Genomic DNA, 105543 nt, shown 5'->3' with positions numbered 1-105543 from the left:
AGGAGTTTCCAGCAAGGGATTTCCAGAAGGGAGTTTCCAGCAAGGGATTTCCAGCAAAAAGTTTCCAGCAAGGGATTTCTGTGTCTATTCCAGTTGCTTTATTCCACAGACAAATGCATCAGCTGAAAATAAAAAGACACACTATGCCAAGCAACAGCAGCACACAAAAAAAAATGTTCTAGATTTTTAATATCTAATAAATTTAATTTTAAAACTACTTGCCAAAATATCTTGCGGGCAATTTCTAGCAAGTGATTTCCAGCAAGGGGTTTCCAGCAAGGAGTTTCTAGCAAGGGTTTTCCAGCAAAAGGTTTCCAGGAAAAGGTTTCCAGCAAGGTATTTTTGTGTCTGTTTTAGTTGCTTTATTCCACAGACAAATACATCAGCTGAAAATAAAAAGACACACTATGCCAAGCAAGAGGTTTCCAGCAAGTGGTTTCCAGCAAGGGGTTTCCAGCAAGGGGTTTCCAGCAAGGGGTTTCCAACAAGGGGTTTCCAGCAATTGGTTTGTAGCAAAAGGTTTCCAGCACAGGGGTTTCCAGCAAGGGGTTTGGAGCAAAAGGTTTCCAGCAAGGAGTTTGGAGCAAAAGGTTTCCAGCAAGGAGTTTGGAGCAAAAGGTTTCCAGCAAAGGGTTTCTGTGTCTTTTTTAGTTTATTCCACAGACAAATGCATCAGCTGAAAATAAAAAGACACACTATGCCAAGCAACAACAGCACAAAACAATAAATGTTCCAGATTTTTAATATCTAATAAATTTAATTTAAAAACTACTTGTCAAAATATCTTGCGAGCAATTTCTAGCAAGTGATTTCCACAAAGGGGTTTCCAGCAAGAGGCTTCCAGCAAGGGGTTTGTAGCAAAAGGTTTCCAGCAATGGGTTTCTGTGTCTTTTTTACTTTATTCCACAGACAAATGCATCAGCTGAAAATAAAAAGACACACTATGCCAAGCAACAGCAGCACACAAAAAATGTTCCAGATTTTTAATATCTAATAAATTTAATTTAAAATTACTTGCCAAAATATCTTGCGAGCAATTTCTAGCAAGGGGTTTCTAGCAAAGGATTTCCAGCAAGAGGTTTCCAGCAAGGGGTTTCCAGCAAGAGGTTTCCAGCAAGAGGTTTCCAGCAAAAGGTTTCCAGCAAGGGGTTTGTAGCAAAAGGTTTCCAGCAATGGGTTTCTGTGTCTTTTTTAGTTTATTCCACAGACAAATGCATCAGCTGAAAATAAAAAGGCACACTATGCCAAGCAAAAGTAGCACAAAAATATGTTCCAGATTTTTAATATCTAATAAATTTAATTTAAAATTACTTGCCAAAATATCTTGCGAGCAATTTCTAGCAAGTGATTTCCAGCAAGGGGTTTGCAGCAAAAGGTTTCCAGCAAGGGGTTTCTGTGTCTTTTTTACTTTATTCCACAGGCAAATGCATCAGCTGAAAATAAAAAGGCACACTATGGCAAGCAACAGCAGCACACAAAAAAATGTTCCAGAATTTTAATATCTAATAATTTAATTTTAAAACTACTTGCCAAAATATCTTGCGAGCAATTTCTAGCAAGTGATTTCCAGCATGGGGTTTCCATCACGGGGTTTCCAGCAATGGATTTCAAGCACAGCGTTTGTAGCAAAACGTTTCCAGCAATGGGTTTCCAGCAAGGGGTTTCTGTGTCTTTTTTACTTTATGCCACAGGCAAATGCATCAGCTGAAAATAAAAAGGCACACTATGCCAAGCAACAGCAGCACACAAAAAAAAATGTTCTAGATTTTTAATATCTAATAAATTTAATTTTGAAACTACTTGCCAAAATATCTTGGGAACAATTTCTAGCAAGTGATTTCCAGCAAGTGGTTTCCAGCAAGGGGTTTCCAGCAAGTGGTTTCCAGCAAGGGGTTTCCAGCAAGGGGTTTCCAGCAAGGGGTTTCCAACAAAAGGTTTCCAGCAAGGGGTTTCCAGCAATTGGTTTGTAGCAAAAGGTTTCCAGCAAGGGGTTTCTGTGTCTTTTTTACTTTATTCCACAGACAAATGCATCAGCTGAAAATAAAAAGGCACACTATGGCAAGCAACAGCAGCACAAAACAAATGTTCCAGATTTTTAATATCTAATAAATTTAATTTAAAATTACTTGCCAAAATATCTTGCGAGCAATTTCTAGCAAGGGGTTTCTAGCAAGAGGTTTCCAGTAAGAGGTTTCCAGCAAAAGGTTTCCAGCAAGGGGTTTCCAGCAAGGGGTTTCCAGCAAGCAGTTTCCAGCAAGGAGTTTGGAGCAAAAGGTTTCCAGCAAAGGGTTTCTGTGTCTTTTTTAGTTTATTCCACAGACAAATGCATCAGCTGAAAATAAAAAGACACACTATGCCAAGCAACAGCAGCACACAAAAAAATGTTCCAGATTTTTAATATCTAATAAATTTAATTTAAAAACTACTTGCCAAAATATCTTGGGACCAATTTCTAGCAAGTGATTTCCAGCATGGGGTTTTCAGCAAGAGGTTTCCATCACGGGGTTTCCAGCAATGGATTTCCAGCACAGGGTTTGTAGCAAAAGGTTTCCAGCAATGGGTTTCCAGCAATAGGTTTCTGTGTCTTTTTTACTTTATTCCACAGACAAATACATCAGCTGAAAATAAAAAGACACACTATGCCAAGCAACAGCAGCACACAAAAAAAATGTTCTAGATTTTTAATATCTAATAAATTTAATTTAAAAACTACTTGCCAAAATATCTTGGGAACAATTTCTAGCAAGTGATTTCCAGCAAGAGGTTTCCAGCAAGTGGTTTCCAACAAGGGGTTTCCAGCAATTGGTTTGTAGCAAAAGGTTTCCAGCAATGGGTTTCTGTGTCTTTTTTAGTTTATTCCACAGACAAATGCATCAGCTGAAAATAAAAAGGCACACTATGCCAAGCAACAGCAGCACAAAAATATGTTCCAGATTTTTAATATCTAATAAATTTAATTTAAAATTACTTGCCAAAATATCTTGCGAGCAATTTCTAGCAATCGATTTCTAGCAATCGATTTCCAGCAAGGGGTTTCCAGCAAGAGGTTTCCAGCAAGGGGTTTCTGTGTCTTTTTTACTTTATTCCACAGGCAAATGCATCAGCTGAAAATAAAAAGACACACTATGGCAAGCAACAGCAGCACACAAAAAAATGTTCCAGATTTTTAATATCTAATAATTTAATTTTAAAACTACTTGCCAAAATATCTTGCGAGCAATTTCTAGCAAGTGATTTCCAGCATGGGGTTTTCAGCAAGAGGTTTCCATCACGGGGTTTCCAGCAATGGATTTCCAGCACAGGGTTTGTAGCAAAACGTTTCCAGCAATGGGTTTCTGTGTCTTTTTTACTTTATTCCACAGGCAAATACATCAGCTGAAAATAAAAAGACACACTATGGCAAGCAACAGCAGCACACAAAAAAAAATGTTCTAGATTTTTAATATCTAATAAATTTAATTTAAAAACTACTTGCCAAAATATCTTGCGAGCAATTTCTAGCAAGGGGTTTCTAGCAAGGGGTTTCCAGCAAGAGGTTTCCAGCAAAAGGTTTCCAGCAAGGTGTTTCCAGCAAGGGGTTTCCAGCAAGGAGTTTGGAGCAAAAGGTTTCCAGCAATGGGTTTCTGTGTCTTTTTTACTTTATTCCACAGACAAATGCATCAGCTGAAAATAAAAAGACACACTATGCCAAGCAACAGCAGCACAAAAAAAATGTTCCAGATTTTTAATATCTAATAAATTTAATTTAAAATTACTTGCCAAAATATCTTGCGAGCAATTTCCAGCAAGGGGTTTCCAGCAAGAGGTTTCAAGCAAAAGGTTTCCAGCAAGGGGTTTCCAACAAAAGGTTTCCAGCAAGGGGTTTGCAGCAAAAGGTTTCCAGCAAGGGGTTTCTGTGTCTTTTTTACTTTATTCCACAGGCAAATGCATCAGCTGAAAATAAAAAGGCACACTATGGCAAGCAACAGCAGCACACAAAAAATGTTCCAGATTTTTAATATCTAATAATTTAATTTTAAAACTACTTGCCAAAATATCTTGCGAGCAATTTCTAGCAAGTGATTTCCAGCATGGGGTTTTCAGCAAGAGGTTTCCATCACGGGGTTTCCAGCAATGGATTTCAAGCACAGCGTTTGTAGCAAAACGTTTCCAGCAATGGGTTTCCAGCAAGGGGTTTCTGTGTCTTTTTTACTTTATGCCACAGGCAAATACATCAGCTGAAAATAAAAAGGCACACTATGCCAAGCAACAGCAGCACAAAACAAATGTTCCAGATTTTTAATATCTAATAAATTTAATTTAAAATTACTTGCCAAAATATCTTGCGAGCAATTTCTAGCAAGGGGTTTCCAGCAAGAGGTTTCCAGCAAAAGGTTTCCAGCAAGGGGTTTGTAGCAAAAGGTTTCCAGCAAGGGGTTTGCAGCAAAAGGTTTCCAGCAAGGGGTTTCTGTGTCTTTTTTACTTTATTCCACAGGCAAATGCATCAGCTGAAAATAAAAAGGCACACTATGGCAAGCAACAGCAGCACACAAAAAATGTTCCAGATTTTTAATATCTAATAAATTTAATTTAAAAACTACTTGCCAAAATATCTTGGGACCAATTTCTAGCAAGTGATTTCCAGCATGGGGTTTTCAGCAAGAGGTTTCCATCACGGGGTTTCCAGCAATGGATTTCCAGCACAGGGTTTGTAGCAAAAGGTTTCCAGCAATGGGTTTCCAGCAATAGGTTTCTGTGTCTTTTTTACTTTATTCCACAGACAAATACATCAGCTGAAAATAAAAAGACACACTATGCCAAGCAACAGCAGCACACAAAAAAAATGTTCTAGATTTTTAATATCTAATAAATTTAATTTAAAAACTACTTGCCAAAATATCTTGGGAACAATTTCTAGCAAGTGATTTCCAGCAAGAGGTTTCCAGCAAGTGGTTTCCAGCAAGGGGTTTCCAACAAGGGGTTTCCAGCAATTGGTTTGTAGCAAAAGGTTTCCAGCAATGGGTTTCTGTGTCTTTTTTAGTTTATTCCACAGACAAATGCATCAGCTGAAAATAAAAAGGCACACTATGCCAAGCAACAGCAGCACAAAAATATGTTCCAGATTTTTAATATCTAATAAATTTAATTTAAAATTACTTGCCAAAATATCTTGCGAGCAATTTCTAGCAATCGATTTCTAGCAATCGATTTTCAGCAAGGGGTTTCCAGCAAGAGGTTTCCAGCAAGGGGTTTCTGTGTCTTTTTTACTTTATTCCACAGGCAAATGCATCAGCTGAAAATAAAAAGACACACTATGGCAAGCAACAGCAGCACACAAAAAAATGTTCCAGATTTTTAATATCTAATAATTTAATTTTAAAACTACTTGCCAAAATATCTTGCGAGCAATTTCTAGCAAGTGATTTCCAGCATGGGTTTTTCAGCAAGAGGTTTCCATCACGGGGTTTCCAGCAATGGATTTCAAGCACAGCGTTTGTAGCAAAACGTTTCCAGCAATGGGTTTCCAGCAAGGGGTTTCTGTGTCTTTTTTACTTTATGCCACAGGCAAATACATCAGCTGAAAATAAAAAGGCACACTATGCCAAGCAACAGCAGCACAAAACAAATGTTCCAGATTTTTAATATCTAATAAATTTAATTTAAAATTACTTGCCAAAATATCTTGCGAGCAATTTCTAGCAATCGATTTCTAGCAATCGATTTCCAGCAAGGGGTTTCCAGCAAGAGGTTTCCAGCAAGGGGTTTCTGTGTCTTTTTTACTTTATTCCACAGGCAAATGCATCAGCTGAAAATAAAAAGATACACTATGGCAAGCAACAGCAGCACACAAAAAAATGTTCCAGATTTTTAATATCTAATAAATTTAATTTTAAAACTACTTGCCAAAATATCTTGCGAGCAATTTCTAGCAAGTGATTTCCAGCATGGGGTTTTCAGCAAGAGGTTTCCATCACGGGGTTTCCAGCAATGGATTTCCAGCACAGGGTTTGTAGCAAAAGGTTTCCAGCAATGGGTTTCTGTGTCTTTTTTACTTTATTCCACAGGCAAATACATCAGCTGAAAATAAAAAGACACACTATGGCAAGCAACAGCAGCACACAAAAAAAAATGTTCTAGATTTTTAATATCTAATAAATTTAATTTAAAAACTACTTGCCAAAATATCTTGCGAGCAATTTCTAGCAAGGGGTTTCTAGCAAGGGGTTTCCAGCAAGAGGTTTCCAGCAAAAGGTTTCCAGCAAGGTGTTTCCAGCAAGGGGTTTCCAGCAAGGAGTTTGGAGCAAAAGGTTTCCAGCAATGGGTTTCTGTGTCTTTTTTACTTTATTCCACAGACAAATGCATCAGCTGAAAATAAAAAGACACACTATGCCAAGAAACAGCAGCACACAAAAAATGTTCTAGATTTTTAATATTTAATAAATTTATTTAAATACTACTTGCCAAAATATCTTGCGAGCAATTTCTAGCAAGTGATTTACAGCAAAAGGTTTTCAACCAGGGGTTTCTGTGTCTTTTTTACTTTATTCCAAAAGCAAATACATCAGCTGAAAATAAAAAGGCACACTATGCCAAGCAACAGCAGCACACAAAAAATTTTCCAGATTGTTTTTATATCTAATCAATTTAATTTAAAAACTACTTGCCAAAATATCTTGTGAGCAATTTCTAGCAAGTGATTTCCAGCAAGGGATTTCCAGCAAGGAGTTTTCAGCAAGGGATTTCCAGCAAAAGGTTTTCAGCAAGGGGTTTCTGTGTCTATTTTAGATTCTTTATTCCACAGACAAATGCATCAGCTGAAAATAAAAAGGCACACTACGCCAAGCAACAGCAGCACAAAAAAAAATGTATGTATAATTTCTTATTTGAAAAAAATCCTGTTTTCTGCACCTGTTGATCTGCTTAGGTGCTTGAATTTCAAGACATGGGTTTATTTATGCTGTTTCCACTAACATAAAATAAACAGCAACTGAAACAAGAAAACACGCTTGCAAAAAAAAATCTATCTTGAACATGATTCAGGCACTAGTCACTTGTAGTTTCTGCTCTTGATTCTAAAGAGTACAGGCACAAACACTAGCTTTTTGAACCATTGTTTCAAAATTTTAAAAAATTTAATCATACAATGTTTATGCAAGTTAAGTGAAAAAAAACTTTTCAAATACTTACTGTGTATACATTAGATGTCCTGCTGTATTTTTGCAAATAAATAGCACACATATGAGATGAAAATTTAGTGTAAGGGAATGTAACTACATGAGTAATAAAAAAACAGAATATATCTCCACAATATTAATGTCTTTGTCAGCAAAAAACATACAACATGCATCCAGAAAAACTTTGTAGATATAGAAGCAAAACATTTTTTTAAAATATGTTGTTTTTTTTAACAAAGGGAAAAAACTCTGCTCTTAAAACTATATCAATAATGTTCAAGTTATTTCTCTTATATTATATCAAATAAAATAATTACCAATAACTAAATTAACTAATTGGTACAATAAATAATTTTTTAAAGTAACTTGACTGGAGAATGTGTGAGGGAGAAATAATTAAGGGGACTAAACCCAACAAATTTAACCATATTTGTAATTACTGAAGTAATAGTTTTCCATGTTGTTGCTAACTGGAATAATGAAATACCAGTAATTAATAGCCAGATTTGTTAATTTCTTGATTGATTCATGACTGGTCTATGTCAATGAATAAGTGTTTCAATAGGTGTGGGAACAAAGTGTGCACATTTTACCAGACAGAGTGTGTTGATATAAGCTTAAAAACAGCAATACGATTCAATTGTTTCTAGTGGGTGAACTGTCAAGAGCACAACCTGTATCTAATATAAAACCAGACAAGACTGAACCGAAAGTAGCCAGGCTGAAATAAAGGTAAAGATATAAAAAATTTAAAATACATAAAACCAAAAAAAAAAAAAAATTTAAGTTCAGAGAATATTTAAACAGTACAACAAAAAGTCTACACTTAAAGCAAAAGATTTGTATTTCTAATAAGATAACTTACACAAGTTTTAACCCTTTAGATGCGTGTGATAGTCTAGCATCTAAACACTAGAATTGTAATTCAATTTTATATGCACTTTAAGGGTTAAAGGAAAAATGTTTAATGCTGTAAAGAAATGAAAAAGGGAAAGTAAATTAAGACGCAATGCAAGAAGTAACTTCTAAAATGAACGAATTTCATTATAAATATAATCACAATAGTAATATGAATAGGAGCTAGCGAAGAAGATTGCAAAAGTTAAGGGCTTGTTAAAATCACAAATTAAGTTGATGCATAAAATAAGATTACTGAAAAGTTTATGCATATAGAAGAAAACCAATATTTGTGTGAATTGATTAAAAATAATTTCAATAGCAGGAAGAAAAAAATGCAGTTTATAAACGGTGTTCAGAACTAAAACCAAGATTTACCATTATGAAGCTTAAATGTCATGACAATGGAGATATAATAAACAAAATAGTGAAGTTTACATAGTGCAAGTTAAGCATCTAATGTTTGGTATAAATAAAGGATTAAACATAACTAAAGGTACCAGTATTTTGTAACAAAGCAAACAACACAATAAATAGGAGATAGAAGAACCAAGTACAAGTTAATTAATTTGATATTTGATATGCGTTTCAAGTTTCAACCATCTAAAATTTCATATGTGTTCCAATTTTCAAAAATCTAATATTTGATATGTGTTTCAAGTTTCAACCATCTAATATTTGATATGCCTTCCAAGTTTCAACCATCTAATATTTGATATGATTGATTGATTGATTTTGATTTTAGGCACATCGGCACAATTTAGGCCATGTCGTGCCTGCAGTCCCTTGAGGACTACTGTCTCACTAAACAACAAGGGCCAGATTCTATACAGTCATATCATCCAAGTTTCAACCATCTAATATTTGATATGTGTTTCAAGTTTCAACCATCTAATATTTGATATGTGTTTCAAGTTTCAACCATCTAATATTTGATATGTGTTTCAAGTTTCAACCATCTAATATTTGATATGTGTTTCAAGTTTCAACCATCTAATATTTGATATGTGTTCCAAGTTTCAACCATCTAATATTTGATGTGTGTTTCAAGTTTCAACCATCTAATATTTGATATGTGTTTCAAGTGTCAACCATCTAATATTTGATATGTGTTCCAAGTTTCAACCATCTAATATTTGATATGTGTTTCAAGTTTCAACCATCTAATATTTGATATGTGTTTCAAGTTTCAACCATCTAATATTTGATATGCGTTCCAAGTTTCAACCATCTAATATTTGATATGTGTTTCAAGTTTCAACCATGTAATATTTGATATGTGTTTCAAGTTTCAACCATGTAATATTTGATATGTGTTTCAAGTTTCAACCATCTAATATTTGATATGCGTTCCAAGTTTCAACCATCTAATATTTGATATGATTGATTGATTGATTTTGATTTTAGGCACATCGGCACAATTTAGGCCATGTCATGCCTGCAGTCCCTTAAGGACTACTCTCTCTCTAAACAACAAGGGCCAGATTCTATACAGTCATATCATTCAAGTTTCAACCATCTCATATTTGATATGTGTTTCAAGTTTCAACCATCTAATATTTGGTATGTGTTTCAAGTTTCAACCATCTAATATTTGATATGTGTTTCAAGTTTCAACCATCTATTATTTGATATGTGTTCCAAGTTTCAACCATCTAATATTTGATACGATTGATTGATTGATTTTGATTTTAGGCACATCGGCACAATTTAGGCCATGTCGTGCCTGCAGTCCCTTAAGGACTACTCTCTCTCTAAACAACAAGGGCCAGATTCTATACAGTCATATCATTCAAGTTTCAACCATCTAATATTTGATATGTGTTTCATGTTTCAACCATCTAATATTTGATATGTGTTTCAAGTTTCAACCATCTAATATTTGATATGTGTTCCAAGTTTCAACCATCTAATATTTGATATGATTGATTGATTGATTTTGATTTTAGGCACATCGGCACAATTTAGGCCATGTCGTGCCTGCAGTCCCTTAAGGACTACTCTCTCTCTAAACAACAAGGGCCAGATTCTATACAGTCATATCATTCAAGTTTCAACCATCTAATATTTGATATGTGTTTCAAGTTTCAACCATCTAATATTTGGTATGTGTTTCAAGTTTCAACCATCTAATATTTGATATGTGTTTCAAGTTTCAACCATCTATTATTTGATATGTGTTCCAAGTTTCAACCATCTAATATTTGATATGATTGATTGATTGATTTTGATTTTAGGCACATCGGCACAATTTAGGCCATGTCGTGCCTGCAGTCCCTTAAGGACTACTCTCTCTCTAAACAACAAGGGCCAGATTCTATACAGTCATATCATTCAAGTTTCAACCATCTAATATTTGATATGTGTTTCATGTTTCAACCATCTAATATTTGATATGTGTTTCAAGTTTCAACCATCTAATATTTGATATGTGTTCCAAGTTTCAACCATCTAATATTTGATATGATTGATTGATTGATTGATTTTGATTTTAGGCACATCGGCACAATTTAGGCCATGTCGTGCCTGCAGTCCCTTAAGGACTACTCTCTCTCTAAACAACAAGGGCCAGATTCTATACAGTCATATCATCCAAGTTTCAACCATCTAATATTTGATATGTGTTTCAAGTTTCAACCATCTAATATTTGATATGCGTTCCAAGTTTCAACCATCTAATATTTGATATACATACTTAGAGGCATATATATATAGCATTCATTTAGAAAAGAGACAACGCAATAAAAAGGAGACAAGATCAAAGTAAAAGTTGAAAGTTATTAATTGTAAGAATATTTCTAATTAACATTAAGTATATAATAAAAAGTATTAAGATAACATTTGATAAGATGAATGCTATTTATAAATAGAAAAAGTTAACTAAGTTGATAAAGGCTTTGCAAACAAGTGTAATACATATAATAAATATAAAGTATCCATCAAGTGTTTCAAGCATCTAATTTTTGGCATAAATAAAGGAATAAATATAAATAAAGGTACCAGTATTTTGTAACAAGGAAAAGAAATAGGAAATAGAAGAACAAAGTACAAGTTAATATTTGAGATGTGTTTCAAGATTCAACCATCTAATATTTGATATTCATGCTAGTGGTATATACATAGCATTCCATTACAAAATAAACAATGTAATAAAGAGGAGATAAGATCAAAGTAGAAGTTGACAGTGATATTCCTATTAATTGTAATAACATTTTTAATTAACATTAAGTTTTTATTACAAAGTAAAAAGATAAAATCTGATAACTAAGAAGATAAATGCTATTTGTAATTAGAAAATAAATTAAGTGAACTAGAAAGTTGATAAAGGCTTTGCAAACAAGTGTAAAAAATATCAAGTATCCATCAATTGTTTTAAGCATGTAATGTCTGGTATAAATAAAGGATTAAATATAAAGGTACCTAACCCTAACCCAAGTTTCAACCATCTATAAAGCATAATAAAGAAATATAAATAAAGGTATTTTGTAACAAAGCAAATAATGTAATAAACAGAGATAGGAGAACCAATTTAAGTATGAGTTAATATTTGATATATTTGAAGTTTCAACCATCTATAAAGCATAATAGAACATTAACTATAAATAACGGTATTTTGTAACAAAGCAAATAACGCAATAAACAGAGATAGGCGAACCAATTTAAGTATGAGTTAATATTTGATATGTTTTAAGTTTCAAACATCTATAAAGCATAATAAAGCATTAAATATAAATGAAGGTATTTTGTAACAAAGCAAATAACACAATAAACTGAGATAGGAGAACCAATTGAAGTATGAGTTAATATTTGATATGCGTTTCAAGTTTCAACCATCTATAAAGCATAATAAAGAAATATAAATAAAGGTATTTTGTAACAAAGCAAATAATGTAATAAACAGAGATAGAAGAACCAATTTAAGTATGAGTTAATATTTGATATGCGTTTCAAGTTTCAACCATCTATAAAGCATAATATAGAATTAAATATAAATAAAGGTATTTTGTAACAAACAAATAATGCAATAAACAGAGATAGGAGAACCAATTTAAGTATGAGTTAATATTTGATATGCATTTCAAGTTTCAACCATCTATAAAGCATAATAAAGAATTAAATATAAATAAAGGTATTTGTTAACAAAGCAAATAATGCAATAAACAGCATCCAATATAAAACTGTTTGGTATAAATGTTTTAAGGCATTGATAAAAGGCAATAAAAAGGGAAAAAATGCAATAAATAAATAAATAGGAGCTTAATTTAAGTGAATATCAAAGTAAGACCAGTAAGAGTTTAGTGAAGCTTTGTGTAAGTAAAAAATGTTTATATTTCATGTGTATGCAAAAGTTGAAAACATCTATAAGTGATAATTGAATTGTTTGAAATCAAGTTTTGAAGAAAATAAAAGCATTTCATTCCAATGAATGAGTTCATGTAATAAATAGATATAGCAACAAATAATTCTTTTAAAGGTGAACTCATTTAATACACATAAGGGCTTCAAGAAATCTAATTTTAAAAGTTTGGTGTTAGTAAGTATAACACTAATAACAAATAGATATTTATTAACAATCCAACAACACAGGCAAAAGGTGGTTTGATAAGACACTACGAAACAAATAAAGGTAAACTAAAAAAATGTGTTGCAATAGAGAGCAATAAAAATGATAACCTCAGCCTAAGAGGTCAAATGTAATGTGAGTCTGTGTTCATCTAAGATTGTTGTTACACACAGATATATAAGATAAGATACGATTATTGTTAAACACCCGATACATAGATCTAGATCTAAGTCTTGATAAGATAAAGATAAGATTGCTGTTGAACACATATGCATAAAATGATGATACACGTAACACATGCCTAAGTTATAAGTATGCATCTAAAGTTTACACAAGCAGTAAATAGCATTCTTAGATTCTAAGTTTAAAAAAACTAATAAACTTAACATTTACGCTAATTTACACTTGTATACTTACAAAAAACAACAACAGCATAGTCCCCTACTCTGCTCTGACGGTGTGGCGACTTAGCCAATAGATTGTCTAAGCGGCACTTTCAATAAAGGGGCCACGGAGGTCACGGTCTCAGTTCCAGTAACACGACAACATTGAGTTCACGAGACCTGGTGTGAGATGGCTCAGGTTGGCTATTTATATTGACACATTGATGTTCCGTTGGTCACTATCAGTGTATCCGTGCATATCAACCAACGAAACTAGGAAATTTAGGAACTAGATATTTAGGCATCTGAAATTTAGGCACGGGGTAATTAGTCACTTTATGACAAGGCGGAACATTAGGCACAGCACACGTACACACATTGGCCTTAAAAAAAAAAAAAAGCTAAAAATACTTCATTTAAATGACGAAATGAAGAATGAACATCAGTGTGTCAAGCACATCAGTGTGTCAAGCACATCAGACTGTCAAGCACATCAGTCTGTCAGTCTGTCAAGCACATCAGTGTGTCAAGCACATCAGTGTGTCAGTGTGTCAAGCACATCAGTCTGTCAAGCACATCAGACTATCAAGCAGATCAGTCTGTCAGTCTGTCAAGCACATCAGTCTGTCAAGCACATCAGTCTGTCAAGCACATCAGTCTGTCAAGCACATCAGACTGTCAAACACATCAGTCTGTCAAGCACTTCAGACAACACAGGCCCGCAGGGGCAGACTGGATTTCAAAATCGACCCGGGTATTACTATACGATTCGGCCCATAACTTGATAGCATATGATATTGTAAGTTATTGTAACGATTCTCTATAAACCCTTGACAGAACAATATGGCTAAGTCAAGAACCTGATAACTTGGGCTCCGATATAACGAGAGACTTTAATGAGTGTAATAAATAATGAAAAAGTAAACAATTAAATGCTTTACTCTGAATATAACAGCTATACACAACTTGTACTTGAATCTCGTGTCAGGCTGCCTTGACCCATGGGCATCACAGTTCAGTTCAACAGCATGCATAAAACTGAACGCATGTATTGTAATTCTACATTTAAATAAAGTCTCGCTATTCTATAGCGCTACTTTCATAATTATAGCATGCTCGGAGCTCATTCCAATCTCATTTGTGGACAGTGGGGGGAGGGGGTATATGGGAGAAGGGTTTCCGTACTGCCTTTAGGCGCACAAATAGGCCTACTCTGCCTCGAGCCCCCTTCATAGGTAGCCCAAGTTCAAGCGTACTAAGCCTCTCGACCACGCTTCCCACTTATAAATAGACTAAAAGAAATCTCAATTTGTAAAAAAAAATAATGTTTAATTAGTCTATTACATTATTTAGATATATCTAAAAGAGTCAAACAAAACACTTGATGGCTGCGTGTGTCATGCGTTCTGGACTCGATGATCCCAGGTTCGAATTCTGCCCGCAGCCCTTTCTTGCCAGAGCACTACGGGAGGACTAGTCCTTCTTGCTCTGATTTTTCAATAGGAGTTCATCTCAGGCAATTATTTTCAGATCCATGAGATTTAAGATTTCTTTTTTTTTTTTTACACACACACACATAAGTACCTTGCTGCTCGCGAATCTTTCCCATGATTCCAATAGCGCTGTCCCTGATGTGACTTAGTCTCAAGGTCTTAGAGCAATCGCCCCCCTTCCCTCACCCTTTTATTAATCCCGCTTGATTTTTTTCTTGGACATTTCCAAGGGACATAATGCATGTCTGTACTTTCATTCAAGTACAAGTATTATTATAGTTGTTTCCCTTTGAAAAAAATTATAATCGTTTATCAAAGAAATCTGATCAGGGGATTGTATGGAAAATATGTGTTTTGGAGAAAGGGTAATCTTTCTGGGTAAACGCTAGTTCATTTTACCCCAGACTTGACCCATAAACAAAGAAGAATTGGGATATCTTGTTTGTCAGCGTTAATGACTTTTCTAAGCATGCATAATATTACAAAATCTATCGCGTGTCCATACTCACTTTTTATCAGTTGACCATCTCCTCCCCTCGGGAAACAAAAAAAAAAAAGGAAGCTAAGATAACTCAGTTTCCCCTTTGATTGAGATGTCATCCATTTGATGTCCCCCCCCCCCCAAACAACGGCGGAAGTATTAGAGGCGGGGGTGAAGCGGGCGAGTCGCTGCTAGATATCTCATCATCATCCTTCAACCCGTGACTTGCATCGTAGGTGAGTGATGTGACAGCAACCAAAGTTGTCCACTACACTTGGTCACAAGCCATCCATATTAGGTGTAGTGTTGATAATCGCACGCCGTTAGGCTACGCGCCTTCGTGTTGTCCAAACCCCGTTTTTTTTTCCCTTAAGACTATATCCCAGCGGTTCTCAACCTTTTATTCTCGGCGACCCCTTTTTACAACCCCCCCCCCCAATCTGCCGCGACCCCCTCCCCCCGACACTCACATACAGCAATAGAAGAGTAAACAAATACAATCCATATTTTCGATGGTCCTGACAAATCGTCAATCGAGCCCCAAGGGGGTCGTGACCCACGGGTTGAGAACCCCTGCTATAAATCCCATCTAATCACGTGATATTTAAAGAGCTATTCGTGTTGATTTGTCCGAGTAAGGATTAGTAGCTAGATTTTGTCTCGCTTTTCCTAGCAACTTATAGGCCTATCCAGCAATGGAAGGCTGCCTCATTATGTTGTATGCGCTTAGGGTTGTCGTATCGTCACGATGGCCTAGTCTAGAGTTCAAAAAACCTGCCTTCCTCTACCATCTCGAAGGAGGTTTGGGCTAGGATCTAGAGGCTAATAATTTATTTATTTTTAATTAATTTTTTTTCTACATTTCTGACACCCCACATAAATTACATGGGGAGGGCGCGGGGCTTGGTTTGCGAGTGGTATAGCGCTTGACATCCGAGCCGAGAGATCTCGCGTTCGACCCCCGGTGAAGATCGGGATTTGGCTATAGATCCAAGGGACATCTTTAGCTGTGTCCCCCCCCCCCCAACTGGTGTATCGTTGTGTTGGCTACATGCTACCCTTCATTGTTAACCATAGAAACTATTAGCTACGTCCTTTGCCCCCAAGGAATGCAAGGTCTGAAGGGGACACCTTTAAAGGCTTTAGCTCTATCTACGCAAATCAAAGCCATTCTGGGTTGTATTTAATAATTTAGATGGAAACTTTATCTATAATGTACTCCGTGTAGAATTGTCTCCCTTGTCTGAACAAATTCCTTTATCTCATAGTCTTGGTATTGGTCTGAATTATTTGAATTCAGTTCGGTATCAATATGAATGATATGATACATAACACTTTAAAACGTGTTAAAAATGTAGTGTATAATTTGGAAATAAAAATAATAAAAGACATGGCGACATTTCTGCAATGCTTGTGAATTTAGGACGCAAACTGCAGAATTGATTGGGGGGGGGGGGGAATACTGGCCAAGCAATCGAGATGCTACATAAGGATTCTCAGCATCACCTTCAAAGACCGCACCACTTACCAGGAAATACGAAACAGTGTCACAATGGCAAACGGGCTCCATGATGATCGGCTGACCACTGCCAACGCAAACTAAAACTGTATGGCCACATCTCGAGGTCCTCAAGGGCTCGTAAAGACTTTCCTGCAGGGGACAATACCAGGGAAAAGAAGAAGAGGCAGACAAAACGATAGGAAGACCGAAGACAAGGTCTAAGAATGGATAGGTATGGTAAGATTATAGCCTACCAGGACGAAACCTTAAATTCATAATGTAGACAAATATATAGTTATGTTTAGGCCTAAATATACATAATTTCCTAATAACTCATTGTGTGTCTGTTAGCCACTATATTTTCAATACAATATATTATTTCTAGAGATACTGTACGATATATGCCTACATTGCATCTATATTCTATAGATCTATCTATTTGCAATAGAATTATACAAATAAAATATAACCGAATAATGAATAGCGATCTAGATACAACTCAAGTTACTGAAATTTTACATAAAAGAATTAGAAGAATTATAAAAATGGGAATCAAAATGGAGCAGTTCTTTCCACCACAAAAAAAAAAGCCTGCAGTTATTAAGAGTAACAAAAAAAAAAACAACTCCTTTTTATTATTCATGTTAAACGAGTCACATAGATTCTAAACTCAAAATATCTATATAGGTATCATGGTATCCCAATATTAGCAGAGTTTAAGACATTGATCAACATGCATGACTAGATTGACACATGAAATGCGTAGGACGTCATTATCTTCTTTTTCGTAGTAACGTCTGTAATCTATAAGCTCTTATAAAGAGGCAACGAGATGGGCAGAAAATTTAAGACGCACTAATTTGTATATTAACTTTGTTTTTCCTAGTCGACAAACGAAAGGAAAAGGGAAATTCGACCGCTGGTTCGCCTACTGGTGTGTGACTCATGTGAATGAGCGATAAGAATATATAAACTACCGGCACCCCACTGTGCTAGCAGAGCTCTCGCGGTTAGATTTTTCACTTTTATCAGTCACGCTTCAAGGAGTTAAACATTCTTTGGGGGGAACCGAGTGAGGCCGGCGCATTCATTGTTTGTCGGCTGAATATCATTGTATTGAACCAGATTTGCGTTGCAACCAGAAGTGTAAACGCTTAAAAACTTCTGGAATTTACTTAGTAAACAGTTTTATTAATTAGTATCCGCCTGGACTTAGTATTTGTAACGTATTGTTATGAATCAGACTGCGTTGTACATAAGCCTTTTATGGAATAGATGACACCGGTGTCAACCAATCAAAACGAGACGTCGACCGGTCTTAGGGCAATACAAATATAAAACAAGTCACGTGACCAAATAACACTCCCTTCACTGTGACAAAATGGCGAACCGCAACACAGTACATTTGACTCAGGAACAAATTAATGATTTACGGGAAACGTTTAATTCGGTAAGTTTATTTATTTTTTTTTACAGAAAGTCTAATTTCAAGATTTAAACAAATGACCACTCTGAAAATGCCAACACTTGTATACTTTCTGGCATAGCCATACGTTTAAATGTTGAAATTTTTTTACGAGCTCCAATCATAAAAAAAATATCAAATTACTGTGTTGACAATTTCCTTGTTCCTTGTTATAGAGTCTAGATCTACATTTATTATCCAGTTAAACGTGAACAAAGTGCATAGCAACATTTCTAGACTAGACATCTAGATCTAGACTTGAAATACTTCTCTAGACCTAGATTAGTCATGACCATGATTAGACAATTATAATTAGATCTAGATAGAGAATTAGAATCTTAAGTCTTAATCTAGATGTAGATCTAATAATTGACTCAATTAATCTAGAATATAATATTCTTGAATAAATAATCTAATCTCACTAGATCTAGATCTATATTATATTAAATATTAGCCTAGATATATCATTAATTAATGTCATTATCTTCTAGATTCTGTCACATCAGTAATCATGAGTAATCAGACAATAGTCAATAGACTTTTATAAAGTTTTATAGAGTCTAGATTCTAGATATAGATAATAATTAATATAGATATCCCTACTCTAATCTCTAACTTTAGACAGTATATAGAATCTAGATCTATAATGATAGATCATTAGATCTAGAACTAAAATAAGTATTCTAAGTATAGATTCTAGTCTGTTTAAGACTAGTCTAGTTAAGTCTGTCTAGATCTATATCTATAGAATATACTAGATCTATATATAGTATAGAGACTAGAGTCTAGTACTCTACTGTCTCTACTAGAAGTATTAGATTTATTATAAATCTATATCTAGATCTAGTAGAGTACTATATAGATCTAAACAGACTCAACTAGACAACTTTAAACAGACTATACTTCTAGTAGAGACAGTAGAGAAGACTAAAGATCTATACTAGGTAAAACTCCCTATACTATACTCTACTATCTCTAGATATCATATAGTTCTTGAATCTAGTATGTAGATCAAATAGATCTAGATGATATTGATAGAATATTATCAATATACAATCTAGATCTCTCTATTGAATCTATCTAGATGTTAGACTAATCTACAAACTACCTATTTTCTCTTTTGAAATAATGTCTGCAATGTATAAGAAAAGATCTAGATCTATAAATATATAAATCTAAACTAGATCTAATCTAGACTCTTAAATCAAATTTTATCTGGATACTCAATGTATTAATATATATTCTAGGTCTTGGTTAAATTAAACTAGGTAGTTGATACAAAGAATCTAGATCTATCTACTAATACTAGACTCATCCTAAGTTTGTTTTGAACAGTAATTATTCTATCTCTGAATATCTTACTTAAGAACCATTACTTACTTACTAGTTGCTTAGCAAAATGTTCTTTAAATAATAGGATTTACATTCTAAGATCTAAATTTAGTAAGTTACAACTGATTGCCCTATACTTGTACAAGCCTATAAATCATCCTTAGTAAAATTGATGTAACTCAAGAATTTTAGAAACTTTTTTTTGTCCCAGTAACCTATTTACTGTGTGTGTGTTTTTTTTTTTGGGGGGGGGGTGTATTTTAGATGATAGTAACTTTTTGAACAATGAACAAAAAAATTGTTTTATAGGAATTTTGTCATACAGTTCCCAATTGTATATATCTAACTGGACCTAGAATCTACTTTGAGATGTAGTGTATATAGTGTAGTTCAGAATTTTACTATAAAGTTGTTGATAAGATTAACATGTAATACACAGACTGTATGAAATCATGGCCTCCTAGTCTGATATTTAGTTAGCAGAGATTGCCTTATCTGTATCATTGTTTTGTTTACTAATATCTAGTTTCTAAATATAGAACAATGACACACTTTATGTTTTCGTTCATTTGAAGTTCAACTGTCTACCTTTGAAAGTTGTGGTAGTCTCTCATTTGCATTGGTGCGTGTCCTCCACATCTCCCATCATCATTTTTCTTGGAATACACAAGTCTCTGTTTAGCCTTCATTTGTACATTTAGCCAAGCTCTTTTCCATAACTGCATTTGCTGGTCATATTGATCTCTTGTGCTGTGTTTTGTCTTGGGGGAAGGGTGCAAGGAGGAAACCAATACAAGACTTGTTGTAAATAAGAAAATAATAACTTTTTTTTTTTAAAATACAATGTCTTAATGTAGTACTATAAAAGTTAAGCCCTATGGCTTTGATGGTTCATCAATAAATGTGCTTGCTTGAAAGTTTAGTATTTTGTGGTAACAGTGTATTGTGGCACCTCTTTCCTCCCCCCCCCCCCCCCCCCCCCCCAGGATGAATTTGATTCTTGTTTATAAGATGGTTACCTGTTCATAAATTAACATTGTTTGCTCTAGGATGGTGAAATATTGAGGGGGTTCTTTGGGGGAATTCTAAATTTTAAGGACTTTTGGTTGATGAGATGGCAATCTGCAACATATTGTCATAGCATACAGTTTCACTTGGCTACATTTTCTCACTTATTTAACATTGTGTTGTCAAAAATTTACGCCAAAACAGAATACAAAAGGACAGGTTGCCTGTCAGAAAATAGGTATTTAAACTAATGGTATTCATGTATATGACCAAGTCAAATGTTTCTGACTAAAAATGAACATTTACCTACAAATCTTGATGGCTTATACAAGTGTCTCTCTTTGGCTATATGTAGTAATCAGATACATTAGTAGAGACCATAATGCTTGTAAAACTATAATTAGAAGTGAATTGTCATCAAGAACTTCTTTCACTTCCGACTCTTTTTTTTTTTTTGTCTTTTATTGATTAATTAAAATCTACTGTTTTTTTTTGTTTTGTTGCTTAGTTTGTAGCCTTTCTTGAAATGTTTGATCAAGGCGTTGCACTGACAAATTATTTTATTGGAAAATACAGAAAGAATATTGGAAGAATTCACTTTTCTTCCCATTTTTTCTATCTTTGCTCAAGAATGGTTTCAAATGTACTATAGTAATACTTTGTCCGTAGGTATTTTTTTTTTTACCTTTAGCTTTTGAAGCGAAGACTTTGCAGGGCTGTCTTTAGTTGAGTACTGTTAGTATAAGGCTGTATCTGCCTTTAGTTGAGTAATGTAAGGGTAAGGTTGTATTAATTACTTTGGTGATTACTACCTAGTGCCATTTATCAGCCACTTGATTCCCAGTTAATCTGTTGATTGGAGTCGGGTCGATAACTCGGACTGGGCTGGCTACACACTTTGAGCTGTAGTATCAATCAATGGGGCAACCAAACGGAGTCCAAGCGTGTTTCATTCGCCACACAGACTGCTCTCTTCTTTCTAAGTCGGATCATTTTTCAACAGCGTGTAACAAAGATATTTCCCATTTTATTAAGGAAAGAGAAGAGAATCAGATGTAGACCTAGATTAGTTTGTGTTGACTTAATAAGAATTTGCTCATTTGATTTCCTCATCGTTACTCAGCTCATGGTTTAACCCCCCCCCCTTTCCCCCATTTTCGTAAAAAAGAAATTAAAAAAAAAAACTTTTATTTTTTGATTGCCCCATTTTCCCACCTTTTTTCCCTTCGGCTTGTGACCGTCGCTTGACCTTTTCCAAATTTACTCTATATCTCTCCCACCCTTTCCATCGTAATCATGTATTGTTATGTTTCTTTTTTGTGTGTTGTTTAGTTCAGTTCTAGAGTGTGTTGTATCAAACTGCAGTTCGTCTGCATGTCTCAGTTCCCGAAGCACCTCACTGCGTTATTCATTTCCGCTTCCCTACTTTCCATTTCGTGACCTGTTCAGGTGCTGACATTAGTAGACGACACCGTCCTTCAAACGTAGGGGGGTGTGAAACTTCGTGGCGGGGTCAGAGGTCACCCTAGTTTGCGTATTATTTAAATATGAATTGTCTTTATTTATAGGTTAGGGACGAATAAGCCTGTTTAAAGACAGTGTCATAAGGGCAGTAGGACACTTGTGTAGATACACAGTTGCGAAATTTTTCAATCGTCAAAAAAAAATAAAAAAATAATACATTGTCTTAAGAATGTGCAAAATCCATTTAATGATTTTTTTTTTGATTCGTTTATTCTGCGATTTTCAAAAATGGTGAATTCATATGGCCTAGAGCAGCGGTTCTCAACCTTTTTAGCACGGCGACCCCTTTTTACAATATACCACTCTGCCGCGACCCCCCCCCCCCCCAACAACAATAGAAAGAATAGACAATAACCATCCCTATTTTTGATGGTCTTAGGCGACCCCTGGCAAATCGTCACCCCCCCCCCCCCCCCAACAGCAATAGAAAGAATAGACAATAACCATCCCTATTTTTGATGGTCTTAGGCGACCCCTGGCAAATCGCCAATCGACCCCCAAGGGGATCGCGACCCACAGGTTGAGAACCCCTGGCCTAGAGGCTAAACGTTTGTGATTATTTTAGTAGAGTAGGTCGAACAAGGAACTAATATCAAATCTAGCTCCATTACAGTTCTCTTTCCTGTTTCATTTTCAAGTTCCTAAAAAAAAAAGGGGGTCGCTAATCAAACTTTAAAACTATTTCAAACGACAAAACGAAATCAGTGGAGCTCTTTTTTTAGAAGTCGTTATACTCGATTTATACCCTGTTCTGTTGGAGCCTCTGGACGAGATATACAACTCCCCCCCCCCTCACCCAATACATTTTAAGTAACTCCTAAATATCGATCATTCCACTAGCAGCTGATCAACTAGAGTCGCACTTCAGCGCAGATAGATCTAATGGACCTTATAGATCTTTATAAAATATGGCTAAAGGGACAGTATGGAGATAGAGTGCAAGGGAGATAATGCCTGGAAAGATGGCGTGCTGACATGGCATTGCGGCAGGAGTTATACGCTCTTGTAAGACCGTAGACAGAACTAGATCAGTTGCTTTGTTTGCTGTAGGTCTGCTAGAACTTAACAGGGACCTATACCCCCGTGTTTGACTTTGAAGGGGAGACCACTAGATAACAATAATATGATCACATTTGAAATTTTGTTTCTCTCTGACCTCCCTGTTGTGTGTACCCGACAACACTTGGGTGGCCTGTGTAATTAGTAGAGATGGCACTGAACGCATTGATTGCAATATCAGGCAAAGTTTCAAGCTGTGCCGTGTCGTTACTTTTGTTGAGCTCTAGCTTTCAAAGTGGTCGTGCGTACATCCAACTACATCAGCGGTTCTCAACCTTTTATGCTCGGCGACCCCCTTTTCACAATCCGCCTCTCTGCCGTGACCCCCCTCCCCGCACACACATACATCAACAGAACTATAGACAATAACAATCCATATTTTGGATCGTCTTAGGCGACCCCTGGAAAATCGTCAATCGACCCCCAAGGGAGTCGCGACCCACAGGTTGAGAACCCCTGAACTACGTGGAGGATGAACACCCTGAGTGTTAACTTCTTGATAGGTCAATTTCTCATTGAAACTTTTAATGGACCGGAAGTCTCTTCTAGTTCTAGCAATATTTAAATAAAAAGTTCCTTGTTCCCACTCTCAGAGTCGGACTTACTCCCCTTTTTTTGTTCCTCTTGGAACTGGGGTCTGTTAGGAAGTATTAAGAGGCAGTGTCAGTGAAGTCGGCGCATATGGCCTCCCCCCCAACAACTATTTTGTATATTAAGCACAGGTTATATCGTTATTTATAGTCTTTATTTTCAGCCTTAATAAAGCTGCATTGGGCTAGTGACCCGGACTTAGTGAGTCTGCATTGTGACCTTTTTTGGAGATTTTGTGTTAAATATAAAGACTGTTTTTTTTTTTAAAGTTAGTCCCAGTACTTATCATTGACACCTTCACACACACACAGAGGGAGAGAGAGAGAGAGTTTTACACGACGGATTTTATTTTGTGATCTTTTATCTACACAGTGAAGCGGTTTATAAGTGTTGACATTTCGTATGGCACCTTGCAACATGTCACCCCCTCCCCTTTCCATCTCTCTTACTCTCAGGGCGTCCACTCAAGTTGTTTAGCACCCATTATCTACCCCACAGCGTGATGCAAAGGGATGGTTTGCTTTCTGTCATAAAGGATCTGACATTAAGTACCCCTTTCAGACCTTGCGATCTATAAGGCATATAATGTCGTGTTACTTGGCAGACGGTTAACGAGGGTGTCATGTGGCCATCACAACGACCAGCTTCATTTATTCCCCATGTAATCATTAAAGCTGGATAGACTCTGATGTCTCCCCCAAATACCCGTATTTGAATTCCCAGTCTTCACCGGGAATCGAATCCGATATACTCCTGTTCGGAAACCAAGCGCTTAACCACTCAGCCATCAGGTTCGCTGTGTAAATCATTACCCCAAGTGAAATAAAAAAATGGCGATTTAGAAATGTACAAATATGGTTCTCGTCTAGAGCCAGCGCTCAGGGTTGAGCATGAATGTGACTGTCATCGCCATTCCCGTGCCACACTTTGTGGTTTGACTTCACAACTCGAATTGATGTGGTGACTGTAAACAACACGTGACCGAGACTAAGTAAACAACTGTCTTAATTAGCACTTGGCTGTCATCACTCGGTGTCTGTCAAGTGTTGAAACAATAACAATTCATGTTTCAGTTTCAATTGAGGGGGGTACCACAACGGTTCTAATGTTTTGCTTGGTAGGATGAGAGTTGGGAACACCATCCAGTGATTCCTGTTTTGTATAGAACCCATAGTCAAAATATTTATCATAACGCGCACTCTTTCTTGGTCGCAGATGAGCACTTTATTATTTGAAGCTTAGCTTATTATTTTTAGGTTAGCTCAATCTTATTTTTGGCCCAAGAGAAACAGTCTTGTCTGCCATGAAGAATTGCACAATGTTTAACGTAGATGGACGCAATCTTGCGTTCTCTGCAACCAAGGTGACTGGAATGTAAGGCTCTCATTTAAAAGCAAATTACCTTACAATCGGTGTGTATCTCTTTGCATAATAGCCAGAAACTCCAAAAGTCTTAGTTCCATGTCAATAGACTTCCGAACCAGAGGGTCCTGGTATTGGTATTTTGGTGAATACTGGAACTTTAAATTTCTCGATATTTAGGGCGCCTTTGAGTCCATCCAGCTCTAATGGCTACCTGACCTTAGTTGGGGAAAAGTTAAGGCGATTGGTCTTTGTGCTGGCCACTTGACACCCTCGTTAAACGTGGGCCACAGAAACACGTGACCTTTACATCATCTGCCCTATAGATCGCAAGGTCTGAAAGGGGAATCTGTTTCAGAAAGGCAAAATCTCACCTCTGCTCTGATTTCATTCTCTTTAGCACTTTTCATTACAACTAGTTTAAAAAATTAATAAAGACTTGCACGGTACGTACTAGACATTTTAGTATAGGTAGTAGATAAGCGCAATAATTCAGTGATGACTAGTAGTCTTATAAATTCAGTACTCTGTTTCTACTGCATACCTAATGGGTTGCCATTTGAGGACCCTCGTTGCTTGATGTTATAAAGTATCTACTTGACTCTTACAAGAGCTTAGTTTTTAATTAAAATGCACTACCACTGCTATTGTCACGTGATTGCACCTCACATCCCCTTTTCTAGTAAACGATTACATTTTTTATTTTCTACTATTTTTAATATCGTACCCTCCACGATCTTCCAATGTTAACTCCTTGTCCAACAATAAGAAAAGGTGACGTATTGGTATAAGAAAAAAAGTCTAAACATTTCTTAAAAAAATTATATTTTTGGTTTATCATCCTGTTTTACACGCTAGTGTTTAGATCTATATTTAGAAATGGGGTAGAGACCATGAGAGAAAACCCTGGTTGTCCTATAGAAGAGAAAGGACGAAGATGTGCTCATCTGCAACAAATCAAGTCACGAGTTGTCTCTATATTTTGTTCCTGTTGCCCTGATCGTTGTAATCTGGTTTTCCAAAAAAAAAATGTTTCTGGTCTTGTCATTTTGCCACAAAAAGCTGTCTCTCTAATTGTATCATGCTGTCCTTAAAAGTCCAAACTGATGCTATCGTGTTGTCCTTAAAAGTCCTAACTGATGCTATCGTGTTGTCCTTAAAAGTCCTAACTATCATGTTGTCCTTAAAAGTCCAAACTGATGCTATCATGTTGTCCCAAACGTTGTTTCTTTTCTTATCATTGCCCTGAAACTTGGTTCTTCCTTTATGTTGCCCAAAAAGTTGTTTCTGTTGGTGTCTTTTGTCCCTAACGTTGTTACCATGTTTCCCCCAAATCTCTATTATAAACTTGTTGCTAATTAAGTCTACTGTTGTTAATTAAGTCTACTGTTGTTAATTAAGTCTACTTGTGTTAACTAAGTCTAGGATGTTGCCACTTTCACTGTAGGTTTGTAGATGTTATTCTTTCGCACTGGAAGCTGTCAGATGTTTTCTTAATGTTTTAGACTTTTGTTGCCCAGTTGTTGTTTTTTTTATGTTTTAGACATATGCTGTCCAGTGTACATTGTGTTTTAGGCATTTGCTGCCCAGTTTTCTTGATGTTTTTAGACATTTGTTGCCCAGTTGTTTTTTTTGATGTCCTAGACATTTGCTGCCCAGTTTTCTTGGTGTCTTAGACATTTGTTGCCCAGTTTTCTTGGTGTCTTAGACATTTGTTGCCCAGTTGTTGTTTTTTTTTTGATGTCCTAGACATTTGCTGCCCAGTTTTCTTGGTGTCTTAGACATTTGTTGCCCAGTTTTCTTGATGTCTTAGACATTTGTTGCCCAGTTTTCTTGATGTCTTAGACATTTGTTGCCCAGTTTTCTTGATGTCTTAGACATTTGTTGCCCAGTTTTCTTGATGTCTTAGACATTTGTTGCCCAGTTTTCTTGATGTCTTAGACATTTGTTGCCCAGTTTTCTTGATGTCTTAGACATTTGTTGCCCAGTTTTCTTGATGTCTTAGACATTTGTTGCCCAGTTTTCTTGATGTCTTAGACATTTGTTGCCCAGTTTTCTTGATGTCTTAGACATTTGTTGCCCAGTTTTCTTGATGTCTTAGACATTTGTTGCCCAGTTTTCTTGATGTCTTAGACATTTGTTGCCCAGTTTTCTTGATGTCTTAGACATTTGTTGCCCAGTTTTCTTGATGTCTTAGACATTTGCTGCCCAGAATGTAAGTGTATACTGCTAAATGTATGCGTCTTAAAGTCCAGACGTTCTGATCCTGCAGAGACTTGTCACCCCAACGTGTAAGGACATAATTGATCTCGTCTTCTTCGATGACATTGATTGAATCAATGAACTAGTGATGAACTTGTTTGATGTTAATCTTAGCTCTCAAGTCGGAGATGATCAGATAAGTTTCAGCTATTTTGTTTTTTCTTGGAAAAAAATGGACTCTATCTTCAATGAAATCTGGTCGGTATAGATATCAGTTTCTTAATTCTGTGTATGATAGTGTTTTGTTATTTCTGTATCGGTGGTAAACTGTTCGTGTTATCGCCCCTTCTTTTTTTGTTTTTGTTCACAAATCTGGTTCACGTGTTTATGCATTCTTTATTTTTTATTTACTTTGATGGTAAAAAGAAAAATAACTACGGCTTGTATAATTTTCTAATGTGACTGGGGAATGATATGTGTGTACATTTTATATCAAGCATTCTTTTAACTGTTGACTGAACTCACTGATGATTTAATACTTATTAGGCATTGAACCCATACTTTTCTGTTTATCTTTATGTGTACTGCTACAACGCACCCAAGCGTCCTTCACTTTTATCACTGAATCGATTGAACTCAATGGTCAGAGTATGGGATCTAAAATGCTGAGGTGCACATTTTTTTTATTTTTTTTTGATGTCGCGATTTCGACTTAATGCTAGATCTACTTACGCACGTTATTAACTTTTTTTTTCTGGTGTCTCTGAGAGACTTACTTCTAGATCTACTCAGGTTATTGGCTTTGTGTTCTGGTGTCTCTGAGATACTTACTTCTAGATCTACCCACTCAGGTTATTGGCTTTGTGTTCTGGTGTCTCCGAGAGACTTCCATAACGTTGGATGTTTACTTGAGTGTCATACGTTTTGAGTTCGCTGTGTAGTTTTGTGTGTATTTCAGTGTAGATCTATGTCACCGCACAAGTTTCACTCTCTGTTGTGTTAGCTGGATGTGAAAGGCTCAGACCACTGAATGTGTGTTCGGGTTTGCTTCTCGAGCTGCTGCCGTACTTGAAACATATTAAATGTGATCTGAGTCGATTGTCTGGAGATGTAATGACAGTCCAGGTTCTCTGGTTGAAGTTTTTTTTTAAATTAGAGCGAGGTGCTACAGCTGCCCAGTGAGAACCACTGGCGAGGAACAGATGCGTTTGTTATCAGTTGGGACTACTCATAGTTTAGCTATGTCGACTATCGCGCGCGTGTGTGGCGGAAAGGTGGTGGTGGTTGGGGGGGGGAATGTAGGTTACCCGCTGCCCTTCCAATCTCTCTAGAGTCTTTGCTTGTTCAATAGAAGAGACACTGTAAACAAGTGGTGCATGACAGTATAGAAAGCTGTGGTTTTGTGTGTGTCTTTTTGTCGTGGGATGACCAGAAAGTCTCCACTTTTAATTGATTGCCCAGCTAGTGGTCAGTCTGTAACAGTAGGAGTGTAGCCCGGGTCATAAGCTGTACAAGTCAGAGCTCGTTTATTCTAGCCGTCTCCTTGTGATGGACAGGCCGCTGGGCAAATCTGACCACACACTGGGGGGGGGGGGGCTCTCCGTACCGCGCCCTTCTCTTCTCCCAGACAACTTCCGCAGCAGGCTCACTGTGTCCACGTGTGGATCCTTTGGTCCACTTGTGGATCAACTTTTGATAGCCGAAGTAACTGATCTGGCTTCTCGAAGAGTAATGGCACCTAGACAGCTTCATTTAAATACACACTGATACAAGCATAGACTATGATTTAGTGTGCCTTGTATATATATATATATTACGGGCGACACTATTTCATTATGAAACAGCAAGAATGGAAATGTGCCAAATCATGAGCAGATTTTAGAGGTATTATCCAAAATAATATATATTTGATCTTTAGTTAAAATGCATATTTTCTTAACCAATCGTTTTACACCAAATTGTCACTTAAGAATGCAATTGAGTAGCTTCTGTAGTTCACTCCCACAATTCAATAGACGGGGTGATGATATCCATGTATAGCACTGGATTCATCTTTGTAAAGTATTTTCATTTACTAAAGTATATCATTCTATTTCATTTTCATATGTATTTGTGTCGGTCATGTATTGTGGATGAGGTAGCCTACATGGCTCTTAAAAAATTTCACAGAAACTTAATTATGGTTAACAATACTGTAAATATACTAGCGTGAGAAAAAAACCACCACTACAGTCAGATTAATTAGATGTCGTAGTCGATACCGGGCCTTAACTTCATTGCCGGGGCAGCATTTGTGTAAAGTGTTGCCCAGAAATTATGTGCCTACTGCCAAATATTAAAAGTGTTCGAACTGTTAGGAAATGAACGAAGGTAACTGTATTTAGGATACGTTCTCTGGCTCTTACTTCCCCTTTGTAAAGTCGATAAACGAGAGTTGTTTGCCCCCCTTTGGCGAAATATTGCCGTGTATGCAAACATTATGAGGTATGATTTAGGGGGGAGCTGACAGATGGGTGGAGCTGCTTTGTGATGGGGGGGGGGGGGCGGCGGCAAGGGGGGGCCAATACTGAGTTATGGAAATCAGGACCCGTTCGACTTGTTTCTGTTTTTATCAATCCACTGGCCCATCGACTCGACCTGTGTGCACGCCGTGCTGTGGCAGTACACAACTCTTCTAGGGGCTCGTCCTTGTCGGTCGGAGCCATTGTTGTGTGCTCTATCTGGCACATATAGTTTAGGTCCACATTGTGTTGATCTCTCGGATTATGAACTATTTACAGAACAAAGTCATTTACCTGAAAAAAAAAATAATAAGGAAGTAACACACCCACTACAAGGCGGCGTGAACTTATCACCCACTCGTTCTTGGCGTTGACATACTTCAAGGGAGAGAAAACATGTAGCTTGTCGACTTGTTTGTTGTAATTACTAAATAGTTTCCTTAAAATTGTGGCCGAGGGTACGAGCTGAAAACCCGGGCTGGGTTTTGCTTGCGTTGAGCTTAAAAGGCAGCACTGAAACCTTCTCCCAGTTACTCTGCTCTTTCTCTCCTAATCCATCGTTGATTTGACCACTTCGAATTCAATTATATTTTTGGTTTTATAAATTTAAATTTTTGTTATATAAAAAGAGCATGCACGCTCCTATACGTCTACACCGAATGTATCGTTTTCTGATTGCGTACATAAAATGTTATCGAAGTTTAGTCACAAGAGCGTAGAATGTACAAATGTGAAAAAAAAATGAACAATTCTCCCAGGATGTGGACAAATAATTACGGGAGATAAAGACAAGAGGCTGAACTAAGTGCACTGAGCAATGCCGAGAGGACAATAGAGAAGCAATACAGAATATTTTATTCTCAGCTAAACAACATGGATTCGCGTGTCTACATAGGCGGATCAATTGAAAATTCCTCGATTGTTTCCGTTGGGTTCTTATACGCATGTTTACTAATTAAACGCCGGAAGTAGACTAGATCTAGCTGCTGCACTTCGAGTATGTTGAAGACAATGGGGAAATCGCATTTAAAGTAGCGTTTGTTTTGTTTTTTTCATTGTAGAGATTTGGTGAACTTGATATGGTGACTTTCATACGTGGCGGGAAAAAACAGGCTATAAATAGAAAGCGCTTTGGTTCATCCGGTGTGCAGTATATAGGCAGTGTTGATAAGCTGTGTTTTAAGAAACCATATAAAATTGGGTTTTTTTTTTTTGTTTTTTTTTTTTTTATCAGCATTTCTGAATCGAAAATGTACTCTTCCGTTAGTGGCTTGTATTTAGCAGGCGACTCTTTAAGCGTCCTTGACATTTAGCTCATGGTGGAGACGCTCCAATACAATTTAAAAACAGTGAGTGAGTTCACTTTCGCAGCCTGTTCTGTGGTGCGGATGCAAACTGTGCGGTCTCTAGAGGACACAAGAGGTCTGTGATAGTGTCTTCGTATTGTGGCCCGAGTAATCACTTTGCCTGTAATGCATACGCTATTAGCGGTAGAAAAAAAGGGGGGGCATCAACTCTTTTTGTGTTCGAAAAAAATAAAAGGGCATAAACTCTTTTTGTGTTCGAAAAAAATAAAAGGGCATAAACTCTTGGTGTGTTCAGATTCAACTTCCCCTTCAGTGTTTATGGCGTGGTGTGTACGCCAAATGTTTTAATCACCGGGGCGTCTTGGCGTTGTAAACGCTAGCGATCTTAAAGCCATTTAGCCTTGACCTTAATCAGGGAAAAGAAATAACACTTCCTGGCTTTTATGTTGTTGTTTTTTTTAAAGATACGCTACCACAGTGGTTCTCTATCAGGTTCTGGCCATGGGGCCATTTTGTTTTTGGAAACTAATTCGTTGATAGTCTTTGTATAAGACATTGTTGAATATAAGGCACTTAGAATATAACTTAAGATGGCTATCTGTTCGTACGGTTTGCGCGCTGGACTGTCGTTTCGATTTATCGATGGTCCCGGGTTCAAACCCTGCTCGCTCCCATCCCCCGTCGTCTTGCGGGAGGTTTGGACAAGGAAGAAAACTTCAACTCTGAAGGAACATCCGAAAACATAAAAACAAACAATAAACAAAAGTTTGAATAAAATGATGATTTTCTTCTTCTTCGTTCTCATTTGACATGTCGGAGGGTTCAGATCAGTAATCCTATTTCTGAGATGATCCGCGAATTGGTTTCAAGATCAGGCAGTACTCCGTATAGTTGTTCTCCTATAGAAGGGTTTTGGGACCAGAGTCTTGTTCTGGCCTCTTGATATAGTACAAATGGTGGTAATATAAGAGAATCTCATAGCTGCATTATCAAGCCCTTCTTATGACGCATTCTACGCGCTTCGAATTGGATTTGCCGTTTCTAGCCAAGTGTGGGAACCTCTGCTCCCACCCTACGCCCCTCTCCCCTCCTGTTGCGCTCCCATAATTGACTCAGCGCCACATGAAATCATCTCCGAACTTTTGTTCTGCGGCATGGAATTAGACTCATCCCCGTCTTGTGCACCTGCTCCAGCGGTGCACCAACTCAGCGGTGCACCAACTCGAACGTATCAGTCTAGACGTAACTTTGTTTCAATGTCGTGGTGCCCGGTTACAAATGTCGCTTTTAATTTCGTTTTTTAGGGTGGTACAGAAAAACACTAAGCGAGAGGGGTGCTACATAAAAGGGGAAAATCCTTTGTATGAATCTGAAATGTAGCCCATGGAAAAAAAAAAGGTTTTGGTCAGTGTTGTGTTTAGATAGACTATTTAGTTGCAGATATTTTCTAATAAGTTTAAAAAAAAACGCAAGGGCGTTCAGTTCTACTCGTTATAACCAAGGACTAGGCTGGAATATATTGATCCATGAAGTTACTATCGTTTCTAGCAGACTAGACAGTTGAGAACATGTTATTTTTAGGTGGGATTGGGTGCTTAATTGTGCAGTCTCGGAGCGTGGGGCTAAACACGAATCTTGGGGGGAAACGAATTGGAATAGAAAGAAGAGAAAGTGTGTTAAGTATTTAGATGCTTATCATTTTAGAAGAAAAAGAGGGGGGGGGGGAGCAAATGTCGAAAAAGTGTGTGTGTGTTTTTTTTTTTTTTTCGAAAGTGGTATCAGAGTAACCTTCTGTGACACGTCAGCAGTGAGTTGTCTTTCCTGTATCTACTTTTGCTGTCATGTGTTTGAGAAGACAGGAGCACGACTAGCCCTAAACCCTTTGACAATAATGTTATTAAGTGTTTACTTCGTAGATGAGGTCATATTGTCACACATGGATGGCAGGAGTTTCTTTTTTTTTTCTTCTTGACACGAAGTTTCTAGTTGCTTCTCCCTGGTCTGCCTCCCCCCCCCCCCCCCAAGTCATTGAGTGGTACTTATAGGTCATGCCAGCTGTATCTTGTCCGCAGTGACTCACGCCCTCCCGCTACACCGAGGTGTACTTGATGGACGTACTAGACTTGGCATACCTGAGCGCACCTGGCCTTGGAGCTTGCCCAAGAGGGAGAAACCCAACTTCCGGGGCGGCTAATCATTGAAAAAAACTAGGAATATAATATTTGGGTGGAAAGTGGGCCGATCCCCCCAAGACCTTGGAATTGCTCACGCCAAATTATTTTTTTTAACATTTTTTTTAATTAGACATGGATATTTTTTAAAGTTGAAGATAATGTTTGTTCTTTTGAAGCTGAGTTTGATGATGAAGACGCTAATAATATAGGCCATTTGAAAAGAGAGGTTCTAGGTTTATTACAGAGAAAGGTCAATTGCAGTGTTTTAAAAATTATTGCTGCTACATCTTTCTTTCTCTCCCATTCTGTTCCTCCCCCTTTCTCTCTCTCTCTCTCTTTTTCTCTTGTTCTCATTCTCTCTCTCTCTCTCTTTCTCTTGTTCTCATTCTCTCTCTCTCTCTCTTGTTCTCATTCTCTCTCTCTCTCTCTCTCTTGTTCTCATTCTCTCTCTCTCTCTCTTGTTCTCATTCTCTCTCTCTCTCTCTCTCTTGTTCTCATTCTCTCTCTCTCTCTCTTTCTCTTGTTCTCATTCTCTCTCTCTCTCTCTCTTGTTCTCATTCTCTCTCTCTTTCTCTTGTTCTCTATCTCTCTCTCTCTCTCTCTCTTTCTCTTGTTCTCATTCTCTCTCTCTCTCTCTCTCTCTCTCTTGTTCTCTCATTCTGTCAAATGAAAACGTGTGTTTTCATATTGATGGAAAGAAAGCCTTTCCTTACATTTTTTGTGTGCTCTAAACCCACACACGTTGTATGTTTCTAAACCCACACTAGTTGTATGTTTCAAAACCCACACTAATTGTATGTTTCTAAACCCACACTAGTTGTATGTTTCTAAACCCACACTAGTTGTATGTTTCTAAACCCACACTATTTGTATGTTTCTAAACCCACACTAGTTGTATGTTTCAAAACCCACACTATTTGTATGTTTCTAAACCCACACTATTTGTATGTTTCTAAACCCACACTAGTTGTATGTTTCAAAACCCACACTAGTTGTATGTTTCAAAACCCACACTAGTTTGTATGTTTCTAAACCCACACTAGTTTGTATGTTTCTAAACCCACACTATTTGCATGTTTCTAAACCCACACTATAGTTTGTATGTTTCTAAACCCACACTATTTGTATGTTTCTAAACCCACACTAGTTTGTATGTTTCTAAACCCACACTATTTGTATGTTTCTAAACCCACACTAGTTGTATGTTTCTAAACCCACACTATTTGTATGTTTCTAAACCCACACTAGTTTGTATGTTTCTAAACCCACACTATTTGTATGTTTCTAAACCCACACTATTTGTATGTTTCTAAACCCACACTAGTTGTATGAAGCGGCCCTTTTTTTTCCTTGTGTAGTTAATGTCGCCACTGTAACTCGTGTACACTGACCCAGTAGTAGCAGTCATTACAACTGGTTCATAACAGAAGAATCAACTTTAATATTAAACAAATCTTGACGCTCTAAACGAAAGCCGCGTTCATAATCAAAAGAAATTGTTCCAGCACATTTTGAATGTCTAGGCTCCAGATGTCTTCGAGGATTTGCTCCTTGATAGAAAGGGCTTAACTCTTTGCCGTCTGAATGTTTGGGGTGAGTTTCGGGTCGAAGTACGTGTAATTTGTGTGGGCTACGGATTTGACTTAACAATACATGTAATATTTGATTATTTTTTTGTAAGCATGCATGCTGGGTAAGCGAAATTTTTAATGTCGCAAATTGTTTTCTGTTTACCAAGAAAAAAAAACAACGCGTTAGGTCTTTGATTGGGAATATAAATAGCGAAGTGCGTCACACTGTTTGGTTGTCTACCTAGAAAAAGTTTGAGACACACCCTTTACAAACCAGCGACACAAAGTTTTGGTTGTGTGTGTCTGTGTGTTGCAGGAAGTTGTAGCGGAAGTAGTTCGTTTCTTGTCGCCGTGTGCACACCATTCAGGCCAGGGGTTTGACTTGAGCGCCACAGTGCAACTTTGAAAGTGCATTGAAATAACTAAATGCACCTCGCCACTTATAATCACTGTCATACAATGGCGTCGCCTCTCTCAGACACTAGTAATACATAAGTCCTGTTTAATAAGTTTTGTATCAGAATTTGCTCCAGATTGTTTCCTAATTTATAAAGAAATAAAGTCTTCTTATTAGACGCTTGGGGGCTCGCTGGCTGAGTGGTAAAGCAGTTGGCTTCCGAACCAACGGGTTTGAGGCTCGAATCCTGGTGAAGACTATGATTTTTTTCTCTAGGGCTACTCATCTGTGCTGTGCTTTGATGTAGAGACGTTGTCTCACTGCAAGACACATCGCTTTAAGACTAGACTCGATACTGAAACTTAAGGACATGACTTATCTAGCGGTATGTCTCACTGGAATCGATACTGAATTTGTTAAGGTTAGTTTCTCTCAAAAACTTTGGCTTACAGTAGGCTCCTGAGGGTTAATCTGCAGATTTATCGCCTGTGTTTTTTGGCTAACGGACATAACTGCACGCGCCCGGTGTGTATGTTAAACTGTGTGCCAATGTGTGTTTGTCTCTGTTGACTGTGGGACGTGTCACGAAGAGTGTGTCCCGGCAAATCTAGAGATGGTCAAGATACATCTTGTTGTTTTTTTGTTTGTTTGTTTTTTAATTCAAAATATGAAGTACTCGCTATAATATTTTTTTTTCGAGATTTGGAGGGTAGTGTTTTGTTTCCTTTTACAGAATTGTTTTGTCAATGTTTTGATTTGACTTAAGAAAAAAAATCTGCCTCAGAAAGATCTAAACTTGATTTCAGAAAGTTTCGCGGTAAGATGTTTGTAGACGAAAGGGGAGATCTAGCAGACGTAATGATATCTAGCCGAAGTATGGAGATGTAGCAGACGGTATTTTGTGAGACACTACAAAAGGGCGACATTGTGCATTACACCACGGGAAAACATTCATGATAAGATAGATTCGCATTTTTAATTATTTAATTATTTATTTTAAGTTTGCTTTCGTACATGCTGAAAGGTCTGAGAATTATGGAGGCTGATAAAAAAAAAAAGATCTGACCGTTAAAAAGCACGGTGGCAATCAAATCGTGATTTACCGGCCTTACTAGCCCAGTTCAGAATCGGTCATTGCCAGATAGGTGATTCAGGGAGCACTGTAGCACACGACGCACTATTGCAGTGAGGACGAAGGAACAGTAGACCACAATTTGTCAGAGTGTTGGGTCTTGCACGAAGCAGGACATAGAGCCGAGAGAGGAAGGACTGGTCCATGTTCAGCTATAGGTTAGAGCTGAGAGAGGAAGAACTGGGCCATGTTCAGCTATAGGTTAGAGCTGAGAGAGGAAGAACTGGGCCATGTTCAGCTATAGGTTAGAGCTGAGAGAAGAAGAACTGGTCCATGTTCAGCTATAGGTTAGAGATGAGAGAGGAAGAACTGGGCCATGTTCAGCTATAGGTTAGAGCTGAGAGAGGAAGAACTGGTCCATGTTCAGCTATAGGTTAGAGCTGCGAGAGGAAGAACTGGTCCATGTTCAGCTATAGGTTAGAGCTGAGAGAGGAAGAACTGGTCCATGTTCAGCTATAGGTTAGAGCTGAGAGAGGAAGAACTGGTCCATGTTCAGCTATAGGTTAGAGCTGAGAGAGGAAGAACTGGTCCATGTTCAGCTATAGGTTAGAGCCTAGAGAGGAAGAACTGGTCCATGTTCAGCTATAGGCTAGAGCCGAGAGAGGAAGAACTGGTCCATGTTCAGCTATAGGTTAGAGCCGAGAGAGGAAGAACTGGTCCATGTTCAGCTATAGGTTAGAGCCTAGAGAGGAAGAACTGGTCCATGTTCAGCTATAGGTTAGAGCCGAGAGAGGAAGAACTGGTTCATGTTCAGCTATAGGTTAGAGCCGAGAGAGGAAGAACTGGTCCATGTTCAGCTATAGGTTAGAGCCGAGAGAGGAAGAACTGGTCCATGTTCAGCTATAGGTTAGAGCCTAGAGAGGAAGAACTGGTCCATGTTCAGCTATAGGCTAGAGCCGAGAGAGGAAGAACTGGTCCATGTTCAGCTATAGGTTAGAGCTGAGAGAGGGAGAACTGGTCCATGTTCAGCTATAGGTTATTCCTTGTTCGGGGACAGGGCGACTGGAGACCTTAAACCACAATTTCCTTCACGTGCTTTAAGGGAACATGTCTCAGCACGATACTCGTCACAAAATGGATTTCAGATACAGTGGTTTGGCCAGAGCACTTGATTTTGCTGAATGTCGTAAGTTCAAATGCTGATGGAGAGAGAAAGTCGCATGTCACGGTTGATAGTTGTATTGAAAGTCTTGAAAACTGTGTTGAATGAAGTACCACCCACAGCATCAGGGATCGTTTCCTTACAGTATCCCATGAGTATCCCAACTCTTTGCATCTTCTGAGTTCACGAGAACACGAACACACACACACACTTACTTCCGCGGGTTAAAGGTTATCTCACCAGGAAGTGAAACGAAATACCACCGCCAAACCTGACTCCGGGGTCTCGCATAGTCTCACTTCCGAGACTACCGTTAGGAGAAAGTGGAGAAGTGGGCGGAGCTATCTATCTGGTGACACGTCAGAGAATGCATCTCTATCCCGATCTCTCTTGTAAGTTTTCAAAGTTGACACGTAAACAGTGATATGTTTTCGATGTATCTCCTGTAAATAGACTTTGTGACTCAGCCCACACAAACAATTAAATCGTATTTGAAAACGTTATGCCAGTGATGTCACACCTACGGCCCGCGGACCATATCCAGTCCTTGGCGCTATCTGGAAACTTCTGACCGCAATGCTGGAAATCTAAAAAAAAAAAAAAAAAAAAAAAAAAAAAAAAAAAAAAAGGTTGCCCTATGACCCCCATGGACTAAAATAAAGTGTGTTATCACTGACGAGTCTTTCTTATGTGATACAAATAATATATATATTTATATAATCACCAATGAGGAAGTCTTGCAAGGGGCAGAGTATTCACGCTGTTATCAGCGGTTGTGATTTGAGCGGCTTAGATTTGTGCATCGAATGCCACAGGACTTCTACAGGACATGGTGTAGGGTGGGTAAAACCTCCAGGACTCCAGAAGTTTGAAAAAAAAAAAAAGAAAATTCTGGTGGTTTTTTTTTTCATCAAAGCTTGTATCAACTCACTCCGTCTGTCTGTCTAGTACAACATTCTGAGCTCGTTATTTCTCCCACACCCATCTTCAGATCAAGTTGAAATTTTACACAGCCATTTATTGTACCTAACAAAACATGAATCCATAATAACAAGGTTACAGAGACAGTTTGTGTGGAAACACAGACTCAAAATCGGCCCCCGAAGTGGTCCACCTAGAGTCTTCACCAGGATTCGAAGACTTCCGGTTCCAAGTGCTTTACCCCTCAGCCACAGCATCTCCATATGTTTATTTAGCGTACACTTATACTTTTTTTAAAAATAATAATTATTAACCTTATTCAAAATTAATAACATGTTACATGTAATAAAACGAAACTAAAAAGATTTATTCTTCTAACAAAATTAGATAAATTGGCAACACGAAAAAAATAATTCTTGACCTACTTTAAACTACAATTGTGTACAACAAGACTTTCTATTTAGTTTTAAAACGACAGTTGACAAGTAGTTTTTCATATTATCGCGTGAACTGCAGCCCTATAAAGAGGCGATATAACACTGAACTAAAGGTTGTTGTTTTTTTAAGGAAATGTTTTTTCTTGAGGAATAAGAGATTGTCCCTTTACATAACAATAAAAGCAATTATATATTCATTTTAAGACATTAGTTAGGCTAGGTTCACATCTAACTTCACATTCACTTTCACTTATCCTTTGGTCTGTGGACCACTGGGGCACCATACAAGATCCGTCATCCTTCTTTCTCCATTCTTCTCTGTCATTTGCCCTTTGAAAGAATTTCATTCTGATATTCTTTCTGAAAATATTGAAACCTGTCTTTTTACCAGCCTGTGTGGACCACTTCAAGGGCCGATTTTGAGTTTATGTCTCCACACAAACTGTCTTTGTAACCTTGTTATATAGTCCTTTTTTTTTTTAACGCATAGCTTGTGACCGTGCATGTGTATCGAGGACTGGTCCCTTTAGCCTCATGAGAAATCGCTAAAGTAATGTTTCCCAAACTGTGTTCCACGGAACCCTAGTGTTCCGCGAGGCCTGAATATGTGTTCCAGGAACTATTACTGGACTAATTAGCCATTAAGTCCCCACGTAAATAAACCTCTCTGAAAAAATAAAGTATTCAGCTAAAGTATAGTGCTCCGTTATGGAAAAAGTTTGGAAAACACTGCGCCAAAGGAAAAGATTATCCCGTGAGACCTAAATATAGATCTATAATTTATCCACGCATTATTTTTTACAATTGTTATTATATTTAGCTATCGATCTAGTTTGGAGCTGATTTCATGTTAAAGTTAGTAAATGGTTGAGGTTCTCCTTATTATGAAGAGTTCTACGTAAGTCCGCATGTTGTCCGCGGGTCGTGGGGCACGCCAACTGCAGACGTTTGTCTGGAGTTATTTCCCCTTACAGCGGAGGGATTAGGGCACGCCAATTTAAAAATAATGGGCTTGTGGGTGCAATCAATTACCTTGTGAGCGTCAAAGGGGGGGGGGGGGAGGGAATAGACTGCTCTTTTATTTTTTTCTACGTGACATTTTCTGTACACGCACTGTGACGTCCCTTTGACGTTTGACGATTGAAAACGTGCGATCGTTGTGAGAAACTATGTAGATCTAGGTCTATCTTAGTAGCAGCTCTCTATATGTTAATGTATGTACACCCCCTCACCCCCAGCCCCTTACGTTATCAGAGAACGAATTGATGAAATGGGGAAAGAAGAACTTGCATTTATAGCTAAAGGTCAAGGTTTTCTCGTATGAAATTTCTGTTGTCTATAGTATGTGTGAAATTGAGTCAGGCGTAGATATAGGCCTACTTTGTTGGTTGATTGCCGCTTGAAACCTTGGATTTAGGACACCCATGATTGCTCATAGATACACAGTATGTCCTTTTCGCTGGCTTCTTCATTCTACTACAGACGACAAAAAAATTGGGGACACACTTTTCTAAATATGACGGGAGTTGATGAGCGACAGTCCCGCCTTGACTGTGCCTCGCTGGTTGTCTGCCCCTGTTGAGTAGGTCATCCGTGACTTGTGCTCCTAGAGATAACAGTTTGTTGTGTGTTGGTGATCTGGCTAGCAGACGACAGATGGTGGTACATCTGACACGCGTGTAGTACATGTCTGCATGTTGTGTGTTGTCATCTGATATTGAATGCTGATAAAGCGGTCTTGTTTCCTCTTTTGGCATTTTTGAAAGATATTGTTGCATTCAAGTGTCAACTTGTGGAGGTGACTTTTCTTGACCTAGAGATAAGTCTTTGACAAGTGCAGAGAGAAATGCATATGAAATGAAATTACAAACAGTACCAATTCTGTTCTACAAGTCCAAAGTCTGGTGGCATTTGTCTCAAATACCCTACCACCTCTCTCTCTCTCTCTCTCTCTCTCTCTCTCTCTCTCTCTCTTCTCCCATCCTTCTCTCTTTACATTTCTGTATAAATGCTGTTCTGGAGGCGCGGTGGCTGAGCGGTAAAGCGCTTGGCTTCCGAACCGGGGTCTCGGGTTCGGATCCTGGTGAAGACTGGGATTCTTTAATTCGTGATCTTCGGGCGCCTCTGAGTCCACCCAGCTCTAATGGGTACCTGGCATTAGTTGGGGGGGGGGGAGTTAAGGCTGTTGGTCGTTGTGCTGGCCACGTGACACTCTCGTTAACAATAGGCCACATAAACAGATGACCTTGACCTTTACCTTTACATCGTCTGCCCTATGACCACAAGGTCTGAAAGGGTGGACTTTACCTTACTTTACGCAGTTCCGCCGGTGCTGTCTCCTAGAGATCTTTTAGAGAAGAATGTACAATTGCAAGTCGCTCAGCAGAACTGACCTTTTTTAAAAAAACAAACCGTTTCAAAGCGTGCTAGTGCTCGGAGATGATAGCATTCGCTAGAAAATGCATTTGTTGTTCCATTAGCCAGTTAGCATCCATTCAACGCTACCGACTAGTCAATAGAACTTCTTAAGGCGCACCTGTTTCCTATTTAGACGCGTTCCGCTGTACTTACTCCCCACTCGCTTTATTTTTCTGATCAAAGCTTTTTTTTTTTTGCATGCGTTTTAAGATTTGCCTTTATATTGCAAAAGGGGGGGGGTCTTCGCTCTTCTTTCCGCCAGCTATCGCCCCTCCCCCCCCCCAACAAACTTTCCCACACTCTTGTGTGCACTAACATCAAGATGTAGTCTGGCATGTACTGTTGACATTAGCCTGACATCGTCGACTGACTTACAATGTGCTTTTCACGACATGGGGCTAAATACAACTGTTTTGTTTTGTTTTTTGTGTGTTCGGCGACATACAAAGTGGGGTGTGGGGTGGAAAGAGGGAGGTTGAACTTTCGCTGGAGCCCTAGATGTTAGATGCAGGATGATCAGAAAACTCTTGAGAAAGATTTATGATTTTTATTTCCATATGTCCTCGTCCTCTAGGGTGGGACAGTTTTATGATAGCATTGAAATGTCCCAAACCCCCAACCAAGGCTTTAGTGAACCTGCAGCTTTATTCTTGTTTGGTTACAGCGATAGTCATATGAAAGACTGTGGACAGCGGCTCCCAGCTTGTGGTGTCTGGTCTACGTTGGTTAGTCACTAGTGAAGTTTATTTAACTCTTTCTCTCCGTAATTATTTACCACATTCTGGTCAGTTAGGAGAGAAAGAGTTAATATCTTATAAAATACAGACGTTACTTCAAAAAAAGGATGACTACGTCCTACGCGTCATGCATCTAGTCACGCATGTTAACCAATGACTTAAATTCTGCCAAGTCACTGGTTTTCCTGGCTGGCTCAGGCAACACATTCCGTGCTCTAATAGCACTAGGGGCATTTGTACAAATTTGTCTTAGCATATGGAGCGAGGAATGTGCCTTTAGTCGATATAATACACTCTCAAGGTGCTGGGACCTAGTCATTTTATTTTTTTTTTTAATCCCGAATCGAGATGAGTTTTGTTTGCTGAGCGCCTATACGCAGCACGGAAACCTTCTCCCACAGGTCAATAAAAGGGATTGCACCAAAGCGTACAAAGTAACTAACAGAGTGAAAGGCGAGGCGAGGTATACAAAAGTAACCGGAACACCAAAAAAAAATGGAGGCCTGAAATATTTTCAATCAATAAACTAAAAATGATACCTCTGTAGTTCAACATGTCACCCTCCCCCGCCCCACTATTTGCTGTTCTCTCCATTCTTAAGTGTTGTAGAAATCTCTGGGGGGTGTAGGACACTATTAAGTTGGTGCCTGTTCCTTGGTCTACTTTTGTCTTCACTTCTGACACAGACTTTGATGTTATCGCCGTGTTTTTGTCTAGAAGTGACCAGAATCGTAAATTCTGTTTAGGAAACATGTAGAATCTATGATGCTGTGGGCGGAGCACAGCGATCACGCGTGACGCCCCATTTTCTGTGTCAGCGCTGCCGCCCTTTCGCCGTGTATGTGACGCTGCAATCTCTGTACAAGCAGTAGCCTCATGGCAGCCGCTTACTCAAGCGTAACCTTTCCCAACACGTTTCAATGAAAGGTCGCGATGAAACAATTCAAAACGAAACCTTCCCGTCGTGCCCTCTGCGCTCGTTGCCGCTAGAAGCATCCGGAAAGAAATGTCCAGTTGCTGCTTCTTCCGCAAATCTCGAATAATGAATTTTACAAATCTGTGGACGTTGTCTTGCGGCGTCATTTCCTTGACAGCAATACAAGGGAGATAACTTTTAAAAAGTTGGCGAAACTCAAAGGTGGCCCCTGTGGGCCAGTCGTTCTCACACATTACCTCATATGAGCGTGACTTTCTTTCGACATGTAAATCCGTGCCATCTATAAATGCTGTATTATTTATCCATGAGCCGGCAATACAAAATATGCATGAAAGAAATGAAAAAAAAATAGACCAGAAGCAACTCTAATAAAAAATGTTCCAGAAAATTCCAGACATTAATTGAATAACTTTTAACGTTCTCTTTTATCTTTTTTTTTATTTCTTTTTCGTACAAAATGTATTTTTATGTTCAAAATCATGTATACTTAAATGAAATCTAGAGGGTACAATTTTGCAGGACCATCAATATCTATATAAGATCACATTTGAAGCACGAAGAAGGCGATCGTAAAATAGAACATTTGATAAAACGCTTGGAAGTTTTCGACATTAAGTGTAGCAGACGGACAAATGACTGGTTAAAACACAGGGAGTCGTAATTTTCCCTTTATATTTATCATAATACTTTGTCATAGAGTGAATGCCCCTTGTATCTTACTATTTTATCATAGAGTGAATGCCCCTTGTAACCTATTAATTTCTCATAGAGTGAATGCCCCTTGCGACCTATTAATTTCTCATAGAGTGAATGCCCCTTGTGACCTATTAATTTCTCATAGAGTGAATGCCCCTTGTAACCTATTAATTTCTCATAGAGTGAATGCCCCTAGTAGATCATTATTATTTATTATTGCGAATGCCATAAGTAGATCATTATTTATCATAGGACTTGCTCCCAATGTGGCAAAATATAAAGATCACAGCTGGGTCTGCGCAGCCACGGGAAATACTGCATTCCTCACTAATCTTCGGAGTTGAAGACAAGCCTTATTATTATTATTATTTATCATAGAGTTTATTCCCCCTTTTAGCTCATTATTTTATCATAGAGTTGATGCCCCTTGTAGCTTATCACTTTATCATAGAGTGAATGCCCCTAGTTATTTATCACAGAGTAAATGCCCCTTATCGCTCATTATTTTATCTTAAAATGTATGCCCCTTCTAGCTTATTAATTTTTCAGAGTGAATGCCCCTAGTAGATCATTATTCATCATAAAGTGAATGCCACTCGTAGCTTATACTTTATGCCCCTTTTAGATCTTTATTTCCATCGTTGAGTGAATGCCCTCGAAGGGCAATGTCTTGCATTCCTTTACTTCATCCCATCTCTACTTTGTGTTTAAATGTGGACTCGGGTCGAAGTGTATTCAGACTGTAAAAAAAAAGGGGGGAGGGGAGGGATCATGCTGCTTTCTTGACAAACGCGTGTAGGCTGTAGATTGAAGAGATTAGCAGCAAGGCCGTGGTCGTAGGTAGCTTGTAAGTAAACTTCACAGTCACGTGTCTGCCTGTACCTACTTCTTGCATTGGGAGGAGGGGGGAAGTCAACAAACATTGGTCAGTCGTGTGGACAGCGAGGCGTTGTCTCACTCTCAAATCTTCGTACACACACGCACAACAGTTGTATTTAGTTTTGAGCAGGTGTAGTTTCACTTAGGTGTTGAAAATATCATCTTGGGCTTTCGGTGGTTGCCTTAGTGTGAAGACTCGGGCCAAAATACCTTATTTCTACAGAGGCATGCTCTACCCATTGTCTATCACAAGTAGCAGCTGTAGTTGTTTGTTTATCTCCCGCCTCTTGTCCGCTCTTGGCAATGGGAAACCTCTTCACTGCTCTATCTACATCTTGTAGTGGCACTTCTTGGTTTTTCTTGGTTTTTCACATTTCTCCTTTTCCTAGTATTTTGTGATTTATCTGCCCATTTCTTTCTAATATCTTGCTATTGTAGATTTTACCACTGTGAGTAAAGCTATTACGTTTTTTCTGACATCACAAATAAAACGGGCCAAACATTGATTTGATTTGAACCAACTTTAGTGAAAAGTCTAATTGAGCTGTTATTGAGACATACACTTTGAGTGAGCTGCTTATAATCATGTCCAGATTGGGTAGTCACTAAGGTTATTATATTTTTCTATACGGTATCAAGACTTATGGATAGTGAAACACTTGTAGTATAAAGTCAATACAAATTGGCTTGGAGACACGGTGGCTGAGTGGTTATAAGTGCTTGGCTTCTGAACCGGAGTGTCCCAGGTTCGAATCCTGGTGAAGACTGGGATATTTAATTTCAGGAGCTTTGGATACATTTGAGTCCACTCAGCTCTAATTGGTGTTCGACATTAGCTGGGGAAAGTAAAGGCGGTTGGTCCTTGTGCTGGCCACATGACACCATTGTTAACCATGGCCCATGGGCTACAGAAACAGATGACCTTAACATCATCTGCCCTGTAGAGCCAATGGTATGTAAGGGGAACTTTTAACTATTTACAAATGGACTCCAAGATCTGTAGTGTATTACAAATAATCAGTGAAGACCTTGCACGCTGGGTTTATGTTTCTGTTTTATTAAAATAGATTACATTCTGTAGGCTTTACTATCTTTTCAATGGCTGTGATTAGTTCTGGGATTAGTTCTGGGATTAGTTCTCTGCTTACATCATTTACCTTTCACAGCAGGACATTGTCTTGGTCTGCATTGAAAAGTGGCAAAATAAGTAGGTTACAAATGTGCCGTAGCCATGGGAAATACTTCACTCCTCTAACACCTTATTAACACACCTTGTTGTTTTGTACCTTTAGCCTCCATCTTTTACAAACTCATTTGCCCTCATTGAGACTAAGTCAGTTACTAGTGTTTGAATTTATTTCCTGTTGTTGTATCTCACTATGAAATGAAACCTTTGCTCTACTTTGAAGTGTTATCTAATGTTTGTTTTCTCTGTCTCTGACTGTATTTTGTATTTTTAACTTTATTTTTTTCATTTTTTCAACAGTTAGATGACGATGGCAATGGTAAAATCTCCCTCACTGAGCTGGGCAATGCCCTGGAAACTGTGGGCATTAAGTTGGCTGGATACGAGCTTCGCCAGGTCATGGCCAAGTTCGACACCAGCGGAGACGGCTGCATTGATATGAATGAATTTAAACAGGTAAGTTTGCAGGACCTGGTTGCTGCTAACAGGACTGTATCTCTTCATCATTTAATCTTTAGTAGTATGTTAAAATCCATGAAACTTTTGTCTGGTTCATGATAGATCATACTTATTATTATCCTCTAGTCCACGATATTTGCTTGGTACTCTCGGGAGTTGACATTATAAAATTTAATGATTTGTGCTGAGACTTTATTAAGTGAAGACTATTCACGTAAGTTGTTTGACCTCATTCTCTCACCCTTCTTTTGATAGCAAGCTTGTGTCAAGGCATACTTGCTGGTAATTGCCTTCCTGTCTGCATAGTTTGACATATCCCACAGTTTGACATATCCCACAGTTTGACATATCCCAAGTTCACTTGCTAGGTTCAACAATTACAAGTAAAGTTCCCTTTCGGTCCTTGCAATCTATAGGGAAGATGCTGTAAAGGTCATCTGTTTCTGTGGCCCACTGTTAACAAGGGTGTCATGTGGCCAGCACAATGACCAACATCCTTTACTTTTCCCCAATTAATGTCAGGTACCCATTAAGGCTGGGTAGATTCAGAGGCACCCAGTGATCTTGAAATTAAATATCCCATTCTTCACCAGGATTCGAACCCAGAACCTTGGTTTGGAAGCCAAGCGCTTTATTGCTTTACTGTGCCTCCAACAGTTACTTAGCAGTTTGCTTTATGTTTGACATTAACCAGCTCTACTGATCTTGACCTCTAGGCATAAAACAACATTGTGATTACTTCACTAGATTAAAATTTAAAAAAAATGATAGTTGAAAGTTCTATCATGTTTTTCATTTCTACATTGTCCAGCTGTACACATCAGAGAAGTCCAAGCGAGATATAGGTGTGACCTTCAGTAAGGCAGTCAAGGCCAGGGAAGGTGTCAACACACTCGGAGGCACCAGCCAGGCCTCAGTTGAGGGCACAACACACACAGTCCGTGAGGCAGAGACAGTTGCCTTCTCCCAGTGGATCAACAGGTCAGATCCAAATGAACAGCTTCTACCTTTTGGTTTTTAGTTTGGTCCCTTACTCTTTCCATTTGAAACCCAGAACTTAACAAAAAAAATATCAAGATATACAAATAATGACTCATAAGGTTTTGTTTTAAAACCTAAATTGTCATTTTGACTTATAGTCTCAATTGTAAAAAGAAGAGTTAAAGTTAAGAAATGAATTCTCTCACTCTGTTGTGACATGTTAGGAACTCCTGTGTGCCTTTCTCTGACTTGAAATATTTAGACTTTGAACAGGAACATTTCTTTTAAGAAGATAGAACTTATATTGATGATATACTTCTACAGTAACCTGAAAGACGACCCAGATTGTCAGCCCCTGCTTCCAGTCAACAGTGAAAACAATGAATTGTTTGAGAAAACTAAGAATGGTATTATTTTATGGTAAGTTTAAAATAATTCATCCTTGCAGCTGTCCGAATCTGGAGTTTCTCAAGTTTTATTCTGTTCCTTAATAACAAGTTATAAAAAAAAAAGTTCAATAGATGCTTTTTGTTTTGACTTTTTACAATAATTCAAGTCAGAGCTTCATGGAGGGTGGGTGGGCAGAACCTGAATGCTGGTCTCAAAAACCGCTCTTATGATTTTTCTAGAAGTTAAACAGACTAGCTCATTGATCACACAGGGAAAACTCTAATTTGACCATTTTCATTTTTCAAGTAAAAAAAAAAAATTAAAATTTGGCTAGAAAACAAGACCTAGGTCTAGATACATCATCAGTTTTGAAAGGACTATCATGTTCTTATAAGGACTATTGTATTCAGAAAATTTCCTAATGTAAGGCATTATTAATTCAAGAGTTTAATAAATTAATTTTGCGCATCGTCTTCTAAGTCTAGATCTAAAACCCTATCATTGGAATATTATAAAGTGTAGTAGATGTATACATTTGCTTAACCAGGATTCTTTCTCGGGTGAGGAGTTGTATAAAGGAGCTATTGTCTTTTTAAAAAAGTATTTTTAATGTTTTTCTTGTTAAAAGTAAATTTTAGCCTAATGTTCATTATTAAGTTTTATTCAATGAAAACAAATGTAAATCTCATTGACTTTTTCTCATGCTAGGAGTATTATTAAAAAAAAAGTAAAAGTTTTCCTTTCAGACCTTGAGATCTATAGCTCAGATAATTTGAAAATTATCTTCAGCACAATGACCAACCGTCTGTACTTTTTCCCAACTATTGACAGGTGCCCGTTAGATTTGGGTGGACTCGGGGGTGTCATGACCCGGAATATCCGAAGAATGAAAAAGAAAAAAAAAACAATTTCATGTTAAGGATACAAATTGCCTTAGTTGTTAAGCTTTCGTCTTCTTCTACTAGCCAGCTTTATTGCTGCTGAGCTGTGAGCTCTTTCACAACCTAGTTGTTAAGCTCAAAGTTGACATCTGCCTTTATTTCTACAGTAAGTTGATCAACAAATCAGCGCCAGCCACCATCGATGAGAGGACCATCAACAAAACTAACCTGTCAGTCTACAGGCGTCATGAGAACCTGACACTGGCCATCAACTCTGCACAGTCCATCGGCTGCTCGACAGTCAACATAGGCCCGGATGACCTTGATTTGGGCAAACCACATCTGGTGCTTGGTCTGCTGTGGCAGATCATTAGGGTAAGTTAGGCTGAATATGGTACTACTTAAATAGAAACTGATATTGTCACTTTTCTGGTATAGGTCTTAATGTTTTCTTTTCTAATCTTACAAATAAAAAAAAAACTATTATATTTCATTAGATTAACAAATTGCCATTGAACTAAGCAAGGTTTTAGAAAACAAAAGTAGGCAAATAATATGCATAGTGCTTCTGTCAGGGCTACTTTTAATCTGGTGACTTATTTATTTAGCAATAAATATTTTTAATTTCATTGATTCTTCACTCAAGCATTTAGGGAACATGAATAAAAGTGCTGCAATATTTGACAAAAGATTAACTAATCATGTGCTTTTTGTTTTAATCATTTTTAGTATATAATGAAATGGCACTTTCCAAAAGTATGTTTTATATGTATGCTATATTGTGTTCCTAGGGCTAGTGATTGATATAAAGAAGAAAATCTATACATGCTTAATCTAATTTTGGCTTTGACCTAATTAGCTTTTTGATTATTTACAAACTTCAGCTCAATTAAATTTACTTCTGTAGTAATTTGTGAAACTCATTTGTAAAAGCCAGTTTCATTTCATGATTTTAAATTTGGCTACATTCAAATCAAATATAGTTATTCAATCTTATACGTTCTCTTTGTCCTAAAGCACACAACAGTTGACCATTCTAAAATTGTTATATGCTTACTCTATAGACATAAACAAGTTTTTATTAAGCTCCCATTTACAAGATCTTCACTTGTATGTGTTATTTTTAGTGCCTAAAACCCATAACACTAATAGCTTGTATCAATATGTATTGTACGTGTCAAATGTACTTAGTTCATAAACTCGTGCCTAAAACTGGGTTTGTAAAGTCAGACTCTCATCATGTTGTTTGGTCCACAGATTGGTCTCTTGAGTGACATCAACTTGGCCCACCATCCTGGTTTAATACATCTCCTGGAGGAGGGTGAGACTTTGGAAGACTTGCAGAAACTTACTCCAGAACAAATTCTTCTCCGGTGGGTCAACTATCACTTGAAGAGAGCCGGCACCAACACAAGAATCAAGAACTTCTCTGAAGATATTAAGGTAAGTCTACAGTAGTTGTGTAAAGTGTTTAGGAAATTTTAAAAAAAAATCTCTTCAACTTGACAAAAACCTAAGAAAAAACAACTTTCCACTACACAAAATTAGAATTTTTGTTTTCTATATAATGATAAGCAATACGAAATAAATACATACGCTGGTAGTCTTAAAATTTTCTGACCTCAACATAAAGATATGGGCAGCACATTTCAATAAAAAATGCATATGTGCATGAATTGAGAAATACTAACAAAAAATCTTGGCCAATTTGGATGCAGGTATAGTTTGATAATTTGAGTAAGTGTATTCGTAAAAATGGAGGAAATATAAAAAAAACAAGTTCCATGCGTTATATATATTTTTTTTTGCAGTCAGTCTGCTTGCTGATAAATGAAAGAGATTATTTAGAGAAATAAAAAAATGAAGAAAATGAAACTTCACAATTTCTTGTTAGGGGGCACGACATGGCCTAAATTGTGCCGATGTGCCAAAAACTCAGAACTCAAACTTCTTGTTAGGTCAGAAACTTGGTCAGACCAAACACAGTTGATATGGTGAAGCATCACAATTCATGTACACTTTCCATGTACAATAGGTGTGCCATGCCTCTATTAGGTTAAACTTTATACACATGTACATTTTGTTTAGTTTACCCTAAGTCTATACTTTCTTGTTGCATATAAATAAATGTGATGCTAAAGGCTACCACAAACATTTATATAAATAAACTCCAATAACTGCAGTGTTAAGCATTTCATTTATTTTTTCCCGCAGGACTCCGAAGCCTACACGTATTTATTACACCAGATTGCACCAAGAGAAAATGGAGTTGACTTGTCTCCCCTAGGGGTAAGAATTTTAAAAAAATAAAGAAATTTTGTTTTAAAAAGAGTTTCCCTTTCAGACCTGTGAATATGTCAAAGCTGCGTCATAGTAAGCCCCAAAGAGGTAAAAGGAACCAGTGTACGAAATTTCATATGAATCCGTGTGACAGTTGGTGAGATCTCTTGATACATAAATCTGTCCTTGCAGTCCGTAGGACAGATAATGTACAGCTCGTCCATGTACAACCAAGCGCCATTACTTTCTCCATTTAGCCTTTAACAGTACTTTCATTATTCTCTCATCTCAGGTTGGCAGTCTTGACATGATAAGCTATTGAAGAACATGATAGACTTGGCATGATAAACTGTTGAAGTTGAACATGATAGAGTTGGCATAAGCTTTAGAAAATCATGATAGACTTGACATGATAAACTGTTGAAGTTGAACATGATAGACTTGACATGATAAACTGTTGAAGTTGAACATGATAGAGTTGACATGATAAACTGTTGAAGTTGAACATAATAGACTTGGCATGATAAACTGTTGAAGTTGAACACTATTGTATTGTTAGTATTCCTACATACCTTTGCTCCTTAGTATTAGTTAAATTAATGCTGCTGTAAAGCTAATGCCAAATTAATTAGGACTTAATTAACTTAGCAAAGCATATCGTCACAAGTTCTATTAAATTAAATTCATTCTCCCAATTATTTTTTTTTCAATTATAAGAAAGATTTAATCTTTGAAAAGCTGTCGAAAATGTTCATTCTCTTGTTTAAAAAAATGTTTCCCGCAGATAAGTGACAGGCACCAGAGGGCAGAGGCCATGCTCAGGGAGGCCAACAAGATTGGCTGCCGCTCCTTTGTGGGCCCCAGCGATGTGGTGGAGGGAAATGCCAAACTGAACTTGGCCTTTGTGGCCAACTTGTTCAACAACTACCCCGCCCTGGAAGGCGTGGACGAGAATGTCGAGCTCAATATTCACGAGGAAACAAGAGAAGAAAAAAGTAAGAGGCTTTGAGGTTTCACATGCCATTAAGGTCAACTTCACTCGCCACTGTGATCTTTAATCTCTCCACTAGAGCCGGGGTGATCTAAATTTTTCCTGAAATCCAAAATTTAAAAGTAACTTTCACTGTATTTAAACTGTAAACAAATGTTTTCAAATTATAATGAAATGTCCAATGGCTAAATTTGATATACATTCTGTCATATTCATGAGTAAGCTCTGCACAGTAAACTTACCTTAAATCTTGTTTACTACCAAAAAAATGGCACTTAGCATAACTAGTACATTTTCCTAGCAGTAGAAAAGGAAAAAAAAAACAGCTTTTTACGTCACATCCTATCTTGAAATCTCTAGACTAGACAAGTATCGGAGTAAAGGATTGTAAGCTGGCCTATTGCCAATGTTCATTTCTATATAGATTCATTTGGTTCATCTAACTTGTATAACTAGTTTGGTTTAACAAATCTGTTTCCATACCAATTGAAATTGTGATTCAGACTGGTGTGATTCTTCTTATTCATTTTATTAAAGTAAGTAATCAAAGCTTTAATTTTCACATTTGTTTTGTTTTGTAATTTGAGGTAAAGAAATAGCTTGGATTGTCATTCAGTCTTCTCAATGGTCCCGGGTTTATACCATTCTCGCTGCTATCCCCGTCATCTTACGGGAGGTTTAGGCTAGGATGTAGATTAACTTCAGACTCTGAAGGAACATCCAAAACATGTAAAACAAACAATGTACTAAATCAAAATATCACAAATGAGGATGCAAAAATAAAACAATTCGACACATTCACTTGAATTAAAATTTTCATGGACAGAAATTACAATTACTTTTTTAATGAGAATTTGGGTACCGAAACATTTTTTTGTGTAGCTTAACAAAATAGTTTATCCTTATTAGAAATTCCCTTGACTGACTTGTCACTATGTCCACAGCATACAGGAACTGGATGAACAGCATGGGTGTGTCCCCCTATGTCCACTACATCTACAACGACCTGATTGATGGTCTCATCATCTTCCAGTTGTATGACATCTGCAAACCTGGAGTCGTGGACTGGAACAAGGTTCACAAGAAGTTCAACAAGCTGAAAGCAAACTTTGAAAAAATAGGTCAGCGCAACATTTCATCCCCCTTTTATTTTTCATAAGTGCTTTTATGTAACCCATCTTTCATGCTAATGACATTCTCAGTGTGCTAAGGTCCATTCTCTTTTGTTGACTTGTATGGTGGAACGGGGTATCTAAGAGGTTTCTATGTTGCATTTAGGCTCTCAGCAAACTCAGCTCAAGTCAGGATTTGATCATTAGCCCCCTTGTTAGGTGGCCAAATGTTAATTCTACTCAGCCACACAGCTCTATTTCATTCAGTTTGCTGAGAATTTTAAAAAATTATTTTTGATATCGAGTAAAAAAATTTGTCAAACTCTGATGGACTTAAGGCCTTGTAAAGTAAGGTCATTGAGAGCCCTCTATTATTATATTGTGGGAAGCGTGGTCAAGAGGCCAAGTGCGCTTGAACTTGGTTGGCTTGGCTACCTAGAAGGGGGCTCGAGGTTCGACACCCGACTCGGGCAGAGTTGTGTTTACTGAGCGCCTAAAGGCAGCACGGAAAACCAACTCCTAGATACCCCCTCCCCCACACTGGTCCACAAATGAGATTGGACCAAATGCGCTCTGAGCATGCAATAAGCATGAAAGTAGCGCTATATAAAAGCTATAATAATTATGATCCCAGGCTGAAGAAGAATGTAATTCAGAAAATAAATAACAATTATCAAGGACATTGTGTCATATATTATTGGGGGACTGCAGGCACGACATGGCCTAAATTGTGCCGATGTGCCTCAAATCAAAAATCAAATCATATATTATTGTATTAATAGTATACATAATGTAACATTACAAGTAGGTCCCAGCTAGGACTGGGTAGCCACATGAAATACTGTACTCTTCTTTCAACTCTTGAGTTGAAAAAAAAGCCTTGTTATATTGGATTATTATTAAGCATATTGTAACATTACATAATACTGTTTAGAAATCTAAAAAGAGAGGAAGTTAAAGAATTCTGTGATTGTGATTCTAACCAAAAGGTTCTCAAGTTATTTCTACATCTCTTTTAGTACTGCACACTTTTTACTAGGAGCAACTGTTTAGTATTTGGATCTCAAGTTTATAGACATGGTTCATAACATTGTTATACTATTGAGGTATAACCATATAGTGGTCTGCTTGGTTCATAACATTGTTATACTATTGGGGTATAACCATATAGTGGTCTGTTTAGTTCATAACATTGTTATACTATTGGGGTATAACCATATAGTGGTCTGTTTAGTTCATAACATTGTTATAATATTGAGGTATAACCATATAGTGGTCTGTTTAGTTCATAACATTGTTATACTATTGAGGTATAACCATATAGTGGTCTGTTTAGTTCATAACATTGTTATACTATTGGGGTATAACCATATAGTGGTCTGTTTAGTTCATAACATTGTTATACTATTGGGGTATAACCATATAGTGGTCTGTTTAGTTCATAACATTGTTATACTATTGGGGTATAACCATATAGTGGTCTGCTTGGTTCATAACATTGTTATACTATTGGGGTATAACCATATAGTGGTTTGCTTGGTTCATAACATTGTTATACTATTGGAGTATAACCATATAGTGGTCTGTTTAGTTCATAACATTGTTATAATAATAATAATAATAATAATCTTTATTATCCATAAGGAAATTTGTCTTACAATTTGTGCATTACACCAAACAAAAAACATTATAACTATAAGAAACCAAAGTGTACATTCACACCAGACTCACTCATAATTTACATGTGACAAAGTTTAGTTCATAACATTGTTGTACTATTGAGGTATAACCATATAGTCGTCTGCTTGGTTCATAACATTGTTATACTATTGAGGTATAACCATATAGTGGTCTGCTTGGTTCATAACATTGTTATACTATTGAGGTATAACCATATAGTGGTCTGTTTAGTTCATAACATTGTTGTACTATTGAGGTATAACCATATAGTGGTCTGCTTGGTTCATAACATTGTTATACTATTGGGGTATAACCATATAGTGGTCTGTTTAGTTCATAACATTGTTATACTATTGGGGTATAACCATATAGTGGTCTGCTTGGTTCATAACATTGTTATACTATTGGGGTATAACCATATAGTGGTCTGTTTAGTTCATAACATTATTATACTATTGGGGTATAACCATATAGTGGTCTGCTTGGTTCATAACATTGTTATACTATTGGGGTATAACCATATAGTGGTCTGTTTAGTTCATAACATTGTTATACTATTGGAGTATAACCATATAGTGGTCTGTTTAGTTCATAACATTGTTATAATAATAATAATAATAATAATCTTTATTATCCGTAAGGAAATTTGTCTTACAATTTGTGCATTACACCAAACAAAAAACATTATAACTATAAGAAACCAAAATGTACATTCACACCAGACTCACTCATAATTTACATGTGACAAAGTTTAGTTCATAACATTGTTGTACTATTGAGGTATAACCATATAGTGGTCTGCTTGGTTCATAACATTGTTATACTATTGAGGTATAACCATATAGTGGTCTGTTTAGTTCATAACATTGTTGTACTATTGAGGTATAACCATATAGTGGTCTGTTTGTTTATGTAAATGTTCATTCACGATTTCTTCGTGTCGTTTGGTTGTGATAGTTGCTTTTGATTCTTATGAACACTATTTTATAACTTTCAAACTAATTTTGGATTTTATTAATTGTTATCCAAAAAATAAATTGGATACTACCTTTCAAAATAAACTTTGGGTCGGGCAGCTATTGGTATGCTGGTAAGCCAATGACAACCACTTTCTCTGCTTTTGAGTGGGCCACGTTAAAATATTACCAGCCAAAATATATAAGCTTATGAATAGAATGATTAATATAATTCCATTCAATATTTCTCTAGTCTTGAAATGTTATAGTACAAGACTTTGAGGAAAATAAAACAACTTGACCTATAACACCTTACAAAAGTTAAAAATTTAAAAAAATACTTACAGCTGTTGAGTAACTATGAATGAATCATCTCATAGAAATGATCAGATGGGCATGTTTAGAAGTCATTAAAGAGAAGTAGCATAGCTTCATAGCATCTGTGTTGAAACAGTTCTAATCTAAGAGCATGGGTCAAGAAAAGTGTAAACCTAGGAACACAAAACAATAAGACAATACAGAATAGATCTCCATAAATAATCGTTTGGTAACTTAAAGGACTATATTGTTAGTTGTTTAAATTTATTTCACCAGAAAACTGTAATTATGCCTGTGAACTTGGTCACAAGCTGGACTTCTCATTGGTCGGCGTTGGGGGCAAGGACATTCATGACGGCAACCAGACTTTAACATTAGGTAAGTACTCTGTATAATATCCTAGTTCTGCACTGTAGAGAAATGTTTTAACATTGGTGTCAGAAGTTGGTCCATTTAGCTGGCATTCATGTCGACATTGTATTCCAGCTCTTGTGTGGCAGTTAATGAGAGCCTACACTATCTCTGTACTGAGTGGACTGTCTGCAGGCACTAACAACAAGAATGCTGAGAAACTCATTTTGGAATGGGCAAACAATAGAGTGAGTTACATTTCACATCTGTAAAACCTTACTTTCTAGTCTGCCAGATTTTTAAAAAAAATATAGTTCACCCGCATTTTTAATCAAAGTGTTTATGGAATTGAAACTTTTTTAACATTGAGTGAAATTAGCTTTTTTTTTTTTATCTTTTATAAATTGTTACACTGTTAATACAACTATTGTATAATTAGTGAAAGATGGATGATCATTCTGTGAAATAGAAAATAAAGCAAACAAAAAATAACCAGTAATTTGACAAGTGGATTTACTAAAATTAAGTTGTTTTTTTTTGTTGTTGTTTTGTACTATTTTTTCTATAGCACAACTTTCATGCTTATAGCAAGTTCAGAACACTATGGTCCTATCTCGTTTGTGGGACAGGGGGTACCTGGGAGAAGGTCTTCATTGTTGCTTTAGGCGCTCAGTAAACATAACTCTGCTTGCGTCGGGTGTGGAACTTCAAATCCATTTGATAGGTAGCCAGGCCAAGCATATCTAGCCTCTCGGCCATATATCCCAAGTTTATCACAAATGAATCAGCTTTCTCAGAGAATCATCAATATGTTTCTATGGTGTTATTAAAAGTGGCATTCATCTCTCGGCCATGTATCCCAAGTTTATCACCAATGTATCAGCTTTCTCAGAGAATCATCAATATGTTTTTATGGTGTTATTGAAAGTGGCATTCATGAGATGTTCTTTTAAAGTAATCAATCATTCCTTTTTTTTTTTAAATAAATCTTTTTAAATGAGCCAGTGAGAGACACCCACATCATTAGGTCAGAGCCAGCTTAATGTTCCTTTGAACATCCAAATTTCTGCCCCCATTTTCTTACACAAAATATTATAATATTTATCTCTGATTTACCTATCCACTTTCCCTAATTATGATCTATTCTCATTATGCAAATAAATAGGTCATGTTAGTACACTAATTGCTATAATTGGTGTCTTACTTCTTTGATGATTATCTTTTTTTTTTTTTTGATCAGCCTTTCTACCCAACCTTATATTCAACCTTAACTCTTTCACTCCTAACTGACGATACCAACGTTGATTTGACCCTATTAAATTAAATTAATCTTTGGTTTTATAAACTGTAAAATGTGGGCTCTATAAAAGAGGGTATTGCATGCTTCTATAATTTATATATCTAACGTGGCACCTCCTGATTACATATACAAAAGTTATTGAAGTTTAATTACTGAAACACAAATGAGCAAAATGAATGATTCCATCGGAACGAGGAAAATAATTATGGATAGAAAGAGTTTAGCACATTAAGATTTAGGAGGCGCGGTGGCTGAGCGGTAAAGCTCTTGGCTTCTGAACCGGGGGTCCCGGGTTCAAATCCTGGTGAAGACTGGGATTTTTATTTCGGGATCCTTGGGTGCCTCTGAGTCCGCCCAGCTCTAATGGGTACCTGACATTAGTTGGGGGAAAAGTAAAGGCGGTTGGTCGTTGTGCTGGCCACATGACACCCTCGTTAACCGTAGGCCACAGAGTCAGATTACCTTTACATCATCTGCCCTATTGACCACAAGGTCTGAAAGGGGAACTTTACTTTTTTTTTTTTTTTACATTAAGATTTACATGTTGAACCTAGTTTGTTCTTATTAGCAACATTTTGTCACTAGTCGAGTACATAATGAGCCTAATCCATGTTTTATATTCTTCTCAGTTGGACAAGACAGCCAAGTTCACTAGCTTTGGTGATCCAAATTTAGCTGACAGTATCATTCTGATTAAACTGATCGAAAAAATCAAGCCATCTGTTGTCGACTGGAAAGTTGTTTTACAAGATGCACCCACCTATGAGGTCTGTCTAACAGTTGTCTTTTGTTTTTATGCCCAAAGTTGTTTTTTTTTATAAACTAAAATTTGCGTTTTTTATTCATGCAAAATTAGTGAAATAAAAATTTTTTTTTTAAAGCTCCCCCATATGGAAAAGCTGCGATTGGTTTATTCGAATTTGTCTGTCCATCCATTTGGTTAGATGTCAAAAACTTGAAACGATATTAAAATCTTATTTCACCATCACTTGTAGCTTGCCTGGTTAATATGCATGACTAAATGCATGACACGTAGGATGTAATCATCTTCTTCTTTGAAGTAAAGAAAACAAGAAAAAGGTGCAATAACTAGTTTTGGCCTTTTCAAAATATACCTCTTCTCTTTTTTTTTTTTTTTTTATTTTTTTTTTAAACTAAATATGAAATTTTTTTTTTTTTCTTACATACAAAAACACCGTTTGTAAAACAAGATTAAAAGTTGATCTTAATGACAATGATAAGTAATAATAAGAATACTCACAATGATTTGGTGCATGTGAAATGAATGTAATAAAAAAAAATTATTTACAAAGTTCAACATGTATTTTGTAAGCATAAAATATATTCTTAAACAGTGCATTTCTTTATAAAAAAAAAACACAGTTTACACATTTTATGCTCATCCCTCTCAACCTCTTTCAAAATGTTCAAAAGTTAATCTGCAACTTTTGATGTAATCTAGTAATCCACATTTGCAGCATGTAACATGTACATACAACTTCACATACACAAATATAAGCCAATAAACTACCCAGGAAGATCAGAATAAAAATATTTCATATTCCATGTAGCTAGTACCTAGTCCTATTTCTTTGGACTACTTTAAAAAAAAACAATAGTTTGCTTAAATCAGCCAAAATTAAATTAGAACAATTATACATTCAGTTAATCTGGTTAATTGGACCAAATCCAAAAACTACATGCAGTCAAAGTTGTTAAAGGACTAAAATGATAGCTTCTCGATTTGGTCTTATTAGCTGGATTTGACTGTATCATTAAGAGGAATAACTAGATGAACAGATGGATAAACATGATTTTAAGTGGAAAGCGTGGTCGAGAGGCTAAGTGCGCTTGAACTTGGATTGGCTTGGCTACCTATGAAGGGGGGCTCGAGGTTCAACACCCGACTCGAGCAGAGTTGTGTTTACTGTGCCTAAAGGCAGCACGGAAAACCTTCTCCTAGATACCCCTTCCCCCACTGGTCCACACAAGAGATTGGACCTAGTGACCTGAGCATGCTATAATCAATTTTAAGGATCTTTGTTGAAGGGGTATTTCTAATTTCAAAGATTAAATAAGCCTTCGTCTATCCCTTAGTCTGTTGGACCATTGGGGCACTACACAAGATTTGTCGGCTGTCATTCTCCATTCTTTGCTGTCTTTCGCCTAGGATAGAATCACTTTCAATGGCAGGCTCGTCCATTCTTGTCTTTCTCTTCTTCTTTTCCCTGGTACTGTTCCCCGAAAGGAAGGTCTTTGTGAGTCCTGAAGACCTTGTAATATGGCCATAGTGTTTTCTAGAGTAGTTAGCAGGTTATCGTCATGTCCAATTGCTGTAGCAACCCTGTCTCAAATCTTGGATTGTGATCTAATACCTTGGATCCTTCTGTAGCATCCCAATTCCATTGCTAGAGTCCTTCTCTCTAGCTCTGCAGTCAGCGTCCAGGACTCGCAAGCATATTAGAATGTGGCCATGACCAGGGAGCTCGTCAGTCTGACTTAGGTGTCGAGGGCTAAAAGAATTATATCATGTAAAAGCACAGATATTTAGCTTGCGCTTAAATTCATTGCCCTACTTCCATGTTTTTTGGGGGTGTTAATGATATTTGCTTAAAGAAGACCACACAAATATAACCTTTTTCTTTTTTTGCAGGATAAACTGGCTAATGCCAGGTATGCCATCGGCATTGCCAGAAAGGCTGGAGCCAAAGTGTACGCCCTCCCCGAGGATATTGTCGAAGTCAAGCAGAAGATGGTGATGACAATCTTTGCCTGCCTCATGGCCCGGGATCTCAGTCAGAACGGCCAGGCTGTGACAGACTCCATGCAGGCCAAGTAGAACGCTGTAGTCAATAGAGTTGAGTGTAGCTATGGAAGTGGATGGTAGAAACACAAGTACAAAGAGTGGCTCGATGTGAATCTTGCAAATGACATTTAGTCTGAGTACTAACTATTTATACATACATTTATACATATATAAATATAAGCCAATCCTCGGAGTGAACAAAGTTCGAATGGTCCTCACAACTATTTTTAGGTTTTTGAAATTATTTGTAGAACGTTTACAGTTGATGTTCATCTGGGGTGTAAGTCTGCTGGGTTTTTATTGGGTTTTTTTTTTTTTGCCAAATGCTGTTGTTGTTTTTTTTTATCTTATATACACATAGCCCAATTTCCTTAGCATGTATATTTTTTAGTGACCAAAACTTGGAGCAAACATATTTTACATAAAGGGAACAAATTTGTAAAATAAACAATTTTTTATGTGTATTTTGTTTCAAATTTTGATGTAAGCACACCTAAGCCTGTTTTTTGTTTTTTTATGGCATTTTATTCCAGAAAATGTTTTTGTAGGAATCTTTGTACACTCTGACACCAATTTATGAAGTCACTTTCAAACATTCCTGTCAATTTGTTTTGTTTCCTTGAGGTACATGATCCATGTTTTAAGGTTTGCTGATACAGACTTCCCATTAGACACCATACATTTTATTTTTAAATTGTAGGAATTTCATTTTTTTTTTTTTGGACTGGTTTCATTCAAGTAGACAACAATTGTTTTGTCGATATCTTAACTAGACAATTTTATTGGCGTATGACATTGGTTGAATGTAATGTGCACAATTTTTGTGACAACAGCTTTATCTGTTACAATTCTGTTATTTTTTTTTTTTCCCTTATGTAAACTGTGGTATCATCAAGGCCATAATAAAAAAAAAGGTCGAAAGGTTATGCCATATATTTTTGTTACAAAACTTTTTAAAAAATTTGGTCGTGGTTCTGAGTCACGAGTGTCGCTTGCTGCTTTACAACTGAATAAGGGACCAGACTGTACAAACAATTATTATATATAATTACTTTTTTTAAAAATAAAAGTACATATCCTAAATAAAAATACTGGACTGTTAAATACATCTAATTAAGCTTATGTTTTCTCTTTGACAATATTTTTTTATTTGAAATGTAAAATGTTGATATCTTACACACACACAAAGCCCCCCAACCCCCACCCTTCACGGGGGGCCACAAGTCCCTCCCTGTTCTTGCATCCTCCGCCAAACAAACAGCCCCGCTGGTTCAGATTAATGATTAGCATATTCTATGAGCCTTTAATTTTTTTTATATTTTAAAAAATCAACAGCACGCCTTACTTATAGTCTTGCGTACGTTAGCAATTATTTTGTACCGTTTCCCATCATTGTTGGCAAATCTAAATGTTTTATCGGTGGCCTTCAGTTCACGCTGCACTGACATATATACATGTTAGACTGTTCCATCTTCCAGTCGCAGCTTATCATCCTCATCATTTTATTTATTCTCATGTCAGAAAAACGTAGTTTCCGTTGTAGATGGCCGAGGCTATGTAGAGTGTAACTAATACAAGAGCTTTAAAACTGAAAAAAAAAAATCATATTTGCCTAATAATAAAGCTCAGTTCATGCAACTTATTGTTTTATTGATTTAGTCTTTTTTTTTTTTTTTAGGAGAGGATAGATTAATATCCACTGTTTGGAACTTTAAAAGATTTAGTATTTTTTTTTCCAAAAAGGATGAACTACAATTTGATAGTGGCAGAAGTTGGTGTTAGGGAGAGGGCTCAACATGTTGTTGAGTTAAAAGGCTTGTGTTTTTAATGTTTTTTTTTAATGCTATGACTTTGTTGTGTAGGCTCTATGTTATTGTATTTTGGAATAAACTTAATAAAACTACTCTTTATATAAAGACTGAAGAGTTACTGTAGTGTATCATTAGTAGGTTTACGTAGAAACCAGTAGTGTTACTAAGATTTGTGTTCCTTGGGTAGGCTCGATAGGTTGTGTACAAGGCTTGGACAGGTTGTGTACAAGGTAATGGTTAGTTGCTCTTAGAGCTTTGATCACATTAATTAATGACCTGATAATAAGTGTGTCATATTTAACACTTGACCAATAGCCATAACAGGTATCAAAATACTTATCAGAGCTTGATGTTGGAAACATATCTTTTATCAAGCTGGATAGTATATGTGCTTATCAAAACTTGATAGAGTTTGAGCTACCATTCTCAACTTTTGGTCTACAGTTGATTTCCAAGCTGTCTTTACAGAATAGCCAAGGCACATTCCTCATCCCATATGCTAGGACAAATTTGTACAAATACTCCTTCTTCCCTAGTGCTATTAGAGCATGGAATGGGTTGCCTGAGCTAGCCAGGAAAACAAGTGACTTGGCAGAATTTAAGTCATTGGTTAATATGCATGACTAAATGCATGACACGTAGGACGTAATCATCTTCTTTTTTGAAGTAACGTCTGTATTATATAAGAAGATAACGTGTCTAGTCCCAGGTTCCCATCACATAACACTCCTAGCACTGCATGAAGCTGGAGGCTTTCCAAGGGAAGTAACTTAGGAAGAGTGTACATTTCATGCATTTATTTTAAATATACACTGCACCTCAAGTAAGCATTAATGGCCAATCACTAGAAATTGTTGATCACTTTTGTTACCTTGGCTCCATAATATCCAACATCACTTTACTGGATAAAGACATAAACAACAGGATAGCCAAGGCAATGGCCACCATGTCACGGTTGCAGAAAAGAGTCTGGGACAACATATTGCTGACTAGCAGTACTAAAGTCCTAGTCTACCGGACCTGTGTGTTGAGCACCTTGCTGTACGGAAGTGAAACATGGTCAACCTAATCAGGGCAGGAAAAAAAGCTGAATGTCTTCCACATCCGATGCCTAAGGTGGATCTTTAATATAAGGTGGCAAGATAAGATAATTAATGTGGAAGTGCTACAAAGAGCAGGGTGCCAGGACATCCGCTCTGTTATCAGCAGCAGACGCCTTGGCTGGCTTGGCCACGTTCGTAGAATGCCAGTAGGTCGACTTCCACAGGACATCCTGTATGGCGATCTAATAGAAGGCAGGAGAGCCGCTGGTCGTCCACTTTTACGTTATACGGATGTAAGCAAACGCGACTTGAAGCTCTTCAAAATCGACACTGGCAACTGGGAAGAGGTGGCACTGGACAGATCCACATGGAGAGAGAGCATAAAGGAAGGGTCACAGATTGCAGATGTCATACACAACAGAAGCAGAAAGAAGGGTGAAAATGCAACGGCGCCTGGTGATTACATATGCCCAACCTTTGAACGCAGCTGTGTATCAAGGATTGGCCTCTTTAGTCACACAAGAAGTTGCAAAGGGAAAAGATCGTCTCTCGAGACGTAAAATGCCAGACAGATTTTAAATAATAATTTTCTCTCGTATAGAGGTACTTCCTAATCCCCTAGCCAGCAGCAGGAACGTTTCTGTAAATGTAAAACTGATTTTGTTGAAAGCATCTATTGCAAATCAAAAGAATAGCATCGCCAATTCACAACATCGTTGATTTTTACCCCCAAAAATATGATAGATAGAAATATGGATAGTTAAATGAAATATAGATAAATGAGATCTGTAATTTTTTTTCGGGGGGATGGGGGGGGGGGGATGAGATAATTTAGTTACCAGAAGAAGAACTTTGTCCTGTATTGGAGATTTACTCGATAGACTCAACACTGTTGGGGGGGGGGGGGCGGGGCGCTAAATTGAACTTGAATAGTGCCAACTAAATAACAGGCTAAGTCCATAGGGCTACATTAAGATAGGGTTTTATTGGTTCACACAAATGGAAATTCAATTGGACTACAAGTGTCCATCTCAGTGTTACTACCTCTACTAGCAGACCGGGAATGTTAGTCGGCCATGAAGTCGGTCCTGGTGGAGTCTTCAAGTGAATGTACGAGTCCAGGAAGAGATAGAGACAGTAGAGTTTAGTACGGTGATGTACAGTGTAACATTTTTAGTTGTTGATGTGTTACCAATGGTCTAGTATTGGCTGTTATCTATTCATTAAAGTACCAGATTATTTGGAACTCTTTGTTATCAAGTTCTTGATTTGCTGTGTGTTGAGCAGTTGTTTACAGAACGCCTGATTAGGAGAGAGAAGATCGTAACGACACAGTGCTATTGTTCCTTTTTACCACCCAGAGTGTTGACTTGTAAATGTACCGATTCGTCTTCTTTTCTTGGTATCTAACACCCTGCATTTTTCTGTAGCATTTACTCTTAAAAGCTTGGCATTCTTCTTTCAGCGTTCAGTGTCCAACTTTCACAACCATACAGGAGTAGAGAGATCGCCTAAAACGCTTTACCAGTAACTAAAAGTATTCAAATTCAATAACGAAAAAAAAGAATCACAATAAATGCAAATATGTGAAGTTTATTAAAAAAAACAGACACAACAATGAAGAACGTAATAATATTAACCCTTGCGTTCACTGCACTCCAAAGAGCCACGATCTTCACAAACAAAAACAAGTATAATACATATTCATGACCTGGGAGGTCAAGGTTAGTTAGGTAAACACACGCATATCAATTATTGCATACGAACAAATACAACATAGAATTACTTTTAGTACGTCACTACAGATTGGGCCAATCCAAACGCAGTTTAAAATAATATCAGTCAATCAAATATCATTTGGTTTTGAGCTTTCTGCATATTGTGTTTGTAGTGACATCAAAGATGCTTAGAAGGTTCCAGAGGAAGTAGCAGTATCTGAGAATGAAAGTTCATTGCTTTCTTTATGCAGTTCAGTGTTATTGCCAACTTGCACAGTGCCCCGACATTATAAAGTCCACGTCTGCTAGCAACAATTTATTTACATAAGTTTGATTAAAACGTGACTCAATTAGAGATTTCCATACATTAAGGCCAATTCATACATAGAACGGGTGATGTGCCTGTTGTACAAATAACTGAACAAATCTTTACAAATAATACAAATGAATATAGCTGGTTGCTTCGATGTATTTTGTTGAGCTGGGCGCTATACACACTGTCTTAGTTTAGGCTGCAGTATTTTGGTAGCAGTATTTAGGCTGCAGTATTAAGCAGCACTATTTTGGCTGTAGAATTTAGGCTGCAGTATTTATGCAGCAGTATTTAGGATACAGTAAAGGCGGCAGTATTAAAGCTGCAGTATTTAGGCTACTTACAAGCTCTTGATACGGCGTCTCAATTGGATGTATTCAGAATTGTTGTTATTTTCCATTTCTGAACACCACATATTTGAATAATGTATTATATCAAGATGCATCACAATCACGTTCTATTAAGTATGTTAGGTTCATGCGTTGCAAATGTTAGTAGTATTTCATTCTAGCCCTCAGAAATTAAAGAAAATAATATTCATAAATATCTTTCATTAGAAGTTATGAATTCATATTATCAGAAACTCATATAAGAAATTTGAAGAGTCTATGTAGTATGTTATGTAAACAAATCATATCAAACAAGACTATAATGAACGTCCGCTGACACCATCAATTATTTCACATGTACACTATGAGTTAATCATCCAGTGCCGGATTTACGTAAGTGGAGGCCGGAGCATGATTTTTAAGGTAATCAAATGTTGAAGACGCCACGTCTGAAAACATTTATAGCAGCTTAAAACTGAGACATTTATAAAGCCCTTTTCCCTTAAGGTTGAGGCCTTGGACAGCAGTCTACACTGCCTCAAATCCAGTTACGAAACAATGTATCAACATTTTGAAGTTGGAGCTTGCCCAAAAGGCCGAGTGGTCAATAGGTCGAAGACGTCACGCCTGAAAACTTTTAGACCAGTTTAAAAATGAGACATTTGTTAGCCCCTTCTCCAAGGTCGACTACTTTCTTTCATCAATCTCTTCATCTGCTTCAGAGCCTCCCAGACCCCAGCACCCGTGAAGGCAGACGTTCCCTGGATCAACCAGCGCCTGTCCTTGATGCTGGCCAGCTCCAGTCGGTCCACCAGCACACTGATGTCCAGGGCATCGGCAAAGTCCTGCTTGTTCGCCAGAATCACAACAGGCACATCCTTAAGATACGGGCTGCGGAGAATATTCTCGAGCGTATTTTTCACTTCCAGTAACCTAGCCTCGTTTGTGCTGTCAAGGACGAATAGAATTCCCTAGCAGATAAAAAAAAATATGCATATTGAGATTAACCAAAAAATGACAGTGAAAAAAAAATAATTATAGCACAGAAAATGACGAAATGGAATTATGACAAATAACATATTATACATGGAGGAAAATCCACAACTAAAAAGCTTTTTGGCGTATCCGGTGTAACATATTTTACGTGTTTCGAATATTCCCTCAGAGTTGTATATAATTTACTTCCTAGTCCAAACCTCCAGCAGGACGATGGGGGATGGGAGCGGGCGGGCTTGAATCCGTGACCATTGATAAGTCAGAACAACAGTCCAGAGGGCAAACCGCACGACCAGGAAGCCATTCAGTGTACAGAATACAGAATTATTGATAAGTAACTTATTTTGGAACCTTATTACAATATTTGTTGGTGCACTTTCCAGTACAGAAGGATCAAATATAAGAGATTTTTCACTTTGTATCACAAAGTAATTTTTTACTGTTTCCTTGGCAACCATGATCTTTCAATATGGTGTCGGATTAGTTTAAAATTTTGCCCCTTTTTTTCTCGTACTGAATTGTATTACTTAAACGGGATCTCTACAAATAAATTATCACTAACTTTAGAAGCCTTCAGCATAGAAGACTTGAACGTAAAGTAGCAATCATACATAAATCACTGAGCCATAATCTTCAAATACACAAACAAAAGCCAATGAAGTACTCAGAAAGACACAAAGATAAAGGCAAATTCTTTATTCCATTTGCTAGAACAAATTTGTACAAATGCTACATCTTCCATTTAGAGCATGAAATGGGTTGCCTGAGCCAGCCAGGAAAAAACAGTGACTTTGCAGAATTTAAATAATTGATTAACATGCATGACTAGATTGACAGAGGAACACGCGTAGAACTTAATCATCTTCTTTTTTTCAAGTAACGTCTGTATTTTATAAGATAAGATTACATTTTTGTGTAAAAATCACAAATGCCTATTATAAGCTATCCCGACAAGATCAACGTCTAATCTTTCGACTCAGGACCGGACACAACAGAATGAGACAACATATGTACCGGAAGCTCAAAATTGGAACCAGTGAAATCAGCCCATGTGGAGTGTCACCAGAGAATGTTGACCTTGTCCTTAAAAACTGCCCTCTTTACCAAAAGGTCCGTACAATACAATGCTCCCAAAATAACCCGATAGAAAAAAAAACTATATGGAGAGCTCCCTGATTTGGAAACCACTGGACAGTTTATCTCACATATTGGTCTAGTCATCTGAATGCTCCAACATAACAATGACAACAAAGAAGAAAGAAGAAGGCGAGTAGTCTTGCTCAAGGGTTCTACAAAACTCTTAGACGGAGAAAGATTTATCAAGTAGAAAATTCCATTCTGATTCTACTTTGTCAACTTTTTATAGGACGCATTTTCAAAATGGCGCCATTTCATGTGTTAACTCTTTCTCTCCGTAATTATTTTTCCACGTTTTGAAGGAATTCTTCATTTTGCTCATTACTATTTCACTACCCCTGTTATGATTGGGCTTCAATAGCTTTGTTGTTTGTTATCAGAAAATGTTGTATTTGGTATAGAATTAAAGGGAAATGCATGCTCTTTTTATTTAATTCAAAGTCAAGTTTAAAAAATTAATCATTAATTTAATTTAATGAGGTCAAAATCAACGATGGTATCGTCGATTAGAAGACAAAGAGTTAAGCAGTCTGGGATGTGTGGTTGAGAAGTCAAAAACCACTTAGCTACGACTTGGCTAACAAGGGGGCTTGAGTTCGAATCCTGACTCCAGCAGAGTTGTTTTTTGCTAAGCGCCTAAAGGCAGCACGAAAACCCCCTCCCAGATACCCCCTCCCCTCCCCCCCATCCACTGGACCACAAAAGAGATTGGACCATAGCGCGCTGAGTATGCTATAAGCATGAAAGTAGCGCTATATAAAAACAATTAAAAAACAACAACCTAACTCTATGTCAATTAAATTCCTCGGTCGCCGTCAATGACAATGACGTATAATGTCTTTCACAGACAACAGTGTCTGTAGTCAATTCTTCTTGCTACTTGTTCATCTTTAAAAATCCTGAAAGTGACGTCGAAAAAACACGTCTTTTTTTAATTATATTGAAACGTCTTCGATCGTTATCTAACTATAAAATTACTCGAGATTTTCCCCAAAAACCATAATATTGCTAAAAATAAACGCATTGAACTAAGTCATTGTGACATTGTTTTGAGTTGAAGGTCGCAGCACTGTACTCACATCCGTGTTTTCGAAGTAGTTCTTCCAAAACGGGCGAAGTTTCTCCTGGCCTCCTACGTCCCACAGGGTGAAGCGGACGTTTCGGGTCACCTTGACTTTCTCCACGTTGAAGCCCAGTGTGGATATGGCCGAGCCGACCACATAGTCTGGCACGGACATCTGAAAGTCAACCAAGCGTGGGCATTTATTACAACAGTAGGCCTATCTAAGTCATATTTTAGTCAAACGTACACACACAAGTAAAACAAAAAAACAGAAGCTTGCAGACCTGGACAGTAAATTCAAGACCAGAAAAGAGTAGGCTCTAATGAAAAAAACCGGTGGGAATCCCTAGCATGCTGCTCACCCTTTTTTTTGTTAAGATATTGAGACCCTGTGGAAATCGGCAGTTAGGAACCCATGAATACAAACTAAGAGGCCCCCCCCCCTTATTGGGATACCCACCTTACAGCAAGATGACTTGGACGGAACGCTTAATTAACTTTTTACAAAGCTTGTATCAACTCACTCTGTCTGTCTGTTTGTGACGCTATTTCTCCCACTTCCCATTCTCGAATCGAAATGAAACTTAACACAAATATTCAATGTAGATAACAAAACATCAATCAATAACAAAAATTAATCAGTTAATTAATTAGTGGTAATAAATTACTTTGTTTGATTTCGAAACAAAAAGAAATAAATTTTACAGCATTGATATATATATATATATATATATATATATATATATATATATATATATATATATATATATATATATATATATATATATATATATATATATATATATATATCAGTAAATGTGGAGTTCTTCCATTTTTAAAAAAGGAATTTAAAAAAATACTTTGCTTGTTCTAGATGCAGCCTAATATTTCCTGCATTCAAGCTGAAGAAAAGGGATGACCATTGGTGTACGGAGTTGTTTTTTGTTTTTTTTATTGAAAAATTTTGATCTGTAAGAGCTAAGACTTGAAGCTTAAGTGAAATCAAACACATAAAAATAACGGCACGAGATTCCTGCAATGTTCCGCTTAGCATTCGTGTAGTGTGAGCCGACTGTGAGCCGACTGTGAGGACTGTGAGCCGACCGCAGCCAGATGGTTTGACCACCTCTGTTCGTTCGTTCCTTCAGAGTTGAAGATAATTTACTTCCTAGTCCAAACCTCCCACAGGACGACGGGGGATGGAAGCGGGCAGAATTTGAACCTGGGACCATCGATAAATCTGAACAACAGTCCCATGTTTTTTTTCGCTGTCCATAGCTTTCTTGGTCACCATCTCTCTCCACGTAGTGCGGTCTAGGGCTATGTCTTCCCAATGGTCAGTATCAATGTTCACCGCTTTGAGGTCCCGCTTTATTAAATCCACGTACGACCAGCCATCCTTGGTCCTGTGGCGCGAGCTGAGCAAAGTCATTCAGTGACTCAGCCTCTTTTTTGGCTTTACCGTTTACTCAAAGTTCTCTCCATCCCCCCCCCCCCCCAACTTCGCTTTAAGCCCTCCTCACATCTTATCTTTTTTAGATTTCTTAGGATTAGTTTGTCATTTTAGCTCTTGTGTCTAAGTTTGTAATGTTATCACAGCGCCTTGAGCGGTTGAGCCTACATTTTGTTTGTTAACAGAATTTTATAAAATAAAATTATTATTATTATTATTATCTTCCATTGGCGCAAGTCTGTATCTTTTGATTTAAAAAAATAAATCGCTAGCCTCCTTAAGCTAGCTCCTGTGAGATCCAACACGTTAACACACTCGTCAAGTCCGGGCCTATGGCTAGTACATAAAGAGTGTTAACCCCTTAAGTGCCAAACAAGGACAAGCATTGTATAGATCAGTGATTCCCAAAGTGGTCTGTATAGACCCCCAGGCGTCTACGAAGACTTCCAAGGGGTCTACGAAAGTGAAAAAGTAAATTGGGGGTCTGTGAGATGGGCACGGGGGGTCTATGATAATGAATATCATTTCTGCAGGTCATGATTTGAACTTTGTTATCCCGTTAATGGAATTATTTTATACACACACTTATGATTTGTACCTTACTAAATGGCTCGAATGAAAAAAATTGTTGTATGTAATTTAATAACTCTATTTGAATAGCTTAATTTTGTCATGTTGTAACTTGAACTAGAAGAAATGTAGACTGTACAGCGTTGAGTATTGGAAATTGGAGTTCATTCCTTCCTAGTCAAACAAACAATTGTTAATGTGCCTTTTTTTATGACGCTATAAAGCCAGTTAAGCTGGAGGATCATTTGAGACGATGCCACCCTGATAATAAAGATAAAGGTTTGAAAAACTTTCGAACACTCAAAGATAAAGTTTAGAATAGTCCCACAAAATCTCGATCGACGTACTATAGTAGGATGACTTATGCTGCTTCTTTTACTTATTATTATTTTGGAGGATACAGTTGACTAGACCATATAACTAGACCAGTCTCTGTGATGAACTGCACAGTGGTTTCCAGATTAGGCAGCTCTCCATAGAGTTTCTCGTCTACGATGGTGTTTTGGGGCCAGTGTCTTATTCGAGCCTTTTGATGAAGAATACTGGGCATAGACAGTATTTTTCGGTGAGACTCCACAATGGCTAGTTCAAATTTTCAGCTTCAGAAACATGTGTTGTCTCATTCTGTTGTGTCTGGTTCTTATGTGAAAAATTAATCGTTGATCGTAGGGGGATAGTTTATAAAAGGCGTCATCCTTCTTGTAATTCGGATGAGAGCTTGTCCATTTCTCGTTTTTGTCTATTCACTATTAGTTTCTTCATTTGTATTTGTTCCTTTACACTTGGCAAGTGTGTCAACCTTCTCATTTTCTTCTATTTCAATAAGTGCTGGTACCCATTGGAGAAGTTTTTTTGCTGTTGTTATTGAGCTGTACTGAGTAGTTTCACACAGAAGAAATCAGAGTTTTCCAAGCTTTGGGGTACTCCTTTTGCATCGGTCAGAAAAACAATCTGACTGTTTGGCAAACTAGGGTAATTTGCTAGCATGGTAGATGCTAGTTCCAGTGCTCCCATTTCTGCTCTGTGGCTATAAGAGACCTCACCAGTTGCAATGGACATGATTTCTTAATTTTTCTCCATTGATACCTTTGTTGAGTATTCCAGCTCCTTCGTTTGTGGTGGCTTTTTGAGATCAACTCTGATCCAATGGTTGTTAGGGCAATACATTTATAGAAGAGAATTCACTAATTTCTTGACCTCTGTAAGATTGCAGTGAAGATTTTCTTCCTTCTTGTGTAATTTTTTGCAAACAACATATTTCTCCAAAATGACATATTTCTCTATACAGCTGAGCGTGAGCTGGCTGAGTCAACTTTATATAGTACTGGAATATTTCTATTGGCATATGTTCGATTTATTATAGATAAAAGAAAATCTACAAAAAAACAAAAACAAAAAAAAACTTTGTTTCTTGTGAAAACATATACAATGATACTTAGGGCAAATTAATATTTAATATTGGGAAGGACAACTTCATAGAATAACAAATCCTTAAATGAAACCTCCTCTCCGAAGCGAGGAAGCTTGCAAACCCCTTATAACAAAACGTTTCCAGTCTGCTTGTTCATTCTATGTAATACGTAGGAACTATTAGTTTGGTTTAAATCTGAATTTTATCAATATAAACAACTGGAAATGTAGCTTTAAATTACTTTTTACTATTCGACTTACTGGTTAGAAATTAGTTATAAAAACGTAAAATTTGAAGCTAATGAATTCTCAATAATAAAACACCGTATAACTAAAGCAGGGGGCCTTCCGAAAACTGGAAAGCATGGCAAGAGGTCTAGGATACAAAAAAAGTCTGGGAACCACTGGTATAGATCTATAACTAGGTCACGTCTGCAAAGCGGCTTATTGTTGTCAAAGTCTTAAAAGTGCGTTATGACAACGACTTACATGGTATTGAATAGAAAACAACAAAAGGGGGCAGATGATGTAAAGGTCATCTGTTTCTATGACTCCTGTTAACGAAGGTGTCACGTGGGCATCACTGCTCAATTTGATAAGATACAATAAAACGACTATTCTCAGCAGGAAAGTTTAAGAATGCAAAAAGATCTATTCAAAATAAAACTGTTGTAGTGATGCACTTTTACAAACAGGGGCATGTAATTTCCTGTAGTTTTAAAAAATCGAAATTAGATTTAAACAATATTTTTTTTAAAAGTGTTTTTATCGAAGTCGCGCATAAAATCTCAAATTGTGGGCTGCCTGGTCATGTGGCTTGCGCTTTGGACTGATGTTTCGGGGTTCCAACCCTGCCCGCTTCCTGCCTCTGCAGTCCTGCTTGGGGTCTGGGCAAGGGAGGTGATACTCTTCATTTGTGGAGGAACGTCTTTTCATTGGAACTAATCTGGACTTATAAACTCAGCTCACAAGTCAGCTCAGAGAACAAGCAAGATGTAAAAAAAAAATCCTTTAAAAAAAAAAAACGTATCTAAAGGGGAAGAACTATATCTATCAATAATGTACACGTTTTTTCCCTTATTCGATCTCAAACAAAATAATTAATTATCAATCTATAATTGACTAATTGGGTATTTTAAAAAATTGATTCGTGTTTTGTTAGATACAATAAGGAATTGTTTCAAGTATCAACTTGATCGGAGAATGCGTGAGGGAGAAATAGCGTTAAAAATCGTTTTTAGGGGAATAAACCCAACACATTTAGCCATATATGTGAATACTGAAGGATTAGTTTCCTTTGTCGGTATCAAACAAAATAATTAATTACCAGTAATTAATAGACTAATTGGTTGCTTTTTTAAAATTGATTAATGTCTTGTCTGTGCCAATGAATAATTGTGCGAAGTTTCAACTTGATCCGAGAATGGGTGTGGAAGAAATAACGTGTACACACTTTTTACCAGACAGAGTTGATATAAGCTTTGTAAAAATGTTTTATTATCTATGTCAATGGCCTCCTTCAGTCGTAAAGCTCACGTATCAGTTCCCCATCTCCACAAAGCTGGTGTATCCAAAAGAAAGGCAAGTGCCGATACAGTTTTGAGTCAGCGGCGTCGCAGGCTCTACCTTGGTGTAGCGCTGGGTGCTGCAAACTGCCTTAGGATCGCCGGCTCCTGATTTTTCCTCAGGGTTGACTCCCGAAGTCTTTCCCAAGTTTGTGTATAGCTTTAAGGCAAAAGAGGTTTAAATTCAGAGTTTCCTTCTCCTAGGTATATAGCCAGCCAAGGGAAACTATCCTCTCCTGCCCAAAACTTACTGGTTTAGGAGCCAGTTACTCGCATTCCCCCCCCCCCCCCCCCCATCTGTCAGTGATAATACAGGTAATTGCAAAACAGTTGACTATAATAATTTGAAACCTAAGCTTTGAGTTACATGTCCCGAACTAAACCCAGATCAACCGAGTTTTTAATGTCACTTACTATCCAAAGAAATGGACGAACATGTACCAGAAACAAAAAAAAATATATTCATGAAACCCTCGTCAACAAACAGTCAAACTTTAACACACAAACATGTCAATGCTTTTATTTACATGCAGACAGACACCTGTCTAGTTTAAAACAAAAACAACTTTCTTTTTGTTTGTTTTGTCAAAGAAATAAAAAGTTCATATTAAGAAAAACTCTACACGGATCTAGATAGATCACAACAGGGCCAGACTAACCTATTATGCAATCGAGAATTTCAGAGTTAAAATTAGATCACACTTGTTATCACTAGAAAGATCCTGTTTGGAGAAATGTAGATCTGATTGTTATTGGCAGGGCCAGTCGGATCAGGAAGCAATATGTCGAGTATCACTTGTAAAAGTATCTTTAAGTCACCATGTAATATTAGATCTACATATAAAGTTTTTAGATTTTATAGTCTTAAGTTGTTGTCGTCCTTGTTATTGTTATTGTTAGGGTAGCAGGTAACTAAGTACAGTAGAATGTTGTTTGAATAGCAGGTACTAAGTACAGTAGAACTTTGTTTGAATAGCAAGTACTAAGTACAGTAGAATGTTGTTTGAATAGCAGGTACTAAGTACAGTAGAATTTTGTTTAGATAGCAGGTACTAAGTACAGTAGAATGTTGTTTGAATAGCAGGTAACTAAGTACAGTAGAATGTTGTTTGAATAGCAGGTAACTAAGTACAGTAGAATGTTGTTTGAATAGCAGGTAACTAAGTACAGTAGAATGTTGTTTGAATAGCAGGTACTAAGTACAGTAGAATGTTGTTTAGATAGCAGGTAACTAAGTACAGTAGAATGTTGTTTGAATAGCAGGTACTAAGTACAGTAGAATGTTGTTTGAATAGCAGGTACTAAGTACAGTAGAATTTTGTTTGAATAGCAGGTACTAAGTACAGTAGAATTTTGTTTAGATAGCAGGTAACTAAGTACAGTAGAATGTTGTTTGAATAGCAGGTAACTAAGTACAGTAGAATGTTGTTTGAATAGCAGGTAACTAAGTACAGAAGAATGTTGTTTGAATAGCAGGTAACTAAGTACAGTAGAATGTTGTTTGAATAGCAGGTACTAAGTACAGTAGAATGTTGTTTGAATAGCAGGTACTAAGTACAGTAGAATGTTGTTTGATTAGCAGGTACTAAGTACAGTAGAATGTTGTTTAGATAGCAGGTAACTAAGTACAGTAGAATGTTGTTTGAATAGCAGGTACTAAGTACAGTAGAATGTTGTTTGAATAGCAGGTACTAAGTACAGTAGAATGTTGTTTAGATAGCAGGTAACTAAGTCGGCCTACAGTAATACTCAGAAAGAAACAAAGATAAAGGCACATTCCTTGTTTCATATGCAAGGACAAATTTGTACAAATGCTCCTTCTTCCCTAGCGCTATTTGAGCATGGACCAAGCCAGGAAAACCCCTGCCTTGCAGAATTTAAGTCATTGGTTAACATGCGCGTACGTAATCATCTTTTTGTTTTTTTGAATTAACGTCTGTATTTATAAGATAAGATAGGAGTGGTTATTATTAACTATACCGAGTTTTAAAGTAAATGTCACTACTCACTATTGTCTTCAATTTTGAGCTTAACCTTTATTCTTGAATGTAAAAAAAAAATGTTTCTTTAACTCTTTCTCTCCGTAATTATTTATCACATTCTGGTGGAATCAACGCTGGTATCGTCAGTTAGGAGAGAAAGAGTTAATTTCATATAAACGGAAAGTGTTAATTATCATCTGATGATTCTGAGTTACACATCTACCTTGCTCCTATAGCATGCTTAGTACGATATGGGCCAATCTCTGCTGTGGACATGTGGGATATGAAGGTATTTGGGAGAAGGTGCCTGCCAGGTCGTGTGGTGAGCGCTTCGGACTGTCGTCTCGAAAGTCCCGAGTTTGAACTTTGCCCACCGCCATCTTCTACCGTCCTGCAGGAGTTTTGGACTATGACGTAATAATCTTTATTTCTGAAAGGTTGCTCGAAAGTCTCAAACCAAATAAAGTTTTTTTCACGCTACAAGTTTGAAACTCTCAAACCAAATTAAGTTTTTACCGCTACAAGTTTTCCCGATACATGTTTGAATACGCATACACCTACGCATAATAAGTGAAAATTGAGAGTTTGTATTAGAAAATAAATTCGTATTTACATTTTATTCATTCTTTACTTCGCACAGAATTACTACACGAGTCTTGTCAATAGCAGGAATTAACAAATGTTTCAATCTATCTACGAGAATTGTTGATCTCAAGTAATTCTTCATTAGTTTGAGGCGCGAGAAGCTTCTTTCACCAGATTCCACCATTACGGGTATTGCATAATGCCGTTTTTTTTTTATCGAGCCTTGGATTTGCGTTTTCCATATTGAATGACAATTTTGGTCTATATATTTCATGAAATTTGTATGAGTTTTCAAGAGATTTTAATAATGTCCGGTAATTGGAGGGACTTTTTCGTATATTTTGCAATTTCAGGAGCTCCTGGTAAATCAGGAGGACGCGGGAAATCTGTTATAGGTTATAAAATGGTTTAATTTAATCATTTACACCTCGCATTAGCTCGGGTCCTAAGAAAGTGCGGGGCTTATGCTACACTATGGGTCTACTAGTTTGTTTAAATCCATTAAGAATCTTTATAAAAAAAAAGATTACAAAAACACATACATTACATTTGCACTACAAATATAATTTTAAAATGTAGCGATTAGTTACTGACCTTAAAAAGTAGCGATGTTTTTCCAGCACCATCTATCCCCAACATGAGAATCCTTGCTTTTTTTCCTCGCCTGAGTATATTACTGGCCACGACTTTATTTAGTGTGTACTGGACATTGCCCATTGTGACGACCAACCAATCACCAAACTATTTATTTCTCTCTCTCCTCGCCGCTTACCTTGAATAAAATTGAAAACGAGGCTGCTCTAAGCAGACGATATCCTTCGTAGAGAATACAAAACCAGTAAGATGTCTAGCTTATACTTAAAAGACACTACAAAAGTATCGCTGACTCTCATCTGTCAGTTTTAAAAAATGAACACAAGATTGATAAATAGTTGATGACATTTCCCCCAGAATTGTACAATCACTCTTCTGTTCTTCCCATCCGGTAAATACGCAGCGATTTAGATTCGAGATTACAATTCGAAACAGCAAACTGATAAACCAGCGTGCAAGACAGATCGGGCAAATGGAAGAACTAACTAGAGCAGACAAGCGAGTCACAGGACTGCTCACACACAGTATGACACGCACTACTCAGCCGGCTCACTTATATAGACACTGTCACTTTGGCTACTCATTAGCAGTACTTAAGAATGGTGAGCGTAAGGTCAAGGCCGTGAGTACGGTTTTCAAAAAGTAAGATGATTATCGAACCGTTTTCCCTGTTCTAAGTTTAGTAACAAAGAGCAGAGGATACGAGAAGTTTTTAAAAGTGATCTTCAGAATTCCCCCTCGAAATCTTCTCAATAACATTATGACATTTACATGACATATGACTTGAAGAAACAGAGGTTACATCTTTACTTCCTGCTTACTTTTCTTCCAATCTAGAAAGTTATTTTTGACTGTTTGTATTTAATGGCTAAAAAAAAAATAATTTTCCGATCTTCGAAGCTCAAGTGGTTTTTACAGACAAAAAAGAATATTTTCCGAATATTTTCTTTTCCGAAAAATCGAACTTTGAACTGAAGATAATTGTTCTTGTCACGTGATTGAATCTATGGAGCAGGAACCAGTCAAATTGAAAGGCCTGTTTATGGTGTAAGCTTAGTGAGAAATGTAATGTTCATGTAATCACAGTGATGCAGTGAGATTATAGGTTTACAATTTGTTGTGCTGCCTTTCAGATGACACAAACTCCAGATATTACTGGAGATAATTACTTAATTGATGAAACAGAACAGAAATCCTCTTTACGAAATAAAACACTTTTATTTCTGAACTTGGAGGCAGGAAAATATTTAACACACTCTACAATTACACAATATAAATTCATTTAACTAATAGATTCACAAAAAGACACAATAAACTTATTTGAACATCTCATAAGGCCTCCTTCAGTCGCGAAGCGACTATGGATCATCTCATGGAAATGAGATGAATGCCTGGGCATAAGTTGTGGTCGGAACGATGTCGCCCACACATCACTCCACCCCTCCCCCCACTCCACGCAGCTGATGTATCCAAAGGAACGGCAGTGCCGATACAGTTTGGGGTCAGCGGCGTCGCAGGTTCTGCCCGAGTGTAGCACCGGGTGCTGCATACTGACTTAAGGTCGCCAGATCCTGATTTTTCCTCAGGGTTGACTCCCGAAGCCTTTCCCATGATTGGGTATAGCTGCAAGTCAACAGAGGTTTGAATTCAGAGTTTTCCTTCTCCTAGGAGGGTAGCCAGCCATGGCTAACGAGCCCCTCCTGCCCGAAGCTTACTGGTTAAGGCGCCAGTTACTCGCCTTTGCCCCTTCTCCTGTTAGTGAGCACAGTTCCACCACGTGAAGGCCAGGAGTTGGACTGGTTGTCAGAGGCTATTTGAGACGCATGCCATTTGGAAGCATTTTATAGGTAGTGGAGTGCTTACATCCATTACCACTTCCGGCAATGACAACCTTGTAGAAGCAGTTGAACATCTCAACGATCCAGCATATTGTCTCCCGCTAGTTAAATACACTTTTCTAATCTTCATTTCAAACTAGCTGGAAATGTGTATTTACTACTCTGGAATTTCCAATGTATACTATTGGCAGTATTAGCGAATGCTTCAAAGTTAAATAATTTATTGTAAACATGTTTATCAAAACAACGAGACCTTGACGCGTAGATTACAGTAGTGTGAGTACCTATCCATCCATCCATCCATCCCAGTGGCGCTACAGCCCACGGAGGGCTCTGGCCTCACATCCCTCCGTTCAGATCTCTCCTAGGCCTTTCGTCTCCATGTGTAGCTGTTCCAACTTATTTATTCAAACCATGTGACCTTGACTCGTACATTAACTCTTTCTCTCCGTAATTATTTACCACATTCTGGTGGAATCAACGCGCGTATCGTCAGTTAGGAGAGAAAGAGTTAATGCGACACTTAAGAAAACTTCTTGCTTCCTATTGCTCTACTTGTCCATTGTATTGGGGAACATTTCGTACCCAATCCAGGACAGCAGGGAATGAAGCGGGAAGCGTACGGACATGGTACCATCGAGATCCCATACCACACGACCAGCAGCCATTGCTGATTGCTGAAAGTTTGTCGTTAGTTGTTTTTTTCGGGAATGAGAGTCAGTGATTCCAGAAATTGGAATAAAAAAAAAATATTATTTGATCTATTATATTCATACAATTTAATTACTTTGCTATCGTTGTTTGTGCATATTTGGCCAGGCTATGCCGAATCGTGAATACCAATTCTAAAACTGACTCTTATCCTATCTTATAGAATACAGATGTGACTCCGAAATGTGGTACATTATTGGCAATGCACATCAATGACTTAAATTCTGCCAAGTCACTGGTTTTCCTGGCTGCCTCAGGCAACCCATTACATGCTCTAATAGCACTAAGGAAGAAGGAGCACTTGTACAAATTTGTCCTAGCATATGGGACGAGGAATGTGCCTTACGGACTTTTACGCATGGTTGCTACGCCACTGACAAGTGTTATTACCTAAGTTTGTTTGTTCTCGACGCCTCGCCGTTAGGGATTTTGATTGCCCATCATTAATGAACTTAACACGTGACGATGACTTAAACTGTAGGTGGGCGGAGCCAGCATCAGGTTGTCCCCACCAAAACAAAGATATCTAGATCTCAGAGCTCAATACGATGTTGTTGCTATCTCACGAGATCTGAGCGATGTTCCGAGCGTCACAGAGTTTCAAGTGTCAGGAGATGAAGACCGCACAGGCTCTTCCCGCCTTCAATTTATACCACGTGCTAATTGTCAAAAATTAGCGTGAGTCCCCCCCTTCCCCCCCCCCACCGCCCCAAAATGGATTCATTAGCTGGATAGGTGGGCAGACGTGACGTCACTGGCTTGACGGAGGAGGGAGATAACTTGTGTACGTGAATAAAAGTTGGAAAAGGGAAGGGGAAAAAAAGGAGGGGGTAGGGGCGGAAAGGGAAGAGTATCTCTGTATATGACGTCACTCTGACCACAGGTCAGTCCTGAGAGAGCGAATCTTCTACTTGACTGGAGTGGAGCAACAAGAGGACGTCATTCATTATCACAATCCTATGAGATGGTCAGCGCAACTTACTGGTCAAGGCGTTAAAGATAGGTGACCACGCCCAAAGTAGACACAGTTTGGGCATTAGGTATTATTGTACTGTTTTGTTGTTGTTGTTGTTGTTGTTGTTTTTTAAAGCAGTGTATTTTAATTTAAAAAAAAAAAAAAAACTGAATGCAGATTTAATTGTAAAAAATTAAACGGTTCGCTTTCAGAAAAGAAAAAGTAGCTGATGCATCAGAACTTTGCAAGATCTAAAATATGAGACTAGCCGACCAGTGGCGTAGCATACGCCGCTATTTAGTGACGGGTGAGCACTTTCTGAAAGACACAGTTGTCCTAATGGGGTGGGTGTGGGCAAACCACTGAGAGTGAATGAAAAGAAAGCACTCTGGGGAGACCAACATACAATGGTCCATGACTGAAAATGTTTTTGGAAGATACAGGCATATCTGTTTGAACGTTTGGCCTTGAGCTTTATTAATTGTCATGGCAAAGGCTTAAATATGGTTGGGCGACGTAGAGAATTATATATACAGATTAGATTACTTGTTCTCTCCCCCTCCCCCTATTTCTTTTTCTAAGCCGCGCTTTCTGTCGCCGCAAAAGCTACGTGGGGTAACTCTAGTCAGACTCGCAGAAATAAAAAGAATTATTCTTTCCATGACTTTTTTTTTATCTAGCGTTAGTGAGTCGGCGTGCGCGCGTGGTGTCCCGCATGGTTGGGCGACGAAGAGAATTATATATAGAGATTGGATTTTCAATATCAGGTTTTTGCAATCTAGACTGAACTGATGGACAGGCCAACCAAAACTAATGGCGGCTTTTTCAAAATAAAGAAAATCTGTCTGTCTGTCTGTCTGTCTATCTATTTATCTATCTATCTATTTATCTTTATATCTACCTACGTAGTCACTTATGAAAGGTATTGAGTTATTTTAAAGTAGTTATTTGTACCAGTCAATAAGTTAGTATCATTGTCATGTATTTCTATAAAGGATTATTACTGAATATTTTTGGATTGTATCATTTCCTATGTGGTGTTATTATATATATATATATGTATTAAACATATTATTAGTGTCTGCTACATCTCGAGAGTTATTTCCTTTTTATGAAAGAGATATGAAAGCAGATGAATGCATCCTGACAACGCCTACAGCATATAAAGTTATAATATGAACCCGATGTCACCCAAGACATCTCTGGCGACAGTCTACAATTATATTTCTAATGTTTTTGAGCTATTATTTAGACTTAAGAAAATAATATGAGCAAACAAGGGAAGACATGTGAAACATGTTTACGGATACATAGTCGTACTTCAACAATAACAAAACCATGTTACATTCAAAGCTTTATTACACTGAATGACAAACAACTACACATATAGTAGAGATCACAACACAAAATATGATCAGTACACAGTCTAACAAATTTAAACAAACGCTAGGGGCGACAATCAAATAAAAAAATTCACGACATTCCCCCCCACGTTTAAATTTTATAACACAATCACAGGTAGTCTAAACAAAATACAAAGATGAATAAAACATAAACATCTAAACACATCCGCAATACCGGTTAATAGCAAACTGTTTATCCAACACAGTAGTCTATTATACAGCAACTGTTTATCCAACATAGTAGTCTGTTAAACCCTGTAGATGGGTTTTGATTTTCTTTCTCTTAGGTTGTATCGGCAGGTTGGATCGTACTATCTTTACTATTAGTATCAGTACCAACAACGTTACTTGGTGACTCGATGGTCGGGGCTTCAACCGAGTCCACTTCCCCAAATAAGAATGACTTGGTTGTTTGGTTAGCAGGAGGGTTCAGAGTAGAGTCCCCTGCGTTGTTTTCTGTTTCGCTTTGAAGTGATGGTGTGGCATTCCAGAAAGAATGGGGGTCTGTAAAATGTTTTACATATTTCGGATGTTCCTTCAGAGTTGAAGATGGTTTACTTCCTAGTCCAAACCTCCCGCAGGACGACGGGGGATGGGAGCGGGCAGGGTTTGAACCCTCTACCGTCGATAAATCCGAACGACAGTCCAGCGCGCAAACCGCTCGACCAGGCAGCCATCTCACATTTTCTGTGAAATAAAGGAATCCTTAAAAAAAAAAACAATAAAAAAAACATGTCCATACAATGGATCAATATAAAATTATATTTGGGGTCAGCCTTTATAGTGTTCAATTTTCAATTTTAAAATCAAATATATTTTTATATATTCATAGAAAACTGTAAGACAATAACGACGACAGAAGAATTAATTACTGACACCCCTTTTACCTTAGAGGAATTGAGGGCTGCCCTAGACACTACACAAAACGACAGACACCCCTTTTACCTTAGAGGAATTGAGGGCTGCCCTAGACACTACACAAAACGACAGACACCCCTTTTACCTTAGAGGAATTAAGGGCTGCCCTAGACACTACACAAAACTACAGACACCCCTTTTACCTTAGAGGAATTGAGGGCTGCCCTAGACACTACACAAAACGACAGACACCCCTTTTACCTTAGAGGAATTGAGGGCTGCCCTTGGCACTACACAAAATGACAGACACTCCTTTTACCTTAGAGGAATTGAGGGCTGCCCTAGACACTACACAAAACGACAGACACTCCTTTTACCTTAGAGGAATTGAGGGCTGCCCTAGACACTACACAAAACGACAGACACTCCTTTTACCTTAGAGGAATTGAGGGCTGCCCTTGACACTACACAAAACGACAGACACCCCTTTTACCTTAGAGGAATTGAGGGCTGCCCTTGACACTACACAAAACGATAAAGCCCCAGGTCCGGACGGTTTGGCTTACGAATTCTTTTTCCAGACATATAGGGCCCCTACTGCTAACACTTTATAAAGAAATGCTAGAAACAGGACAGACGCCCACAGATAGGGCCCCTACTGCTAACACTTTATAAAGCAATGCTTGAAACAGGACAGACGCCCACAGATAGGGCCCCTACTGCTAACACTTTATAAAGCAATGCTTGAAACAGGACAGACGCCCACAGATAGGGCCCCTACTGCTAACACTTTATAAAGCAATGCTTGAAACAGGACAGACGCCCACAGATTTTAATCTCGCATACATTATTTTACTACCAAAAAAAAAAGACGAAGACAACACCACACCCAGTGACTTCAGACCGATCTCCCTGTTAAACACAGACTACAAGCTGCTGACCAGTTGAATTAGTCCCCTTGAGGAGGCTTCAGGAGGCTTGAGGAGGCTTCAGGAGGCTTCAGGAGGCTTCAGCCTTGAGTTCGAATTCAAGTCGTGCAACTTTTTTTTTTATGCTTATAAAAAGCGATCCCGAGCCACTAACAAAGATACCTACTCCTCTCCCCCCCGCCTCCTTAGACAACAACGACAGACCAACGATAGGATATAGCATATATCATAGCATATTGATAAGGCTAAAAGCATGCAATCGCGTTTAAACAAAAGAAACAATTGGTAAAAAAAAAAAATTCAAATCGCAGACATTTATTATTGTTAGTCTGGATCTATTACAAATTTAATTACATGACTGATCCAAACTAATTGAGACAACTACACCCAATGTAAGCTTTTTGTTTGTTCCTTTTTTTTTAAGTACTCTTTTTATGTTTTTTATAAGTACTTTTTCAATGTTTTAAGTACTTTTTTATGTTTTTTTATAAGTACTTTTTCAATGTTTTAAGTACTTTTTTATGTTTTTTTTTTCAGGGGTGATAAATTCACAATCATAATAAGTCAGAACGCTAATGTTGAATTGACAATGTCCTGAGGTTATTTGGGGGAAAATATAATAAAATACTCTGAGAGACACAAAGATAAAGGCACATTCCTCGTCCCATATGCTAGGACAAATTTGTACAAATGCTCCTTCTTCCCGAGTGCTATTAGAGCATGGGATGGGTTGCATGAGCTAGTCAGGAAAACCAGTGACTTGGCAGAATTTAAGTCATTGGTTAATATGCATGACTGAATGCATGACGCATAGGACGTAATCATCTTCTTTTTTGAAGTAACGTCTGTATTATATAAGATAAGAGAAAGTGGTCCAATCGTCAACATTTTCCTGCTTAGAACTACTGTACTCTCATCATAATCTGACCCTTGAGTTTGGTCTCAGGGGTGTTAAGTCAGTTCCTTGATCAAATCCTTCCACTTTTGTTTTCAGGTCATCAGCTGTTCTTAGCAGGATATCAAGAGAGAGGCCGGTCCACTCTTTTACGTTGTCCAGCTTTTCTTTGGCCGATCATTTCTTTGTGTTCCCTCCACTGGACCCTGAAGGATGACTTCCCAAAGTAATTCACCTCTAGTAGTCCTTTCATTAAAATATATTTTCTGTAATGTTCGAAAAAAAAATCCAACTAAATATTCAAATTATTTTTCTGTGTTCTATCGAGTTCCACCCGGGAGGAGTAGGTGGCTTGGTTCTGGTTAATCAATTTAACCTTTTCTTTTGAATACTAGCAACCTTTTCGCCTAGGTGGGATTCATGCTGAGGTGAATTTGTTATATTCATATGAGCGATAACTCGTAAACAAAGACGCTGGGAAACTCCCCCAAATTCCTATTCTGTATCACAGCAGCTGCCTTAACTCCTTCTCTCCTGACAATATCCACGTTGATTTAATCCCGTTAAATTAAATTAATTTTTGGTTTTATAAACTTTAATTTGTGTTATATAACGTGGAAAAAAATTATGGAGAATGAGTTAAAACCTTAAAACTGTCCCTCGAGGTGCCTAAAAAAAAGTGGGCATTTCACCAAAGTAAGATATATATATTTTTAGAACTTATAATGGTTTCGTGGTTTTATTAGCGGCCCCCGAAAGGGGAAAAGACGTTATTAGTTATGTGTGAAATGTCTGTCCGTCCGTCTCGTTTAGATCTTGTAAACTTGAAAAGATAGTGAAAATCCGACATCACAATATTTTAGACCATTCAAAGTTCTGATGCAACGGCTACTTTTTTCTTTTCTAAAAAGCGAAAAATCTAATTTTTTAAATCACTTATGCAAGCAGTTTTGTTTTCATAATAAATACACCACGTTTACAACTATTCACTATTAATATATTATCTTATCTTATATTATACAGACGTTACTTCAAAAAAGAAGATGATTACGTCCTACGTAATAGTAATACGTAATAGTAACAAACACTGGAGGCTCTTTAATATGGGAGCGAATCATGTGACATACTTATAACACATTTATGCAAATGGTTTTAGATTTTTTGTCAAAAATTATTTTTTTTACAATTTGTATTGCTACGTTATGTAAGTTCTGTCCTACCAACTACATTTACACAAAACTTTTTTTACTTTTTTTTTTAAAGAGAAAAAATCTATTTAGTATGCATATAAGTTGGACATAATTTAAAACAACAATTAATAAGTAGGTTTTCATATTATCACATGAACAGCACAACCGCACTATATACAGAGAAAACTAAAGTAAAGGATTTTTTTTTCTTAAGGAAATGTTTTTTGAGGATTTGAATAAGAGATTGACCCTTTACAAAACAATTACATGAATTAGATATTCATTATAAGACATCAGTTAGGCAAGGTTCACATTTAACTTCACATTCACTTTCCCCTATCCTTTGCTTTGTTGGACCGCTGGGGCACCACATAAGATCTGTCAAACTTCTTTCTCCCTTCTTCTCTGTCATTTGTCTTTGATCGAATTTATTTCCGATGTTCTTTCTGAAAATATTGAAACCTGCCTTTTTACCTGCCTTGGTGGACCACTTCGGAAGCCGATTTTGAGTTTGTGTTTCCACACAAACTGTCTTTGTAACCTTGTTTTTATTTTTTATTGAATATTTTATTTTTTAAAGGATGATACACTTACATTTATCTATATTCGTAGCCATGTAAACTATTTCGAAAACTTCGCATTGTAAGTCCCTAAATAAACTCATAAAACTTAAAAATGAAACCAAAAAACAAAATATGTTTGTAATACATCATAATTTCTTATTCACATGTGATTTAAATTTGTTGCAAATACAATGATTAAAAAGCAAAAAAAAAAAAATCTTTAATAAAAGATCACGCTTTGTCCACAAATATCTTCCAATACACACAAGGCAATAACAACACCGGCTCAGGAGCTATCGGCAAAACAGATGAACAGAAATCTAAATTGCATTAGTTAATTAAAATGTGATTAAAGTTATTGATATAATTCCTTTGACCTTTATATTGTTTATGCTAGACGTATAGACACAAAAAAAAAACACGCACTAAAATAACATTGAGTGACTATTGGAGCTGGTAGACTTCTTAGTGAGACTACTACCACAGCACACGTTTTAAATGAAAAATTCAAAATTCGAAGTGGAAATATCAAAACGACTATAACATAGGCCTATATTAGTTTAAACAATGTAGAGCGTAGTCCTTTCGGACACCATAGAGAAGACCGTATTTCTGTTTAACAACTTGGAGAGATTCCTCCAACGGTATACCTTTTCTTCTTGCAAATAAGATAAGCAAATCTTTTTGTATTTATTTGATTGTTCATTCTACCATGTATATACAGAGAGAGAGAAAGAGAGACAGAAAGAAAGAGATCATACTTCTGTGAAACATTATATTTTAAAAGCATACACAACTATTTATTTTCTAACCTTCCTCATTATTTCTCTTTCGAAAAACATAAAATCTTATAAGGACTGTCTCTTGAGGCATTTGTAGTACAGAATAAATTTTAAAATTTGAGTTATATTGTATTAACAACATTTTTTCAGATACCAATAAGATCTCTGCAATTTTGTTTCAAGATTGGTCAATAGCTTCGAAACTGTAAATAAAAAAAAAAATTGTACACAAATTCTGATGACATCATAACGTTGACAACTCTAGCAAGAGGATTAAGTTTCAGAACACGGCGTGCAAACAGTGTTATAAATAAATGTACTAGACGGCAAGAAGAATTGTGTCACAGAGATTTAGGCCAGGAAAAGTGGATGTTGATTGACGGATTCATGTTCATCGATGCTTACTGTAAACATCCTAGTGAGACGGGTCACTTTGTTCAGAAATCGTCTAATTAGAGCCACATACGAACGAACAGCCAGATATAGGAGACAACGATGGAATCGATTCTTTTAAGGGGGTTGTATCAGACTTAGCCATACACGGGGATATTTTTATAGCCTGGGAAGAAGGCTTCATGCAGCAAGGTTGTCTCATGCAGCTGGGAGGTGCCTTGCATGCTGCATGTTTCGGCGCTGCCGCAGATTTCGAGCAGGCTGCTGGGCTGGCGGGAGGCGGGCAGCTTGACGTGCGACACTTCGAGCACGAAGAAAAGCATGGGCCAGCTTTAGTTCGAGGACAAGCGCGCTCTATGTAGCACGTGACCACCGGCTCGTGGCATTTGTCGTCATTTGGCTTTTCCATCTTCCGGCAGAATGAGCCCCTTCTGTGACGAGTTGTAGAAGACCAACACTGGAAAGGCTTTGGGCAATCATCGCACTTCTTGGGGCAACCAGCTTGTGGAGCGTCTGCCAGGCGGATTCGCGTGATCTTTCCGTTCTTGCGCTGAAACAGGGGTCGGATGGCGTTAACGTCCTTGTAGACCCACTCTCCTCCGTCGGAGTTTGAAATTTTGATTCCCCATTTCCTCACGTAGTCTTTGCGGAACTGTTTGTACTTCTTGACAACACCTGGATCACTGACACGGGTTTCCGTGAAAGACCGACATGCGGACAGGCCGACGCTTGTTTTTGAGGACGAAAAGCTGCAAGGGTCACAACTGGGCAGCTTGCAGGAGGAGCTACAAGCGGGTCTGTAGCAACAGTCATCAAGCTTGGATCTGAGGCTCGGGCTGGGAGGTGTGCTACTTTTGCGATAAGCTGGGCAGCAGGAGGATTTGGGCGGCGTAAAGCACATGGGGTCGCAGCAGGGAGGAGACGTCTCGAGATAGCCACACTTCGCGCTTGGCTTACAGCAAGAGTCTGACGCGCATCCCACAACACAGGGCTCACATGTTTTGCAGCACTTTCTAGCCCCGAAAAGTTTTTCGGTGGGGTCCTTTAGCCTTCTACGCTCTTTGCAACGCAGCCAATCGTTGACCGAGTCCTCAAGCGAAGACTTGGAGCAGGTACAAACCGGGGGCGCCTGACATTGACTAGGTCTCTCTGGAGAAAAAGGGCAAGGCTCTGGGCTGCATCGGCTGGCACAACAGCTGCTTCGGGATCTGGGCAGCCTGCTCCTACGAGGACAATCGTCAGGCTCGAAGACGCAATGAAGTTCGTTGGAGCCTGCTAGGAAAGTGATGAAGTGAAGTCTTTTGTTCCAACGCGAGCTCGAGCTGCAGCAATGCTGAACGTCACAGTCCGATTCATCGCGGATGTTGTTGTTGAAGTTTGATAGCGTTGCTCTTCTGCTGACTCTTTTGGGCGGCGCTTTGCTCTGGTAAAAAACATCTTTGCGGTGTTTGTTCTGAAATGAATGGGCGTCGTTGTCGGATGTGGGCGAGCTTTTGTCACGGCCGCCCCCACCCCCTTTCCCTAGACGAATCGCATCATTTTGAGACTTGGTGTATGAACGTGCCTTATTTTGATTGGTCAGTTCTGCTGCCTTCCCTAACATAATAGGATTAGCTTCAAAAGAAAACAAACAGCTTCACAAGTTCCTAGAGCATCGTTCCTGTATTTCCCCTTGGCGTTTGTCTCTGATGCAGAAAGGGTCTCTGTTCACATTCTAGCTGTCCTGAAACAAGAATTACATTAAATGTAACTTTCTTAGTACTTTTTAAAGTAAATAATTCGTTTTTTAAACAAGTCTGGGGAGGGGGTAAGGTAAAAGGAAGAGCACAATCTGAGAAAATCTAGGAAGAAAACAGCTACCCGCTACATCATAACTACGTCAAGTCGTGGCAAAGTGGGGGACTTCTGTCAATCAAGACTAGAACCGAGCGGTATAAAAACTCGTTCGTTCCTTACTCGGTCAGACTATATCACTCGTTGATCAGGAAACATGAAAAGGATCAAGATGTCTGTGTGTAGAGACCCAATGAGTTCTTTATGTTGTGTCTGTTCTATTAATGTGAATGTTTATGTTGTGTTGTTTCTATATGAGAAAAGAGTCCTTGTAATCACAACCAATTTCAGTAAGGATAAATAAAGCAAGTCTTAATCTTAGTCTTAATCTCAGTGATGTTTAAAAATATCTTCAATGAAGGCCAGTATTTCATTTACCAAATGCAGTGGCGTAGTTAGCAATGTGCGGGTGGTGCGGGCGGCACGGGGCATCAAGTGGTGGAGGGGCATCAAAATGAGGACTAACTTTGTCAGTAAAACTACACATTGTGATTACATCAATAAAAACAAACACATTTTTTTTTTATTTGTTGTAATTTGTATGTCCTATATTTTTAATTAAGTTAAATTAAATGTAAGCTGACTAACTTGAATCAAATTTTACCAGATTTGTATAAATCTCTGAAGGCAAAGCTCTTTTACACCTTTTTGTGAAGCCTTACATGATGTTACATCATTGTTCAATGTACTAGTTATGCACAAGTTTATAATAGTGTTGTCTATTTTATAATTACTAATTAGTTATGGTCAAATCTCTTTTGTGGACCAGTGTGGGAGGGGCTATCTGGGTTTGAGTTTTTCCAATTGCTCATCAAACAGGATTTGAACTCAAGCCCCCTTGTCCAGGTGGCCAAGCCGCAACCAAGCAGTTTTAGCCTCTCAGCCACACATCACTTGCTTGGAGGGAACTTGAAGTTTGACTAGACAACAGTATTGATAGCGAGTCTCAAGATTTAAATAAGTAATAGGGGAAAATGTGGAGAGATTATCTGTAGAGAACCTTGGACATCATGCGTTTTCTCTTCAAGCAGAATCTGTCACTCCGTGGGCATCGCGAACGCGTTGAAGAAATGGCAGTACAAAATCAAAGAAATATCCTGGAGTGAAATTACTAACCAAGTACGATCCATTCCCGAGAGACCGAATACATACATGTCACAACCAAAATAAAAACACATTTCTTGTAATATAAGTGCTTAGGTAAAAAAAAAGTATAAGTAACCAACCCATATAGACCATTTCCCACAGTTCAACTAACATCTAAAATCTAAAGTAGGCTATTTCCCACAGTTCAACTAACATCTAAAATCTAGATCAAAATTGTATGCTACATTGTCATGCCGAGCCTCAAAGACGTACTGGCCACAAAAAAAAAAAAGGCCAGGCGAAAAAAAAGACGAGGATAGTTTTTCTATCAACACACAAGAAAGAGCTTCTGATGGAAATAAATTCCTTGGACCGTAGTGGTCATGAAATAATAATCCCATAAGAACAACGACGTGATAAATATGAATTTTAGTCGCCTTTATATCCTCAGAGGTAAATCAATCTCGATGGTTCTTCCACTGACACAGACAAAAACGAATTTTGTCGGGGGGCTTCAGGTTAATTATCGCAGTTTCACCAGAAGTCTCCAAACTTCCAAAACAAGAATCTATTGAGCTTTAGAGTTTTATATAAAAAAAAAGTCATTTCCTGAATATTGCCACCTTGATTCGCATATTTTTTTTACTATTTTGGTAAGTGTGGCTACATGCAAGCGAAGTTTTTCCAAAATTACTTTGATGCTGAAATACTTACAATCAACGATGACAAATTTACGACTCACTAATTTGACAATATCGTCGATTGAACAAGACCTACTTATCAATAGTTTGCAGGCGAGAAAGCACGTGAGATTCACTTGTATTACTATTATTATTATTATTATTATTTGTAAAATCGATTCTTTGCGAAATAGCAATGCTTAAATAGTGAATACACTTTGTATCGAAATTATAAACTTTTCGATGTTTTAAAACTTATTTTGGAGGGCATAATGAGGAACTGCCGCACAGGGCATCAAATTCCCTAGTTACGCCTCTGGCCCTCTGAACTTTAGAAAGGCTTTATTTAAAGGCCCTTCACGGACTTTGATTTCGTCACCCCTACCCCTGTCTGAAGGTTACACAATCTCGGCTTCGGCCTCTAATAGCGAGCAGACAGGACCCGGAGGCTGTGCGTGACGTACATGGCACGAATCAACCAAAGTAGACTTACTAGACACATATCTATATCTAGAACTAGAACTGGTATTCTAAAGCAATTATGCATATTATCTATAGATCAACTCATAGTAAAGCAAAAATAAGTCTGCCCCTGTGGCCCAAAGTTAACAAGGGCGTCGTGTAGCCAGAAGAACGACCAACTACCTTTACTTTTCAACAACTAATGTCAGGTAGCCATATTAGTGTGGACTTAGATCCCAAAATTAAAAAAAAATCCTAGAATTCACCAGGATTCGAACCCTGGACCTCCGGTTCAGAAGCAAAGTGCGTTACCACTCAACCACCGTGTTATCAATCATCTCAGAGAATTGAAACAAATGCCTGGGCTTGGGTTTGGTCGGAACCATGTCCCACACACAGTAGTCCCCCCTCCCCCTCGCCACACAGCTACTGTTTCCAAACAAACGGCAAACGCCAATACAGCGGCGTCACTGCCGCGTCTCAGGTTCTGCCAGAGTGTAGCACTGTGAGATGCCAAAGCCTCGCCGACTCTTTTTTTTTCCTCTCGTTTGACTCCCGATGCCTCTCCCATGTTTGGGAATTTGAACGTAAGTGTAACCGGACATCTTTCTGCTACAGTTAGCAGACTTTCTAGATATAGGCTATAGGTATACATCTAGCACTTTCATTCTAGAGCTTTCGACTTTGAGATTTTATGACCACTACTAATGCCATAAGATCTAGATATAATATAGGCCTTAAACTAGCAATGGGCATCTCTTGGAGGGACCATGTCTCCAATCAGGAAGTTTTGAGATTGGCCAATATGAACAGCATGTATGCTCTCCTGACACAAAGAAGATTACGCTGGCTCGGACATGTCACCCGCATGCCAGATGGTAGAATCCCGAAAGATATCTTATATGCTGAGCTTGTGGAAGGAGTCAGACCCAAGGGCCGCCCAAGACTAACATATAGAGATGTCTGCAAGCGAGACATGAGAGCCTCAGGCATCAGTGAAAGTATGTGGGAAAACATAGCCAAAGACCGGAGTGCATGGAGACAGACTGTGCGTGCTGGGACAACCCTTGCTGAAAACAAAAGAATTGAAGCGGCTTTAATCAAGAGGGAAAAAAAGAAAGCTGCCCTGTCTGCTAGCCCTAAATCAGAGGCATACACATGTACGAATTGTGGCAAAGTCTGCCGTTCTAGAATTGGCTTGATTAGCCACACCAGATTCTGCCCCGTCTCAAGATTAAGCCAAAACCAGTGACTCACTTGGGCGCATCCATTGCCTTTCGAGACAAAAGGAGCCATATATAAAATAGCAATAGGTATCTTATCTTCTTATCTTATAGATTGCAGGCGTTACTTCAAAAAGGAATGTAATATATCTTATGCGTGTTCCTAGGTTTATCTAGTCATGTTAATCTAAGACTTAATCTCTGCTAATTCGTTGGTTTTCCTGGCTGATTCAGGCAACCCATTTCATTCTCTAATATCACTAAGGAAGAAGGACTACTTGTACTAATTTGTTCTAGCGTATGGAATAAGAAATGTGCCTCTATCTTTGTGTCTTTCTGAATATTTCATTAAGTTTTGTTTTTCTATTTGTTAAATGATGGTTTAGTGTTTTATGTATTATAGCTACTTTACTTTATATTCTTCTGAAGTGTGTCTAAGTTTAGTGATTTTACAATTTACTATCTATAAAGCTTGTCTTCGAGTCTAATGATTACACTAAAAAATAATGGTGTTACTGTAATCGAATGTGAATATTCGTTTGTTATAGATCTAGTTCTGTTCTCACAACTTTAGTTATTGGCGTATCGAAAAGTTATGATTAAAGAAGGCCAAGTAGAAATCAACTTACTCGAAGGGGGTGGGACTGACTGGATGTCACATGTAAAAAAAAATCACATCTCCCTGTCGGCCATATTGCAGCGATGGAGGAAGAACACGCCCACATATTGACTTCCGGTTTCATTTCGTCAATCCAGCACCGATTCAAGAGTACTCGCAGTTTATAAGAAAATCTGGAAAAAAAATATTTGTGATATTTTTGGAAAGAAAAGCAGACAGTGGTGGAGACGAAGAAGTGTAGTACCACGACCAGAGGGCCAGGTTCATTTCGTCTAGTTTAATTGTCCGACAGTCGTTCCTTTAGGGGAAAAGCTAGGCCAGGTTATGACCTGCATATTTTACCACATTTCATGCGGACAAGACTGTTGTCCGCCAAGGGTCCATGTTTCTTTTTGTCGTTTTCGCTTTTTTTTTTTTTTGGGGGGGGGGGGAGGGGGGATCACAGATGTGTGACCCGAGGCCTTCGTGAGTTCTAGAGATGTACTGAAAATATACCATTATTATAGCTTTTTATATAGCGCTACTTTCATGCTTATAGCATGCTCAGAGCGCTTTGGTCATTTGTGGGAGGGGGGGGGGGAGGGGGTATCTAAGAGTTGGTTTTCCGTGCTGCCTTTAGGCGCTCAGTAAACACAACTCTGCCCGAGTGGGGTGTCGAACCTCGAGACCCCTTCTAGGTAGCCAAGACAAGCCAAGTTCAAGTGCACTTAACCTCTCGACCACGCTTCCCACCATTTAGACAATGTCTTTGAATCAGAATAATAAGAAATGTGTTGCGTCCAGACCACGTATATATATAATTCAAGTTCCCCTTTCGGATCTTGTGATCTATACGGCGGTGGATGTAAAGTTTATCTGTTTGTACACATATAAATCTAGAAGGAAATGAGAAGGCTATCCCGACAAGATCAACGTCTAATCTTTCGACTCAGGACCGGACATAACAGAATGAGACAACATATGAACCGGAAGCACAAAATTGGAACCAGTGAAATCTGCCCATGTGGAGTGTCACCAGAGAATGCTGACAATATCCTTCGAAACTGCATTCTTTACCAAGAGGCCCGAACAAGACACTGGCCCCAAAACACCCCAATAGAAAGAAAACTATATGGAGAGCTCCCTGATTTGGAAACCACTGCGCAGTTCATCTCATGTATTGGTTTAGTCATCTGAACACTCCAACATAAAAATGAGAACGAGGAAGAAGAAGAAGATCTGTTTTTAATTAAGTGGTCTTCAACGGGGGCGCTTGAAACCAAAAGGCGGTAGGGGGCGCTGGACATAATATGGGAATGTAGAAATAAAAGAAGAAACTAGAAGTGCTCTGAAACAAAGCAAATAAAACATTTCTTCTAAATAACGCTGGCAAACTAAATATAGACAAATTAGAGTTAGCCTGTGCAGTATAACTGAGTTGATTTTCTGCGTGCGTCCAGTGTGTCAGAAGGTCATGTCCAGTGTGTGTGTGTGCGTATAGTACTTCATCAGTGTTATGCGAGACCTGCTGGTTTCATTCACTGTTTACTGTAGTCTAATTTTGTCGAATAAAGCCATGGTATTGGTATACTAGTATTTGTTGTTTCACTACAGCCTGCTTCTAATTTAAGAACAGAAACAACATTAGAAATTGAGTTCGGGAATTCCCCTTTTTCTATGTTTAACTTCTTAATCAGTTGCTGTAATCGGAGGGTATCTATTGTCTTTAGTTCTTGCACGCGTTAAAGTTTATTATTTAATAAACAAACTAGGCAACACCCTTTATAGATCTAGATTATATTATATTTTATCTACATAAATAAATATATTAATATGTAAGCCACGATCTATAAATAAACGCTAAAGCTAACATTCAACTAGAATAGTTTACCCCTTTTTTTTTTAAAACAATAAAAACATTTCTGGTACGAACTCCGCCGACTGCAAAAGAAACGAAGCTGCGTCAGCCAAGAGAAAGAAAAAGAAAGCTGCCCTGTCAGCCCTAGGACAGATGCATAAACATGCACGAACTGTGGCAAACTCTGGCGCTCCAGGATCGTCTTGATCAGTCACACCAGATTCTGCCCCGTCTCAAGACGAATCCAAAGCCATTCAATCACCTGGGCGCATCCATTGTCTTCCTTGACAGAAGGAGCCATATAGATAGAAAAACATTGACAAGTCGATCATGGGAGAAATCATTAGTAAATCTTACTGATGTCTCCCGCAAAGTTTTATGGAATTGAATTCTGATTTTCTACTTTGAATGATAACAATGTCCAATGAGGTTATGAAACTAAGACCACTTGTCGAACACATAGCAATGTCCAAAAAGTAATTTAAGAATATTCACGAACAATTAAAAGCTTTCTACTATTCTAAAAATATTTTAAAAGAAAACAACAACGCCGATGCAGAGTATCTTATCTTATCTTATATAATACAGACGTTACTTCAAAAAGGAAGATGATTACGTCCTAAGCGTCATGCATTCAGTCATGCATATTAACCAATGAATTAATTCTGCCAAATCACTGGTTTTCCTGGCTAGCTCAGGCAACTCATTCCATGCTCTAATAGTCTAATAGCACTAGGGAAGAAGGAGTATTTGTACAAATCTGTCCTAGCATATGGGACGAGGAATGTGTCTTTATCTTTGTGTCTTTCTGAGTATTATATTAATTTATGTTTTAGTGACCTCTTAGAAAATTGCATAGGTTTTTGTTTTGTTTTGTTTTTGCCAAAAACAAACAAACAAACAAACAGTAACTTAAGTGTTATGGTGCTGTATGTAAGTTTATGGGAACTAAAATAAAAATTATTAGAAACTTATCTATGACACAAAAAGATTTTTTTTTTCTGATTAGTGATGAAATATTATTTTTATTATATTATTATTATTAAATATTATTATTAAATTAATGAAAAAAAAACTTTTAAGGAAATAAATTGGCTTTCCTTGATTAAATCTTTTTTATTGAGATGTTAAAGGATTTTATAATCTCACATAACTTGTTTGTTTACAAATGAATTGCTGCCTAAGGATGCTAATGTTTTACATTATTTACCTAACAATGCTCTAAGAAGAAATGGCGATTCGCTTCTAAATTAGTTAAATTTTTAGTTTTGAGTGTTTGAATAAAATCATGCTTTGAGTTTAATTTGAAAATATTTGTTTTTTAAAAATTGCCCGGGCAATGCTTCTCAGCTCAATTAGGCGAACGGGTGGAAACGGTTTCTAAGGGATACGACGTCCGATTGTTTTCACTATGATCTAACGTTTTTATTGTTTCGTAGTAATGGTTAACTTTTCAGGAGGAAAACAACTGTTTAGGAACTTGCATATTTATATGTTTTACTTACATCCAAGCCAACCCCTGTATATTGCCATATTTTCTTTTTATATCTAGGAGTACTGTCCAGGGGTTCCTAACTTTTTCGGCAAGGGGCTCAAATCCATTTCTTACACACGTATGTCGAGCCGCTTGAAAACTTGTTCAATACTCTTTTTTTTTAAACATATCGACATTCTGCGCTGTGGATAGAAGATAAGCGGGGCCAGACATCACCACGTATTAAACCGAATATGGGCTGCGGGCATTAGTTTGGGCATCACTGATCTAAACTAACACTCGAAGGACACTCAAAAATATTGACACAACACCTGTAAACGTCGACTGTTACGCTCTAATTGCCAGGGCTGCCCCGGAGGTAGATCAGAATTTGATCCTCCCTTCAGTCAGCGCTTAAGCCGAAACTTTTTCACTGAAGAGAGGAATCTCAGGTGACAGTTTTGTTTAAATAAAAACATTGTTGTCCTATTCTTATATCTACTCTTGCTGTCAGCGTCGGAGTCAAGAGAAGGAACACGTGTTCTAAAATAAGTTGTATTCGCCGTGGAACGGGGAAGACATATCTTGTAAAAGACAACTATCTTTGCCAATAAATAACTTCTTGTAAGCAGTGCCGAAACCTCGGAGGGGTGCAAACTCTTCATTTTGTGTTCTCCCTTACAACTTCGTATTAGTCACATCACTGATATAAATTATGTGCATTCTTATAGCACTTGCTCTGGCATTATTATAGGCGAAGCAAATCTTGTTTAAGAAAATAGGTGTACGACTTTATGCATAAAAAATGACATTTTGCAGTCAAGCAACACAACTCCTGAAAAAAAAAAAATTCAAGTTATGGGTTACTTTCAAATGTGTTTTTGTCATTTTTTAGTTAATCTTTAATGATAGCCAGGAGGTTTTGTGGCTGAGTAGTAGAGCTTTTGGCTTCCGAAGCGTAGGGGTCTCGGGTTCAAACATCGGTGAAGACTGGGATTTTGAATTTCAGGATTTCTAAGACGCCCCTAGGTCCACCCAATTTTAAAGGCATTAGTTGGAGAAAGTTAAGGCGTCTGGTTGTTGTGCTGGAAACATGACACCCTCGTTAACAGTCCATAGTAACAGATGGCCTTTACATGAGTAACCCTATAGCTCGCAAGGTCTGAAAAGGGTACTTTACTTTAGTGGCGTCACTAGAGTGGGTGTCATTGCGGTTAGTTTTTGGTGTCACCCCCGCCCTCCCCCCCCCCCTTTTTATTTAATAAATCCTTGTTATATATATATATATATATATATAGTTTATAATTACCTACGTTATTTGAGTGACTTATGAACTATGCAATGTCAACTTTTATTTTCTTCAAGAATAACTTTTGTTGCCTTTAGATCCGTTTTCAGTTATAGCAATCCTGTTTGAATTTTGCCTTTTGAAAAATTTTGAAACTGACATCTGCAATACTTCGTTGGCTGTTGAACTAAAGAACTTTTCAGTTGGCTAGCTCCAAATTTATCTACCACAACAATAATTGCTTCCAGTAGGAGCTGAAGCTCAGAGTTAAAAAAACGATCAATGCGGATAAGAATGAACCTCTTTTTCCCTTCTTAAATAGTGAGTCCGGCGTCTTGTGATCGCTTGCCTGACATTTTCTTCTTGTTTTTCTTTCTTTTTTTTTTTTTCTTCTGAATCACAGCGCCTTTTTATAACACTTTGTTTAAAGATAGGCCTACTCTTGTGTATCTTTGTTGACCTACTTGTACACCCCCCCCCCCCCCCCAAAAAAAAAAATAAATAAATAAAGTAAAGAACGGTAAAATAAAAGATCTGAAGCTGCGCCTCTAGCGGCAATAATATCAGAACGAAAAATGTATTTCAACTTTCAATCGTATCAACAATGCAAAAAGCTCATTTCTGAATACGAATGTTGACCACATAGATTGAGTGAATGTTATGCACATCTATTAAATATCTATCCTGTTAATTCTCAATAAATTTCCAGTACTCCTCCATGGTTCCAGACATTGAAGCTGCATTTTCATATCTTTGAGCTCCACAAATAAATTCAAGCTCAACCTTTTGTAGACATTTTAAGATATTAAGTTGATCTCATCAGCTTTTTTTTTCTCTCCCTTAAAATCCCATAAATTCTGAATCTGATCAGTGTGTGCTATGCCAGGTGTGCTATGCCAGGTGTGCTATCTCAGGTGTGTTGTCAAGCAATTTACAAAGGTGCTTCCATTCATTCTGACTTAAATATCTTTTATGTCGTTTGTTAAAACATTTATAGACTTTTTAACATGACAGATGTACTTTCAGCTACGGGTTTTGCCTACATAACATTTCCATCATCTCATGAAAATTCTTTATTCAATAAAAACTCGTTGTTAATATGCAGCTGGTAAACATTTGAAAATAAGGTTTCACGTTTTCCTGATATATAAGACTAAGACTAAGACTAAGACTAAGACTAAGACTGCTTTATTGATCCTTACGGAAATTTGTTGTGATTACAAGGACTCTTTTCTCATATAAAGACAACACAACAGAAAAATACACATAAATACAACAGACAACATAAAGAGTTCATTCAGCGACTACACACAGGTATCTTGGTGCATTTCATGTTCCCTGATCAATGAGTGGCGGTGATAGAGTCTGACCGAGTGAGGTACGAACGAGTTTTTGTACCGCTCCGTTCTTGTTTTGATTGACAGCAGTCGCCCACTTCGCGACGACCTGGCGTAGTTCTGATGGAGCGGGTGGCCGTTGTCTTCCAAGATTTTTTCGATGTTTCTTAGGCACGTCTGTTCAAAAAGTTCCTTTAAATGTGGTAATGTTGTGAGTGTAATTTTTGATGCTTTTTTAATGATATTTTCTAGACGTTGCAACAGTTTAGATGAGGCGTTGCCTTGCCAACAACTTATTCCGTATGTTAGCAGATTTTGTACAGTCGCGCCGTAAAATGTCTCAAGGATCTTCTTATTTAATTTAAAACTGTTGAGTTTGTATAGAAAAAAGAGTCGCTGGGCTGTTTTCTTTGTCAGAGTTCCAAGGTGGTCTTCCCATGAAAGCTTGTTGTTGATGATAATGCCTAGATATTTATTTATTTATATTTATATTTATATTACGTATGATATAGCATTTTAAACCTTTTGATAGAATTTCATTAAACAATTAAAACATGTTTAGTTGAAATGAAAAAAAAAGTTGGTAAATCTATTTATTAATTGTGAATAGCATGTTCTAATTTTTGGCCACTGTCGTTTTTTGTTTTTTTTTTAATTGCCAGATATTCACAAAGTGCATTTTTTACTTGGGTGTCACCCCCTAGCGGGTTAGTGCGGACCGCGCCCCCTACTGACACCACTGCTTTGCTTTAAATGACATAAGGCGCACAGTCTTTCATTGGATACGACACCGATCTGGTCATGTCCCTGAAAACATTTGTATGTGTTTACCTCCCCCACAAGTATCAGGATGTACATCCTATATTTGCACCATGTCCCGCACTGATAGACGTTCATCTTATAGTGTCAATTCATGAACTAGAATCGGTCATCGCCTCATCAAAATATGGTGTTTTCAATCTAGGTATTTGCATTTTGCATTCCTTCAATTTGCGTTACTTTACACTTGTGTCGATTGCGGTGGCCCAGTGGTAAAGAGCTTGGCTGCCGAACCGGAGGGTCGAAGGTTCGGATCCTGGTGAAGACTGCGATTATTAATTTTCAGGCGCCCCTGAGTCCAGTCAGCTCTAATGGGTACCTGACATAAGTTGAGTAAAAGTAAAGGAGGTTGGTTGTTGTGCTGGCTGCGTGGCACTTCTGTTAACCGTGGGCCACAGAAACAGATGACCTTCAAATCATCTGCCCTATAGACCACAAGGTCTGAAAGGGGAACTTAACTTTTTTACTTCTACACCTCTGTCGGCTGAGTTTTAAACTAGATTTTGTCGTTTAATGCAGTCCTTTGATAGGTCCGTGTTGTTCTGGAGGTCAGCGTTTCTCGTGTCAAGTTATCAGCCAGGGGGCCAGGTGCAAGACTGAACGCACTGTAACTTGTTTCTTTTCAAGGTCATGTACATCCACGTTTGAACGTAATGTTTAATTAGTCTGTGGTGTTGTTACTTGATGTGTCGCAACCTGATAGAAAGTGGGAGGTGAATGAGAGAGAGAGAGGGAGAGAGAGGGAGAGAGGAAGAGAGAGAGAGAGAGAGGGAGAGAGAGAGGGAGAGAGAGAGAAAGAGAGAGAGAGAGAGGGAGAGAGAGAGGAAGAGAGAGAGGGAGAGAGACAGAGAGAGAGAGAGGGAGAGAGAGAGGAAGAGAGACAGAGAGGGAGAGAGACAGAGAGAGAGGGAGAGAGAGGAAGAGAGAGAGGGAGAGAGAGAAAGAGGGAAAGAGAGAGGAAGAGAGAGAGAGAGGGAGAGGGAGAGAGAGAGAGGGAGAGAGAGAGGGGGAGAGAGAGAGGGAGAGAGATAGAAAGAGGGGGAGAGAGAGAGAGAGGGAGACAGAGAGAGAGAGGGAGAGAGAGAGGGAGAGAGAGAGGGAATGGGAGAGAAATTAAAAACAAAAAAAGAGTAAGGTAGAGAGATAAAAAAAAGATTTAAAGAGATAACGAAAGAGAGAGAGAAAAGAGATATAAGAAGCTGATGTAGAGTTACTGTAACACAGTATACTCGCAGTGTCTGTATACCTCAGATATAATGTCATTACTTTTTCATTATCATTAATTCTACCTAATTTTTTTTTAACAGCGTTAAAATATCTTTTCTTATCTTATATAATACAGACGCTACTTCAAAAAAGAATATGATTACGTCCTACGCGTCATGCATTTAGTCATGCATGTTAACCAATGACCTAAATTCTGCCAAGTCACTGGTTTTCCTGGCTAGCTCAGGCAACCCATTCCATGCTCTAATAGCACTAGGGAAGAAGGAGTATTTGTACAAATTTGTCCTAGCATATGGGACGAGGAATGTGCCTTTATCTTTGTGTCTTTCAGAGTATTTTATTAAATTTTGTATTTGTATTTGAAGATTATGTTTCAGTGTTTTATGTATAATTGCTACTTTACTTTTAAGTCTTCTATCCTGAAGGCTTTCTAAATTTAGTGATTTTACTAAAGGAGTTACTCTAGTGACCTAGTCAATTGTGAATATTCCTTTGTTATGAATCTCATTGCTCTACTTTTTGTGTCTGTTCTAGTTTCTTAATGTTTTCCTGAGTTGAGTTGTCCCAAACAGAGGATGCATATTCTATTATTGGCCTTACCAAGGTTATATAACATGTAACATTTACTCTAGTGACCTAGTCAATTGTGAATATTCCTTTGTCATGAATCTCATTGCTATATTTTTTGTGTATGTTCCAGTTTCTTAATGTTTTCCTGAGTTGAGGGGTCCCAAACAGAGGATGCATATTCTATTATTGGCCTAACCAAGGTTAAATAACATGTAGCCTAACATTTTGTATGTTTTTTTATATATATATATATATAAATTTTCTTTAATAAACCCTAATGCTTTGATTTTTTTTATAGTTTCATCAATATGTGGATTCCATGACAGTTTTTCATTTATTATAACACCTAGGTATTTTGCGTTTTTAGTCTATGTTATTGGTTTACCATAGATAAGATAAGTGGAATTAATTTGTTTTAGTTTTTTGTTACTCTTAATAATTGGCAGTTTTTTAAAGTGGAAAGACATGCTCCAATTTGATTCCCATTTCTGCAACTCATCTAATTCTCTTTGTTAAATTTCTGTATCTTGTGTTGTTGTTGTTTTTTTTGTTCTATATATTATTCAATCGTCTGCAAATAAAAATATCAATGCAGAAAGTCTTCTTTCTTCTTCCTTGTTCTCATTTTTATGTTGGAGCGTTCAGATGACTAGACCAATACAACAGATGAACTGTGCAGTGGTTTCCTAATCAGGGAGTTCTCCGTATAGTTTTCACTCTATAGGGGTGTTTGGGGCCAGTGTTTTTGGTTGTTGTTTTTTGGTTAAAAAAGGCAGTTTTGGAGAACATGGTCAGCATTCTCTAGTGACACTCCACATGGGCAGATTTCACTGGTTCCAATATTGAGCTTCCGGTACATATGTTGTTTCATTCTGTTGTGTCCGGTCCTGAGTCGAAAGATTAGACGTTGATCTTGTCGGGATAGCTTATAATAGGCATCAACTTTCTTGTGATTCGCATGAGAGCTCGTCCATTTCTCATTTCTTGTATTCACTATTAGTTTAATCATTTTTTTCTGGATAGAGTGCAAAGTTTAATTGTGTGTTTGTTCTCCCACACTTGGCGAGTTTGTCAGCTTCCTCATTTCCTTCTAGTTCAATATGTGCTATGCTATTTTCTTTTATGACGATTTACATAAACACAAGTCTCCAGTGCCTCTAGTGTCTCCCAGGGTCTCAGACATACAGAATGGGGTAGTTGCGAATCTCTGACCTACTTTAAAATAAGTCTCGTGATTATTGTCTTATTACATGGCAATAATGGCAAGGTATTCCTATGATAAGATGTAGATCTAGGTGTAGTACTAGCCTATATCTAGTAAATCTACAAATTAATGATATAATTATAAACCAGAGAATTATTGTAACCTTTTTTTATTCCTAAAAGATGTATAGATATAGACAGCTGGAGGTCTCTCACAAAGGCCGCCGGATACACATCTGAAACGAAAAGAAAATCCGCTGTCGAGGACAGACGCAGACGGCGAATAGAAAATCTTAATCGACCACCGGCGGACAATGGTTATGCTTGCCCTGGATGTGGCAAAATATGTAGGTAGTTACGTAGTTACGGAAAATACTGCATTCCTCATTTATCTTCGCACTCGAAGACAAGCCTTATTATTACTATTATTTTCATATTCAATTTACAATGAAATCAATGAGGCCATTGATGTAAACAACAGTACCACGTGACATGGAAGAAAAACGGAACAACCTCATTACGGAAGTATTAATAAGCTTTTTTAAAAAAAAAAAACAAGTAGCACATGGACTTATATATTATATCTAGACTGGAAACCGGAAACGAATTCTTATCCGCGATTGATCGATTCACAGACCTATATATATATATATTTTTAGGTACATAACTCTTTTACAAGCTCCAAGGGAAGTCGCCCCAATCAATCTTTTCTGTCTTAGAAAAGTAATGATCTTTAGTCTCCAAAGTTTATAAATAAATCAGAATAATTTCTAGGATTTTCTTTAGAATGAGCTATTAATCACAGAAGTAGGCCTACATATTTACGCCAATATATGAAACGAAGCCATTTCCTGTTAGTTTCCATCGAGATAATGTTTGAAAATCATGGATCGAAATAATTCATGTCAGTTGATTTTAATTATCTTATGTACATTTAAATAGATTGATTACTAGACCTTTCTAGATTATGTATCTAAAAATTGCAAAATAATAAATATCAGATGAGAGTACTTTTATTTTTGATGCTCAATTACTAGATTCTAGATCTAAAAAATTAAATTATATGTTACATAGGTTAAAAAAAAAACAAAAAAAATTTACTTCTTATAATTACTTAACAAAACAACGCCTTGTTTCAACTTTTAAAAAAAATTCACGACATATGTCCAGTCTAGATATACTATATACAAGTCTTTGAAGTAGCAGATTTCATCTAAGGTAGGTAACTCTAAATCGCTAGCTATTTGATGGCTCTCCAGAGTTCAGAAACCTGGCAGTGTCGACGCGCTATGTTATTTAGAAGGTATTCGATAAGCTGTGTGCACTTTAAAGTTACATTTCTAAGCTATTCTCTTCTAGCACAAACTAACTTCCATTGTTTAGTTGGCAACTGTAATATTTTAATCTAGCGTCCTTGGCATACTTTAGAATAGAAAGTGTAGTGTCAAAATTCAAAAAAATATAAATCCTGGCATCACAGAATCTAATTTCGAAACAGCAATGGCAACAGTGACTTTTCAATACAGCGCTGAGATGTCCCGGGCTCTTTTTCTTCTTCGTTCTCATTGTACATGTCGGAGAGTTCAGATCAGTAATCTTATATATGAGATGAACTGTGCAGTGGTTTCCAGATCATGCAGTTCTCCGTATAGTTTTTTTTTCTATAGGAAGGTTTTGGGACCAGTCTTGTTCGGGCCTCTTGATTAGGGATGGACTGGGTGTCAAAATCGGTCCAGGCATTTTTATACCATTCGGCCCATAACTTGTAAATCATATGATGGGCATCTAATTCTAGTTCTACCTGCCCTCAGAATCATTTTGTTAAAGTTTGATAATGTATCGATAACTTTACGCATGCATACAGTGAACTTTATATCTATATAAGAAATAGAGGCTTTAAGCTTATGTGTGTAGCCCCTAAAAGGATGAAGCCTTCTAGTAGCACTGTCTACGGGTGTAGGCTATTACATTATTTCGGAAAATGTGATAGATTAAATTAGCATTACACTGTAGAGTTAAAGGTTGTTTTTTTTTTTTAACACGACGCTCAGAGGGCCCCTTTTACAACAGAATACTATAAAACCTTTAACAATCTCATACTTACTATAGTGGCATTCATGAGGCCCTTTAGGTGGCCCTAACGGCCCTATAGGATACCGGCCCACCGGGCATTTGCCCAAACGCCCATATAGCCAGTCCGCCCCTGCTCTTGATATAGTATGCAGCTTTGAAGGACGTGGTCAGCATTCTCTGGTGATGCTCCACAAGGGCAGGTTTCTCTCATCCCGACTTGAAGCTTCCGGAACATCTGTTGTCTTATTCTGCTGTATCCGGTTTTGAGTCGAAAAAATATGTGTCGGTCATGTCGGGATAGCTTATAATAGGCGTCCATTTTCTTGTAATTGGGATGTGAGCTGGTCCAATTCTCATTTATTCTACACTATTATTTTCATCATTTCTTCTGGGGTCCCGGGCTCGAATCCCGGTGAAGACTGGGATTTTTTAAATTTCGGGATCTTTAGGGCACCTCTGAGTCCACCCAACTTTAATGCCTGGCAATAGTTGAGGAAATATAACAGTTGTTCTATGTGCTGGACACATGACACCCTCGTTAAAAGTGAGCCATAGAAACAAATGATCTTTACATCATCTGCCCCATAGATCACAAGGTCTGAAAGGGGAACTAACTACTAAATCTATATCCCCTATAGAAAAAAAAAACAATTACAAACCAATAGACATCTACAAACATACAAGATTCCCCTTTACCCAACACAAAATAAAAACAAATAAATAGCATACATTTTACTATCGAGACAAAACACACACATACACACACACACATAGATACGCACATATATTAACATGAAATCTTGACATACA

At 37.6% G+C, this 105543-nt stretch overlaps 3 protein-coding genes across 3 annotated transcripts; 1 reads left to right on the top strand and 2 right to left on the bottom strand.

Moving 5' to 3' along the window:
- The first annotated feature begins 17514 nt into the window (after positions 1 to 17514).
- LOC106079496 (plastin-1-like) lies at positions 17515 to 61834 on the top strand. Its single transcript, XM_056043324.1, has 13 exons — positions 17515 to 17923; positions 45712 to 45867; positions 46682 to 46851; positions 47176 to 47271; positions 48290 to 48497; positions 49380 to 49565; positions 50337 to 50411; positions 51187 to 51397; positions 52338 to 52514; positions 55736 to 55837; positions 55946 to 56058; positions 57740 to 57877; positions 59764 to 61834. The coding sequence occupies exons 1-13, from the start codon at positions 17855 to 17857 to the stop codon at positions 59947 to 59949; spliced, it is 1887 nt and encodes a 628-aa protein (XP_055899299.1). The 5' UTR covers positions 17515 to 17854; the 3' UTR covers positions 59950 to 61834.
- A 2509-nt stretch (positions 61835 to 64343) lies between these two features.
- Positions 64344 to 77022, bottom strand: LOC106077943 (uncharacterized). Its single transcript, XM_013238653.2, has 3 exons — positions 76486 to 77022; positions 68343 to 68501; positions 64344 to 66101 (listed from the first exon to the last, which is right to left on the bottom strand). Exons 1-3 carry the CDS (start codon positions 76606 to 76608, stop codon positions 65796 to 65798), a joined length of 588 nt encoding a protein of 195 aa, XP_013094107.2. The 5' UTR covers positions 76609 to 77022; the 3' UTR covers positions 64344 to 65795.
- Positions 77023 to 85962: 8940 nt separating this feature from the next.
- LOC106077938 (keratin-associated protein 10-4-like) lies at positions 85963 to 93053 on the bottom strand. The gene is made up of 2 exons (XM_056045247.1): positions 92916 to 93053; positions 85963 to 88725 (listed from the first exon to the last, which is right to left on the bottom strand). Exon 2 carries the CDS (start codon positions 88603 to 88605, stop codon positions 87058 to 87060), a length of 1548 nt encoding a protein of 515 aa, XP_055901222.1. The 5' UTR covers positions 88606 to 88725; positions 92916 to 93053; the 3' UTR covers positions 85963 to 87057.
- Positions 93054 to 105543: the final 12490 nt, after the last annotated feature.

This window comes from Biomphalaria glabrata, chromosome 10 (genome assembly GCF_947242115.1).
Source record: "Biomphalaria glabrata chromosome 10, xgBioGlab47.1, whole genome shotgun sequence".
Lineage (NCBI taxonomy): Eukaryota > Metazoa > Mollusca > Gastropoda > Planorbidae > Biomphalaria > Biomphalaria glabrata.
This window is presented reverse-complemented; position numbering and strand designations above follow the sequence as displayed.

Coding starts and splice junctions, on each gene's coding strand:
- LOC106077938 (XM_056045247.1), bottom strand. CDS start 88,605: ATGTTAGGGAAGGCAGCAGAACTGACCAATCAAAATAAGGCACGTTCA.
- LOC106079496 (XM_056043324.1), top strand. CDS start 17,855: ATGGCGAACCGCAACACAGTACATTTGACTCAGGAACAAATTAATGAT. Junction 50,412..51,186: donor TTGACTTGTCTCCCCTAGGG/GTAAGAATTTTA, acceptor TGTTTCCCGCAG/ATAAGTGACAGGCACCAGAG. Junction 55,838..55,945: donor CAACCAGACTTTAACATTAG/GTAAGTACTCTG, acceptor ATTGTATTCCAG/CTCTTGTGTGGCAGTTAATG.
- LOC106077943 (XM_013238653.2), bottom strand. CDS start 76,608: ATGGGCAATGTCCAGTACACACTAAATAAAGTCGTGGCCAGTAATATA. Junction 68,502..76,485: donor AAACATCGCTACTTTTTAAG/GTCAGTAACTAA, acceptor GTTGACTTTCAG/ATGTCCGTGCCAGACTATGT. Junction 66,102..68,342: donor ACTACTTCGAAAACACGGAT/GTGAGTACAGTG, acceptor TTTATCTGCTAG/GGAATTCTATTCGTCCTTGA.